The sequence below is a fragment of the Lycium ferocissimum genome, chromosome 2 (assembly GCF_029784015.1).
Source record: "Lycium ferocissimum isolate CSIRO_LF1 chromosome 2, AGI_CSIRO_Lferr_CH_V1, whole genome shotgun sequence".
In the NCBI taxonomy this organism is placed as follows: Eukaryota; Viridiplantae; Streptophyta; class Magnoliopsida; order Solanales; family Solanaceae; genus Lycium; species Lycium ferocissimum.
The window spans coordinates 45,931,935-46,075,627 of record NC_081343.1 but is presented as its reverse complement, the minus strand read 5'-3'; the positions used below and the strand labels follow the sequence as shown (position 1 = coordinate 46,075,627).

The 143,693-nt window shown below is 34.2% G+C and overlaps 12 protein-coding genes and 1 long non-coding RNA gene across 17 annotated transcripts in view; 9 read left to right on the top strand and 4 right to left on the bottom strand.

The window, feature by feature from the left end:
• LOC132040365 (kinesin-like protein KIN-14E) overlaps positions 1-5,700 on the top strand; it is a 9,948-nt gene extending 4,248 nt beyond the window's left edge. For both annotated transcript variants that reach the window (XM_059430998.1, XM_059431006.1), the window contains exons 10-24: positions 131-233; positions 766-918; positions 1,003-1,149; positions 1,258-1,458; positions 1,784-1,948; positions 2,023-2,127; positions 2,228-2,368; positions 2,458-2,652; positions 2,954-3,080; positions 3,203-3,405; positions 3,504-3,686; positions 4,001-4,096; positions 4,248-4,445; positions 4,758-5,029; positions 5,235-5,700. In XM_059430998.1, the coding sequence (XP_059286981.1) occupies positions 131-233; positions 766-918; positions 1,003-1,149; positions 1,258-1,458; positions 1,784-1,948; positions 2,023-2,127; positions 2,228-2,368; positions 2,458-2,652; positions 2,954-3,080; positions 3,203-3,405; positions 3,504-3,686; positions 4,001-4,096; positions 4,248-4,445; positions 4,758-5,029; positions 5,235-5,427 (2,482 nt within the window). In that variant the 3' untranslated portion in view covers positions 5,428-5,700. The remainder of the gene's footprint in view (positions 1-130; positions 234-765; positions 919-1,002; positions 1,150-1,257; positions 1,459-1,783; positions 1,949-2,022; positions 2,128-2,227; positions 2,369-2,457; positions 2,653-2,953; positions 3,081-3,202; positions 3,406-3,503; positions 3,687-4,000; positions 4,097-4,247; positions 4,446-4,757; positions 5,030-5,234) is intronic.
• A 3,231-nt stretch (positions 5,701-8,931) lies between these two features.
• On the top strand, positions 8,932-11,497 carry LOC132040355 (2-oxoglutarate-dependent dioxygenase DAO-like). Its single transcript, XM_059430987.1, has 3 exons — positions 8,932-9,400; positions 10,529-10,844; positions 10,936-11,497. Exons 1-3 carry the CDS (start codon positions 9,060-9,062, stop codon positions 11,182-11,184), a joined length of 906 nt encoding a protein of 301 aa, XP_059286970.1. The 5' UTR covers positions 8,932-9,059; the 3' UTR covers positions 11,185-11,497.
• A 1,095-nt stretch (positions 11,498-12,592) lies between these two features.
• Positions 12,593-16,966, bottom strand: LOC132040343 (probable L-type lectin-domain containing receptor kinase S.5). The gene is made up of 2 exons (XM_059430980.1): positions 15,465-16,966; positions 12,593-13,661 (listed from the first exon to the last, which is right to left on the bottom strand). Exons 1-2 carry the CDS (start codon positions 16,705-16,707, stop codon positions 12,841-12,843), a joined length of 2,064 nt encoding a protein of 687 aa, XP_059286963.1. The 5' UTR covers positions 16,708-16,966; the 3' UTR covers positions 12,593-12,840.
• A 20,755-nt stretch (positions 16,967-37,721) lies between these two features.
• LOC132040332 (uncharacterized) lies at positions 37,722-41,046 on the top strand. The gene is made up of 2 exons (XM_059430974.1): positions 37,722-37,861; positions 40,317-41,046. Exon 2 carries the CDS (start codon positions 40,332-40,334, stop codon positions 40,755-40,757), a length of 426 nt encoding a protein of 141 aa, XP_059286957.1. The 5' UTR covers positions 37,722-37,861; positions 40,317-40,331; the 3' UTR covers positions 40,758-41,046.
• A 135-nt stretch (positions 41,047-41,181) lies between these two features.
• Positions 41,182-45,850, bottom strand: LOC132040321 (subtilisin-like serine-protease S). The gene is made up of 11 exons (XM_059430965.1): positions 45,588-45,850; positions 45,348-45,445; positions 45,140-45,237; positions 44,887-45,045; positions 44,245-44,356; positions 43,626-44,151; positions 43,446-43,540; positions 43,108-43,350; positions 42,894-43,008; positions 42,455-42,641; positions 41,182-42,107 (listed from the first exon to the last, which is right to left on the bottom strand). Exons 1-11 carry the CDS (start codon positions 45,666-45,668, stop codon positions 41,545-41,547), a joined length of 2,277 nt encoding a protein of 758 aa, XP_059286948.1. The 5' UTR covers positions 45,669-45,850; the 3' UTR covers positions 41,182-41,544.
• Positions 45,851-68,177: 22,327 nt separating this feature from the next.
• Positions 68,178-70,192, top strand: LOC132040313 (uncharacterized). The gene is made up of 3 exons (XM_059430954.1): positions 68,178-68,670; positions 69,229-69,345; positions 69,929-70,192. Exons 1-3 carry the CDS (start codon positions 68,329-68,331, stop codon positions 70,004-70,006), a joined length of 537 nt encoding a protein of 178 aa, XP_059286937.1. The 5' UTR covers positions 68,178-68,328; the 3' UTR covers positions 70,007-70,192.
• A 145-nt stretch (positions 70,193-70,337) lies between these two features.
• On the top strand, positions 70,338-73,103 carry LOC132040302 (vacuolar iron transporter homolog 2-like). The gene has a single exon (XM_059430944.1). It carries the CDS (start codon positions 72,167-72,169, stop codon positions 72,971-72,973), a length of 807 nt encoding a protein of 268 aa, XP_059286927.1. The 5' UTR covers positions 70,338-72,166; the 3' UTR covers positions 72,974-73,103.
• A 2,874-nt stretch (positions 73,104-75,977) lies between these two features.
• On the top strand, positions 75,978-80,192 carry LOC132048114 (uncharacterized). 2 transcript variants are annotated; one of them, XM_059439043.1, is made up of 4 exons: positions 75,978-76,372; positions 76,737-76,916; positions 77,081-77,182; positions 79,940-80,192. In XM_059439043.1, exons 1-4 carry the CDS (start codon positions 76,298-76,300, stop codon positions 80,069-80,071), a joined length of 489 nt encoding a protein of 162 aa, XP_059295026.1. In that variant the 5' UTR covers positions 75,978-76,297; the 3' UTR covers positions 80,072-80,192. The 2 variants fall into 2 exon arrangements, with proteins under 2 accessions (XP_059295026.1, XP_059295025.1); XM_059439042.1 differs by having other exon boundaries at positions 75,983-76,372; positions 76,731-76,916.
• A 16,442-nt stretch (positions 80,193-96,634) lies between these two features.
• Positions 96,635-102,263, top strand: LOC132040293 (diacylglycerol O-acyltransferase 2D). The gene is made up of 9 exons (XM_059430934.1): positions 96,635-97,011; positions 97,105-97,179; positions 97,479-97,564; positions 98,454-98,560; positions 98,648-98,803; positions 100,211-100,297; positions 100,895-100,992; positions 101,661-101,748; positions 101,934-102,263. The coding sequence occupies exons 1-9, from the start codon at positions 96,821-96,823 to the stop codon at positions 102,033-102,035; spliced, it is 990 nt and encodes a 329-aa protein (XP_059286917.1). The 5' UTR covers positions 96,635-96,820; the 3' UTR covers positions 102,036-102,263.
• Positions 102,264-110,712: 8,449 nt separating this feature from the next.
• LOC132048113 (uncharacterized) lies at positions 110,713-112,240 on the top strand. The gene is made up of 4 exons (XR_009412904.1): positions 110,713-110,995; positions 111,137-111,237; positions 111,530-111,903; positions 112,139-112,240. It is a non-coding gene; the product is annotated as an uncharacterized LOC132048113 (long non-coding RNA).
• Positions 112,241-114,605: 2,365 nt separating this feature from the next.
• LOC132040274 (protein transport protein SEC24 A-like) lies at positions 114,606-126,041 on the top strand. 3 transcript variants are annotated; one of them, XM_059430906.1, is made up of 14 exons: positions 114,606-114,742; positions 115,878-116,994; positions 117,099-117,237; positions 118,035-118,225; positions 118,654-118,761; positions 118,851-119,054; positions 119,202-119,433; positions 120,497-120,646; positions 120,769-120,925; positions 121,170-121,297; positions 121,399-121,721; positions 121,801-121,989; positions 124,157-124,388; positions 125,431-126,041. In XM_059430906.1, exons 2-13 carry the CDS (start codon positions 115,897-115,899, stop codon positions 124,385-124,387), a joined length of 3,150 nt encoding a protein of 1,049 aa, XP_059286889.1. In that variant the 5' UTR covers positions 114,606-114,742; positions 115,878-115,896; the 3' UTR covers position 124,388; positions 125,431-126,041. The 3 variants fall into 3 exon arrangements, with proteins under 3 accessions (XP_059286889.1, XP_059286899.1, XP_059286907.1); XM_059430916.1 differs by having other exon boundaries at positions 125,428-126,041; XM_059430924.1 differs by having other exon boundaries at positions 125,317-126,041.
• Positions 126,042-127,748: 1,707 nt separating this feature from the next.
• LOC132040266 (serine/threonine-protein phosphatase 7) lies at positions 127,749-134,480 on the bottom strand. Its single transcript, XM_059430896.1, has 5 exons — positions 133,737-134,480; positions 132,041-132,535; positions 130,055-130,201; positions 128,343-128,450; positions 127,749-128,156 (listed from the first exon to the last, which is right to left on the bottom strand). The coding sequence occupies exons 1-5, from the start codon at positions 134,265-134,267 to the stop codon at positions 128,079-128,081; spliced, it is 1,359 nt and encodes a 452-aa protein (XP_059286879.1). The 5' UTR covers positions 134,268-134,480; the 3' UTR covers positions 127,749-128,078.
• Positions 134,481-136,861: 2,381 nt separating this feature from the next.
• LOC132047642 (acyl carrier protein 1, chloroplastic-like) overlaps positions 136,862-143,693 on the bottom strand; it is a 7,148-nt gene continuing 316 nt past the window's right edge. The window contains exons 2-3 of the mRNA XM_059438660.1: positions 137,424-137,543; positions 136,862-137,072 (exon numbers count right to left, since the gene is read on the bottom strand). Coding sequence (XP_059294643.1) covers positions 136,947-137,072; positions 137,424-137,543 — 246 coding nt within the window. The 3' untranslated portion in view covers positions 136,862-136,946. The remainder of the gene's footprint in view (positions 137,073-137,423; positions 137,544-143,693) is intronic.

Genomic DNA, 143,693 nt, shown 5'->3' with positions numbered 1-143,693 from the left:
TTTTCTTCCAAATTTGACTTGTCTCCAGTTTCTTACTCCTTTTTACCAGTACTTTTCCCTTCAAAGCCGGAACATGTTGTAGTGTTTATACCTTTCCTATATGCTAAGTTTGTTTAGTTGTTTATTCTAGTGACTGGACATCACTGCTGGAGCGATTTCTACCCAGACAAATTGCAATGACACGGGCAAAGAAGGAATGGGAATTGGATATCCTTTCTCGTTACAAATTGATGGTAAGATCTTTATTCTGGGTCTTCTTGGTCAATGAATAATGTTCTAAGAAATTGCATAGAAGTTCTTTTGTCGACTTTATCTTAATGATGTATTTTTATGCTTAACTACATTTTTTTCTCATTCATAATAAAATGTATTCTCTCATCAATACAACAACAACAACTACTCCTTAGTCCCAAACAAGTTGGGGTCGGCTGTATGAATCCCTTCTATTCCATTAAGCTCGTGTCATCACCATACAAGTGTTCTCCAATCATTATTTAGATTATTTATGTTTCCTGCATTTCTCAAAGTCATTTTTGTGAGCAGGGTTCTCGACTGTTGTCCCTGAATTACTTTTCAACCGCTCATTTTCTTCTATTTGTTTCTTTTTCTTTTCATTGTGGCTAGTTTTCCTTTTATTTATTTGAAATTATACTAACCAGCTTTCCCATGGTTTATGTTTAAATTACTTGGATGGTAGTTTATCCATGAGTTGCCTGTGCTTGTGAACTGCTACCAACATAAGGTTCATTCTTTCAATCTCTCTAGGAAAATCTGACAAAAGATGATGCCAAACAACAATTTTTGCGGATCCTGAGGACGCTTCCTTATGGCAATTCAGTTTTCTTTGCTGTTCGAAAGATTGATGATCCAATTGGACTTTTGCCTGGTAAAATCATATTGGGCATTAATAAGCGTGGGGTAAGATATAATGTATAGTGTTGCTTAACTAGTTTTGAAGTGAGATGTGTATTTGCTTTACTCATGATTTCTTCTTCTCCACAGGTTCATTTTTTCCGTCCAGTTCCAAAGGAATATTTGCATTCAGCTGAGCTCAGGGACATAATGCAATTTGGTAGCAGCAACACTGCTGTGTTCTTTAAGATGAGGGTTGCTGGTGTCTTGCATATATTTCAGTTTGAAACGAAACAGGTTCAAAGTGTTTCTATTACTGATGAACATGCTTATGTTATGTGTTCTTAAATTGTCATTGGATCTGACTCACTATTTTGCATAGCTTGACATCTACATTCTATGCAGGGAGAAGAAATCTGTGTTGCTCTCCAAACACATATTAATGATGTGATGTTACGCCGCTACTCTAAAGCCCGCTCTTCGGCTAATGGTTCTGTTAATGGAGATGTTCCAAATAATCTCAAAACTGCAAACACTGATATTAATGAAAGACGCATTCAGGATTTGTCTAGAGCCCTTGAAGAATCACAGAAGAAAGTCAATGATGTGAGTGCTATTTGTTGTTGTAGAAGAAACGTTTATGCTGTAAGCAAAGTTAGATTTCAAATGTTTAATGTAGAAGGTATATGCTGCTGGTAATATGAAAACAGGGACTGTTCTCTTTTGTTAACATAAGTTGACTTGCCATATTAGAATAGATTCCCCATCTCCTTCTATCAGTTGTCTCTCTGGTGAAATTTACATGACACCTGTCTACTTGCTCTACCCATTATGCATGCATCTATCTTTTCAATTACAATAGACGAATACGACGAGATGTGTTTTAGGCACACATTTACTTCAAGCTCATGGTCTTTGTATTGATAAGCAGTTGCTGGAAGATTTACATGAAAGGCAAAAACAAGAAACAGAGATGCAAGAAGAATTGGACAACTTAAAAGATAATTTGAGTTCCGAGAAGCAAAATTTAGCAGCGGCTGCTTATGATTGTGATAAATTCAGATCTTTATGCGATGAAAAAGATGCAGAACTTCAGGTATTTGTTAACTGTGCTTAAATTTGATTTATTGAGGCGATAATCATCTCATTGTATTAATCCATTCTTTACAGGCTGCCCTAACGGAGAAGCGAAACTTGGAAATGCGGCTTTCGAAGTTAAGTTCACAAGGTTTGGAGAAAAATATCACGAAAGAGTTGGTTGAAGCAAATAACCAGGTAGAGCTATAAATTTGTCTTTGGCCTTACGTCGCTGTCCAAATTAGTCAGTGAGTTTAATAAACCTACAAAACACAACTTATGTGGCTTTCACTTGCAGGTCTTACAGAAGATCCAGCAAGAGTTGAAAGCTCGTACTATGGAGTTGCGTACTGCAGAAGAAACGAAGAGGAGGCTTTTGAGTGAAAAAGCATCACTTGAGGAAAAAATCATAGGGTTAGAAAAGAAGAAATCCAGTGAGGTATGTTGCCTCAATGTCTCTGTGTTTAGCATGCATTCTATATTTATATTGATATTTTTATTTGACTGCACTGATTTTTTGGAGTACAGGTGGAAAACCTTCAGAAAGATTTTGAAAAAGAATGCAAGGGGCTGAGGCTCCAAGTTTCTGAACTTCAAAGGAAACTGGAAGAGGCCAAACATGACTTGATTGGTGCACAATCAGGTCTTGAAGCTAAAGACAAGGAGCTAGAAATGTTGCAGAATAATTTGAAGGAGCTTGAGGAGCTGAGAGAAATGAAAGAGGTGAATATCTTGTACTAATATTTACAACAACTATGCTTCAATCCCAAGCTAGTTGCTATCGGCTATATGATCATCCATCTCCATTGGTTCTGTATTGTAAGGATTCATCATTCAGTAACTAGTTTTCCCTGGCAGTACACTTACAATACCCTCTTCCTTTAGATGTGCTTGGAACCAGCAACATTAGCAAGTTCACATAGGCGGAATTTATACTAGATATTTGTGTCATTATAGATACACCATTTATTATGGTATATCAAACATCATATTTTCATTTTTAATTTGACAATTATTTACTCAGGATATTGATCGAAAAAATGCACAAACTGCTGCCATCTTGAAAATGCAAGGGGCTCAATTGGCTGAAATGGAAGTACTTTACCGAGAGGAACAAGTTCTGAGGAAAAAGTACTTCAACATAATAGAAGGTAAAATTTACCGGCCTTTCGTTATTTTGCGCCAGTGCCACTGACTTTTTTTTGTTTGTAGTTTTATTTGCTATTTCTATTTCTATTTGAAGTGTAATGTATGGACTTTACTCATGTCTCAGATATGAAAGGCAAGATCAGAGTATACTGTAGATTAAGACCACTTTGTGAAAAGGAAATTATAGCGAAGGAAAGAAATGCCATCAGAAGTATTGATGAGTTTACTGTTGAACATTTATGGAAAGATGATAAAGCAAAACAGCACATGTATGATAGGGTCTTTGATGGAAATGCCACCCAAGATGATGTGTTTGAAGATACTAAGGCAAGGGAAAAAGTCAATTGCTCTCTTTTAGACTCTGCTAGTATCTAATCTATGCATATTACCTAGCTGCTTCTAAGTTTGACACGTGGTTGGTGCAGTATTTGGTGCAATCAGCTGTTGATGGATTTAACGTTTGCATATTTGCATATGGCCAAACTGGATCAGGCAAGACATTTACAATCTATGGAGCTGACAGTAATCCAGGACTGACACCAAGAGCTATGTCTGAACTATTTAGAATTATGAAACGAGACAGTAATAAGTTTTCTTTCTCTTTAAAGGTAAACACTTCTGATTCTTTAAGAGGTTCTAGTAGGTTTTTATTCCGGCTTTAATTAATTTACTTAGTACATTAATTATGCTTCAAATTACCTTACCTTATAAAAAGGTACATTAATTGTGCTTCAACTTTCTAAATTCCCTCTTCGTCAATGAAACATCTAATAACAGAAATTGTTAAGACTCTGTATTTGAATGTTTTCACCTTCTTTGTTTTCTTTTCATATGATTTCTCTCCTTATTGGTGCTTATACCTGAATAGATGGACATCGTGAAGGCTCATTGTAAACTCATGATTGTTTGTGTACTTGTTCAGGCGTACATGGTAGAGTTGTATCAGGATACGTTGGTGGATCTTTTATTGCCAAAGCATGCAAAGCGCTTGAAATTGGATATAAAAAAAGATTCAAAGGTGATTGTTATTTAGAGCTTCTCAAATTATCAATACTTCTTAAGTCAATAATTCTTTTATAGTTCTCTTTTCATTTTGCCCAAGCTTGAATAAGCTTATGTTTATCTTTTTATTTTGGCTGTAACAATTAGCAAAATTTTGGCACAAACAGGGCATGGTTTCTGTGGAGAATATAACGGTGGTGTCTATTTCATCGTACGAGGAACTTAAGATAATAATCCAAAGAGGATCTGAACAGCGTCATACGACTGGAACCTTGATGAATGAGCAGAGTTCAAGATCTCATCTTATTGTTTCAGTTATTATTGAGAGTACCAATCTTCAAACTCAGGCAATTGCCAGAGGGAAGGTAGAGGCATCACAACCTTTTGCTTTCTTGCGACAATTTGAACTTGTGCAACCTTATATGATGCACATCCTAGGGGATTTCAAAGTGCTTTTTCTTAGTTTGAATAGGAAACTTTTTCGCATCCTGATAGTTTATTTCTTAGCATCTTTAGGTAGATCTTAGAGCAAGTATATCTTAATATTGTTATTTACCTAGACCCTTGTGATTTTGCCAATCAGTGTAATATGTTCACGAACTTAACTAATATAGAAACACCAAAAGTTTTGTTTTGTATCCTTAGCTTCTGCTTTATTCTTTTCTCTGTGTCTGCAGCTGAGTTTTGTGGATCTTGCTGGCTCAGAAAGAGTTAAAAAGTCTGGCTCTGCTGGCAATCAATTGAAAGAAGCTCAAAGCATTAACAAGTCACTGTCAGCACTTGGTGATGTTATAAGTGCATTATCTTCAGGAAGTCAACACATTCCTTATCGAAATCACAAGCTAACCATGTTGATGAGCGACTCGTTAGGTGGAAATGCTAAAACCCTCATGTTTGTAAACATCTCTCCAGCAGAATCGAACTTGGATGAGACTCACAATTCCTTGACGTATGTTCTTATTTGTGCATCTATGTTCTTTATTAGTTATACATGTCGTATTGTTTTATTTCTTGATCGTGTTATTCGTATTTAAATGAGTGAATAGGTTTCCTCCTTAAATTTGAGTGCTCTCTTTTAAGCCTTATATGATCATATGATGGTGCCGACTTGTAGTTAACTTATGTACTATAAATTTGGTTTCCGTGCTTCACAGGTATGCATCAAGAGTCCGTTCTATTGTAAATGATCCCAGCAAAAATGTTTCATCCAAGGAAGTTGCTCGTCTAAAGAAGCTAGTGGCATATTGGAAGGAACAAGCTGGTAGAAAAGGGGATGACGAGGAATTGGAGGAAATCCAAGATGAACGACCAACTAAAGACAAGACTGATGGTCGTTATTCGATGTAAAATAATCTAGAATTGAATGCGAGGAACGAAAATCAAGTTGTGAATCTTGTTTAGCAGCCTCAAAAGTTTGAGGAGGAATAGTGAAGAACTGCTTGTTCAGCTGGTTCGTAATGGTACTAAGTGGTTGAGATTTTCCTTCCCAGAATTTTGTTGTCTGGATTGGGAGGCTTAAAGAATTTAGCTTAGGGAGTCCTCAATCCTCATGTTGTATAGAGCTATATGTGTATATTATACTTAACAATCAATCAATGGTTACTTTATTCTTTCTCCCAATTTTTGTTGATAATTAGGCAAAGCAGCCCTACTTACCAACTGTATTAATCTGAAACAATTTTCTTTCTTTCTGATTTTACTTTTAAATATTTGGATCTGAATTTTTTTTTTTTTTCCAGTGATCTGAATGAAGTCTTCTTACTCGAAACTTACTGATCTCTATATATTACTAGAGTCTATATTCTGATGATTGATTTTGGTCAGATTTGATTTGCTATACGTACTCCGACCCAAAAGAATTGATTTTTATATCAGCATTTTCTTTTTGGAACCATAAAAGAAATTTCCATTTATCAGCTTTCTTACCTTTCCTCTACAAAGCTGATAAAAAATTCCCCTAGAAGGGGTTAGCTGAATAAGAAATCACTTCGATTGAGGGCTTTTGCCCTGGGGCAATTCGTAGTATACCCTTATTTTGGGGTGGTCTTTAATTTTTGTCCATTAAAATGAAAGTATTTAACTTTTGCCCGTCGCCTAAAAACTTAGGGTTCGAGTTCGAATCCCTGTTCAGGCGAAGATTTTAAAAAAAAATTCGCTAGGCAGAGGTTGCCTACAAACTCTACCCCATCGGGCAGAGGTTGCCTACAAACTCTGTCCCATCGGACAGAGTTTGCCTGCCAATTATGCCTTAGGTAGAGTTTTGTAGGCAAACTATGCCTTAGAAAACTCTACCTTGGGCAAAATTCTGTCTTGCGAATTCAAACCTTTGCATTAAGTTTTTTTTTTTTTTTTTTTTTACTGAGCTGAAATTTGAACCTAAAATCTCGGGATATTAGGTGAAGAATAAAAATTAAAGACCACTAATTTGAGGGGTTAAAATTAAAGATCACCCCAGAAGAGGGGCAATCCGCGCAAAAAAATGTTTGGCCTATAGTGCACTTTCCTATTTCATTTTTTGATTCTTGTCTCACCAAAAAAGATGTACCTTTTTTGTTTTCCGACAAGGAATTGGCCTCTAGTCATCAAGAGTGACGATAAGGGCAACTATAACAATTACTCACTCCGTTTTATAATAAGTGGTGTTTTTAGATTGAGCACACTCTTTAAAAAACTCACTCTCTCCTAATAAGTAAGAAGTGTTTTTATTAACTTATTCTTAATCAAATATTTTGAAATAAAAGCAGTTCTTTAGTAATTTCTTGGTTACGTAAAACTCCTTAAAAAGCAATGTCTTCATGATTTGTGAAACACTAGTTATTTTAAGACAAAACAAATAGTTGCCACCACTTATTACGTAACGGATGGAGTAATATGATATGGTAACTTGAAAAATAGATTAATAATTTGATATAACTAATTAAATTAATTACAATATTGATGTATATAACTTTAGGGCATGTTTGGAAAGCCACCCGGTAATTGGAATTGGTGTAATTACTAGGGTAGTAATTACACGTACCTAGTAATTACACAGTATTGTAATTACAACGACCTATTTGTTTGTCATAACGTAATTACAGTGTAATTACAAGTGTGTTGTTTGGTTGCACAAGTGTAATTACACTGTTAGTTTAATTTAAAAATAAAATTTAATTATAAAAAATTTAAAATTAATATTTAAAAAATATTTTCCTTTGTAAAGGATATTAAATTAGTTATTTAATAACACATTGTTTCTTGAAAATATATTAATTAATAATCATATGTTTGTAACTAATATTGTAAAAAATAATTGATATATATTTTTCAAATTAATAATATTTAATTTTAATTAGTTATAAAACTTAAAAGAAGACTTTTTTTGTGAGCATGTTATGGATTGAAAGTTAGAAAAAAAAAATTATAAATATAATACCATAACATTATTCAAATGTTTGACACAAAAAATTCATCAAATATAAGTGAAAAATAAACAACATGCAATGTGAAAGCAAATAACTTAAAATTGAAAATATAACCTAAATTCAAAATCCAAAAGAAAAAGTTTAACATAATACTCTTATGTCAAATTCCAACATTACATAAGTAAGTTCCAATGTAAGTTAAGTAAATAATTCAAAAGAAAGGGAAAATATAAGTCTATAACCTCAGAGGTGGAACCACATGGAAGGTGGGAGTGCACGTGCACTCCCATCATTCGAAAAAAATTATGTATATATATGTGTTATACCTTGAGAAATTAGTATATATTTAATTATGCACTCTAACAAACGAAAGTGTCTTTGAGGTGTTGGTTGCAACTGTAGCTTCCCTTATATGTCACCTCGGATCGAACCCGAATGTCACTTTTAATTATTTGTTTGAGCCTATTTTTAGGAAAACAATAAGCTTTAAATGAGCTTGCCCAGATTCGAACCTGCACTGTCACCATATATTGCACAACCTTAGCCACTGAGCTATCTCTTTCACTGTGTTAAATTTTATTTATTACACATATTTGACCTATATACTTGTATTTTCGCCACTACTACGCTATTAGTGACCGGTCCGATACGGTATTATCCCTCAGTCGTCATTAAAATTTTTGTTAGTGTTTATGCTAAGATAATAGTGCCCCCGCCGTCTTAAAATTCTGAATCCGCCTCTGTATAACCTCATTTACAATGAAATTGTACTTTAATAACGTCACTCGTTATATATATGCCAAGTTTGTTATTGACTCATTCTTTCTAATTCTAAGAGGTGTAGTTTCAAAAATTAAAATAATAACACGGTTATGCTAAATGAATAAAATAAAATAAAATACGAGCAATTACATGGAACCACAAGAAGTAAAGGTTGGGAATGAGAAGAAAGGAAAGGAAAAATAAATAATATAAAAAGAAAAATACATTTCAAAAAATAAAAATAATTAAAAAGTAAAAATAAAAAGGAAATTAAAATAATAGAAATAAAAAATCAAAAGAAATTAAAATAATAGAAATAAAAAATGAATACAAAAGAACACAAACTAAAAAGTAATTCTATAATTATAGGGTGTAATTACACCCAATTCTCAACCCCCTGAGAATTGCAGAGTGTAATTACACCCAATTTTCATATAACTATATAATTATTTAGTCAAATAAATAACTCAAACTGTGTAATTAGATCCAATTACACCCAATTCCAATTACGTGGGTGGCTTTGTAAACAGGCCCTTAATTTTTTTTTTCCCCCCACGAGAGTGATGTATGTTTCAAGTGTGTCTGTATGTCCAAAAGAGTTGCGACCATCCCGCGGACAGACCGAAAGTGTGTTCCCTCTCAAATTCAACACACATCCAAATTCTTCACGTTTGTCGGTCTTCCCTCTCAAATTCAACGCATCCAAATTCTTCACGTCTTTACTTTGTTTCATTATAAGAAAACAAAGTTCAAACAAGTAAAAAAACACCCAAGTTTCAAAATAAACTAAAGTTAAGAGCAAAAAAAACAAAAATGGAGAGTGAAAATTCAGTGCCAGTAATAGATTTACAGGACTTTCCAAGACAATCATCAAAGTTAATTTGGGCATGTGAAGAATTGGGTTGCTTCAGAATTATAAACCATGATGATATGCTTCCAGTTTCACTAATGGCAGAGATGAAAGAAGTGGTGAGGACATTGTTTGATCTTCCAACTGAAATCAAGAAACGTAACAAGGATGTAATAGCAGGATCAGGGTACATGTCTCCTAGTGAAAAGAATCCACTTTATGAAGCTTTGGGTCTCTATGACATGTCTTCTCCTCAAGGTGTAGCTGAATTTTGTACTCAGTTGGGTGCATCCGTACACCAGAGGTTTGATTTCTTGTTTGACTTTTATTTTTTAAGTTTCTTGATAATGAAAATTTGAGTTCTTTGTGCATAAATAGTTGGTGTTGGAGTTACGAAAATGAAAAAGTTGGATTCTTTGTTCATTTATTGGGGATACCCTTGATGTTCTTCAATTTTGAGTAATATTTAGCTGCCTTAGCAACTTGCTGGTGGGATCTTGAAGTGATTTACTAATATTACTAGTGAGTTTGGTACTTAATGTGAGTAAAATAATCTAGGGCACTTATATGGTCAATGAAGCTAATAAAGAAAGCTAATCATACCTGGAACAAGATACAATTGATATAGTATATGCAGTTCACCATTGTTGATTGGCTCTCCCCTCTATTGTTATGCCAAAATCAAACAATTCCAGATCATTAGTTTGCTGGACCTTAACCTGGTAATAATTAAAAGGGCACATACCTTAGGAGTGAAACACAAATCTAAGAACCTATTCAGCAAGGTGTTACTAAATTTGCAGTTTTTTTAATCCAAGTTCAAAAACTTCCAACGCTTTATCCATCTCTGGGTTCGTATAACTCCTTCATCACACATTCAAAAGCTTGTGCTTGTGTCAAGTAAAACCAGCTTCAGCTTAGTCTCTGCATAGCAATACTGAGAAATGAAAAAGAGGAAAAGGAAACCTTACCTTATGTATACTTTTGTATTGATATGGTTACCTTATTATTACTTATAACTACTTTGCTCAGCAGCTTGAAATATATCTAAATGAAGAGGTTAATGTGATTCCTCGTTTCTTACTTAGAGGTGCTCAGAGTCAATGAATCAAGGTTAGCGGAAATTCAGAAAAGTTGGAACTCTCGAGTAAGAAAGAAATGAAAAGCATGCACTTGATAAGTAGTCAAAATATAAAAAGAGAAGAAATGAAAAGCATGCACTTGATAAGTAGTCAAAATATAAAAAGAGAACGAGAGAAAACAAGTAGAAGCAGAAGAACACAGAAGCCTTCCAAAAATTGATATATAAATATATTTTAAGAATAATGGGGGGCATGTTTGTGTAAACTACACTTACGTTTTGCATTGAAGAAAATTCCAAAAAACTGCTCTACTAGAATGCTAAAAGCAGTTTGATTCATACTGTAAACAGAGAGACAATCATGAAGTATGCTGCAGCAATTAATGGACTAATGATGGACATCGTGCGAAAGATGGGCACAGGGTTGGGACTGTCAAATGTGTCCTTCAAGGAATGGCCTTGTCAGTTTAGGATAAACAAGTACCACTTCACCCCGGAAGCTGTAGGTTCCTCTGGCGTTCAGATGCACACAGACTCAGGATTCCTTACTATTCTACAGGATGATGAAAATGTTGGCGGTCTTGAGGTCATGAAGAAATCTGGTGAATTTGTTGCAGTTGATCCTTGGCCAAACACCCTCCTTGTGAATCTTGGAGACATAGGCACAGTAAGTATGCTGCTGCTCTTTCCTACTGCCTTACTCCTTTTAAGATCGAAAAAAGAACTAAACAATCATACTTGCTTTTTGCTATGTGAAGGTATGGAGCAATGGAAGATTTTACACTGTTAAGCACAGAGTGATATGCAAGGAAGCAAAAATACGAGTGTCCATTGCTTCATTTCTCTTGGGACCAAGGGACACAAAAGTGGAACCACCACCAGAGCTGGTGGATGCTGAACACCCCCGTGTCTATGTTCCTTTTACTTTCAATGATTATAGAAAGCTCCGGTTGACAACAAAGTTGCAGGCAGGGGAAGCTCTTGATCTTATGCGCACTAACTTGTAAAGCTTTCGCGAGTATCTCTTGGCCTCCTTTATATTGATTTAGGCTAATGAACTTGAAAGTAGGAAAGAAAATAAATCTTTGTGGGATTTCATACTGCAATAGCCTGTAGTGGCGTAGTCTGCCCTCTCTGGTTTATGCATATCAACAAAGCATCTATGATCCATCTTTATATTGTCTCTTCTGTTATCTAATGTATTTTAAAGAATTAAACAAGTCTTATCTTTCATTACAATTTGAGATCCTGGAATTCTTATCTAATGTATTTTAAAGAATTAAACAAGTCTTATCTTTCATTACTTTTGAGATCCTGGAATTCTTTTTGTATGTACTAGTACCATTTCTTTTTCTTAAGTCTTTCGACCTACAGATTCCAAGTTATGCTAGAGAGATCGTTTTTGGCATTCAGAATTGACACATGTTAAAGGGAGTCACAAATGGAAGGAGATTTGATGAGAATTTGTTGTCGTCATTATCCTCGGAGAAGTAAGGTGATATCTTCCTATAATGTCTAAACCAAAACTGTATCTCCACAGACCGTTTTGGTACAAAAAATCAGGTATTAAATTGTATGTATCAAGACTTGTTATTGTTGTAGTTCCTTCATCTCCTCCAACTGAGACTATTGTCACGGTTCAAAATCCTGAAGCATCTCCAATGTTCAAATGTCTCAATCAACTTCAATGATTGCCTTGGGAAGTACTGCAAATCAATCACTGACACTGAATTTTTAGTCTCCATTTTGTTTTGGTCTACAGTTGATGGGGAGGTATCTCCATTGTCTCCCTGTCTCCAGCTCGAGTTTACAAGAAAAGAACTCATCTGCTTTAACTGCTTCATGCAACTCCAGATAGAAACAAGTTAATTCCTTTGTTTTGTAAAAGAAACCTAAAGGCTAAAGGTAACAAATAACTGCAAAAGCTATCTCCAATCTGCATCGGTATTTTTCTCTCTCCTTGTCTTAGGTTTATCTCATTTGGAATGGAATGGGACTATATAGTGCCAAAATGAATATAGAGGATTCATATAACTGAACTCTACTAGTCTGGGTACTGAAGGATAGTTGTTGGTGAGGTCTGTGTTATTTCATACTGTAAGAGAAAAACCCGGAGATTAGCATTATCAACTGTGTTCTTCAATATGCTCGAATAGCACCAAAAGTAATAGAGGACCCTGTGGAGAACTATGCCGTTATGTATCTTTTAGATAGTGCAGAAGCACAGGAGGGTGAATTTGTAGAAGTAGATACATTGCAGTCAAGAACTTATTTTACTTGGTATTATGCATACTAGTTTAGCACTTGAGATATTGGTCTTTACTCACCTTAACAAATTTGTTCTTTCAGAACCTTGCAATTGGTTTCAAATGTTAGTTACAACTTGCTTTAAACCAGTCCAAGATCATCAGCATGTCTAATAAAGAGCAACAGTAAATATGACATAATGTAACACTAATGAGTTTTATGAATGTACATGGGCTGTTCTGATCTTCTGATCCTGCCCCATAAATTGAAGTGACAAAAAAACATCAAACCAAAATGTTAAAAACTGAAGGAAATGTTTTACCTTCCCAGCAAACATAATTACAGTAAATAAAAAAAAGTAGACGGCCAAAAATATCATTTTTTTCCTTTTGGTAATAGTTGTTTTACCAAAGTAACTACACCAAAGAGTGGTCTGCATATGATGGGCTCTCCCTGCTTTGATAATCAAGACTCCATCCAGAATTGAAGTGAGAAGTAGTAATGGATGTTGTGTCCATAACACTTGAGTCTATGTCAATTGGCATCATTGATGGCCATACAAAGGCTGGCTTGAATGGTGGAACTTCTGGTGCTGGTGCTGACCCTGATATAATCTGAACTATGGCCTGTGTTTTAGGCCTATCACTAGCTATTGGATGTGAACAAGCCAAACCAAGCAGTAGAAGTTTCTTTGCTTCTTCAGCAACATAGTCATTTCCAAGCCTTTGATCAACAGCTTCTAAGATACGTCCATCGCGATGCAAGTACCAAACCCAATCAACAAAGAATTGAAAGCCATTAACCTTGGTTCCAGGTCTCTGGCCACATACAACTTCCAACAACACTGCCCCGAACGCGTACACATCAGATTGCTGGGTGGCTTTCCCCGTGTGGAAACACTCTGGTGCTATGTATCCCATTGTGCCAAGTACTCCTTCTGCCTCAGCATAAGAGGTCCTCTCATTGTCAAGGGCTCGTGCAAGGCCAAAATCCCCAAGGCGCGCATTGAACTTGGAATCGAGCATGATGTTACTTGCCTTTAGATCGCGGTGGACCACCCTCTGCTCGTACTCATTATGCAGATAGGACAATGCTGAGGCGACACCTTGCACAATCTTGTAGCGGACGTGCCAGCTCAGCGGCTGTTTATCTGGTCCCGCAAACAGGTGCATATCTAGGCTGCCATTAGGCATGTATTCATATACAAGCAGTAGCTTTCCATTCTTGTGACACCATCCTGTAACCATAACATGTAATGTTATCAATAAAAAATCATCTAGAGACGCACAAAATTATCTAATGTGATACTTATAAAGTTGTCATACTTGTAGAGAGAAAAATATGCAGAATACACAAATGGTCAACTTTATGTTGTATTTTACAAGAAAAAGAGAGTCTCAAACCTTATCTCTTTGTAGGGTCAGATGACGAGAGTAGATGACAAATAGAGTAGGTATTTGAAGATGAATGTATACTAAAATACCAAGTCAATGTCCTTTTCAGTGGATCTAATTTACCATCATTCTATTAACATCCAAAACTTGTCTCAATCGTTGACAATGCATGAAAGGGGGTGTAGGGCCAAGAAGGAAGCTTCCTCATTTTTTGACATATATGGCACAGAAAATTGGTTTGACAAGTGTCTGCTTACGAGCATATTCCATGGTCTGCGAAGGATGATCATAAGGGCTTCAAGATAGTGTCCTGGTCTTCTAAATTGGAGGGACCACAGCAGCAAGGTGGTTCTTGGTCAAAACTTTAAGGCATTCCATTAGTTTTTCTTACTTCCATGATATTTTTGGCAGAAACTGTCACTTACCAAATGACAGGAATCAAACTATTAAGACATTTACCACCGAGTGTGGTGAGATAAATGTGATCCCTCCATCCTTAACTAGAGTCTCAATTTCAGACAGTTTCTCACTTTAGTGGGCCTTATGCACCACAAACCTAGTTAATCGGATTAGTGAATTTTGGTTTCCGCTAAAAGAAACTAAGCCTTAAAGCTTTGACAAATCCTTGGGATGACTAGAAAATTCCAAGAAGGTAAAAAGAGTTTGAAGACAACAAAGGAGGATCAATTTACAAGAATTCATGAAGGCTTTGATTCTCCAAACGGAGAAATCAGCTTAGCAGAAGATGATCCAACTTAGTAAATTCCTAGCATGCTAAATGTCAGACTAAAAAGACTAATCTCGTCACTTGCGTCAAAATTACACAAATTAGTTGAATAATCATGTAAGCTCATGGATCACCGAGTGGAAAGTTACTGGGAAAAGAAAAGCATAAAAAGATAAGGCATGTGCTCAAGCGGTTAACGATTCTATTATCACATATAGTAGTATTAAAGTTGATGTCCCACCAATCTTGGCTTTAAGTTATGTCAGTAACTTTTACGAGGTTTTTGGAACCATTCTCTCAAGTCCCATCAAGGGACTCCCTGTTAATGAATTCTCCCTTTCATTGAGAATCAAACAACATCCAACAACTTCTGTTTCTGATTGCTATATTCAATAAAACTTGATTCCTACCCATTGCCCCTGTCTCATTGCGAATTTATGGCAGGAACGGAACAAGAATTCTAAGGGGAATTCAAGAAAATGCAAGAACCTCAAATATGATTCAAACCTATGCTCTAAAGAAAATTGGAGCAACATTTGAGCTACACTAGAAATTTCCTTTACGTCAAAGGGGTTCAACAATTTATGTATATACAAAAAAAATTTACACTATTTGCACAGTTTATTTTTAATGGAAATATTGGAGATTGGCCTTATTTGAGACTCAAATTTGTAGCTACAAGCTGTGAGCGCACACATTCTTGCAGTCGCCATTTAACCTCTTTTTTTTTTTTTTTTTTTTTTTTGCTAACTTATATATTATAGATAATTATCAGTACCATTTCCCTAACTACTATGAAGATCATAGACAGAACAGGCAGAATATAACTCTAGCACACTACTCAAAAACATGAAATTCATGGTACTATAAGCAGAAATAAGTGTAAAAAACCTATGTTCCAACAAAAATAAAGACTTACCTAGCAATTTGACAAGATGTTTATGCCTGAGACGATTGATAATAGTAAGCTCAGCCAAGAAATCATCTTCACCTTTGATTCTTTCCCTAGAAAACCACTTGACTGCAATATCTTTATTATCCTCACCAGCTAAAATTCCTCTGTAAACAACTCCATATCCCCCTTGCCCAAGCTTATTCTTTTCATCAAAATTATTGGTAGCTTTCTTCAATGCCTTGAACTTATACTCTTGTGGGGTTCCAGGCAAACTTTTTAGTGCACCCAAAATATTTGACTGTGACCTGTCAATTCTTCTCTTGTTGTAATAATACCCTATATATGCTGCTCCAAGAAGCAATAGCACCAGTACTGGAATCCCAACACCTAAACCAACTTTCAACCATGGATGTTTTTTATCAGGGAAATACTCAACTGTTATGTTCCATCTCAACACACAGTTGAGTTGGTAATTACTGCCAGTTGATGCAGAAAACCCAAAATATGATTCTTGATTTACGTGGTCTCTTAAATCAAGATTATATGTTAAGATGGGCTTGTTTGGCAAAGGTGGTGTAGACCCATTTTTCTCTGCTTGTTCAGCAATATAAACATCAAGAACCATGTTGATTCCATCATATTGTACCCAAACATTATAGAATCTTGCACCAATAGGAGCAAGTTCTATACCATGGGATGATAAAGATTCATACTTTACAGATCTAACACTGTGTAGATCAATACCAATATGATTATCATCAGGGTCAAAGTTCTGTTTAAAAGTATCAAGCTCAACAGCAATAACTTTGTTACTAGATTTGCCATCAGTAGTAGCATTTGTCAACCCCAAATACTGACCTTGACTATTAGGTGGCTTATCTAAATCTGGTGAAATCAAAAATGCTAAACCTTCAGCAGCAGTTTCATTTTTTGGCCTGTATATGTTGACAAGAAAAGAAGAGTTGAAAGATGCAACTCTTGTTTTATTATCAGAGACATCACCATCCCAAAGCTTAAAAGGTTTCTTAAAGAGTATTCTTCCTGAGTTATTATTGAGGTTGAAATCAGATGAAGCAGAATCAGGTGTCACCTGCAAAGCACCGTTGCTTATTGTTGCAGGTTTTTCAACTTCAAAGATGTCAAAGAAAGTTTCATCAAAAGATGGATATACTTTGTTGAAATGTTCTAGTTTTTTGGCTTGAAGTTTGAGTTGAAGACAGCAAAGAAATATGAAAATGGTCAGTGTTTTTGGTGTCAACAATCCCATTTCATCAGCTACAGAGGAAGTAGATTAGGTGATGGACAAGAAAACAGGGGGAACAGAAGGAAACAATGAGCAGAAACTTTGAAGCACGTTGGGGTTGTCTTACTTTTTTGTAGATGCAAATAAAATAATTGATCAATGAGTGATGAAAATGAGATAAGTACTACTTAAATTATAGTGCTGGAGAAAGAAAAAGAAGTTTGAAGTTTGAACAAGTTATTGGTTTGGTCTCACACTCTTTCATGCCATTACCTGGAATATGCCCCTCGTCTGATTCTTTATTATTCTTTTGAATTTAAGTTATACTGATACTATAAAAGTTGCGTACACAATAAGATAATATTTATTGGATAACAATTTTTTGATAAACATGTAAGTGGTAAATTAAATAAGGAGAACAGGAGGGTTACTGGCATCCTGTCACATATACTCCGTACTTAAAATTCATCGCTAGTGTAAAAACAATATTTAGCTTGTTACCGTATTATATTTTATTTATTCATTGTTTTCTTCTGCATTTTATATGATTTGTAAGAGTATTCTTTTGAAATTAAAAGGAGTGGAAAGAGACGATAAACTTCGGGTCGTTCATCACATGCCCTTCCAGGTCAACATCTTGCTAGTTGGATTAAACATATTTGACGGGGCCTTCTGGTCTTCTTAAATATTCTTTTTATATTTGATAATATTGGACCCACTTGAACAATTGTGTACTAAATTTCGGTGCATGCTTTATTCATCAAAATATGCTCTCTTTAATCTAAAAACAATGTTTGTTAGTCTATATTCCATTTTATGCTAGTATATGATTTAATGCGAGGAGGCGGATCAAAATTTGAAGTTTTAAAATGCGCCATTCAATCAATTTAGGCTTCGGGTCGGATAAGGATTATTCATTTTTCGGGACACACTTTTAGCTAAGGCATTACTAAAAGTTTCCCTTGAAAAGTTAAAAAAAATATATATATATGCTTCAAGGGAAAGTCTGCCCCCTCCGGCAGACTTTTAGTTATGTTAAGTAAAAGTCCGGGAGGGCGTACTTTTAGTCAGTGTTAAGTAAAAAGTCTATCCGAGAAATGCGTTTTTAGTTGTGTTTAAGTAAAAGTACGGGGAGGGCGTACTTTTAGTCGTGTTTAAGTCCGCGCAAAAAAAATGAATCCAAAATGGATAAAAAGTACTTTATGAACCTAAAACTCAAAGCAAGCCTTGATGGTTGATATCACTGATTCAATGTCACATTCAAATAAATGCATATTAGTTTCCTTCAAGTCCATTTGCACACAAATACCATTTTCACATTCTGCACCATAAATCTTCTTTTAATGTTTATTTCTTTCAAATTTCCAATAGACAAAAAACAAGTAAATAACTAAAAGAAACAAAGAAAGAGAGACAAACGAGACATACAAAGAATGGAATTTGGAGAAGGTATCACTGTGTCGATTTTGGAGATGAAGGTTCTTAGCAATGGAATTGGAAGGTTGCGTATTGATTTTGATTTGGAAAGGGGAACCCAAGAACTAGGTTTATGTTTCTTGATTTGATGAGAGAGAAGAAGTTATCTTGTAAAGTTTATATACCTAAACAAAAAAGTAGTACTAACCTAAATAAAAAAGCTAAAAAGTAGTAACTAAAAAGTAGTAACTAAATTACTAATAATTGAAACTAAGTCAACACAAATTATTAAAAAGAAAAAGAAAGAGATTAGAATAGAACGTGGGTCTGCTTGCTGATTAGAATAAGAGGATTTGTACCTCACGTGGCTGCTTCTGATGTCGTTGTCTATATTTAATTTTTTCTAAAAAAAAAATTGTGTAGTTACGGGGGTTCGATCCCGCATATTGAAGGGCAGATGTCTAGCCCATTCACCACTGGCACTACGGCATGCCTTTGTCATCAGGGTGCCACTTTAATATTTATCTATACATTATGTATATATACCTATATATATGTACTGTTTCGTCCGAAGCTTGCGGGTGGCGTGGCATCCCCACGCCACTGAGTAGATCCGCCCCTGATTTAATGTCGCAATAAAGAAGAAGAAAAAACATGTACCAAGGATTTAATTTTCATTAGAAGAGTTTGCAGAATCTGACCTCTTTTTATGCTTTCTATTGAGTCGAGGGTCTTTCGGAAAGCAAATGATTCTATCTTGGTAGGAGTAGTAGATGCGTCACAGACACTCTACCCTCTCCAGACCCTACATTGTGGGATTCCACTGGGTTGTTGTAGAAGAGTTTGCAGAAATATAACTTGATAAAACTTCTAATTTGTTTCTCCTGTTGATAATTATCAAGGCGGATAATTTACTTAACGTTTTAAATATTTGATGAGATTCAATTACCATTTTCGTCTTGAAAAAGGTAGCTGATAAATGAGAGAATCTTTAGTGCAGTTGTTGGACTACGACAGGTTGCCAAATCACGTATGATTGACATTTGACCAATGCATTTACTAAGAAATTGGAATTTTGCCGTGGACTTCATCAATGTAACTAGGCACAACTTTTCTTCCGCTACGAAGATGGCTATATTTTCGCCTATCAGTTTGTCAAAGCCACAAAACTAGGTAAGCGTTTGGACATGCGATTTTATTTATGATTTCATCTCATGAGATGAAATTTTAAATTATTCAAAAAGATATGATTTGGAATTTAAAATCATAATTTTAAAAAATATAAATGTAAAATTTGACCTATACGTTTATATTTTGTAAAAAAAAATTCATAAGTTGGTAGATATATTTACCAACCATTTGTACTAAATATTAATCTGCAAGTTGGTAAAATATATTTACCAATCATGTTTACCATGTAGGAGGATTATATTAAAGAGTAGTTACATTACTATTCATGTTAAAGTTTCCTTTTTATTGAACTAATGTTTGATCAATTGACGTTATATTTTTTAAAAACGCTTCTAGTAGCGTATTAATTTGATTATGAACTATGATTTACTCATTTGATAAGATTGTATAAAAATTGGGAAAATTTGATGGTTTTCACAACTTGTGGGGTTTTTATGTTTATAAAAAAAAAACTGCAACTTAAGAAATCCAAATTGCATGTCCAAACATGATTTCATCTCATGAGATGAAAGCATGTCCAAACGGCTCCTAAGTTGACCATATTTCTGAGGTTTTTTAATTTATTTTTATTTTATTTATGTATTTATAACCTAAGTGTCTGAATCAGCTTACGTACATCTCAAACTAAATAGTCGTTTGGCCATGAAAATCAAATAGTTTTCACTTTATTTGGAATTTTGAAGTTGTAGTTGAAGATGGAGTTGTGTTGGTATGATTTTTGCAAAGAATATTTGGTTGTTTGATTGTATTGAAAGTGAAAAAAATAAAAACAAGGCCTTAGGTGTTTTCCAAATTTCAAATACAACTTCAACTTGTATTTAGAATTTTCATGGTGATTTCGAAATAAATTGAAAAAACATTTCAGAAAAAAGTGAAAAATTCTCACGGCCAAATGGGTCCTTATTGTTTTTATGTCGAAGTTCGATAATTATTCATTTGTTATCTCATTGATAACTTATAAGAGTGGGTACTTTGTAAGAATTCTTCAAAATATACTAAAAGTTAGCCCCAAAAAAAAAAAAAAAAAAAACTTTGTCATGCTTATTATACTAGATTATTCACACACCATAATGGATATATACCTGTGAGGGTAGTTTAGTCGGAGGTTTTGGAGAAAATAATATTGGTATAGCTTTAATATTATTAATCTCTTGTTTGGTAGTGTTTGTTTTCAACATATGTATAATCAATACATCTATTAGTTATACACCCTATTCAGTACTATCGTTATACAAGCAAACCATGACATTGAAAATATCAATACTATTTTTATTCTAATAAACCTTATTCAGCAGTGTATAGAAGTTATGCAATGCATGTTATTTAATACAACAAATCAGTAGATAAAAAATATAGCTTAAGCAATCCCGACATTACTAATACACCCCATTCAATAAGCCATTAATACTTAAAGGAAACATGATTTTTTTTCCTTTATGGAATTTGATAGGCTTCAGGTACACTTACTACTGAATGGACAAATGTAGCACTAGTTGGTAATGGCTAAAATTATTGCAGTTGCGTGTGTTGATTTCTATTCTTTAGGCTGCGTTTTTAAGGACATTGAATTAAAATTATTGCCTTATATGTACGTGCTTATTTGCTTCATGCTTACTTTTATATGGTAAGAAATAAATGTAGACTCGTCACTGTCTGGACGTTCTGAGTACCAGAAGAGATGTATAATGCAAGAAATGATCATCCATCTATTCCACTTTATTGGCATTATTTTCTTAATTAGTGGAAAAAAATGATATAGTTTATATATATAAAGAATTAATTCTAAATTTCTTATTTTACTTTTAAAGACATATTTTATAGCCACGAAAATTTAAGGTGTGTTTTAGAGTACCATTGTGATACCCTAGTTTAGGAGAAAATCTCATATCGGCATAACACAGGAGAGGTGCTGGATATATAAATAAGCATGTCTTACCTCCTAGTGACACGTTTTAAAGCCGTGCGGGCCTAGGTCCAAAGCGGACAATATCACTAGTGAGCTGGGCTATTACAAGATGGTATCAGAGCCACCCATGTGTCAGCCTTGTCGATGGTGAGCTAGAGTTCAACTGAGATTGGGCAAATCCCGAGTAAGCGAGACAAACCTTAGTGCTGAGTCTAGGCAAATTCCATGCGGAGGGGCAAACCTTAGCAAGGACGCTGAATTCATAAGAGGGTGTGTATGTGACACCCCAGCTTAGGAGGAAAGTCCAATATCGGCGTAATACAGGAGAGGTGCTAGTATTTAAGTAAGCATGCCTTACCTCCTAGTGATGTGTTTTAAAGCCGTGCGGACCTAGGCTCAAAGCGGACAATATCACTAGTGGGCTGGACTATTACAGATAGTTGGTTCGCTCGGTTACATATAGTCAGACATCGGGTGTCGTGTTATGTCCAGGCCCAAGTTCGGGGCGTGACAAAGCTTGGCATCAAATTTATCACTCCATAAATCCGGATTAGGTGTGAATTTGTTAAATAGGTGTTAACGTGACATTTTAGCCATATGAAGTCCCATCGGGAAGAGTTTGGGTGTAAATAGTTATTTTGGAATCAAGACGGATAATGAGGTGCATAAGGTTCGATAGAATCAACTTAGTTTATGGAAGCTCTATATTTCAGGATAATTTGGTGAAAACTTAAAACATAAAAGTTGTATCCCTTTGAAATACCTTTCCAACGATATATTGTTGATCCCAAACGGAGCTCTGTACAAAAAGTTATACCTATTTTACTGAAGTGCGCTCAACAGGGGCCAAAGCTAGCTGGGCGCTCACTGAGCGAGGGCCAAAACGAGGTTAGAGCTCACCCTGGAGCTAGCTCAGTGAGGGGTGAGCTCTCTTTGGAGGGTAATTCTCCCTAGGCCTATAAAAGCGACCCTTAGATGATTTTATGTCATTTTTGACGTTCCAACTTCGTTCTAAAGCCTTAAGCAGCCGTTTCTCTCCTCTCCTCATCCTCCAATGTCAAGGTAAGACTGCTCTAACAATTCCTAAGCAATTCTAACATTAATTCATGATTAGTAACATGATTCTTCAACCAAAACATAGGATTTCCAAGGTAAATCCTTCTCAAGCGATTCAAAGCTAGAGTTTTGGTTCTCTTCGAGAAGCAGTTTAGTTTGTTAGATTGGAGCGATTACAGGTATGTAGGCTAACTATGTACGTGTGGGAATGTTATTAATCTTCCCCACCCCTCGTCCTTCATGATTATTACGAATTACATCAGAAATAGAGATTATGCGCTAGTTCATGAAAAGTTCAGAACTTTCATCCTTTAAGAATATAGTTTCGTAGTTGTTCATGATTATCATTCGGAATATTGTGAACTCAGTACGTAATCAGTATAGACTTGTGTTTGATACCCATGAGTCTCAGTCTAAAATACTCAGCACGTTTATAAATAGTTAAAGCTTTAAGTCTCATAATCAGTCCATGAATACATGTCTCAGTAAGTCTTTGTTTAGTATGTCAGTATTGTACTTTTCAGCGTGATTCTTAGTTCTTAACACCTGTGTTTTGGGCCTAAGACCACAATTATGTATACGTATACTTGAGCCTGAGGCCACCGATTTGTGCACATATATTGGGCCTGAGGCCACAGATTTTGATCTCAGTTAAACAGGTGATTCTCCATTTAAAACAGGAAGTATTCTTATCTTTACTTATTTGTTCACTTCAGTTATCGGTTATCAGCTATCAGTTTCAGATTATATATACATGTTTATTGATTTGGGCTACCCTTTACCGAGCACCGCACTTACAGTTCTTTCATTCAGTTGTTTTACATACCAGTACAATTTAAATGCACTGACGTCCCTTTTGCCCGGGGCCTACATTTCACAATGCAGGTATTGATTTACAAGATAATGGATCGACTCGCTTGGATTCTCGTATCAGCTGCTCGGTGAGCCCCAGTTCTTTTAGCGCATTTTCTTTATTACAATCATGTTTTCAGTATTTTAGACAGACATGTATGCCGAGGCCTTATCCCAATAAACAGTCAGTATTTTCAGGTTTCTTCAGAGGCTTCATAGACTAGAGTAGTAGTCATTCAGAGTCGCTTTTTTTTTTTTTTATGTTAGCCATGATTGGAAACTTTGTTATGTTCAGAGTTTGCTCAGTATTTCCGCATTCAGTGATTTATACGGTCAAACTTTTAGTATATCATCAGCATGTGTTGGTTTTATTTCCGCATTCAGTACGTTTTGTTATCACATGTTGATTCAGCTAGTCAGTTGGTTCGCTTGGTCACATGTAGTCAAGCACCGGGTGCAGTGTTACGTCCAGGCCCAAATTCAGGGCGTGACAACCATAAATTTCAAAATTTCTTCTTTTTATCATAAATTTTATGTCCAATTTAATTATGCCACATAACTTCAAACTGATGCAGTCTTATGAGGGAATTATAAAAGGAGAAGATCATTTAATTATGGATAGAGGGAATAATAGTTTCCCATGATATGACTGTTTTCTTATTCTCTTTCCCAATCCTTTTAATATCTCTCCTCAGATACATCCTATAAGCTGAAATTTTTAAAGATTCATCATTTGACCAAGTAAATGGTCGTACCGAAATTAGCACATTAAATTAAATATTACATTTCAAAATATTAAAAAAGTAGACAATGTTTTCCTTTCTCTCTTTTCTTTTCTCTGACAAGGGAAACTTATTGGAGGTTTATCTCTTTAATCACAAGGTTAGTACTGAGCTGAAAACTTGTAAAAAAATTATGAATGAGAAATGAGCTAAAAAATTTCTTGTGTATTACTCCTCTATACAGTGCACGTATATATAGCTAATACATCTTTTGAATGTGTAGAATGATTTTCCCACTTTACTCTTTCACATTTTCATTTTCTTATGTTGACCGGACAGATCAAGAAACATGAACCAAAACTTCAACCTTTACCAAAATCCTTTTCCGGTGAAGTAGTCTCCTCAATAATTCTAATACCCCCCCCCCCCCTTCAAATTGGAAGGGGAGGAACGAACACCCAATTTGCCTAAAAGAAGATGGTGAGAAGTACCATGAAAGGGGCTTAGTGAAGAGATCGGCGACCTGAGAAGATGATGGAAGAAAAGAAAGAGAGATTAAGCCAGCAAGGTATTGTTGTCGGACGAAATGACAATCTAAGTCAACATGCTTTGTCCATTCATGAAAGACCAGGTTTTTAGCGATGTGCATTGCCGCCTGGCTGTCAGAGTGAAGAGAAATAGAGAGTGACGGAGGAAGATTGAGATCGAAAAAAAGACGCACAAGAAAAGTTAACTCGGCAACCACCCGACGCATCGATCTATACTCAGCCTCGGCGGAGGACAGTGAAAGAGAAGGTTGTTTCTTCGATTTCCAAGAAATGGACTCCCACCGAGGCTAATGTACAATCCACTTACAGATCTGCGGGAATCTGGGCAGGTTGCCCAATCGGAATCGCACAAAGCTAATAAAGTGAAAGATGGAGAAGAAGTGAGAAAAATCCCTAAACCAAGGTCAAGAAGAAGATATCGAAGAACTTGATGTGTAGCATCGAGATGGGCTTGATGGGGAGATTGCATGTACTGACTTAAATGTTGGACGGAGAAGGCGATATCGGGTCTGGTGTGGGTCAAGAAGTTGAGTTGCCCAATTAAACGGCGATAAATGGTTGGGTCTGAGAGTGGAGAACCCATGTTAACTTGTAAGTTATGAGTAGGATCCAAAGGAGAAGGGGCAGGCTTGAGATTATGACAATCATATTCAGAAAAGAGTTCCAAGGAAAATTTCCTCTGATTGAGGATTAATCCTTGAGGTTCGCGAATGACTTCAATGCCCAAGAAATAATGTATGTCACCCAAATCCTTGATTTTAAATTCTGAGTCCAAAAATAGCTTCAAAGTCTTTAATTCTTCTGGGTTGTTGCTAGTGAGTAAAATATCGTCAATATAGACGGCCAAAATAGGAATTGATGATCCATGAACTTTGTAAAACAATGAATAATCGTTTAAAGAATGGGTAAAACCTTTGAAACGCAAAGCGGCAATCAATTGCGAACACCATTGTCTCGAGGCTTGTTTCAAGCCATAGAGAGACTTCTTTAATCGACATACCTGAGTTGGATCAACAACTTTTAATCCTGCTGGGAATTTCATACATACCTCTTCGTCTAACTCACCATGTAGAAATGCGTTATTAACATCAAGCTGATAAAGACCCCAATTTTTCTTAACTGCAATGGCTAGAACACATCTAATAGTAGTAATCTTTACCACAGGACTAAAAGTTTCTGTAAAATCAACTCCAGCTTGTTGTATATCACCTCGAACCACCAACCGTGCCTTAAGTCTTTCAACAATCCCATTTGAGTTCAATTTGACTTTGTAAACCCATTTTGAAAGAAGAGCTCTTTTTCCAGGAGGCAAAGTGACTACTTCCCAAGTGTCATTGTTGATCAAAGCCTCTAATTATTTTGTCATGGCATCCTGCCAGCCTGGATAAAGGATGGCTTGGGAAAAAGTAGTTGGTTCTATGATTTGTGACAGTGTAGTAATGTATTCTTGGTTAGCACTAGATAATGCAGAAAATGCAAAAGGAGAAGCAAATGAGGAAGAGGAAAAACAAACATCATAGACATTAGAAAAAAGCACACTATTGCAAATGTAATCTTCTAAATAAGCAGGAGTCTTGACTGACCTAGTAGATTGTCTTAAGACAATAGGATTGGGAGCAAGTGAGACTAGAACATTTGGAAACTCAATAGGAGTAGGAGGGTCTGGTGAAAGATGGGAATTAGAGTTAGATAAGGAATGAGGAGTACTAATAGGCACAGATGTATTGGGTGAAGAAGCAGGTGAGTCAATAGGAGTGTTTGAATGAACTGATGGGGACTCAGGATCAGTAGGTGAACCAATAGTAGTTTTGGAATTAACTGATGGGGAAACATCATCAGTAAGAAATGAGTTTAATGGAGGAGGAAAAGGATTTTGGTAAAGGTTGAAGTTTTGGTTCATGTTTCTTAATATGTCCGGTCAACATAGGAAAATGAAAATGTGAAAGAGTAAAGTGGGAAAGTGGAAAAATCATATTACACATTCAAAAGATGTATTTAGCTATATATACGTGCACTGTACAGAGGAGTAATACACAAGAAAAATTTCAACTCATTTCTCATTCATAATTTTTTTACAAGTTTTCAGATATATCTCTAGATAAAGAGTTTAGTAACCAGGAAATTACCATGTTGTTGGGTCTACACCAAGCACTTCTGAGATCAGAACCTATTTCTAGTTCTGCAGTGGATCCATCGATAAAACCTGCCTTGTTCTTTGCGAAAAGCTATCCACATAGCTCTTTTCCAACCCCCATAACTTTTGCCATCAAAAACTATATTAACCAACAGTGTACCAGGTGAATTTGAGGGTGATATGAAAAAGGGATGTAAGGCATTGATAACCTCTTTTGAAGCAGTATCCGCAACTAGAAGGGGAACTAGAGTCCCAGCAGTTGTTTCAACATTATCTCCTATTGTAGGAAGAAATTGAAGCTAAGGAAAATAATGAACGAAGAAGAGAGAGCTGAGATTGGATCTCAAAGCTCTGATACCATGAAAACTTGTAAAAAAATTATGAATGAGAAATGAGCTGAAATTTTTCTTGTGTATTACTCCTCTGTACAGTGCACGTATATATAGCTAAATACATCTTTTGAATGTGTAGAATGATTTTCCCACTTTACTCTTTCACATTTTCATTTTCCTATGTTGGCCGAACAGATCAAGAAACATGAACCAAAACTTCAACCTTTACCAAAATCCTTTTCCGGTGAAGTAGTCTCCTCAATAATTCCAACATAAGCTAACATGACTAGAAGTAAACGATAACAGGAAAATTGTTGCGTGTAAGACATTTTCAGGTTTGTTAACACCAACTCTCTTTTTAAACTTTTGTTTAATGAAGTCAACCCATTAGAATTTAGGATCGGATCTCTGTTGTTTGTATAAAATATGAAAGAAAGGGTTAAAGGGAAAATTAACTATAAGTGGAGTTAATTAATTAGTAACTTGCAAAGACTACAGTTAAATTATATTATGCTTATCATACAATTCCTAAAACATTTTAATTCTTTGATCCTTATTATATGTCGCTTTAGCCCAAAAAAAAAAAAAAAAAGTTTGGTCCAGATTGTCACTTTAATTAGAAACTAAGAATGCGTTAATTTTTTTTTTTTTTTTCGATTCCACCTTGCAACTCAAAGAAGATATATAACCATTAGTTGAAAGAGAAATGATAATTAGTCAAATATATCTTATGATATAGAGCAATCAATTAATTTTTTTAATAGGTGTACCATAAATCAGAAATATAAAAAAATCACACGAAGTATAAATTTAAATCTTTACATATCACAATCAGTGTTTTAAAAGGTGGGGGCGTGAGGCGAGGTGTTTTACTTAGCACGGGGCGAGGCGTAAGCCCCATGAATCTTAAATTTTTTAATTTATTATATAATAAAATAATATAATAATATAAGTATTATAAAAAATACATTAATAATTAATAAAAATTAAAAAGATGATTGAAGAAACTCATAAAAAATAAAACTTCTAACCTGATTTTACAAGCATAAGTAATGCAACGATATAAAAGCTATTGTGAGATGCAAATAAACTATAATATCTTAACTTTTAAACAATTAAAAAATCACAATTTCTTAAAATATATTACTATCATACTATGTAATTTACTTCAATAAATTTTATCAATATTTTTACAAAAACATCACTCTTCATGAATAGAAACAAAATTAATTTCAAATAGTGAAATATATGCTAATTCTGAGACATATGACAAAAACATGAAGACCAATGACAAGTGAAGATGTAAAATTCAGCTATATATTTCTAAAAAAAAATATTAAGTGATATTCACTCACACGGTATTTTCAAACAGTAAATATGCAATACTATTGCTTGTTTTTTTGAGTTACACTCTGCCTTTTTTATTTCTATGGATGAAAAAACTACTAAGCATTATTCATTTAGTAAAGAATTATGAGGGTCAACAATGTTAACTAAAGAATTTGACACATAATTGTGTAAGAACTGTTAGGCGAGCCCCGAGCGTTGGGCGTTAGGAGTGTTTAGGGCGTACAATCGGGCGCTTAGGGCGTAAGCCTCACAGAACTAAGCCACACATAAGCCTCGATGTGTTTTGCTAGTGCCCGGCCCCGGGACAAGCCCCGAGACGATTCCCAAAAGGTAACCCGGGGCGAGTCCCAAAACTGGCTTTTAAAACACTGATCACAATTTAGTACTCTTGTTATTGTTGTTTATTAGTAGTATTTTTTAATTATTTGAGTTAAATCCCCACTTGGTTGGCTAGCTACCAACCGGAATTTCCAAGGAGTGAGGTGCATAAATTGCGGCATACAACAGCGTTTTCAGTTCAATCTCAAAACAAAAATGAGAAAAAATAAACATTATACTTTAATTAGTTGATATCTTATTTTCTTTCCTTCTCCTTTCTCCCCCACTTCTTTCTATTTCCCTAACTTACTTGTCACTTTCCTCCTTTTTGCTTTCTGTTTTGGTTTTATGATCTTTAGAAACTTTATACAGTATGAATGTTTGCGTACAGAGATGAGACTCTTTTGTCTCGGTTGTTCTTTCAACCTTTTCTTTCATACTACTATTTCAGGTATTTAAGAAGATAAAGCAAAGGCACCACTACGCCAGTCGCCAGGTGTAAGTATGAGCTCTCACCAGTCACCACTAATAAGTTCCGCCCAAACCAATAATTAAAAGAGCATTTGCGTAATAATACAAAATAACTTGTTAATTAATTACCCTTTGGTCAAGATTTGAAAGATCTTGTGTTAGATATATTCCTTTTATTATTATTTACATAGTATTAGGGTTTGAATCCGGGTGTGCCATCAGAATTCGGGTTTGAAGCTCTTACCTTACCAACAAGCCGATAGTTGATAGCTGTTGGTCACGACTACTATCAAAAAGCTCACATGAAGATGAATATTTCACATGGAGGAGTGTGCATCGCTCGGGAAATGGAGTATGGGGCTTAATTAATTAGTATTTGTCTTTCATCTCATCAGTATAAAAGTTGAAGTACAGAGGAAAGCTAAGCTATCAAGATAAAACTAGGCAAATCAAGAAAAATGAAGTTATTAATTTATAAAATATTACTTTTTTTTCTTCGAAAAGTGCTTATTTTAAAAAGTTAATGTGTTCAGGTAAGAAAAAAAAAAAAAAAATATATATATATATATATATATATATTGTCAATAGCAGCAAAAGCTATTTCAGAATCTGAAAAAATAGCGGTTCCCCATAAGCATTTTTAGACTTTCGCCAAGCTCTAATTAATGCTCTAATATTTGTCAAATTCTTTGATTAGCATAACACGAATTGTTACTTTCCAAAAATACTTTTTTGAAAAACACTTGTGACAAAAAACACTTTTCAAAATAAACTATTTTTAGAAGTTTGTCCAAATAGACTATACGTATGAGAGCTACTAACTCACTAAGGCTTCATCTGTTTCCATTAAGATTAAGACGTCTGAATCTGAATACACATCTGAATATTAAGATGTGCATTAAGATTTAGGGTTCTAAATCTGAATACACATCTGAAATATTAAGATATTATCTCTGGATCTGAACACTGAATGATTAAGACTGTTTATTTTCGATATCTGAATGTAGATAATTTATCATTTTAAACATATTCAGTATAATATTCAAATAAAATTAGGAATTAAACATTATATGACTAAAATATTACAAAAATCTCATTACAGTAAAATAAAATTATTTTTTGATAGAAAACAATATTTCGAAGATATAAATGTATATTTTATCTTTGACCAATATTTTGAACGATCTGAAATCAGTATAAAAAATTATTTTAACAAGGTGACGTGAATTTTTAAATGCTGAAAACTAGTTTTTCTCAAGAAATTGCTTGCATATGCTTTCACCCTAAAAAAAAAAAATGAAACTGCATCTGCATTCATTATCGTTTTTAACCTGGAACTGCATATGCATTCATAATCCTTTTTAAACTGCATATGCAATTATCCCTCTAAAAACACCTTTTGATAATTGTGGACATAGATATTAATATAAGAAGCTTGCACGAACACCAAGCCTTAAATGGGCGAACTATAAATATTATTCATATAAGATTTATATGTATCGGTTTTTTCCAATCCCATTTTAATTTAATGTAGATTTACCAGTACATAGTATAAATAAATTAAACCTTCTTTTGTAGAAATATTCATGTTCTTCTAGTGCTTAATAATCATCAAATGGGTAAAGATTTTAGAACCTTACTAGTTTAAGAGGAAAATAAATTGGTTGTTGACGGATAGTTGGAGAGGGAAGAGTGAAATTGTTTTTTTGCACAAAGGAAGAAGACCAGCGTGAAAGTTTGGCTGGAAAAAAAATATATTTTAAGAGTCTAAATTGTGTTAAGGCTTTGTTACAGATCTGATTCATTCAGACCCATTAAGAACTTCTAAAAGAGACAAAACAAACATTTTTTTGAGTGGATTGCCCTTCTTTTGGGGTGGTCTTTAAATTTTGCCCCTCATATTTGTGATCTTTAAATTTTGCCCCCCATATTGCTGGTCTTTAATTTTTGCCCTTCGCGTTGCAACCTTGAGCTTCGCGCAGAAATCATGAGGTTCTGGGTTCGAACCGCCGCTCAAGCATAAATTAAAAAAAAATCGCAAGACAAGGTTTGGATCGCGTGTATGCCGGACCCGGCATACACTTGTTAAGGAATAACCAAAGTTGTGTCGGACCCGGCATACTCATGCTTTATAGGCAGACTTAGCATAAGTATGCCGGGTACGGATAACTTTGGTTATTCTCACAATGTATGCGGTCCCAAGACATACTTATGGCGAACTTTTAGTTAAGCCTTAACTAAAAGTCTTTTCCTAGTTATGCTTTATGGGTCAGACTTTTAATTAAAACATAACTAAAAGTATGCCCCATAAGGCATAACTTTTCCTTAAGACATAGACTTTGCCTTATAAGGCAAACTTTTAGTTATGCCTTAAGGAAAAATTTCGCCTTATGGGGCATACTTTTAGTTATGCCTTATGGGACAGACTTTTAGTTAAGGCATAACTAAAAGTATGCCCCTAAGGCGGAACTTTTCCTTAAGGCATAAACTTTACCTTATAAGGCGAAACTTATAGTTATGCCGGGTCCGACATAACTTTAGTTATTCCTTAAAGAAAAGTTCCGCCTTATGGGGCATACTTTTAGTTATGTCTTATGGGGCACACTTTTAGTTAAGGCGTAATGAAAAGTTTACCTTGAAAAGTAAAAAAAATATATATATGCCTCAAGGCAAAGTCTGCCCCCATCGACAGACTTTTGGTTAAACATAACTAAAATTTTACCCGTGGGGGCATAGCGAAATTTAAACTCTGCCTTGCGATTTTTTTCTAAAATTTTTTTGACTAAGTGGGGGTTCGAACCTGGAACCCATGGGTTTTAGCCGAAGGGCAAAATTTAAAGACCACCCCAAAAGAAGGGCAATTTTGCGAATTGCCCCAAAACAAATGCACTTAATGGACTGGATCTGAATGATTAAGATTCAGACCCAAAGAACAAACACACTTAACCACTGAGATCTGAATGATTAAGATTCAGACCTCCATTAAGTGCAAACAAATGAGTCCTAAGCAAGCTTCCTATATCTTCCACCGTTGAGGCGGACGGTTCGAACTCATCAATAAGATAAAATTTCCGTTCCCCCTCCCCTAATATAATAAAAAAACTTAAAAGAAAAGTATGAGAGTAAAGAACATAAAAAAAGGATAGTATGATGATCAGATTATTATCTAGTTTTTACTGCATGCAATCCAGATATGAACTCAGAATTTAAATTTCATAAATTCAGGAGAATTTATGTTAATACTATAATTATTTTGCAGTTAAATAAATTTGGGCAAAAACTACTGAGTTTACATCAATTCATAATCACCATTGTAAATCCGCCCTGATGCAACTTCTAGAAATATTATTTGACTATCCAACTCAAACCAGATCGTTTTTGTCTTCGAATGATTGCACAGAATAAAGCTTCCTTTTGATCGTCTTTTTTAAATCTACGTTGTTTTCTTTTTCCTCTCTTGACAGCTAGTGTTCACACATCGTTTTGATTTCAGGTATTGGCTGTAGATAAATCTACATTGGTCGTAGTGTCTGCTAAATGATTAAAAAAGCAGACCCCATAGCCTTTATTTAATAAAAGGACTTTTATCCAAGGAAAAGGCAGATGAATATATGATTCCATTACATAAAGAATAAGTGGCTTTCCGTTGTATAATGTTCTATGTGTTGGGAGGATTTTATTGGACTATATGCTTGACGTTTTTATTAATGTGGACATGCATGCAATTCTATTAAGTATATAGATAAAATACATATATTTCATACGTAAAGCAGATCCATCAGCGTTTAATTATTGATAGGTTCTTTTTTTCGTACAGAATTCCAAATTGGCCACATTAAAAGCATATTTGTTATTAAGTGAAAGGATAATTGTACTTTATATTGAAGAAAATCACAAGCTTGTTAGCGAGTTCCTTGCTTTTTTAAAGAAGATATTATTCTCAATTTGCGTAAGAATAATTACTTTTTTCGTGTTTCTATTTTCTTCTTTGTTCAAAAGTTTCTATTATATATTGAGAAAAGCATTTTTTTTAATTTCCTTTCTTCATATTTTCTGTCACTGTGAACTTGTTTTCCAAGATGAGGAAATGAAAACAATTGGATTGCTCTTATTTCTAGCACTTACTCCTACTACTTACTATTACTCTCTAACCCAACTTATTTATATACTTTTGCATGTCAATAATTTTGACCAATATTCAGAATTGAAACAGATATTGATCCACTTATAATATTTGAAAACAATTTTTTTGATACTTAGAAAGATTGTGAAATGTAGTATATACTTAAAGTAGTAAAATTATTACTTAGACGGTTGACACTAAAGAAAGTGAAATTTGACAACAATTTTAAATAGATGGAGTTTATCTTTAACTGATCAAATATTTTAAGATCATTTGTATATTAGCATTTGAAGGGAATGTTATTGGTAGACAACTGGATTACACTTCAAACACGACGAAGGATATTGGGAATTCGATTGATTTTCAATAAGTTCATATTAATTAGATAAAAGAAATTAAAACATAATAGAAAAATTACACTTTTAAGAAGAGAGCTGAGTTGCTCTGGTCAAAAGGCTCAAAGCACAATTTGTATTTTGTAATAGGAAATCAATTATTGTTGTACGTTGTAAGGTGCTTTGTCCACATATTGATGTTACTTGTATACTATTCCATATTTCTCGAGAATCTATATCTATATAATTATATAAAGCGGGGACATAGATCAGGTGACGTGACACTCTCCTAAGCAAGAATTGCTATTTATCTAATTTTCAAGATTTTTGCATTAGTTCCCTTAATTTCCAATTTTTACAAATCGAAAGTGAATATTCGGCTTCACTAATGTGACTGTTGGTTGTCCTAATAAATTGACATTTCGGTTGTCTAGCCACCTTTCCAAACCATGTTAATTATTATGGTAATTTATTATTCTCTTAACTCTTAAATGGTTATACCACTCACTAAAAAAAACTCTCGAACGCCAAAAACGTTTGGCTTTTCACTTTCTCCATTGTTAAGACGTGCAGAGGGTATCACATATATGGGGAATTACAGAATATCTACAAGCCAATCTTCGGAAACATCATTGATTATACGCCAGTGTTATTAAAACGTGCAAATTGTGATTGATTGAATAATTCAACAAGATATCAATAAGAGCCCATTCGTTTCCTCCTTATTTTGACTACATATTTTAATGGTGACTTACGATTAGTTTCAACATATTCTTCATTCGCATAATAATGTGGCATAGTTCTTTGACCAAGGTTTCCTCTCTTCTGACCTTTTCTCCTCCTTTTTAGGCGGATTCATGATTTAAATTCTACAGGGTTCAATCTTAAGATTTTTAGTATTGAACGCATTATATTTTTAAAGTTATGGGCTCATAATTAATATTCAATACAATTTTAATAATTTTTTACACATAAATTTATACTTCGCGTCGAAAGTTAGGGATTCAATTGAACCCCAATTACCATGCTAGATATGCCGGGATTTCTTCTTTTCTCTCAATTCACTCCAATTTTCTCCTTTTTTGGGCCTTTTTCTAGTTTCCCCTCATTTATTTGCCGTGTTAAAATGCTGAACAAATATTTCTTTAAATGACACTAAAGTGTAGTGAAACCATATACTCCTATATAAGTGTTTCTTGGGATCCGTCTGACCCACATTTTCTTTCCTCATCTGCTTCTAAATTTTCTTTATCTTCTTTTTGAGTTTTTGGTGGTAATGTTTTTCTTAAGGACTAATATGATGGAGGTAATATTTGTTCGCTGAATTTTGTTTGGCTGGAATCTGCATTACTTAAAATTTTACTAAGGAAAAGAGGTACACACTCCCAAATTTGAGAGACTAAAGTTATCAAAGTGTCAAAATGGTACAGGAATAGTATTTGCAGAAAGAAACAAATTTTGAATTTCACATCAAATTAGAAGGAAAAAGAACAAGAGATTTATTTTATGATTCGAGAGGAAAGAGCTTTGGAAACAAAGTGACCGGTTTGAAAGAAAGATTTACGTACAAGGGCAAAAATAATTTGGTGCTATCATTGTTTCATTCTGCTTTCTTTTTTAATTATTTTTCCTTCTTCAGGTTTCGTTTTTTTAATTACAAAAATAGGAGAAACCATGGGAAAAGAAAATTTTAACTATCTTTTTGTTTTTTAATTTTATTTTTTATTATCTCTCATTTTGTCTACATATGCAGCAATTTCGATTTTTCCCTCTTCTCTTATTAAAAGTATTAACATAGTAATCGCCAAATTAAATTAAATTAAATCAAAATAGGTTTATACCGTAACTGACAAATTATGTTACTAAAAGAGGTATCCTAATGTCAGCTCTGCCATTGTTTTAGTGGTTATCACCTTATTTCTTTTCTCACATTCTTAATTAGCTCTTGGTTTATGCACAATGATATTTGTTGTATTCATTGTTTTTGCGAAATTGGCTATATGACGAGGTCGAAGTTAATCTCAAAAATTGTTTATTCTTGAGATTTTATTAATAATTTTAGTACTGTATAGTAGATGAAAAGGTTATTTCTATATTGACTAAATTTATAAAAAAAAAACAATTGAAAATTTGACTAAATTTTCTACTTATCGCGATTAATATCACTAGTATATATATATATATAAAAGGGAGACATAGACCCGGTGATGTGGCGCTTGCTATGACCAGTAAATGCATTTTTATTTTTTCTCAATGTTTTGGCTTTTCTCCTATTTATATAATTATGTGTTATTGGAAAAAAAATCCCAAAAATCACTTTAAAAAAAAAAAAAGACACTTCCCCTCAATTGTAGCTTTCTTCCAATATAAAGGCTGAAACGTTGCTTCCATTGAAATAACGCTGCCAGTTCAAAAGCAATACGAACGTCTCGTCTCTTCACATTCTAACTTTCTTCGATCAACACCCATAATTTCCCACCAACATGAGATAACATCAAGAGTCAATCTACTAGGCACAAGAGACATTCCTTAGAGGAGAGTTTAAACAACTTTTAACAGGGAGAGAATTAGGCATTTGAGCGGAAAAAAGTTTGATTTTGGACTGTGATTGAAGTAAAGAACACAAAAAAGTTGATTTGTGTACTATTACAGCAAAGTAGAAATGAATTTTGTGAAGATGAATAAACAAAATGGTGAGGATTTAAATAACGTGCAAATTTGGAGCAGCTATGAAAACAAGTTTTGCTTACCAACTCAAATCAAAGAATATACAGACATCCAGCATAAAATAAATTTATTTCTTCTTGCTTCTCTTTCACTTTGCAAAATTATGAATTTTTACTATTTGTTCTAAATCGGTGTAAGTCTCATGAATAAATAGCATCTTTCAGATGAATTTGTCTGGATTATTTGTGTTTGATATTTATAAAAAAATCATGCATTTAAGTGTTCTGGTCTCTTTTTTTTTTTTAAAAAAAGGGATTTGTCTCATTGTATAGAAATACATGATTTTTGCTTTTTATTGTAATCATTTCTTGAGCAGTTGCATATGAGAAGGTTTGTGTTAAATTTTTTATGCATCTGATTTAGGGTCTGACATTTAGTGCCAATGAAAAAGAGTGAATTAATTGTATTCAAACAGTTTTAGCCTACAATAAACTCATTTTTATTATCAGTTGAACTCATAGTTTACATAGACAGTGAGAATATGAGCGCATTCTAAATAGTTTTACATATCAAAAGATTCAGAGTTGCATTAGCGCGGTTAATTTTGATTTTACCCAAGTTTACAAAAGCTTGAAACTTAAAACCATGTTTAGAATGGTTGCTCAAGATTCTTTTAGAGATGGACATTCTTAGATGAATTCTATGTGGTACTTAATTATGTTCTGATCCTGCTTTCTTATTATAATAAATGATAGTTTGATTTATTAAAGGTAGGATATAATTTATGTAACTGGTTTAGTAATTACAAGTACTGAAATTGACTGCGGATGTAATTCGTGATAACCAGAAAAACATACTTCTTACCAAGCATCTCCTAACTAAAGAAAATAATATCTATTGTTACCTGTCAACACTTTTTATTACTAATCAAAAAATGTGTATTTCATTTTTATGGATTGTTATGTGCTCAATATACACCTATGAAGAATTCTGATGTTTTTATGTATATGGTGGTTAGAAGTCATAAGATGCTTTTTATGCAAAATTAAGTAGCGTAAGAACTAATCTATGACTTCATACACTTGAGTATGAAGTAGCGTATGAATTAATCTAAATACATACATACTTTTCCATAAAAGAGTGTATTAGTGTCTAAACTATTATCTAAATCCGTTAATGACATGCTTATTATTTTTTGTAGACAAACTTATATATGATAATTTTACTAGTTTCTAATATAATTTCGATCACTTTAATTTAACACGTGCGTTCTAAATTATACTCTTAATTAATGTATTTGCTCACCGAATGTCCGATGTTAAGACGAACGAAGTGCATACTTTCCAAGTACTTATGAATAATTTTGTTAAAACTAACAATTGTCTAATAATTATAGTACTTGGTACCATTTGCTTTTACCCATAGTATCGGATCAACTTGTAGCACATTGAACTTGATACAAATATCATAACATATTTAAAATTATAAAATTTTAAGTTTCTTTGTTGAAATTAGACATTAAACACGGATAAATAAGATGAAAGTTTAAAGTATTTTGAGATTAGACGTAGGTAGGTGTGCAATTAACAGAAGTGAAAAAGAAAAAAAAAAGGTTGAAGGAGAAGAATATGTAATCAACTAAGTTACTGGTCCTTTTAGAATTGGGAACACCAAAAAACCCTTTTCTTCTTTACTGTAAAGCTCTGAAAACTTGCCTCCCCTAAATTGCCCACAGAATTCATCCCTGGTAATTACAGGTAAATTTTGGGGATATGCTTTTATAATATGGTTCCAATTGCTTCTTATTAAATCGTAAATATGCAATTTTAGCATAGGGCTTATGGGGTTTATTTTGCTACTCTTAGTTGGGTTCTTGGATCCTGTTGAATTTTTTTTCTTCTTTTACTATAATTTATGACGATTATTATTAGATTCTGAACTCGATTCAAGATTTTATCTTCTTTTTTTCCCGCTACTGTTGATCGTGAATTTGTTAGGTTGCCTTTTTTTCTTTTTGTAATAAAATTCATTAAGCTATGGCTTTGAGTAACCTAATTTCATCCTGGTAAATATATGATAGTTTTCTGCTAGATTGGCTAAAGAATGTAAAGGGTTCATTTATATATTTGTGATGATGACCATGGGACTTTCATAATGGAGGTCTCAGATTCGAAACCCCCTGCCTACGACACGAGGGGATTTGCCTTCTGGGTCGAGCTCGTCGCACGGGGATTGCCTAGTGCGGGTTATCTCTCCTGAGTGATTTGCGGGCTATTGCACAGGAGCGGGGTTTATCCTGTGCACACCCGAAGAGTAGCGGCTGTGGTTCCCTTGTCATAAAAAAAATATTTGTGATCACGAGTGGGGTTTTGAAATGGTTATGTTAAATAATGATGCACATTGGAGGAAGAAGGTTGCTAGTGTTTTCTCGAAAAGAAAACAGAGAGAACTTAGTGAAAGTGAGTTTAGAATGGATTTATCACATCTATTCTAAATTAGAGTTCGTGTTTTTGCAACATGTGTTCTTCCAAATCTTCAGATATAACTAATGGAGTTTAGATCACCCTAAATAACTGTCTAGCTTCAAATTTGCTTAGCACTTATGTGCAATACTCTTTTTGGCTTGAGTTCAATTCCTTTTTAGGTTTTGTTTTTTTCTTAAATCTGGAGTCATTCAAGACTAAGTTTGCAACGAAAATTTGAAGTCGTCTTATTGAAACGCATCTTATCAAAAAATCACTCTTCTGTTCAAACAGTTCTTGCAACTTACAAATTTACATGTAATCCTTGTCCGACGTTCTTCTGGTTATGGTAGGAGACTTATGGCATGGCTGGGCATTGTAAAGTCCATCATTTTGACGGTCTATACCTGAAGTTTTAGTTTTTGAGTCTAAGGTCAAAATCGGTGATACCAACCAGAATTGATGATAAGATGTTCTTGAAAGAAATAAATCCTCAAAAAAACTGTCACCTTGGTACCTATACTCTCGTCTTGAAGTAGAGTATAATGGAATTATCTTGCTTAATTAAAACAGTAAAATGTATGGAGAAGGAGGAACAAATGAAGGCCAAATCTTTGGACATGGACAGAGATTCTTCAGCATGACCCTGTATCCAGTTTTGCAAAAGCTCTGTAGAATGGGAAAAAAATGATGTTTTGTGTGTCCAGTTTGTTTAAAAAATTAGTGATGCACCATAGTGTATCGGTGCTCTGTATATTGAGATGTCTGGAACAATATTTCCTATATCATTCATTTGGTTCTTATTAGTTGATAGAACTACCTCGTCTATTTTTCCCCTCTATTATATCTTTGAGAGTATTAGACATTGATACTGTTGGTAAGTGGTTTTTATGTTACTGTGGGATTTATTTATTGTTAGTTTGGTGCTTAGTGTTTGGAGGGCGTCATCTGTGCTTCTCTCTTAACTGTCTGATGCTATTTCAGATGCTTTCTTTTTTTTGGTTTTCCCTTGAGACATTTCCACTCCACTGCTAGATAGTTCAATGCATAATTTTCACATTGGCATTATTCTCGTCCGGATTTTATTCTACTAATCGGACCTGTGTGTTAATTCCTGAGTGGGTCCTCCTACCTCCCGCACCATCAACATCCCGAAGATATTGTGGATGATAACAAGAACTTAATGGGATATTACCTCAGGCTGCATTCAGGAATTACTTATTTTCTTTTCAGGGTTCTTTTGTTTTTGTGTGTGTGATAGGTGGGGGAGATTGCATGAGTTAGAATCTAGTGACCGAACAAAAGAACCCCAAAAAGTAAACCAAAATCTGGTTGGATGATTATTTACCAACTCGATTCACGACCTTACTTCAACCGGGCTGACTGAGCTAATATTTTCAGCTGCCTCGGATTATGAGGATTTAGCAAATGGCTTTCTGTGTTCATCTTTTGTGAGGCTAGCATAAGTTTTTATTTTTATTTAATGTTAAGTTTTTAATGTGATAAAGGTGAGGCTATCATAAGTTACGGTTCCTAAATCTTATAAACAGAGACAACATAGTCTTGAGTAGACAGACCTATGTTTTATGATCAGCAAACAACATCCATTTCAATGAAATATGTCAATGTGTTCTTTGAGACTCTGCTTTGGTTCTCTACTAGAATCTGAAAACCCAAATGACTTTTCTTCTGAGGTGCTGCTTTGCCATTGTTGCACCCTTCTGATATCAATAGCTACTTATCCTTGCAGATCAAATATAGAGATATGCAAGACCAGAGAGGACTTGAGGAAGCTTCAGCTTCTAAATTGCGGAAAAAGAAAACATCACAACAAAAGGCTCCAGTGTTGCAAAAAGAAGGGAATAAGGCAAAAAGGATACAAGATTTGCATGCACTGTCAGTTCAAAATGGACTAAAACCCACCAAAAGAGTCCCATCGAACGGAGTTTCCCCATTATTCCAATATGCCGAGAAATCAACGCCTGAGTTCTCGACAGATACTTCCACTTCTGGAAATGAATATCGGGCATTGAGGAGAAAGTATCTATTGCTGGAGGAAGAAAGTTTTGCTCTTGGTAAAGAATTGAGAGAAGCCGAAGATGAGATTAATGCCCTTGAAGATGAGAAGTTAACACTCCTTGATGAACTTGTTGTGTTAGAAGGCCTAGTTGATCCTTGCCAGCGATTATGATGGTTTAAATCTGTGTTTCAGTAAATTGGGATATATATATATAGATTGTGTACAACAATCCAAGTTCTGTTAGCATAAAGTTGAGATGTTATAGTGGAGGTGGTAATGACGCGTTATATAACATCGATTAGTCGTTTATTGCGCGATTATTAGTCTATAGTTCCTCCCAACCCACTCCCAAATCATGTTTTCAAGTTCTCTTTCTGGATCAGACACTGTTCAAGTTCTGTTACTGGATCTTACTCCCTCAAACTGCTGCGGAGTCTCATTATTGATTTGATTCAGATCATTGTTGGGCATGTTGGATCAGTTGAAAGTCTAAGACTTGTACCAAGTGTCAGAAGAAAAAAAAAGGTTTTTGTTTGTTTCATGGGTTTAGTAATACCAACATGATAAGATATTCCATTAATGAACGAACTACTAGTAAAGATAGAAGCAGAGACACGGAGATGCCAATCATAATGCAAAATTACTAGACAAGTAAAAGAGTTTTGCTGTATAAATGAGAAGTTGCGTAAACTAAGGCTGCATCGATAATAACTCCAAACTAGGGCAAACGGAATAAAGAATTACACTAGTTATTTGTATTCTACTACTAATTACAAGTATTCTACTATGAATTTTGTGTTGGCTTCATGCAATTATCAAGTGTGATACTGAATCTTTACTCCTGCTCCATAAATTTGTCACTTCACATTTTCCTTAGCTACTGCAACCATTTTCAGCTGCTACTGGTTGTAATATCTGTTACTTCCTTTTTAACCAAATAAATAGCTTTTCAGCTCAACTATACCATCATACCCATGTTGGAATGCGCTACTCTGACAACAAGTGGAGATGTTACCCATGTTCTTTTGTTCCTCCATGACAAGGACCCAAAGACATATCCCTGTGTAGGTGCAGCCACTTTGAAAGTCACTGTGAAATTCATTTTCTGGTAATATCTTGTGAAGGCTAATCTTCGGGGCACCACAGTAACATTGACACCCTTAGGTGCAAATATAACTGCCCTGTAAATGCTTCTTGCTTTCCCCACATTTGTGACAGTTCGCGATGCTGAATATTTGTTTCTGAGGTCTGGTACTGTGATGGAGGGATAATTTAGTTCATTTGGTGATGCAAAGGTTTGATTACACGTTCTGTTGTCCCTCGTTATTAGATGCAAAGATTTCTCATCATAACCTAGTGAACAAAGAAATGCTCTGTAATCTGCTGGCTGTGCATCATATATAAGACCAGGATCCAGGACTTTAGCGGGGTTCACAAAGCCAGAACCAAAGTCAAATGGATCAGCCCTCTCCCCTTCAGGATCTACTATTATGGGTTTGTGATGCATATCTGACAGTTTGGCTGCATTAACATTCATGACATTAGATTATTATGTAAAAGTTGACCTCACTTTTATACACACAAACAGTTTTTAAGATACAAAGCTCAAACAAAACCTGAAACAACTTTTAAGATATAAAGCTCAAACAAAACCATGAGTAGTTTTTAAGATAATTTGCTCAAAAAAAACCAAATCTGTATATGTTACCCCCTCACCCTTTTCTTTCTTTAATTAAAGCAAATCTCAGACGCACCTATAGCTTCCTATATATCACCCTTTAAACCAATGCAAGCAGATGAAATGGCAGATTCTAAATGCATTAACGGGTTGAATAAAATAGTTAGACTATGTAAAGCATCCATTTTACCAGTGGTCATGATGGCTGATTTGATTGCCGAGGGAGACCATGATGGATGCACAGCTTTTATCAAGGCAACAACTCCTGTTATGTGGGGGCAAGACATGGAAGTTCCAGAGAGTATGTTGAAGTTCAACCTAGAAACTGCTGGAGACCATGCTGCCAGGATATTTAACCCAGGAGCTGCAATATCAGGCTACAAGGCAAAATCAGCAGGGAAATTACTTACAAGAAAAAGTGAATCCTCAAGTAAAGTAGGAACCAAAGAGATTCAAAGTAAAAAAGAACTAATCTACAACCACATTGAAAATCCTGGAAGTAAATCTCAGGATGCACCATAAAACCTTGTTGGTCTAGATGATAAAAGCAAAGAGGGTTCGATGTTGAAACGAGCAGTTGAAAGACAAGTCTCTAAAAAACTTGATACTATTTTAAGCACACAAATTACCTTCAAAATTTCTGGTGTTAGAGAATTAGGACCTCTTGAAGAAAATGCAGTTACTCGAGGAGCAGGTTGAGCTCCCAAAACAGTTTTAGCAGAGAGAATCTTTGCCGTAGGGTGGCTGTTGATGTAAAAGAGATGTGAAATAGGATGAGATGATTGCTCATAACATCATAGACTAATACAACTAATATCAACAGTCACTAAGAAAGAAATGAACCGTGTATTATTAATGTAAGCTAGGATCTTGTTTCCAATCCTTTTTCCAACAGTAGCTGCTGGAATGGAAAAGGGGATGGCCACACCCTTGTCTGCTTCATCAATAAGGATCATCCCAACTCCACCAGCTTTTTTAACTATCATGCTTTTTTCCAGCTTCGACTCACTTGAGCTTCCAGCATGTCGACACACAAGAACCTTCCCTTTGGCCTTAGTTCTATTCAAAGAACTATCTAAGCAATAACTAGTGGAAAAGAGAGGAAGGGAAAAGTACTTTAATATAATTGTCAATGCATACATATCTATATTTAACAAACAGCGAAGTACCTTCTGCTTCACCTGGATTGATAGGGAGTGAAGTATCCCCCATAAGCTTCAGAAGCAGGTATGATTCTTGCAGATGTATTCATTTGAGATAAGCTAAGACTTTCACCCTTCCAAATATCCGGAACTTAATGAGGAGATAGAAATCAAATAGTACTTAATATGTAAAACTAATTGAAAAGTGGGATTCCGCACCTTGAGTCGAACTCTATTTCCTAGCATAATATCAGATGTAAAATCTCTGTCAGTTGAACTAGCTGCAACTGTGACCATCCAGGGAGCTAAATTTGTGGCTGAACCAGAGGTTCCTTCATTTCCAGCTGAAGCCACCACGAGTATCCCACGGCTAACAGCATGAAATGACCCCACAGAAATAGCATCATTGAAATAATCTCCTTGGGGAGAAGCAGGGCCCAAAGATAGAGAAATTACATGAACCCCATCTCTAATTGCATCATCAAATGCAGCCAACAAATCAACATCATAGCAACCAGAACTCCAACAGGTTTTGTAAACCGCTATCCTGGCCATTGGGGCACCACCTCTAGCTCCTCCAGATGCCAAACCTTTGTAATTCATATTAGCTACGTAACGACCTGCAGCAGTCGAAGCTGTATGACTTCCATGACCAGTACTGTCTCTGGCAGACTTGAACATGGCCTTTCCATTATCTTCTTCAGCTACATAGCCACTCATATAATATCTAGCCCCAATTATTTTCCTATATAAGACAAAATTATTCTTATTGCACTTTTCATCCATCAATATAACAAAACAATAAACTGCAAGAAATGGTTGGCAAATAAAAGAAAACCTGTTGCATATTGAGGCATTGAATGCTTCCCCTGATTGACATTGTCCTTTCCATCCAGCTGGCACTGGGGGCATATTGGTGTCACTAAAACTTGGAGACTCAGGCCAAATTCCTGTTTCAGTAAACACCTTAAGAGCTTAACCTCAAAGATTCAATTAGTTTGAAAAACAAGGGAAAGAAGAAAACTGGGGACCAGGTTGAAGATAAACTGATAGTGGCACTTATCTCAAATTACACTCACAAACAGTTCAACAAATGCAAAGAAGAAGGTGGACAGTTGCATAAACTTGGGCTAAAGAAAATCTATGCAAACATATCCCATCATTCGAAAATGATTGAAACAAGAATTGATTGATTGATGAGTAGATGAAAAGGAAACAGAGTACTAAAGGAACTACTTTCCCCAGTTCAACCATATGTACCTAAAATGACAAACTTAGCACTTTTTCAAAGTCATGTTATTGTACTCTTTAAAAGAAAAGTAACAGAGACAAGAGCCTTTTACGTGACAATACAATAAATGAAGGCACCATCTAGGTTGGTTCCATCTAATAGTACTAAATGGTCATATCTTCACCTAACTGGAAAAAGATTGCTGCAATTAAGATTACGTAAAGCTAGAGGAACAGAGAAATTAATTACCTGTATCAATGAAACCAATGATTACATTAACTTGGTTCTTGGTAGAAAAACCTGGGATTTCCATTGTTTCATCATCACTAAGCCCCATAAAATCCCATGAATGAGTTGTATGCAGGTTCCTCTTAGTATTAGGAAAAACAGATACCACTCCAGGCATTTCTGTTTTGTTTCAACGTTAAAGACAAACTTCTTAATTACTATTTATTCATTTTTCTGTAATATAGTAAAGGAAAAACATTTGGCAAAGGCTTACCGGATATTTCAGAAGCCTGTGTTTCAGTCAACTTTGCTGCAAAGCCTTTAAAACCATGCCTATAACTGTATACATGTGAAGTCTTGGCTTGTTCAACGCTGTAAAAGTTACCACTTCAGTCTTTTGCCAAAACCAACAAGTGTAAAACAGAAAAGAACCAGATAAAAAGGGGAAAACAAATTCATAGCTATAAGTAACAAGGACTTACTTTCCTCTATGAATAGCAGTCAGCATTTGATGGTTTTGCCTCAAAATTTCATCTGGATGTTCATCATTATCTTTGCTTCCCATGTACACCACATATAACTGGAAGGGAAAAGAAAACAAGAACACAACTTTTCCAACTATTCATCATTTTCAAAACATCATTCAAATATACATCCTCAATAACAGCAAATAAAAACCCATATCCACATAAAGTTCATAAAGACTACAGAGCCAAGTTTACCTTTGAAGACAAGCAAAGGCTAATTTCTCCAAGAAAAACACAAAGATACAGTAAAAGAAGAGCCTTTTTTGAAACACCCATCTCCTATTTTGTAGTACGAGGCTAGTAAAAGAATGTGTAATCTACTACAAGCAAAAAAAAGATGAGGTTTTTATAGCAGGACAAGACACTCAGAGTATGAGAAAAGAAATGATTTGAAATAAAGAAGAGAGAGAGAAAAAGAGAGAGAGATAATTCAGTGTCACGGGTATAATGTGGCAGTACACCAGTATATTTCTTTCTGTTACACAAAATTAGTAGTACTAGTATTTGGTATAGCGTAAAACTGTATCCAAGAATTTGATGGGTATAATCATGCCAGTACAAAGTTCTGGTAAGCGGGATAAGGCGAATATTCTAGAATTAAGTTTGTAATAAATTTTATACTTTATTCGGTAGAAAGTGTAAATTTATCTTATTATTTTATTCCACCTCATAGGTTGGATAAATTAGTTTAGAAATAATAATCTCAAAACTATAATTTCGAGATAACTTAGTCCACGTACCAAACGTGAAAACTCTCCACTCACACAAGGCAGAAAAAATTGGAGAAAAGGGAAGTTAGTGGTGAAAATGGAGACTTTGCTTTTAACTGAACCAACCACGAGGGACTCCACTACCTAAGGAGAAGCAACAGTTAGTCAGTCAGTAGACCGTTAAAAAGGAAAAAAAAGATTATTCCATTATCGTGTGGAGTAATTATATTTTAGTGCTACGTGTCTGTTAAAACACCATAATTATATGTGATGGATGAAGCAAGGGAAAGTACTGCTACTACACTAGGCCATATAGCCCCAATTTCCTCTTATGATTTTGTACATTCACCAATGTAAATTCTTCAAGGCTTCTTTCACATGCTAGGAGGGAATAATTAATTGTTTTGTGTATGTTTTAGGTACTGTCCAATCAGTCTTACATTTTTCTCTGTGTGACTGACCAGCTGGGATATACCTGGTAAATTCAATTTTTTATTGAAGTATAGAAAACCCGAAAAAGGATACTTTCTCATGTTAACCTTCTCTTTGAATGTTAAAAACTTTTTAATTGAACCGCTTATTTAATACAAAAGAGTTTATTTTATATCCACCGTTCATAGTATAAACGAATTTTTTATGCAATCAGTTCAATGGGTGCTGCTTAAAAAGTGACATGTTTTATTTTTCAATTTACTAATTCGAATGCTAATGAGTAATTATTTCTACTTACTGGACTGTTATGGCCAATTTTATGCATGGATCCCATAATATTTTATGTATAAGAAACTAGGACACTAAAGTAAAACAAGCCACAAATTTAAGAAATTTTAAGAAATGTTGTTTGATTCGGTATAATACTTGTGTCACGGAAAATGGGAAGTATTGATACATTTATTGGTCAATGGTCAACCTGCCAAATAAAGCTCTTAAAATCTTTAAATAAAAATCACTTTCTTTCAAGTTCTTATTTTAATTTTTAGGTTATTGGGCTATGGCCTTTTTATCTCTCTGGCTTTGATATATAATGTACTACATGATAGAGTATATACCATCCAAATGATCAAAGAGTTCCTAGTAAGCTAAGCAAAGATGTTTCCTAATTTAGTGGTTCTAGTTTTTATATCAAAACTTGCTGTGGAAGAACGAGAAAAAAGAGAAGAGTTGTTGTTGACACATTGACTTTGGGTTTAAAAAAAACAACTAAAGGGATAGGATTCTAGTGGGTCAAGAATCAAGAGGTTTGAAGTTTAAATTTTAATGGAGATAAAAATATTAGGTAATATTTTTTTGTCTATTCATGTCTTGGTTGATAGAATACCTGGCATTTGTATTGGTGAGAGATATATATCAAATATTTATAGAATTAACTGAGGCATGTACAAGCTGATGGAACACTACAATTAAAAAAGGATGAGGGCTCTAGAAGGATACTGTAATCCAATGTTGATAATAAAAAGTTCAGGTCATTCATCATCATATTACCAGAATTGTCATCATTACTCACCATTATCACCAATTATAGCAGTGATCAACATTTGGTAGTTAACTCTATTTGAGCTTTATTAGTACAACTTTTTCATCATCTTGGAAAAAGAAAGAAAGCTTGGGTGCAACTTGCAAGCAATTCAACCGTGGAAAAGAATATTACTCCATATTCAGTAGAATTGATGATGAGATACAATACCGTTAAATAATTATAGCTGCCTTATGAATTGTGATAAGAAAGTATAAGGCTCGTGTGTTAGTAAGGTTTTTTATTTTTGTTTTAACTTCTTTCTAAAGAATAGGGCTATGCGAAAAGAATTAATTTTATCATTCGTTATACTACTTATTTTCTGTGTCATCCAAGTGCCTCAAATATATATACTCCTCCTTCGTTAGGATTGTCCAAGTTGGACCTATAATCATCCCACATGACGCTGTCATTTTAGCGAGGTGATCGATCACCACGTGGCATGTCACCTCAAAATTAAACCCCAATTCATTTCACCTCTCTCCTCCAACTTTTCCTTCCATCGCTAATTATGAAGATAAAAATCATATTAATTTTTTATGTCATCATCTAATATTTGCTCACTTCACGGAGGAATGTGGAAACATGCATGAAATGGCACAAGCTATGGAACAAGAAACAATAAGGACCGTTATTTTATAGAATTGTCATTTGTCACTAACCTAGCTAGATACGTACAAAGACAACTCAGCTGATGGACAGCAAGAGGGAAAGATTTCTCAATCTTTTTGTCCAATAGACAACATCATTTTGCTGGTACTCATTTATTACCTAAAAATAGCAAGAACATACCTAGTAGTAATAAATTTTAATTTACCCTCCCTCGTGGATATCCAAAAATTAAGAAAACCCCAAATAATACTATAGAAATACAGAATAAACCAAACAAAACATAAAGAATCTTATGAAAGCTACTCCTGTCCAACTCTCTCCTCTCAATTCCAGAGATTTATGCATCGGCATATTTAAAACGTATAGGAAAACATAATTAGCTAACGACATAACATTATAACAAGTAGTGTTAAAATGTTAGGCACAAAATCTCTATAATATTCTCTCCCTTTCATTTAGTTATTTACGTGGACAACTTCAGAATTTGAATTTTATGGGTACTCAAAATTTATTAGGAGTACATTCTATCTCATTTATTGAATACTTATATCTATTACTAATATTTTAACTTAAACGTACTTAGTATTTTACTATTTTTGTTTAACACATATCCAGAGCCCAAGCCAAAACTATTGTACTATTTTATATGCACTATCATGAAGTACAACTGTATATATTTCTTTTTTTTTTTTTTTTTTTTTTTTTGCCTTTCAACTCCTAGATAGTAAAGAAAGACATTGTCCCTCTTTCATGCAATCACAACATATAATTATCGTACGGTCGAATAGTCGAGTATATATTCATCAAATATATACTATATCATATTCGTTTTCATCCATATTACGTTATAAAATCGTATACTCCAATTATTATTTTTTTACCATTGGAGTTGGTGACAAGGAATAGATAAAACAATATGTAGGAATGCACGAAATACGTGAATGTATACCTAAACAAATGGCAGACACATTCCTCATGAATTGCGTGCTTTTGTTCTTTCATCCATTCTCATGTCCTGCCTGCTTTTTTTTGTCTTTCCTAGCAAATTCCTATGTGGTCCATTTATTAATGTCATCTCCTGCTTTAAATATCAGTATTAATTTCTACGATTTCTATTATATTTGTTTCAAGAAAATAATTAAGAACTTGGTAGCATCGTTTGAGCTAAGTATTTCAGAAAGATTCTTGGTGAGTTGAATGAATTGCAAAACAGAACCAGAGCAATCAAACAAAATTGAATAGGAACTCTTGATGTCCAATTTTTTTTTTTTCCTCTTTTGGGAAGAAAACTAAGGATTTTCATTTTGTTGCTTCCGGGAAGCGCAACTTTATAGTCTTTATTGGGTGATTAAAAGAATTCGAAGCCCCTAATAAAAATAATGTGGCAACTTTGCATTTTATATTTTCAACCTTTACATGCAATAAAGTGGAAAAGAATTAGTCCGTTCACGCTACAAGTTCTGCATGTCACGTAATATTTAAATGCATTCCAACTCCTTTTTCAATTTTCTTTTGTTTTGGGGAAATGCACATAAATAGCCTCTCACCCAAATAATAGCTAGTAAATGTATATTCATGTTTATACATATTTTATGGAGTAGTACATACTTAGTACTTCCTCCATCCTAATTTATGTGACGTGGTTTGACCAGGCACGGAATTTAAGAAATAAATGAAGAATTTTGAATCTTGTGGTCTAAAACAAATCAAAAATATTTGTGTACTCCTTCCATTCACTTTTACTTGTCCACTTTTGACTATGCACACCCCTTAAGAAATAATAAATGAAGTGCATAATTTACCAATGTACCCATATTAATTGGTGCATATTTTATTGAATTTGAAAAATGATTTGAAGTGAGTATTTAATACTATGGGTAACAGGAAAAAAGAAATTGTGTTGTCTTGATATTCTAAAAGTGACAAGTAAAAGTGAAAATCTATTTTTGGAATACTGGACAAGTAAAAGTGAATGGAGGGAGTAGTTATAAATCATCTCGTTAAGCGTAAAAGGTAAAGTTTGAAGTTAAATTATTGTCAAATAAGGAAATGTGTCATTGGACTTGTAAAAAGAAAAGTATATCATATTAACAAAAGGAATATATTTTGTGTATATTTGACTAAAGACTGTAATTATTTTCGACCGAGCGGCGAAATATGTTAAAAGCTTTTTTTTGGGGACGATGAACCGGAAATGTCCTCAACAATATTTAGTTATGTTAGGATTATCTTTTTGAAAGATTTGTTGAGTAGCATCGTTTGAAGAAATTTTGTTTAAAATTAAACACTTATGTTCGAATAGTTATACAATATTTTCTTTATGAGTCATCCAAAACAAAACCAAAAAAGTAGAGAAACTTGAGGCACTTTTCAGTACTACAATTCTTCAAAAAGAAAAATTTCTTTCTCAACAAAAAGATAAACTTAACCAAGCATGTTTTGGAAAACCTTGCTATTAGTTCATAAAATAAAAATCCCTCAGACAATAGACAAGTCTTGAAAAACAAGCATATTTTCCCAAGAGTAAGGAGCAAGATTTATAGGGAAATGCTTGAATTTGGATTCACGTTTCCAAGTAATACGTAATCCAAGCAGGAGAATCCACGTTTAGAAGTTACCAATTGATTATTACGTAAAGAACAAACATATTAAGGATGTATTGAATTGTTTTATGAAACTTTAGAGATGAGCAAGGCGTGTAAGCAAGTCTTTGCTCATATGGACGTTATATTCCAATTTAAAGCAACCAATGCCTTTTTCTCACTCTGATTTAGTATAGTTTTAATTTGATCGTACTTATGCTCTATAATTCCTTTCTCTTTTTAATATTCTTCCTCATTTCCACTTGCTAATATTGTTTTATTATTATTTACTTTCTGATGTCCTAGATATATAATTGGTATACTAATACCGTATTGACCCTTACCCAATAACAACATGCTCATTTGTGCTGACTTTAATATTTATCCGTGGAACTAACTCCTAACATTCGATGTGTTATGTGTAATTGTACGAGGAAAATATAATAAATTAATGGATTGATTACCTAAACTTTTATCTTATTACTGTGAAAGGCTTGATTGCCTACCTTCTAATCGCTTCCCTCATAATTGCCTATTCCCCTCTTCCCCCTGTATGACAAAGATTTAAAATATATACATGACTTCAATGATTCATTGAGATACGTCAGTAATATTGCAAGCACATAAACAAAATTTTAGAGATTATCCTAGCATACAAGACATACTTTTACAAAATTCAAAACCCAATGATTTTCACCACGTGGAAAGATCCAGAAAATTGTAATTAGAATAAGTTCACATGAAATCCAAACATAACTAACAAATTAACAATCACTTAATCAGCACATCTTCAAAGTGGATGTTTGCTTTGGTGAGATATGGGCTCTTAAAGGATCTTTGATGGGTGAATTAGTAGATAAGTGCTACTTTGACATAATTATAAGATTTAAGTGGGACTCTAATAGTATCTTAGAAGATTAAGTGTTGAGTGATTTTATTACTTAACATGGTAGGTACTTTCTTTTTCTAGATTCAACACTTGTTAAATGATGGCTCTCTTTTTTCCTTTGTGTCTCAAAGTTAATTTGGTTAAAGAAAGTGATCTTATATATATATATATATATATATATTGGAAATATGTAAACATCACCATCACTGAAAATTGATGATCGATCTATAATGAGATAGACCAACATTGTGTCAAATATATACCTGCTGTACGTGTAACAACAAAATGTCAGGCTCATTTCATCATCAATATAAAATCCAATGCAAGCATCATTTGCGTCTAAAATCCTTAGCCAACCTCTTGAATTTTACAAATATTAGTATTAGTACTACATTATATATTTCCTGCTGAAAATCAACATAAGTCGGTATTTCTAGAAGGTTCTAAAACTTAGGAAATATCTTAGTTTTCTCAACAACAAAAAATCTCACTTTGTTTTGATGTTCCATAATTCAACTTGGGAGCTTAGATTGGTTTGGAATCCAGTGATGTTAAAGAAAATTCTTACGAGAAAAACAAAAAGTAGCTATACATGACTCATGCAAGTACATAATTTTACAATGTGAAAAAGACTGCTTGATAGCTAATGTCCGCTAATGTCAATTGTTATATATAGTGAAAAGTAGATATTTTTGATAGGATCATTAAAGAATATGATGGGATGGATGATATTTTTGATCGGGATCATTAAAGAATATAATGGGATGGATGATATTTTTGAGAGGGATCATTAAAGAATATGATGGGATCATTAAAGAATATAATGGGATGGATGATATTTTTGATCGGGATCATTAAAGAATATGATGGGATCATTAAAGAATATAATGGGATGGATGATATTTTTGAGAGGGATCATTAAAGAATATGATGGGATGGATGATATTCATTCACTTTTAATTAGAGGTCTCAGTTCAAGCCTCGATAAGACGATAATGGGCCGGTTACTTGTGATAAGAAGCGTTTCTTCTTTTGTGCGTCTGTACGAATCTGGATTCATAAGACGTGAATTCCGGATACGGGACTATAAAAAAATGTTAGGAGTAAAATGTAAATAGAAAAAAGGAAGGAAAGGAAAAAGATGAAACTTCTAACGTACACTTTATTTCCAGGAGGTAAAAAATGAATTAGAAAAGGAAATAAAAAGAAGCAATAATTGGGTGTCGTTTAGTGGTAATGATATCAAGTATAGAGTTGACTTTTGGGAATACATGCTTTTCGGTGCAAGCTCCTGTTTTTCGTTCTTGGAAAAATAGTTGGTTGATACGCCGTTCGTTCCATAATAAGTGTCACCTTAATAAAAAACACACATATTAAAAAATTAATAATGTAATATAAAATTTACTAAATTACTCCTATATGCTTTTTCCTCTTGATTAGAACATACGCAAAGTAGTATCTTTTGACGTTGGAATCCAAAATATCAAGTTTACTTGTACTTTTTTCAATCATCATTTACATGTTACTTTAACTTATTAGTTTTTGTCTAAGGGTAGAGTTGAAAAAAAACTAGTCAATCTATGTCTTGGTCTCTTAAGGTTAGTAGGTGACACTTATTATGGGACAAATTTTTTTGACTAAGATGATATTTACTATGGGACGAAGGGAGTAGTAAAACTATATAATTATAATTATAATGACAAAGAGGTAATCCATTAGGAATAAAAATAATATACCCCAAAATCATGTTAGTTAGCATTTACACAAAGAAACCCCATGGGATCTTCATAATTGGACTCCATTTCCCATCATCACTTCACTTATGTCCTTTCTTAATCATCCTTACCTAATAAGTATCATTTATTGTTCTTTTACTATGAGTTTTTAGCGGTCTATTTGTGTCCGTTACTAAAGAATGTTAGCCTACAAGTTAGCTTTACAGTTAATAGTATCATAACATATCTGAACACTGAATCCAAAATCATAACGCTATTAGTGGAGTAGATTATAACCAGTGAATTTGTCCGCGCTTCACGCGATTATTAAAAATATCAATAGATTTAATTGAAATACAATAGGTAATATTTAATTTTTATTATATTGATTAAATCACAAAAAATAATATTTTTGTTAGACTGCATGCATTTTGCATTATCATGTTTTTGTCCCAAAAAAAGGGGCAACTTTACAATGCAAATAACAGAAACATTAAATAAAAATTAACAAAACTAAAAACATAAATGAAACAAATAACCAACATATTATTGGTTATATTCACTCATGAGTCAGCAAATTTCACAAATTTTTTTCCCAAGTGAAGTGCATATCCCACATACAATTAATATATATATACATGTTATATTCAAATTTCGAGGGTGAGAAGTTCTGAACTTTCAAAAAAAATGCTAAAAGGTCCGGCGCCAATTGCACTATGGACACTATTTTGATGGAATCAAAATTGTATTGTTAATGTGTTAATTAAGAGAGAATAGTGCCATCACTATAACAGTTATCGAGTCACTTGTGATTCCATAATTCAGCAGTACCTCATCAAAAATCTATTCTACACGTAAGTGTTTTGCTGAATTTGGAATAGATCATGAATTATGAATACTCAAGATATATAGAAAATTTGGCCATTTACTTGTGGAACCGGAAAATAAAAAGGCCGACTATCCACCAATATGTGTTGCAATCACTTAATTAAGTCTTGTGTAACTTGCTTTTCGAAAGATCCGAAATCTAGATAAGCATCATCAGCCTTCTATACTCATTATTCAATATGTTCTTCAAAGGACACCTTCACCTACAAATTGACAATACTATTATGAAGGCAATGTGAAAATTCAAACAATAAGCTAGTAGAAATTGTGGAAGATAAAGAATTTAGATCAAGAAAATAAAATATGTCAAGAAGAAAATTATAAGAAAAAGCTCCAAGTTAGAAAGTAAAAAGGTAAGATGCTATATCATGTAATTACCCTTATCAAGCTGATGCTTAAATAATTTTTACAAACAAAAAACGCTGAAGGCAAAAAGAATACTATACAGTCAAACCTCTCTATAACAACATCGTTGGGTCCGAAATTTTCCAGCTGTTATAGAGAATGGTTGTTATACACTTATAACAGCATTGACATTTAAATAATATTTCGCTGTTATAAGCAAAAAATATGCATAAAATCTAATTTTCATTTTTAATTGCCAAATTCTAAGCTTAATCACACTTTGTATAACGAAGGAAAATCGTTTAATTATGAAAATAGCTCTTAATGCAATATCTGGTGGTGAAGACACTCCCGCTGCTACAATTGGAGTTGACGGTACTAGTTCTCCGTTACGCAAGAGCTCTTCTTTGGAATAACCAAAGGCTAGTTACTTGACTGTTGGAGGAGAAACCACTGTGTGAAATGTTCACGTAGAAGCTCCTCTTCATATACATTCATATAATATTTTTTATCGTAATAGTGTATTAAATGATCAAATATTTGGTCAAAATCTCTACACTTATTATTGGTAATCACAGATATTCCATTTTTATAAAGATGATTAATTATTATATTACCACAAAAAGAACATAGTTGTTATATGGGGGTTATTTCACAAAAAGCGTACTATCATAAAGTTGGTTGTTGCTGTTAGGGTTGTTCACGGTTTTGGTTAAAACCAAAACCAAATCGAAAATTAACCAAACCGACATTTGGTTTGGTTTGGGTTGGTTTTGTTTTAAATTTTAAAAACCGATAATATTTTATTTGGTTATGGTTCTATTAAAAAATAACCGGAGAAATAACCGAACCAAACCGATAAATTATATACATAAATTTTATAAATATTTATATGTATAATATTAGTTTTTCATAAATAATTATAAATATTTTATACCTTTTAATCATTAATTTGATTGTTAGTCTACTTATTTCACATGATTGTTTAAGGCCCGTGTTTTTAAGAATATGTCCAAGCCCATGTCTTTAAGTGTTAAGTGTAAACCTACTAACGGAAGCTCACGTTAGAGTCTAATGTCTTTTAACTTAAATTTTTAGCCTTTCTTTGTCAGCCATTTGATTTTAGGTTGTTTCTTCTTCTTTTTTCGAATTTATACCTTTCTTTTTTCTTGTTCGAATGGGTCCTAAACTTCTAATATTTTTCATATGAAAAGGACAGAGGTTGTAGATTTGGAGGTTCCTATAGAAGATACTTCAGTAACATCAGCATTTGCTGCAACTCAAGCACATGATAATGCCCTAATACTTCTTCCGTGGGTAATCCTCCTAAAAAGTAGAAAAGAACAACTCCTTGTAGTCGAGAACCTAGCCTTGGGGATAATGATAGAAAAACATCTGAAGTTTGGGATCATTACACAAAGTTTTTTTAATAAAATGGAAGAGTTGAGGGGAAAATGCAAGTACTGCCCCAAAGTTTGGGATCATTACACAAAGTTTTTTTATTTCATATATTTTCATTTTAATTTTAGGTGGTCTTTATGTTTAATTAATATGTATGTTTGTAACAACGACTAAAAGCTCCTATGCTCTACTTTATTTCCAGGTATGTGTATTAAGATGACAAAAATGGTGCAGCCACTACTTAGTTAGTTTTTAGTGTCACGACCCCACCAAAGGTCGTGACGGGTGCCCGATAGTATCCTACCGGCACCTCTTATCATGTATTCTATTCGTGCTACTGAGTGGGCCATATGGACGATACAATCATATCTTACTCAACATAATCATCAATAGCATACTCGTGAACGAGTGTCAGTGGATTTTACCAAAAGATTATACATCCATAAAGGCGAGCAGGACTACAAACATCTTCTTGTACATGTCTCGTCTACGAGCCTCTAAATAAGATACATATATCCACAAGTCGGGCGATTCCACCGTGCCAAAATATGTACACAAAAGTAGTACCGTAAACCGAAGCTCCTGAACAACCGGGTGCGCTTCCAATATGTCACGCGGGGCCCCTAGAGATCGACGCGTCTCCGTCTACTGCGGGCATTTAACGCGCGTCCCAAAAAGGGACGTCGGTATGACGAGCAATGCATCGAGTATGTAAGGCATGAGTAACAACATATGGAAGGATACAAAGCATGAATAGTAACAAACGAAAATATAGAACATATCATATCATGGGATAAAGAGCAACCTGTACGTCTGAGTGCCTTTTAGGCGGGTACTATGCATGCTTAGTGCTGCGGAATGTGCAGCCCGAACCATATATACATATATCATATTGATGCGGAACGTGCAGCCCGATCCATAACCACATATCCCGCGTCCGGCATCCCGCGTCCGGACGATATCATGTCATATTATACCAACCGATCGTGGTTACGCGTATATAACGCTCTCGCCCTTTTTCCATATTCCCCATATTCATATACATATATCATATTCATATATCATATTCACATATCATATTCATATATCATATGAGTAGCATGCATGAGAGCCCAAATAAAGTCATGTATCTATCGGAGTGACATAAGGTCGGTAGCCTCCGATCATATTACGGAATAATTATCGCCGCTTTGTCTCACCTTGAAGGAACAATTAATTTAAGGTGAGACTATCAATGAAGAATAGCTTCACGAGGAAATAGCTCAACATTCTCATATCGTTATTGAAAATCCGGGCAATAGTTATATCAAAAATCTTTAAGACGGTACTCGAAAACATATCAAATATCATAAGTATGTCAAAGTATCGTAGGGACCATAGTCGTATATCAAATCATTCCGAGCCCGCCTATGAAGAATCAAGTCATCATATGTCACAAAACTTTCTACGAACAAATCGAGGCGATCCGAGCCTTTCGGTGAAAGTTACGGACTTTCGTAGTTTCGAAATCGTTTAGAAATAAACTCTTTTGAAAGCAAAATCTTTATGCAACTTTTGAAACTTGATTATACAAATGACATAAGGACTAGGATTTGACCACATTAAGAATACAAATATCAAGAAGCCAATGAGAATCATAAACATGCTCGGATCACCGAATAGAGTTGCCTCGAAGTTCGTGCCATAACTTATTCTCAACTAAGACATGCCAAAGAAAGAAGGGGTGAGCCTTAACATACCCTGCTCGACCTCCTATTGGCTACGTCTATCCGCCCGAGCTCGCAAATCTACATTCGAGAGGATTCACACTAATGTTAGTCTCCGTATTACATACTTATCTCAAGTTCCAACTTAAACTATTTTATATTCTACCGAAAATCGGCAAAGATCTCCCCCCCCGTTGTTTGGGTGCCTAGCCCGAATTCTCAATTCATCAACCAACAACAACAACAACAATATCAACATCAATAATATCATTTCCCATATCAAAATATTCCATAAAATAGCCCACACGCCGTTTTCCAATTTCCATAACTAGTCAATTCACTATTCAACCATTTAATCGTTCTACCGAATTCATAAACTATACCAACAATCCGCATGCTAACAATCATCATTCTTATGAACACAAAAACCTATATTAACATCATATTACTCTCAAAACAGCCCACAACAATTGCAACATCAACATGAGTCATCAAACATTCATTTTCATCGTAGAATCCGCAACACAACATTTCAAACATACTAAATAAAATTAGTCCCTCATCCCTATATAATACTACATGTACACGGCCCAACCTACAACAATCACAACTTCAATTTAAACCATTCAATACCTTCATTTCCATCACATAGAATTCACAACAACAACCAAAACATGTTAAACAAAATTGATTCTTCACCTCTACACATATGCACCTATTCGGCCAACACCATAATCCATATTCTCATGAATTCCATTCATTTCCATATACTATAACATGCTCAAATCATCCATAGAACATGTAAGGGAGGATAAAATCTTACCATTTTCACCAACTTCTCCCACGGCTAGCTTTGGTGAAACACAACAACGAGCGGTTTTCTTGTTCTAACAACCACTCCACGTCGACGAGAACCTTCCAATTAGTAGAGAAACTAGGAGAAAATAATTTTTGGTAATCAATTCTTGACCCTCAAATTTTTATGTTCTTGGCCGAATAGGCCTTGATGTTTTCTCTCAAGTTTTCTTGAAGTTTCCAAGTGATGAAGATGATGAAATGAGATGACTTGGTCATCTTTTATTTCAATTAGTAGCCAACCATGTGGCCATGGCCCACACCAAGGTGGCCGGCCACATGGCGCCCCTTATTCTTTTTTTTTTTTCTTTCTTTCTTTCTTTTTCTCCAAGTTTCTAGAATTTCTTAAGTCATAAAGATGACCAATTTTATTGCTTGCCTAGTCATCTTGTCCACATATACACTTAATCCTTGAAATATAATAGTTTCCGAATTCCAAGTGTGCCCTTAATATTCCATGCCAATAATATTTATAAGCGGCTTGCGCATTAAATCAAAATCAAAAAATGGCCTTGTCCTTAACTTTCCTTCCATAACCTATTACACGAACTCGGACTCTTGTATTGTAAAACGAGCATCAATGATCTTGCATCCTTTCGACAATAACTCCGGTGTCTATAGTTAACTAACTAACTCCTAATAAATCTCAATGTACCGAAACTTGGGGTGTAATATTTAGCTCTATATATAATAGTTTAGCAACTTTGGGTAACTTGAATACTACACGATCACTAATAGTGAAAATGTTTCTATGATGTATGTTCCACCTTAAACTATAAATAAAAGTTATTGGTTGAAAAAAAAAAAGAAAAAAAAAAAGACATGTCTTTTTCAACTTTTTAATGTTTTACTGATAAGTCTCATGGCTGCTAGTCATAAACCGAAAATCGAACCAAACCGACAATAACCAAACCAGTGGTTATTATTTTATTTGGTTTGGATGTTACTGTTATATCCCGCATTTCGTACGTCGGAATATTTTAAGTTAGTTGCGACAAATTATGGGCGAGGCTATTTTCCGACTTTGTTTTATGACAAGTGGTTTATGATTTAGTTGGAAGGAAACATTAAGGAAAAATTTGGGACTAAAAATGCATTATGGAAAAATTTCAAATTTCATGAAATTAGAGTGATGTGGGTCATGGCCATAACGGAAGTTAAAAATATGGGAATTGGATGATTAGGATAATCATTTTCATCATTTTCATCTTTAAGAAAATTCTAGAGAAGTGGAGAAAAAAAAAACGAAAAGAAAAAAGAAGAAAGACATGGAGCACGTGCTTGGCATGTGCCATATATTTATTTATATATATGTATAAGTGATGACCATGCAAGTCATATTTTTTCATTCCACCTCCTAGAAATTTCAAGAAAAATGAAGAGAGAAAAAGAAGGAGAAAAAGCGCCAAGAGAGGGGGTCGGCCGAACCAGCCAAAGTTGATCATGGAGAACTTTTCTTCTAGCTTTCTTACTCATGAAGGCCCTCGTCAACATGGGATAGTTGTTGGAGCAAGCAAGACGCTCGTTTGTGCGGAATATAGTTCTAGCCTAATGAAGAACAAGTGAGGAAGGTAAGGTTCAAACTTTATTTTCATATGTTATCCATAGTTTGTGGGTGTTGTGGAATGTGGAAATGAATGAAGCTCATGAAAACATGAATGTCAAAGATGTAGCCGTGTGTTGTTGGGGCCGTGTGTAGGTCATATGTATAGGAATGATGAATTAAATTCATTTAGTGTTTGGTTGGTGTTGTTGTGAATTCTATAATGTAAAATGAAGTTTTAATGATCCAAGTTGAAGCTATAATTGTGCGGGCTGAATTGGGCGATGATGTGATATCGATATAGTTTCTTGAATTTATGAGAATAAAGTTGTAAATGCATGTATTGTTGACATAATTTATGAATGTAGAAGAAAGAAAGGTGTTGGCAAGGTTCTTGTTAAATTGAGTAGTTTCGGGTGGAGTAGTATATGGTTTGAAGTATTTTGAACATTGTGTGGATTGTTGAAAATGTTCTTGAATCGTGTTTGAAAGGTTTTGGATTGTTATTTGAATATGCGATCGTTGATACTAGTTTGGATATGATATATGAAGTTGGATGGAATATGCATGAATGTCGTCGAATTATGTAGAAAGGAGTTATTAATGTTGGAATGCGTTTGGAATTGCTTATTGATATTGTTGATGTGGTTGTTGGTATTGTTGTTGATAATTTGGCCGGGTTGAATTCCCGGATTGTTCTGATTGAAATTGGCCAAGTTGAACTTGGTGGGATGGAGTATTTACGGGGAAGCTGCCGAATTTCGGTAGACAAGTTGTTTCTTTAAGATTCAATTTCTAAATGCTCTAATTAATGTTTGGTAAATGTGACCAATTGTAGATTACGGCGAAATTGTGAGCTCGAGTTTGGAATAGGAAAAGGCGGAAAAGGTATGTAAGGCTTCACTTTTCTTTCTTGGCATGTCTTAGACGTATTAGGTTTGGATATGGGCCTCGGGGACGATCCTATTCCTAAAATCTAAGATTGAATTTGATCTCTTTTTCATTCAATAGAATTGAATTAAATGTTCTATGAATAGTTGGAAAAGTTGTATAAACACTTAGAACTTGCACAAATAGGACCCGACTACCTTAAAACTCTCGCAAGTGATGTCATAAAATGTAACATATGTAAATTGTGTACGCCACCTCAATTGACTCGAGGTGGGCCCAAGAGTTTCCGGATTTTCTTTATTGCTCCGTTTATCAAACGATAAGTGTTGTAACTACTCTAATGAGAATATGTCTATGATAAATATGGCAAGAATGCTTCCATGGCTAAGAGTCTTGAGTTAAGAACCTAATACGAATATGAAAGTGTTAAACTAGTTCTTGATCTTTAAGTTTATTCCTTGGTTACGATACTATTTTCTAAATATTCCAAGCATATAAACTAACGTTTATGATGTCCATGATTTCGTTTCATGTTTTCTTTTAATATTATTTTCCGTTAATAGTTCCGACCTTATGTCACTCCGATGGATATATGATTTTCCTTGGACCTTCCGCGCGCTTATATAACATATGTATATGAGATATGTATATGTACATGGGCGGGGGGAAGGGATACATGGGGGGAACGGAAGGAAACATGTTTCATTGCCACTGTCATTCGGCTTTATCATCCGGACGCGGGATGCCCGGACGCGGATATATGGGCGAGCCGACGTATTTCGGCGCTACGTGGGCGAGCCGACGTTGTTCGGTGCTATGACATGACACGATATGCTATGACATGACACGATATGCTATGACACGACACGACATGATATGATATGATACGCTATGATACGATATGACACGATATGATATGATATGATATGATATGATATGACATGATATGACATGATATGATATAAGTTCTACTTTCTATTCCTATGAAAAGAGATTTTTTTTAAAAAAAAAAAAAAAAAAAAAAAAAGAAAAAAGGCATGCGTGGTATCCGGCCAAAAAGGCATTCACATGTATGTGTTACTTTCTTACCTCATTATCCGTTCTATGATCCCATGATGCTTATATTCATGCTTCATGCGCTTTCGTACCTTACATACTCGCACATATTCCATGTACATCGACCCCTTTCTTCATGCCGCGTGTGTACACCTGTGTGAGTCGAAGACATTAGCAAGGTGTTCCGGCGGGATTGGCGAGCTCCATTTTCTCCGAGTGCCGCGAGTCGGTATACGTGTGTTATGGTATCTGATTATGTTAGAGACTTTGCAGACAGAGTCATGTATATAAGATGTCCGTTGTGAGCGGCTCTATAAGCCGTCGTATTGCTATACATGATATTATAGATTTTGTACGGTCGCAAGTTTTGTTTGATTTGAAAAGATATAAAGTATGTTCGTTTGTCGAAAAAATTTTCATTATGCATTCATGATCTGGTTAGGGCCCATTGTGACTACGAGTACTATGACAGTCAGAGGGTTCGCTCAGCCCTAAGTAAGGGTCGGGTGCCCATCACTCCCTACCGGATTAAGGGTGTGACAGTTACATCCCGTATTCTCGTGCGTTGAGTTGCATCATAGGTTAGTCACATAAGCTCAAAGGACAGGATTATGTTTGAAGTTATAAGTGTTTATGTTATGTTCAACAAGTGATAAGTAGGTGCCGCAAAGGTTGGAGGTTAAACGAATCGGAAAAAAAAATAAGTTTCGTTGAGTTTGGGATGTTGAATAACTCATACAGACTGTATGGAGTTTTGGACATATCCAAGTACGCAAATAAAGAGATAGGTGTATAAAAGTTTTAGGTCTCGAAATAATTTCCGCGGATGAACGAGAATCGCTACGGTAAGTCGGTGAACGATCTTGCTACGGTGACTTCGAGCAACTATATAAAGGGGTTTAACCCCTCATTTTCAGCCAAGAATCAGCCCAAAAATATTTCTCAAAAATTCTAGAGAATTCTCCAACCTTCCCTCCATTAAATTTCAACGCGAGTTAAGTAAAAATCTCCGGATTTGGGTTCCGCCGGTGTATAGTTACGATGATAATATTATGTTGTGGTGAATTTGTGGCTTGAGAATAAGGCAAGTATTGGAGATATCGCTGTATTAGCGGAAGTAAGGTATGAATCTTTCTCTTTTGGTATCATTTAAGGCTTATTTACGAAGATAAATTTATGGAATAATTATATAGCGAATTCGTTTGTCGAGAAGTTGGAGGAAATATCATATGGTGTATTTGATGGAATATTTTGTTAGTAATGAGGTTGTTGTTGTTTCTGTTGTTGTTATTGGTTGTTGATTGTTGGTATTGAGAATTCGGGCTAGGCATATAAATAGGGGAGATGCTGCCCGATTTTCGACAGAGTATAGAGTAGTTTGACTTGAAAGTTTAGTATAAGTATACTATGATGAGTCTAATGATAGTGTGAATCCTCTTAAATGTAGACTCACGAATTCTGATGAATAAGTGTGGATAACTAGAGGTTGAACAGGTATGTTAAGGCTAGTCCCTTTCTTCTAAAGGCATGATTCCTTTCTTATGAATCCAATAGATGTTTTCCAAATGTCCCACGATCCCTTTATGTGAATCCATAAATGTTTTCCAAGAATATTCTTATTCTCAAAAGCTAGAAATTCATGATTCATAGAATTCATGATTCAAAGGCATGACTTCTTTTTTGATAATCCATAAATATTTTCCAAAATGTCCCTATTTTTCGAGTCAAAGATTTATGATTCTATAAGCTTTTATGACAATAACAATGGACATGTTTTTACAATGTTAATGACGATGCCAAAGATGAGAATGTTTCTATGATGATAACGACGATGATGATTATTTCATGTTTAAAAGTCCCAAGCTTATGATTTCAATGTGAATATGAGAATGTTGAGTTATTTTCGTGATTTTCTTGATTTTTATTCATTGTTGTTGATCTCGCCTTATAATAATAGTTCCTTCAAGGTGAGATATAGCGATGATGATTGCTCCATAATATAAATCGGAGGTTACCGACCTTACGTCACTCCGATAAAGTCATAGCTTTTATTTGGCTCTCATGCATGCTTTATATATATGTATGTATTTTACACACGAGCCGCGCTATAGTCGGTCGGCATCGCACCTATCAGGCAACCACAGATCAGTTGGTATTACACACCGAGTCCCGAAAGGGCCGGGTACGTTACACACCGAGTCCTGAAAAGGTCGGGTACGTTATGATGATGATATTATATATATGTATGTAAGGTGTTCGCTTCCTTCTTTTTTTTGGCACGTAGATGTGCACACCACTGCAGTGGGCATGTTATGATATTGCCCCCGACGCGGGAGGCCCGGACGCGGGCTAATGATGATAACACCGAGCCTTAATGGCCGGGCATGATACTATATATATGACACCGAGCCTTAATGGCCGGGCATGGCACTATCTATATGTATAAAATGTTTTTTTAAGGCTAAGCATGCATGACATCCGCCTTATGGGACATCCAGATGTACATGTTATCTCCTTTATTCCATGTTCCCTTTTATATCTATATTATGTCGTTATTCATGCCTTACATACTCAGTACATTATTCGTACTGACGTCCCTTACGCGGACGCCGCGTTTCATGCCACGCGAGTGTATACGGATGAGTAGAGGATATTAGTAGAAGATGTCCCGGTACCGGATTGACGAGCTCCATTTCATTCGAGTGTTGCCGAGTCGAGTATCCATGTTATGGTATCTTGATTTATGTTAGAGACTTTGCGGACGAGTCACGTATATAACATGTCGGCCTTGTAAGCGGCTTCCGTAAGCCGATGTATCATTATGCATTATGTTACAAATTTCATATGATTACAAATTTTATTTGATTTGAGAAAGCCGAAAAGCATGTTTTATTTGAAAAGCTTTCATTATGCACTCATTTCATGATTTAAGAATCCAGTAAGATTATGAGTATAACGAGAACCAGCGGGTTCGCTCGGCCTTAAGTAAGGGTCGGCCCATCATGCCCTATCAAAAGTTGGGGTGTGACATTGGTTATGGTTTTAGATATTTAAAAACCGACTAAATTGGTTTAGTTATGGTTTTAATCAATAACCGACCCAAACCGAACCATGAACACCCCTAGTTGCTGTTATAAGTGAAATGTTGTTATAGAGAAGTAAAATATAACATAGAAAATCGGTTCCGAAAAAAGTTGGATGCTATAGACAGGGGAGGATTTAAAGAGGGCTAAGGGTGTTCACCCCAACACCCTCGGCAAAAAATTACAGTGTATGTATAGGATAAATTTTCTGTATTTATGTGCATGTATTAACTTTTGAACACCCTGAATAAAAGCAAAAGCTTAGCTCAAGCGGTCCAAGGTGTTCAAAATTGTGTCTAGCGTCGTAGGTTTGATTCCCATCACAACATTATTTTTTATATTTAACTTTTTTTTTTTCGAACCCCCGAATGAAAATTCTGGATCCGCCACTGGTTATAGAGAAGTGTTATTATATGCAGGTGTCATTATAGAGAGATCTGGCTGTACATACATTCTTGCATTCTTGGCCTCTATTATAGTGGAAAAATTTGAAATTTGTAGAGACTTGCATAGAGAAGGAAAAATAAATCTTCCAATTTAAGATTATTTGAAGCACCTATAAATTCGGAATAAGTATAGACTAAAATAGTGGAGGGGCATGAAACCCCTCATTTGCAGGGAGTAAATGCCTTGTGCAATAATTAAAAAATAGATAAAATAAGGAAAAAATTAGGAGAAAGGTCAAAAATTGAGAAAAAAGCTAAATATGATTCTAGGCCATAGAGAAATACCACATAACCTTTTTTATGCTTAATTTTATATTATATATAAAATTTTAAGTCTGTTAATATGGAGTACTACTGAACCTACAGTTCCCTGATAGTAATAAATTCATGCATTGTATAAAATATTCTATTTTGTTTTTCCTTGAACTCACAATGAAGGATTGCTCTTACTATTTCTCCTTGTTAGTTTTTACTCCTTTTGTTCGGTTATGCTGATGTGTCATGATTAATTCATAGTAGTTGATTAAATACGAAATCAGCTGTTAGAAATTGAATAAGCATAACATTGCTTGCAGAGTTGAAAGAATAATGGGATACTAGATGTTGTTTAGCCCTTAGTACCAGAACATTTTTTTGCACCGATTATATTTCAAAGGAGATAATCTTTAATTTTTGTCCTTTACTTAAAAAAGTGACCAAAAATATCTGAAGTTTTGGGTTCGAACCCCCGCTTATAAGGCAAATTTTGTCTTAAGATAGAATTTAGTTATGCCTTATATAGGCAAATTCTGCCTTAAGGCAAAAGTTTGTCCTGTGAAATTTTGCAAGGCAGAAATTTTGTTTTTTCACTCTTCTAGAATTCTACAAAAGTTAGGCCTTAAGGCCTAATTTTGCTATGAAATTCTACCTTGCGATTTTTTTTTTACTAAGCCGGGGTTCGAACCCAGAACCTTGGAGTGTTTTAGGCGAAGAACAAAAATAAAAGACCAACAATTTGAGGGATAAAAATTAAAGACCACTCCCGAATAAGGACAATCATGCAAATTGCCTGTTCGAGAAGGCCTGTGGACAAATCAATTATGGGCTCATCAGCATATGTTCGGGCAATTTGCACGGTTGTCCTTATTCGGGGGAGGTCTTTAATTTTTGTCCCTCAAATTGGTGGTCTTTAATTTTTTCCCTTCGCTAAAAAATTCTTGGTTTCAAGTTCGAACCCCCGCTCAGATAAAAAAAAAAATTGCAAGGTAGATTTTAGATTCGCAAGGCAGAAACAGAGTTTCAAACTCTACTTTAAGGCAGAATTTTGCCATCAAGCAGGCTTTTTTTTTTTTTTTTTTTTTTTTTTTTTTATTTAGTTGAAATTTTATAAACCTCTGTCTTAAGGCCTAACTTTTGCCCGAATAGGCCTAACTTTGCTACAAACCTCTGTCTTGAGATTTTTTTTATTTTTTTATTTTTTATCTGAGCTGAGGTTCGAACCCAGAACCTCAACATATTAGGCGAAGGCTAAAAATTAAAGACCACCCATTTGAGGGACCGAAATTAAAGACCAGTGCCTTTGAAGGACAATCCGCACAAAAAAATGTCAATTTTTCACTCAGGCCCAACAAGGCCAACAAACAAACTACAACGTCAAGAGCAGACAAATGGGTAGGTGATATAACAAGGCCTAAATCCTGGAATGGGTCAGGAAATGCCTTCTTGTAGTAGATATATTTTGGTGCAAAATGCTATTCCCTCAGTCTCAAAATATTTGTCGTGATTACTAAAAATAGTTATTTCAAATTATTTATTATTTTTGAAGTTCAAGACATAATTAATCATCTTTTTCCTATTTCACCCTTGGTAGAATTTTTCTTGAAGACTACAAAATCCTTCATTAACACATAAATTGATTTGAACATTTAATGTAGAAAGATAATAGCTTAGACATAAATAAGGTTAAAGTAGTAAAAAACCTCTTTTAATCATTGTCTCTTAAAGGGCGTGTAAACCAAAAAAACGACAAATATTTTGAGATAGGATTATGGAGGGAAATGTTTGTGTAAAAAGGAAGTTATGCTTGTACAATAATTACTCCATCAGTTTCAATTTGTTTGACTGGTTTTGACTTAACACGGAGTTTAAGAAAGTAAATGAGACTTTTAAATCTTGTAGTCATAATTAAAAATATGTAGAATGTACCAAAATGCACTTTTAATCTTGTGGTCTTAAATATGTTATGCGGAAAGTTGAGATTAAAGAATTACTAAAAAAAAAATGCATTATTTTTTAAACAGATTAAAAAAGAGGTAAGATAAACGAATTGAAATAGAGGAATTTGTTTATTGTTTATTGTTTTTGAGTGGACGAAACCAAATTCTTTGAGAAAAAAGTTTAAACAACTTTTTCCAAAATTGTTTAGACTCTTGAAAAAATTCCTGAAAGGTATCAAAAATTTCTACCCCCAAAAAAAAAAAAAAGGCCTACAAGTCTTTATCTTTGAACATTTTTTAGCAAATAGAGTACTTTTTTTTTTTCCAGAAAAAAGAGATTTTTTTAGAGTGAACCTACATCTCTTATTCACAGCTCATAGCCATAAATCATAATCCACCATGAAACTAAACACAGCAACATTCCCACACAAATCACAATTGACAATGCCATAGTAAACCAAACTATAATCCATAATTATCTATTCTGCAAAAAAAAATAAAAAAAAATGGCAACATTAACTTCTTCATCTCTCTGCAATTCCCCTTCACTTATCCATTCTTCAAGAACTATCAACCCATTACTACCCAATTCAATTCCATTATCCCCCTCAACTTATTACAAGAGAAACAGTAATTCACTTACAAATCGTAGGTTTGTAGTTGTGGGTGCTACTGAAGGGTCTGCTAAGAAATCAAAGGGAAAAGAAGAAGAAGTTCCAACATGGGCTAAACCGGGTACAGATGAGCCTCCACCTTGGGCTAGAAATGAAGCCCAGAAAGATTCTTCAACCTTTCAACTTCCCTTCATTGTTTATTTGCTTGCTTCTGCTGTCACAGCTATTGCAGCGGTGAATTCTTTATCTCCAAATTTCACGCTCTCTCCGTTTCAATTTGTTTGTCTGGTTTTGACTTGACACTTAGTTTACGAAACCAACCCGTTTGGCCATAGATTTTGAAGTTGAAACTTGAAAATTTGGAAGTTTTGTTTGCACAAAAAGTTGAAGTTTTGTGAGGGAAAGTGAAATTTCTCCCAAAAACTGCCATTTTGAAGATAAATTTTCAAACTCTGATCAAATTTCATGGCCAAATAGATAGTTGAAGATAAATTTTCAAAATCTGATCCAAAACTAGCTAAATCTTGTGGTCTTAAATTAAATATATGTTGAATGTACTAAAATACCTTTTAATCTTATGCTCTTAAACATGTTATGTGTAAAGTGGAATTAAAGAGTTGGTAAAAATGAAAGAGGCATTCTTTTTTAAACAGGCTAAAGAAACGTAATACAAACAAATTGAAAAAGAGGGAGTATGTATTAAACACTTTGTCGATGTTTTTGGTGAATATCTTTTGGGGGTTATATAAAGATTGATTCTTGATGGTTTTGTTTATTGGGTTATGAGTGCAGATTGGTTCTGTTTTCGAGTATGTGAATCAGAAACCTGTATTTGGAGTTTTGGGCTCGGATAGTGTGTTTTATGCTCCAGTGCTTGGGTTCTTTGCTTTCACTGGCATTCCCACTTCTGTAAGTTTATATGTTTTCTTCTCTAATATATGATGTGCATGTGCACTTTTTAGTATGTTTGGATTTGGTTTAGTGTGCCTTTTGGTTAAGTTGAAATTTTTGAATGATAAAACTAAAACTATGCCAATATGGAGTTATAGGATTTGAAGTTTATGGTTTTGAACTGCCACTGAACCCATAGCTCGTCTTAATTAATGAGTTTGTGATTAAATATTTATATGTATTTAACAGATTTTTTAATACAAATACAGAGTCTAACTAAAGCTATTGGGTTCGTCCAACCAGTAAATAATACTCTACCTCCGCCCCGGGTTATAGCGAGTTCTGTCTTCAATACAATTGGAGGTATTGGAATCCAGATCTGCTGCCTATTTAGCGATTTTTTAAAGATAACGGGTAACTAGTTACTTATTTCAAATTATCAGCAACCAACTTTTTTTTTTTTTATAGGATTGAGGAAATGGAAGAGGGTTTCTTGATGGCTGGTCTTTTGTTGTTGTTGGATTCATTTTGATTAAAATACTGCTTCTTGCAATAGCATGGGATTCTTCTATGTACTTTAGCTGACTAGAACATTGTCCAGGCATTCCTTTGGTTCAAATCAGTACAAGTTGCTAACAAGGAGGCAGAGGAACAAGACCGTAGAGATGGATATATGTAACATCGAATTTGCATTTTTCGGATTTTGATGGTTGTTTCCAGAAGACATCATTATGGCAAATGGATACTTTCTCAGGGTTAACTATTTCCTAGGGCAAAATAGTGTACAAATTTCTGTCTTCTCAACACCTCTTATTCCAGTATATTAATTTGTGTTTAATACTTATCTAAAAGTCTTGGATCAGTAGATGTTACCGTCTCCATCTTTCATTTTGCAAAATCAGTTTATCAGTTGGTGATTAGACAAGCTACGTGCCGACCATTTGGCATAAGGAGTTATTCACAATGTTGCTTTTCTAACTTTTAACTTATCGACTTTGCTAATAATTCACAAATAGTCGAAAATCGTATTCATATAGTTTCTTTGTTAGTTACACTCCCAGAAGATGATGATATGTCAGCACATACTCTCTCCTTTTATTATTATTATGCAACAACAACTAAGCCTCAATCCCAATCAAGTTGGGTTAGCTATGAGTCCTCACTATTCATGTCGCTCCCTTAAACTCATCTTCAGTCAAATATTATAGGAAATAAAGTTAAGGATACAAGAAAGCACTAAAAGTTCTGTTATTTTCTACAGGCATATATGTCTTCTTTGTTCTTGCATCTTAAAACATACTGTTTGCCTCATATTTCTCTTTTGTTTTATAGTGTTCCTACCAAAGAAACCAACAATTCACGTGTTTTTGGAGTCGATTGATTAATATTTACAGAATGGTATGGTACTGCAATGTAATTTTTATAATTCATTTCTTTGAAACAGGATCAATAGTTCTTCTCATATGAAGTCTGCCCCTTACATGTGTTTACATTAGTTGACTTTACTGATTCTATCACCTTTTTGTAGTGTCTGGTTCAGAACATTTCTGGGGAAAGTCATGTAGGTGAGTCAAAAAGAGAAATGATTGTTTCGCAATATTTTGTATCTTCCCTTGTCCTTCATTCCATTTCTCAAAAGGTTGCTTGACTTAGCTGAAGGAGCAAAGAGATAGAGAAGCAACGTCATATATCATCATGTACATGACAACTTTTGTCCCTGGTGCGGGATTTTTCTGTCTTTCCATTGGAAAATAACTTCGGCATAGATGTAAGACATCTTGTTTTTCTGAATATAAATGCATAGTGCTTGCTCGCAAACTAATTGGCTCTTGGACGCAAGATGGTGAGAAGTGTGAGTTGTGATGTCAAATCTTTTAATGGTAGATTTATGATGAGAATGGAAAAGTACGTTAAGGAGCAGAACTATATCCTGCACATTAGTTTGTTCTTTCTTTCCAGTTTCAAGTGTTGTTTACTCGTTTATTCAAGATAAATGTACAAATTAATTTCTATAATAATCATCCTTCCTCTTTCCTAAGGTAGTCAATGTCTGGCTGAGCTGCTTTCCTTTGTAATGAACGTCTCAATTTATGATAGGGACGAGTCCAACTGATACATTTATAGCCTTATAGGAGTTGATTCTCTTGTTTGAAGAGACTATTGTAACCATTATTCTATCAGAAACATTTTCTTGAAGTGCATATTTTCCAAGTTGAACAGCTCACCGATGTTAGTGCTAAAGTATGTAATACCTCATATGCAAAAGTAGGTTCGTTTTAGTTCGCGTGAGGCAGCCATTCAAGCGGTTTCCTTGCTGCATGCTTTAATTGCAGTGGGCTCTGAATTTTCTCCTTTGCCCCCACAATTAAATCTACTACGTGGTGCCAACTGATCGAGGACGTCATACTGGAGAAAAATCCATCTACATCACTATACATTACTTTTCTCTACATATTGATGAAGATTCAAGATGTTGATTGAATGGAACGATTTATAAAATTTGGTTTGGATGATGTGTTAGTTAGAACGAGACAAAATGATGCTCGAGGTTTCCTCTAATTGGAGCAACAAACAATACAAACTTACTTTTTATTTGCAGTTGATTGTTGTCTGTATAGTTTGATGTCTCCTTCTTGGCATAAGTAAGAAGAACACGTATGGGCTTATGTTGGTTCTTCTGGGTTTTAACGTATCAGCTTGTTTTTTCCCACGGTGCCACCAAAGTAGAGATGATTCTTGGATATGACTATTCATTCTTTATGCACTGCATTCCTACATATTGGTTCCACGCTATACGAGTGTGCCTAAAGCTAAAAGCCACACTCCCATTCATTAAATCATGGATTCCCCTCAGTCAATTGTGACCTGTCCCCAGGAGGAAGAGAAAACTTCAAAGAAACTAGCACGAGCTCAATGGCTTCGAGCAGCTATCCTAGGAGCAAATGATGGATTGATTTCCACTACATCCTTGATGCTCGGTGTCGGTGCAGCTAAAGATCAAGATCAACGGTCTATGGTACTTTCTGGAATAGGTGGAGCTCTTGCAGGTGCCTGTAGCATGGCTGTTGGAGAGTTTGTCTCTGTATCAACTCAACGAGACATTGCAAAGTCCATTACTGACAAATGTCAATTGGAGAACGAGTTAAAAGGAGACGATGGTGGATACAAAACGAAGATTCAGATAGTTTGCAGTAATCCAATTATTGCAGAAAACAAGCAAGGTGGAAAGGTGTTATATGAATCACCTGTGCAAGTACAGGCACATTGTTTGACACCTGCAAGATCTCCCATGATAAGAGTTATGGAAATTGATGCAAGAAGAACCATGATGGAGGAGTCAAAACAGGACGATGAGAGAAAATTAGAGCCACTGCCTAGTCCAGTGAAGGCTGCTGCAGCGTCGTCTCTGGCTTTCCTATGTGGAGCTTTTGTTCCTATGGTGCCAGCTCTGTTGGTGAGTGAAAACAGAATTAGGGTTGTTGTGATGGTGATTGTAGCATCTTTGGCACTGTGTTTATTTGGGGGATTTGGAGCTTATCTTGGTGGTTCATCAGTTAAGATATCAGCTATGAGAGTTTTAATTGGAGGGTGGATTTCAATGGCTATCACATATGGTTTGCTCAAGCCCTTTGATAATGATGATTAGTTACATAAACGTTTGGATAATATTTGGTTGAAGTTGAAAGAAGAAATAGTACTCCGTTTGAGGTTGTAGGTTAAAATAAATTGTGGAAGTTGGGTGTGTCTAAACATAAACTTCAATTCACTCGAGTAGAAAGTTCGAAAATTAGTAAGACCAATATATCACTGGAAATATTCTTCGTACTGAAGTTTAGTATTTCCAAATATTGATGGAAAAATTAGTAATTGTGAATACTGAAATGGTAATTTATTAACAAACGGGACGGATTATCATCAATCATTAACTTTAAATTGCTAACTCGAGCACAAAATATTGTGGGGCATCAAAAAGCTCTATTACATGTATCAAAGTAAAAGTCCTACAAAATATTACTACTAGAACACTTGTGCCAAACAAGGAGAAACAATAATACCAACGAGATGTAATGGTAAATCACGTGCACACTGAGGAAGATCACTTGAAAAAATTGGAAAGGATCCCATCCAGTACCACTTTCTCCAGTTTTGTCCAATACATCACTTGATTGTTGACACGTGTCAAAAATTAAATTAATGAACCAGATTTTTCCAACACCATACAGCCCCTTTTCTTCCCCATTCTCAACATTAAAATGAATAACGTCGCTCCGTCTATAATAAAAATAGTGGCCAATTCGATAGCTTTAATTTTCACGGCCGCTTCCAACGCCGTCAAGGAAGACGTCCATCCATTGATGGTGCATCTCACCAATCACTTAGCTGTATTTTTACTAATTCGAAGATCTTGGGTCCTTATAAATTCAAATGCTTTGTTTATAACTTTTCAGAATCAAAGCGCTTTCTAAAATCAAAAAATTCAATTTTTCAACCCGAATATTGTGAAGTGTAATTAGTTGAGAAGCTACGAAATGATTGCATTAGTTCTAAGTCATAATTTTTTATATTTCCTTATAATTCCTCAATTATTTTGCAGGTTTTCATAGTATTATTATATAGCAGAAAAAATCCTCCTTAAAATTTAGGATACAATCATTTGTGTTCTCACAGTTTGAAACTGGAAGCTTGAGTCTTATGTCACTAGAATGTTTTAAAATTAAAAAAACGAGTGGCATTAGTTATAGATGCATATAGAGAGTAGGAAGGGGTGTATCATATATAGTTGTGTGGACTTTAGTATTGGAAAAATCTGGTTCATTGAGTTAATTTGTGACACGTGTCAACAATCAAGTGATATTGGACAAAACCGGAGGAAGAGTTACTGGAGGGGATCCTTTCCCAAAAATTTTAATTCACTTGAAGAGAAACATGCAAGTCCACCATTCAGAGCGAAAAGAGAATCCTAGGTGAACTTGCTACCCAAATTTCAGCTCGATCCAACTGGTAACAAATTGCAAAATACAACATTTGAAGATTGCTAGTTGGAAGAAAAGTGTACAATAAAGTAGAACCCTCTTCTTTCTCGTCCTCTTTTTCATATGTTGAAAATTCAAGATCTAAAGTTAGGTCTTTAAAGTGATCCTAAAACATAAGCAGTAACAACGAGAGAACAATGATGTACTTATAGTAACTGATTCAAAAGAACTTTTTCATCCAAAATAAAAAGGAATTTCCAGCAACTCAACAATTAATTGCCGTGTGCTACGCTCCTTGGGTAATGATAGGCTTGTGCGATGCACAACTATTTTAGCCAGCTAAGAATCTTATTGTTGAATATTGACGAATATCTCCTGCAAATACTTTACAGACAAGCTAGCTAGTTTATTTGATAAGATTTTCTTCCAGAAGATGTAACTGATAGAGGTATGCTACCTCCGCGTCCATTTAAATTAAATAATAAAAAATTGTTTTGATAACATAAAAAAAGGATTTTTCAGCATGGTTGATTAAAATGATCAGTTTTAGAAGTAAAAGCTATAAGATTTGGCGTTCTGGTATAATCAATGAAAACACGTGAAATATCCCAAACCAAAGCGGTCTTAGCATTTTGATTGTTGACCATTCTTTAGAATAGGCATCAAGCGATGCGTAAAATTATTATGCTATTTCTTATTTTTTTGGCCTAGTAACTTCTTAGTAGTACAAAAGAGACGTGTGCGGAAAAGAAAATAGCGCACCAACGTAATAAGCGTATGTTATATGTCTTTGACATACTCTTAATTAATAGTATATTTTTTTCGCTTCATTGTAATATATTGATATAATTTATTTCATGAACTGGTTTGACTTCTTCTTCTTTTTGTTTTAAATCAAAGGTTCCTACACCATAATGGTTACGATGGAGTTAGCTAGGTTGTGACTCCAGCCTGTAGATGATCAAAAAGGATAAATATACGGAAGATGGCATACACCTTAACTTCCGGAATATAAAGAAGAATGATATAAAACTTATTCTTATGAACATCTGATGAGAAGATGCTTTGCCTAAGTTGGGTGGTTCTTACATGATAGCGGGGCGATATATATATATATAAAAAAAATTAAAGTAGTGAGCTACCCGGTAATAAACTAGGTATATTATGTATATAATCCTTAAAATATATCTAATATTAACTTAAGGAACACATGGTCAAACTAGATTGAGTGGAGCGTTGGTTAAGTGCTGGGTTTAATCCCTTAAAGTTGTGGGATCGAACCCTACTAAATACACTTTTTCTCTTGAAATTCTGGATTCGCCTATAAGTTCTAACATGTGTCTAGTATCTTTCCAATTAAGTTACCAACTTCAATTTGGTCTAAATATATTCAAATTGCGTGATTGCGTAATTGTGAACAACTCTTTAAAAACTCATAGTAACAATATGGTCAGAACAAATAATGACACAATTAAGCTGCTTCCTTGTCAAGACTCGAGAAAAAGGTGCACGTATTCGTAACGAGCTATAGGGAGAGAAACAGGCACGTCGTTCAGATGCGTTTTTTAATTATTTTTTTCAACGTCATTGAGATAGATACTACTCCACATACTAGTGTATATTTTATAGGCCACGACGAGATAAGAATCCAAAGGAGAAAAGAAAACATTAAAAAGAAAAAATCTACAAGTCAAAGAGCAATGATGAATCATAAATGGTGACAAAAGAGTATGGCATGGGATATGCCTATTAATTAATAACCCAACTCCCATCGCTTTCACAATTCACTTTTAGTTGAGCTTCTGTTAATCATTATTACCAACTGCTTCTTCACCATCTTTAAAAACTTAGCTAGATTTGCCATCCAAATATTCAAGAACGGTAGTGTCCACATCTATAGAAAGTAATTAAATCATAAATTTTTGCTATACACACATACAACACGTATAATAAATACGGAGTAGAGCTCCGTTTTCTAGTTATAGAAAAAAAAAAAAATGAAGCAGCAAGAGAATAAAGACTTAGTTTCTTCCTTGCCTGTTATTCCAAGATTGGATCGCCTGGATTTCCTGGTAAGTTCTTTTTTCTTTTTCACTAAACTATGTCAATTTTATTTGAATCTCCTCTGATAATGAAACTTATAACTCTGTAATACCAAATTCGTATATATATGAAAGTCGTGAACAATCTCTATGAGTCCTTGAATCGCTACAAAGAAACCGAAATTAACTATGTGCTTTGTCGCTAATCTGACATTATATTGCTCATAGTCATAACTAACATAATTTTTTTATAGTCCATGTTAAATAGGATTAGCAATGGATTTTGTTGTTTAGCTATAAAGAATTTGCTGTTTAGCTATAAAGAATTTGCCTGCTAATTCATGTTTTTTTAGTATTGAATAAAATGGTGATATATATTTGTATGTAGCTACAGATTCTGGAAGAGAAACATGGGCTGTCAGGAAGAAATTTCTCAGCTAGTGTCATTATAAAGAAAACAGAAGAAGAGGATGAGTACTGCAAAACTCTGAGTCTATCATCTGCACTGGAAGAGGTTAATCACAAAGGCACACTTATAGAGCGCCTCACTGCACTCGAGAACCGAATTTTAAAGGTTAATTTACTAGAAAATTATTACACCGGGAAAAATAATCATGGCTACAACGTAACATTGATTAATTTATATAACCATAATATATACTCCTACTAGTAATAATATTGTATTAATTCGGAATTATATATGATGTTGATGTATGTTCTTGTGTTCTTTCCTTGCAGCTAAGCTTAGAAATGGATGAAGGGAACACATCAAGGTCTAGCTCATCAAAGTCAAGGGATGACAAAGACGAAAAGGCCAATTTCAAACAGAAACAACTCGAGGTAAATAACAATATGGTCCCTAATATTAGTCGCTTTTATAAGTGGGATTTATTTTTTTATTAATATGTTTGACTTTTTGGAGAAATCAGAAGCATTTCTTTTTTCTAACTATATAGAAGCACGGGTGATATTTAAAACTAATAAATAAATGCTTCTGAATTGATCTCATCTTTTAAGAATTTTAATTTTTCTTTGTTGATTAATAACCTTATCATTAAATAAAATGCGCTTTATAGCAATATCACATATACATTTCAACCTCGAATTTTCAATTATGAAAAAAAAATTAGAGAGTCCATTAGTTCACGAATCATGACAAAAATTTTATCTCTTCCACGGATCGGTGGATATGAAATAGAATGAATTCAAGGACAAAGTCGCCGGTATACTGTGATCCAGACCCAGGAAGGGCCAGACATGATCGTCATCCGTCCCACCCCGTTAAGCATTAAAAAAAAAAAAGTGTGGTATCCATATTAAACAACAAACAATATTAAAAAAAAAAAAAAAAACACCAATCAATATTTTTTTAAAAAAAAAGTGAAACCCACCATCTCCAAACTCACGGAGAAAAAAAAAAGTGGACCCCATATTAACAAAATCAAGCAATATAAAAAAAAGTGAATCCCATATTAAAAAAACAAACAATGTCAAAAACAAAGTGCATACTTTGTATTCGTAGCAAACACTAATATAATAAAATTTTAGATACGGAGCACAAACAAAGTGAAACCCACCATCTTCAAACTCACGGAGTCGTCCGTTAAGCATTAAAAAAAAAAAAGTCTGGTCCCCAAATTAAACACCAACCAATATTAAAAAAAAAAAAGTAAAAAAAAGTGGAACCCACCATCTCCAAACTCACGGAGAAAAAAAAAGTGGACCCCATATTAACAAAATCAAGTAATATAAAAAAACGCATGAACCCCATATTAAAAAAATAAACAATGTCAAAAACAAAGTGCAGACTTTGTATTCGTAGCAAACACTAATATAATAAAGTTTTAGATACGGAGCACAAACAAAGTGGAACCCACCATCTCCAAACTCACGGAGAAAAAAAAAGTGGACCCATATTAACAAAATCAAGCAATTATATAGAAGCATGGGTTTACACCCATGCTTCGTCGTCCGTTAAAAAAAAAAAGTGTGGTCCTCATATTAAACACCAACCAATATTAAAAAAAAAAAACACCAACCAATATTTAAAAAAAAAAAAAAAGAAGTAAAAAAAAGTGGAACCCACCATCTCCAAACTCACAGAGAAAAAAAAAAGGACCCCATATTAACAAAATCAAGCAATAAAAAAAAAGTGAACCCCATATTAAAAAAACAAACAATGTCAAAAACAAAGTGCAGAGTTTGTATTCGTAGCAAACATTAATATAATAAAGTTTTAAATACGGAGCACAAACAAAGTGGAACCCACCATCTCCAAACTCAAGGAAAAAAAAGTGGACCCCATATTAACAAATCAAGCAATATAAAAAAAAAAGTGAATCCCATATTAAAAAAACAAACAATGTAAAAAACAAAGTGCAGACTTTGTATTCGTAGCAAACACTAATATAATAAAATTTTAGATACGGAGCACAAACTACAATGTTATATTAATCGTGTTTTGAACATAGTATATATATATATATATATATATATATGCATAAAAATAGTGAAAAATAGTGAAAACTAATAATGTCCAAAAGGGTGGGCCCCATACTAAACAACACCAAGCAATATAAAAAAATAAAAAAAATAAAAGAAGAAACTATATAAAGCACGGGTTTAGACCCATGCTTCGTCGTCCGTTGTCCCTTAAAAAAAAAAAAAAAAAAAGGGGGGGGGGGGGGAGGGGGTGGGCCCCATACTAAATAACACCAAGCAATATAAAAAAAATTAAAAAAAAAGAAAGAAAAAAAAGTGAAACTCACCATCTTCAAACTCATGGGGAAAAAAAAGTGGACCCCATATTAACAAAATCAAGCAATATCAAAAAAAAAAAAAAGTGAACCCCATATTAAAAAAAATATAATGTTAAAAAAAAAAAAAAGTGCACCCCATAAAGGGTGGACCCGATACTAAACAACACCAAGCAATATAAAAAAAAATAAAAAAACTATATAAAGCATGGGTTTAGACCCATGCTTCGTCGTCCGTTGTCCCTTAAAAAAAAAAAGGGGGGGGGGGGGGCGTCCCATACTAAATAACACCGAGCAATCTAAAAAAAAATAAAAAAAAGGAAGAAAAAAAAAAGTGGAACTCACCATCTCCAAACTCATGGAAAAAAAAAAGTAGACCCTATATTAACAAAATCAAGCAATATCAAAAAAAAAAAAAAAAATTGAACCCCATATTAAAAAAAAATATAATGTTAAAAAAAAAGTGCAGACTTTGTATTCGTAGCAAACACTAATATAATAAAGTTTTAGATACGGAGCACAAACTACAATGTTATATTAATCATGTTTTGAACATAGTATATGTATATATATTATATGCATAAAAATAGTGAAACCCAAAAAAAAAAAAAAAAAAAGTGCACCCCATAATCACTATTCAAACACAACTACATACACATAGATGCACTATAATCTAAAGTGTTGGGCCCGTGCCGCCGTCTAGTTAGAGAAATAAGAAGCACTTTTTTTTTTGGCCTGTCTGATTAATAAGCATATAACACTGCTTTAGATGAAGCATAAAAGCATTTAATTAGCGACTAGAATATAGAGTAAATGGCTAGTTAATATTGTTTTTTTGCAGGAAGAAGCCTTGATTACTGAAGCTGCATCTTTAAGTACCGGAAAAACAGATAAAGCTGTTGGCGATGCTAAAATTAGAAGGAAATCCTACAGAAAATGGCGCCTTGGCTGGCTCCATTTGGGATGTAATTAAAAGTCTGAATGTGAATGTAATTTCCAGTACTTGCGTTTTGTTGTTTAAGCTTGCATTTGATACATGAAGAGAATTGAGATATCTTTTGCATTTGATACACGAAGATAAATTTAGACTTGTAGCTTCAAGTGGATGGCTTGTGATTCTGGCCCATCATATTTATATTCGATGACAAATCCAAAAGGGGAATTTTCATAAATAGCACTGTTAATGCCCCTTATAATAGATTATAGCAAGATTATTACTAGCAAAAGTTGTTTTTGGCCTTTTTCCAAAAGATATTATAGATACATATATGTTACATACATATATACTCTAACCATCATACATACTTGAAATAAGCACGACTCTCTATGTATAATGATACATGTGATATAAAATGACCTATACACGAGATACAAGATATATACACACAATATACATGGATATTTCACTTGTATGTCACTTGTATTTCGCGTATATGTTCATGTATGTACTGTGATATACATGACATACAATGATTTACATTTTTTGTACACCTGACATAGCCACCAACCTTCGACCAAGAACTCCACCAATGTAACCCAATTGATTTTTCCACCATCATCGGCTGCCGCTGTAGCTCCACCTGATAACTTTGGTTAAAAAATTTTACAAAATGAAGCAGCTTGATATGGTTGTAATATGAATTTAAAAGCAGCTCGATATGGTGGCAATATGTAATTTACTTGATTCTGAGAAGGAAAAAGGTCCTAGATAATCATAATTTTTGCTCGCAATAAGGTTTACCATCAGTAAAGCCTAAATACAAAGAACCATAAAGTGATTGAAATATACGACGAAGGAAATAGATAAAAACAAATCAAAATGCTTAATTCATAGATAGTGCTCTTCTGCTCGCAATAGAAGGAATTAGGTTTACCAAAGTTAATATTTAAAATCAAGGGATTGTTATATTTTGTAAACTATTGTTATGTTAGATAATAATTTAAAAGTATTACTAAAACGAATAATTAGTGAGCTCAAACCGTTATATCACATAATTTTCCTGCTCCAAAATTTAGACGTTTTTGGTTCCGAGTTAGAGGAGAGTGTTCTAAAATTAACATTTAATTTTTTATTATAGCTAGTCTGACAAGTTTAACTCCACTTTACGTTAGCAATTGTATCTCTATAAAAGAAAGTATAGTTTAAGAGGAGTAGGTAAGATACCTACTTCTATCTCAATGCTGTCATCTTTTCCAATATGTAGCATTCGGCTGGGAGGGCCTATGAAAACAACACAACTACATAGATAAATACATCTCATCAATTCTTTAAATCATATATATATATATATAAAAGCGAGTATAGGCGTGACATGTGACGTGCACACCTCAAAAGCTTAGAAAAGACATTTATCTTTTTTGTCATTTTTTTCGTTTTTACTATATTTTTAAAATTAACATATTAAATTTACATCCTTTCATAACTAATGAACCGTTGCCTTAACTTACATAATGGAAAGGCATATAATGAAACAGTTACCTGTTTGAAACTAATTGTGCTCACCAAAATTTAACAGGTGCCCTGAACGTCACTTTCCCTGCCAAAATAGAATGGACACTTCAGGTTTTAATCCAAACATCCCATGATTTGTTTACTCCTCTTAGTTTGACCCTTCATTACCCCATGAACTCTCCCCTTCTCAACAGATTTACAGTTTTTATTGTTCCATTTTCATTCTTTGTTTTTGTATATTACTTGGTTCTGAAATTATTCATGTGATACTGAATATTTTTCCACCAAGTTAAGTACATTTACCTTTTAAAATTTTGAGATAATTTACATGGTTCAACTTCAGATTTTGGATACCCAAGATAAATGCACAAATAACCCTTCTACTTTTAGTCTTAGTCCAATGATTTGACGTTCATTATCATGTTGTAGGCTTTAGCGAAAATATTATCTAGAATTCAGTTTTTGAACGAGTAACTTTCTCTTGCAAACCGAAAGTATTTTCTAAAGGTTCAACTTCAAATTTTGGATCCCCAAGATAAATGCACAATGGTCATTTCTACTTTTAATGTTACTTCAATGATTTGGCGTTCATTTTTATGTTGTAGGCTTTAAAGAAAAGGTTATCTAGACTTCAGTTTATCAACAAGTAACTTTCTCTTGCAAACAGAAAAGTCTTCTGCGAAGGTTTAACTTCATATTTCTATTACCCTAGGCAAATGCAGAAAGATCCTCTCTACTTTTAGTCTTAGTCCAATGATTTCATTTCCATGTTGTAGGCTTTAGCGAAAAGTTTATCTAGAATTGAGTTTATCAACGAGTAACTTTCTCTTGCAAACTGAAATGCAGTTCGTGAAGACCATAGACTACAGAGAGGCTGGAGGTCATCCATCTTAAAAGTTGAGCCAAGAAATACACATATTCAATTAGCCATTAAAAGGTAATTAACGAGGCATTAATCTATATATGCACTGAAAGTTTGTCGATGTTTCTAAGTTGACATGTAATGTGATAATTCAAGAAAATAGCATGCTACAGCAGGCTATATGATATTTATAGAGCAATTTTTTTACACTATATGATCACGTCAATTTAAAAATCGATTAAAAGAAGTCGAAACATCACTTATTACATCACTAACTTCAATAATATTTTGGTTTAGAGCAAAAAAAATCATTTGTTGAGAATTATTTGAATTATTAGTTTTTTTTAGATGGTAAGTTTGGTGATTATTTCAACCACCAACAATGTTGTAGTTTGTTTGGTAATTTGAGGTGTTAAGATTTTTGCTTGTGTTGGTAGATGATTTAAAACTCATCCATTATTTTAAAACGGATTCAATGAATTTAGACGAGAACTTGTATCCTTTATTTTTAAAAAGGATTCAGTGTAGGAATCTAAAAGAATACATATATTCTCGCATCTTAGTCTGAGAGAAAAAGAAAATGAAATTGTTAGATTAGATGGTAATTATTTTCTTATTTTTAGGTTTTAAAGGAAATTAATTTTTGTTCCTTCTCTTCTCAATTTAATTTGTTAACTAATGCTTTTATAATTTTAAAAAGTTCTATAGCATGTGATCAATTGTTAGATAATAATCATTCTTTTTTACTTTTAGAATTTTAATGATACTATTACTTTTTGTTGATGCGCTTAACTTAAATTTATTATTAACTGTCATTTTGTAATTTTCAAATGTTATGCGGACACTTACGAATTTTTCTTCCTTTAATTTATGTCATCATATCTAAGGTAATAATAACATTCTTTTATAAAAACATGCTTTGGATGGGCTACAACCGATAATACTTTAAATTTTTTCTATGTAATAAGTAATTTTGATTTTTTAATTGTTAATAGTTCTTGGAATTTATTAATAGATAAAACTTAAATATACTTCATTGATAATGTATAATAAACTATATTCCCTCCGTTTCAATTTATGTGAACACATTTGACTAGGTACGAAATTTAAGAAAGAAGAGAAGACTTTTACACTTGTGGTGTTAAATGAGTCATATATATTTGGTGTGGCTATAAATAATCGTATAAAAGTATATTGTTTCTAAACATATAAAGGGATCATTTCTTTTGGTACGGACTAATAAAGAAATAGGTTCACATAAATCGAAACGGACATAGTACACATTATACAAAAGTATGCAAATAATATGAATTTACTCAAAAAATATGAAGGTATCCAACCAAATCAGCAATTGTTTATTTGGTCTTTTCTTATTTTTGAGGAATGTTATTTGATTGCAGAAAAGCTTTGGCAAGATTTTTTGGCCCCCACATAATTCAAGATAAATTTAAGCTGAGAAGTTCACATTTTCCTTGGTACTATTTCTATATTCAAACAACTTCGAGGAGTTTTCGGTATCAAAATCACATATTCTTTTTGTTAACCATATTACCATGTCTCATGAAAGTGTTTGTATGAGAGATGCATGTATCAACTGCAAGCTTTAATTATGTCATTTATTCTCAGGCCATTTTCTTCTATTCAATATTTAAGAGGGCAAGAGATTTTATTCCTCCCTAGAATAATAGTTCTTTCCTAAACTTATAAATTGAAAATTTAGGCCTCCAATAGTGCAAAATGATTAACTCCATAAATCCTTAAGATGGTGGTTTTTACTCATAGTCATGTCTCTTTTTCTATCAGAATTATAATAATATTGAAGATGCATTTTCTAAATTAAAGATAGAGCTTTGTTTTAGAAGAGTAAATCACGAATATTTACTATATGCAATCTATTTGTTTTCTTTTTCTTAGTACTCTGCCTTTCTTATTTTTTTTTTCCCTTCATTTTTAATTTTGTTATTAGCCAAAGAACTGAACTAATGCTACGATTACTGGAAGGGTGAAGATTCTCGAAAGAAGATTGTGCCTAGCAATTTCCTTGCAAGATAATTATTAACTTAGTTTTAGTCAAAATTCTTCTAAATCGTTTATGGTGTGACTTATTTAAACTTAGATTAATTTTAATGGATAATAATTCAGAAAATTTTAACACCATGAATTTGAAAAAATAATTAGTATATTGTATGCATATTAACAATTCTATACTTTTCGTGTACAAAAAGATAACGAAAACGATGATTAATTATTTCATGTAATATCAATCAGCATTGAGAAGATAATTATATTACTAAATAAATGTGGCGCTTCAGAAAAAGATATGTAAATGGCAAAATTGATCGAACATCAAGACTTTTTAATTATTCATTATATATTAACAGTTCTTAAAATATGTAATAATGCCAATCATTCAAATTTTGTTGAAATGTTCTTAATATCTTTTGTTTTACCGAAATTTATCTTAAGCTTATTAAGGTTACTTATGACCGCGCGAAGCGCGGGTAGATCACCTAGTTTAGAATATAACGACGTGCCATCAGGGCTTGAAACCTAATAATGAAACCATTGGTAGGCCGGAATTTTTTTGTTTAGATTGGGGATCGGAATATTTTCAATCTGATTAATTAGAAAGATATGATAGTACTGGGTATTTGACTCATGCATCCCCTTTTTGTGTTCTGGATGCGCAACCAGACTATGCTCCCTATACTATTCCTAGTCAATAAAATCTCTATATCTTTTCTGGACCAACCCCCAAAAAAAAAAAAAAAGACAACAACTCTATCCAAATTTTATATGATCGGAGTAGTATTTTTTATTTTGAAAGTCTATAATTTTTAATTTATCCACTAATAATTTTATTCTCTACATACGTCAGTCCTACAATTAGAGTTAGGGCGGGGTGTACATAGCAAACCGACAAACCGCACCAAATCGATAAACCGAGAAAAAAATCCGATTAGTGGTTTGGTTTGACTTGGTTTGGTGTTGAAAACAAAAAAAAAAACAAAAAAAGATCATAATTGGTTTGGTTTGGTTTTAGCTAAAAAAAGTCAAACCGAACCGAACCAAACCGACATTACGTGTATTCGATTTTTAAAATATTTTATACATAAAAATATTTATTTGTAATGTAATTTGTAAATATTTCCTAAAATTTTTCATAGTTTTTTGTCTTTATCATATTATTTTAAGCTTGAACTTAGAATTTTGAATGCCAATAAGTTTTATATCCCATGGATGTTAGTAACTCAAATAAAATTCAAATCAAAACAACCTCAACACTAATGCTAAAAAAGAAATTCAATTCTAACACTAGGGATGCCAGTAATGTTGGATATCTATTCTTTAGTTTTGCATAATTAGTTTAGAGCGTAAAAAAACATAGCTTAATTTTTTTCTCTGTCATGTAATTAATACTTATTAGCGTACTTATTTTAGCATAACTTAGTATTTAGATTAAAATCATTTTCTTTATGGCTTATTAATTAGCAATACTTATTTTAACCGATTTTATTATCTTTTTTGTTGAATATTTTAATACGATGTCATCACTCATCTCACATTTTGTGTTATTTTCTTAAGAATCACCTTAGTTGTATAGTTATATCTTACTAGAACTAAAGAAATATTTGAAGTGAAAGTCATATTGTTTGTATGAAGACTTTTTCGGAAAAAAACCTGAAAAAATCGAATTACCCGAGAAAACCCAAAGTTGGAAAATCCGAATTTTATTGGTTTGGTTTGGTTTATAAATTTAAAAACCCGACGCATTTGGTTTGGTTTGGTATTTGAAAAATCCGAACCAATCCGGTCCATGTACACCATTTAGAGTATAAGTAAATGTATCTAATAAATCAAATCTAAATTTTGATGATATAGTTTTCAAAGGTAAACAAGTGATCACACGTTCACACAACTTCAATAAATAACCAATTCACTTTGTATGTTCTTGTTGATAATGAGACCAAATTCCATCGAAAGAAGTAGGTTTTCCCAAATTTTCTGAGTAGAAAGTGTATCGCTGGTCATTGCTCTTTGCAGGTTCTATATATCTTGATTTTTATCGTCTTTAGTAAGCTTAAAAAAAGAGAAAAGATAAAGAAAAATAACCAAGACGCAGGGCGGGTTTGGTTCCAAAAAAAAAAAAAAAAAAAAAGACCATTTTAAGCAAATAATTTAAATTATTTTATGTTTGATTGACTAAAGTAATTGAAAAAATATACTTTCTAAGAAAATATTCTCCTTAAAAAGCCCGGATTGCTGATGTCGTTGTCGAAAAGCTCCCTAAATCAATTTGAATACCTATGATAACAAATCAGGTAATTTTAATCCACGCAATCAATTTATTCTTTTATTTTTTTCTTAGCCAATTAGATTATTTATATGTTTTCTTAAATTCGGTTGAATAATTTGAGGTTAAAATTTCTTCCTAGCCAACCATACATCGAAATATATATTTTGGAAAACATGTTCCACTCATCTACCTACCAAATACTAAAAAATATGTGAGAAAATTACTTAGTTTTTCATGAATTATACTGGCTACAAAACACACCCTTAGAGTGAGAATTTTCGATCTAAAGGATCCACGTCTTGGTGTGTTGAAGCAATTAGTGATACTAGCTTTAGTGTAAGCGCGTAGCTCGTTTGACAACAAACAATATAGAAAAAAATTTGGACTTAGCTACAAACTATGTCGCTAATCCATCGCTAAATTACTCATAGCTAAATATTTTTTTGATAACTCGTTACTAATCTGTCGCTTAGTAGGATTTGCGACTAATTTTACTTTTTAACTTTTCGTGGATAATTCATGTTTATTTAGCAGTGAAGTAATCTAATGTATAAAAGAATATTGAGAATGTACATTTGTTAAAATATGTAACAAAACAAATAATGACAATTAATTTAGAATAATGACAAATAGAATATAAGTTTATCTGAAGGATAGTTTATTACGATATATCAGCTTCAATTTCACACTTTTATCTCTGCTGCATAAATTGGTTACATAGAAATACTATTTTAACATCATAGCATTTATAAATAAAAAACAAAATACTAATAATTGAAAAAATTAAAAATCTGCCGTAATATGTTATCTACTTTAAGGATAGAAAAACTAAACTACAACGTAAAATATCAGTTGTTTTGTGCCTTTAAATTAAATTATGTATTAAAAGTATTCGTCCAAATAGAATGCAAAGAAAATTAGTACCTTCGAGTTAATTAGTATTTCAAGAATTGCTTAAAGCTGGTGGCCGAATAAGTTTTCCGGCAAATAACGGTTGACTACTATTTGATCTACTTCATTCGCCAGTAACATAGCTTCATCCAATTTTTCGGTCAAAATTTTTCACCTGAAAGGAAAAAAACACAAGAAATTATCAAAGGAGGAGAACCAATTGCCACTTCCCCCCAATACTTCTTCGGCCTACCTCTACCTCTGGTGACAATCAATAAAAAATACTCGTAATCTTTAATTATGTAATTCACATATAATCTTACAATAATCAAAAGCAGAAAGAAAGATGACAATGAATGGGAGAAAACGACTAGAATCAAAACTAAAATAAGAAGACAAAGAAGAAACGAGAAGTAGAATAAATCGCAGGGTCCGGAGCCAAAAGGGTATAAAAATACACGGTATAAACTAAAAGGGGGCGGCAAAAATTTTACATACCAAAGGGCTGATCCACGTTATACCCCAAATTTTTTTTTTCAATTGTCAGATGTTGAACCGAAATAAAAAAAAATATATATTTTAGTAAAACGTGGATCCCTCCACGTTTTATTAATATATTTTGTAAAACGTGGATCCCTCCACGTTTTACAAATCATTAATTTTTTCACGTACGGTTTAGGGTTTTGTTTGACGTTACCTCTATTTAAATCATATTCGGCTATGTTTTTAATAAAAAAAATTATTGATTTTTTTAATTTTTAAAGCATATAGTTAATTTTAGTGAATAACTCCAATAAATATTTTAACACATATAATAATTAAATATGTGTTATATATGCAAACAGAAATAAAAATAAAATATAAGTTAAATAAACGTCACACATTAACTAAATAATAAATGTTAAATTACATGATAACTATTAAACGGCACAAGACATGTTATATATTCTTGGAAGATTACATAAGGAAACAACAATCGTACAAGTTAAGAAAAAACATAAAAACTAACAAGCAACAATAACTACTAATTTCTGTTGGGGCAGCGATTCTTGTTATGGCCTGTTTGCTTGCACGTACTACACTTTCTAGCCATACGAGCAGGAGCTATATCCATTTCATTCCTCCTTCTAGTTGTAGTCCGCGTTCCTGAAGTTCGCTCGTATTCAGTGTTTGCAATTAAACTGAAGGGAGAAGGTGGCCAATATGCCTCATCACCCAACGGTGAAAAATTTTCACTGTACGTTTGCTTGTAAAACCTGCAACTGTAGTACTTGCTAACATAGTCCTTTGGTTGAATTCCGCGGATATCACAAAATTTAATTGCATGTGAACATGGCATATGGTAGTTTCTCCATTTCCCACACGAACACTTTTTCCTTCGGCGGAGACTTTATGGATATTTCCGCCTTTACCGTCGTGTGCAAATGTCAGAATCTCAAAGACCCCTTCAGTTGCATTGTATTGCTGCATGTCAGTATGCTTTAGGGACCTCTCCCAGTATTCATCAAACTTCTTTTCAACAGCGCGCGGCAAAACTTTTTATCCGCAATCAACAAATCGGCCAGGGTGCTTCTCTCAACAAACCGATCAACAAAATTTTTAAACGTATAACGGACCATGGCAGTAACGGGCAGTCCACGAGATTTCTTCAATAAACCGTTGTAAGACTCGGAGACATTTGTTGTCATAGCCCCCCACCTATGACCGTTGTCCTTATGCAATGTCCATTTCTCCTCCGGAAGAGATTTTAACCACAGATACGCTGGAGGTGACATTGTTTTGATTTGTTCCATCCTCATTTTATATTTCTTCTTCTGGTGCTCTGTAGCCGCCAACCACATTAGGTTCTCAAGGTCACTGTTGAGGAACTTTTTATTGAAGTTGCTTTTCAAATGCCGAACGCAAAACCTATGGTGTGTGGATGGTGGTTGTAACCAATCATGTGTTTGGACACATTGCAAGATGCCCTGATGACGGTCAGAAATAAGTCCAATTCCTTGTCTCTCACGAACAATATGTCTCCACAATAACACAAGGAACCACGTCCAAGACTCAAAGCTCTCACGTGCAACAATAGCATATGCAAGTGGAAAAATGTTATTGTTCGCATCAATTCCAACAAAGAATTAGCAACATCTCATACTTACCGTACGTATGAGTGCAGTACCGTCTATCGAGATGACAGCCCGCAACTTTGAATCCATCGATGCTTGGTTTATAAGCCCAGAAAAGAAACTTGAAGATGTGTTCACCTTACATTGTAGTTGATTCGTGCTCCCACTCAACAACGGTCCCCGATTGAAATATTTTAAGGAGCCATGTATCGGGGCAATGTCTTGAAAGAGGTTTCAAAATCACCAAATACCATTTCAATAGCTTTCTTACGCCCCTTTTGTGCTTTTCTATAACTAGGAGTAAACAAATGCAATCCTTTTATTTTTTCCTGAACTGACTTAATACTGATGTATGGATCGACCATAATATATGGTATCAACGTAGTAGCAATTAGGTGACTGTTCAAATTGAAATGATCCTTTCTGTAATCATCCGTGAGACAACTGTGGTGGAGATCCGCTTTGCCTTCCTTCACATACCACTTGAAATTTCTCTAAAACGGATCATCCACTCACATCCCAACATATGACGCTTGCAAATAACCCTCCAAAATTTACCTTTGGACTGATCACAAATGAATTCTTTCTTTTCTTTCAGACAATATTGTCTCACTGCGCCTTTCATTTCCTTCTTGGATAGTCTGCTGAGCCAACTTGTACGATTCTTGATGTCCTAAAGCCTAAAAAAAAAAAAAAAAAAAATTAAATAACAAGATTTGATAGTGGTCTAAGACACCTATAAAGACATCAAACATCTAATGGAATGTAATGTACGTACCAGTGCCTCATGCCTGCCTGCCATGTGTTGGTATCCTCTAGACGCATTATGCGCAGGATTTCCTATAAAAGTGCGTGAGTGACGTCGATACCAATAAAAATAATCTGATAATGACTCTGGGTCTTTAGTTTCATACTCGGCCAGAATTGCCCTTTGTCCACGATTTTACCACAAAAGCTCTGTGTGTGCAAAATTTTGTTGAACCTCCACTGTTATAGCATACCGTTTGTCACGTTTGTAATGAGAAGGATCAATCTCAAAGACATGGTCCAGAATATGTTGCTTCCTACCGAACCGTCCGAGAACGCGGTCCGGCGTGCCACTCTCGATAGATCCCACAAATAAGGGGAACTCCGCGCCATCCAAATATTTTGACCACGCCGACAAAGACTCTCGGGAGTCCATTAATGATGGCTGAATAAGGCTGCCACACAAACTACGATAGAAAGAACATAAAATTACATGATAATAAAATAAATAAATTACACATAAGCGTAACAATTATATCAAAACGCCATTAACAACCATAATTATGATAAAATACCTGACCATCTGTTAGGTTGTCCAATACATCCCTACATATGGGTAGCACAACACGTGCCTCATTTTCGCGAGCTTTACGATGAGTCCACTTTCGTGCAAGAGGCGTGTGTGGGTAGAAGGCTCCCGGGTGGTGGTGCATCGGTATAATTCGCTCCCCAAGCCCAAGCCTATATTAAAAATTTAAAATAAATACATAAAAACCTTATAACTACCAAATAGGACAACCAAATAAAATTAAGGTCACGTACCTGCAATAAGGAAATGAATCCACACACATCCTTGGCTTTCTTCAACGAAGCGCGCATAAACAAATATACAAATATGACAATGCAGCCGCTCCCCAAGCTTGTCCACTCATTGCTCTAAGGTCACGCATGTCAAGCAAATAGTCTAAATTAAGTAAGTCACCGGACTTATCCGGAAATATCGTGCCGCCACAAAGCCATAGCAAGTACAACCTAACCCGCTGTTGCACAACAATTTCTGGGGTCTGATCTGTAATGTCATCTAAGCCTCTAACATATTCAATTAATTTATTTAGTTCTAACCTACTAACACCATTAAAACAATCCAGACCGGGTGCCCAACCAATAAGCTCATAGATTAATTGTTGCCACCCAACAATATCTATATTTCTAGCATTAATATCTTTCAAGGGATTACCATCAACAACCATGCCAAACATGATCTCAATATCTTGTAATGTGATGGTCGCCTCACCCGTACGTTGTGATGAAATGTGTGCGTCTCAGACGCCATCTCTCTATAAGTGCGGTGATGACCGCCCAATCATATGATACACATTCTACCTCTACTACTCCCCTAAATCCACACAAAGCCAAAGTAGTCAAGGATGCGAGGATGCAAAGGATGACGCTTCACGTGCTTCCAAAATTCGGTATCCGCGCGGCGTGGAAATAGGCATGCTCGCGTTCTGTCAAGGCACCATCCCACACGACTCGCGATCAATGCTTCTCCCCGGAGTGTTAATACATCATACACTTCTGGCCCCGGATGTACGCATACCCGTGGAAGCTCCATACCTTAGATTAAAAAAAAAAAAAAAAATTAAAGTCCAGAGCAAGCTATTTGGAGTAATTTACTATTAAAAAAAATTATTATTCCAATTTTAGCAGAACAAATATGCACTGGCTAGATAAAGTCGACTTCCATTCGCCTTATTTAGAAACCACTGATAGTGGACCACATTAATGCCTATAAGGTATAGACAAAATAATTATCCACCCACTTAGACTTAGGTCCCATATAATAAAGCATTATCATGATATTTTAAGTATCTTTATTTTGGGCTACTGAGGCATCAATTAAATTTCACTTTTCTGACTATATAAATATCACATTAAAGGTATAACAATCCACAAAAATAATGTTGGACCGTTCATAATGTTAGCCACTTAGGAGTAGACCTTCCTAAAGCTCTTATGTAAATATCTAAGCGCACTAATTTTTAATTGGAGAAAATAAGTATTCAGTTGACCATTGAAAAGGAAACACATGTATTATCAGATAAGAGTGTCACCAAATCAGCCAAATTTTATATACCAATCCACAAAAATAATAATAATAACATAACAACAAATTTCTTCAAAAGTGCTACTAAACAAATCAGACCTTTTATATAATAATGCTTCTAACAATCATATCTTAAGGTCGCATTAAAATAACACAAATAAGACAAACATATATCTTATACGTATTAAAATAACATAAATAAAAAATAACAATTAAGATATATAAGACAAATAAATATTCTACATCTACTAGAAATATACAATTATATGAGTTAGAAAAAATACCTTAACTTAGATAGCAACAAAAGATAAGGATGAACAAGTTACTCCAAAAATTAGACTGTAACCGCAAGGTTTTAAAACAAAATAAATGGAGGAGAAGGAAAAGGAGAAGGAGATCAAAATTTTCTGTAAGTTGAAGATGGAGGAAGAGGCGGAAGGAGGCGGAAGAGAAGATGATATTATTTAGGGTAACACTGAATGAAAGTCGGGGAGGGATGCGCGTTTCACAATTATATATTTGTAAAACGTGGAGGGATCCACGTTTTACAAAATATATTTGTAAAACGTGGATCCCTCCACGTTTTACAAAATATATTTGTAAAACGTGGATCCCTCCACGTTTTACTAAAATATATATATATATTTTTTTTATTTCGGTTCAACATCTGACAATTGAAAAAAAAAAATTGGGGTATAACGTGGATCAGCCCACGTTATACCCCTTTTGGTATGTAAAATTTTTGCCGCCCCCTTTTAGTTTATATCGTGTATTTTTATACCCTTTTGGCTCCGGACTCCATAAATCGCATCTTACGGTAAAATATGATCCAAAATATTAATAGAATTGTAGAGTTTTTTTATATAAGATATATTTTAATTGGGTTAGAAGTGTTAAATATTAGAATTTCTTACCTATAACAAATAACGACGGACTTGAATAACCAAAAATTTTGCTGATTTTCTCATAAAAATTAACACATATCTCAAAGACCCGTCATGGAAAAAAATTCTTCTCTTATCAGAGTGTCCTTAATTTTTCCTTCTATTTTATTTTCTCTTATTTTTTATTAATTCCAACAATACTCTAACAATTTAAAAGTCACTTTTAATTTAAAGGAAAAAAAGGACTCCTAATGTCAAAGCAATAAGAGGATCCTACAGCTAAAAGAATTTGAAAGTGGAAGAAATTTGTTCGTGTAGTCCGTAGAAAAAGGTAGATCTTCTTCCATATTTAACTAACATGGACCAATGTATTAGATTAATAATATTATTAATTTTAAGTTATATTGAAATTTTGTAAAAAGGGTGACGGACTATGAAAGGGGAAAAAAAAGGACGCAAAATACAAATTCCTTTAGTTCCAAAATATCGTAATATAATTTTCACGTGTTACTAACTTTTTTTCCATATATGTTATATTATACATAAATCAAATAAGGAAAAATTAGAAATTAAAATTTTCGTTGATTTCAAAGTCCTAAATTTTAAGCGCTTAATTTAAGTAAGAAAAAGTTTAATAATAAAATTTTAATGGATTTTTAACTCCTAAATATTGGACAATTATTAAATGGCTATTTTGTCTATTGTGCAGTCTTTTAATGAATGGCAAAAAGTTCAATCAACATTTTTAAGGCCCTTCGTGCTTTTAATGCTAACTCTTAGACCTAATCTACATAGATTAGCCAAATTTTAATAAGTTGGCATAAAACAACCCCCCACATACATTTGTTTCCTATTTTCTCTCCCACAATTTCCTCCTCTCTTATTTCTTCCCCTAAAATCTCTCCAATGTTTCTCTCTCTCTTATTTCTTCCATCTATACATTATTGTGTATCTCTCCTCCACTTTTTCAATCTATTTTTTTTTGTTTTTTGTTTTTGGTTTTCTTAAATTTCTCCAATCAAAATAAAAAATCTACCGTAATATATTGTGAAGTACCATGTATGCATTCTGATATATATTGTGAATATACATTGTGGGGATTCGATAGAGAAGAAGAGAACTATGTATACATTCTAGTATATATTGTGAAGTACCATGTATACATTCTTGTATATATTGTGAAGTATCATGTATACATTCTGATATATTGTGAACCATCATGTATACATTTTGATATATTGTGAATCATCATGTATACATTCTGTTATACATTGTGAAGTACTACATTTGATATATATAATGTGAAGAACCATAGTATAATGTGTAATAGGCAATGATATACATAATTAGTTCTACACAAATCGTGATATAAATGTGAGAAGTTAAAGATAAAACTATTGACAAGAAAAAATTCACTGATGCTACAAAAACATGAAATAAGGGAAACGAAATAATTGACTCCCTAAATTTAGGGATATCTCATGTGAAATAAGAAAAAATAATTAAAGTATTTTAAACTAATAGCCTGTTTGGCCAAGCTTATTTTTCCTCCAAAAGTACTTATTTTTTGAATAAGTGCTTATTTTTAAAAAAGTGAGGTGTTTGGTCAAGCTTTTGGGAGAAAATAAGTGTTTTTGGAAGTAACAGAAACAATTTTTCAGAAGCTAAAAAAAATAGCTTTTGCCCAAAAGTATTTTTTTGAAAAGTACTTTTGAGAAAAATACATATAGAAACACTTTTTAAAAGTTTGGCCAAACACTAATTACTGCTCAAAAGTACTTTTTAAATTAATTGGCCAAACACAAATTGCTTTTAGCCAAAAGTACTTTTTTATAAAATACTTTTTAACATAAGCTATTTTTAGAAGCTTGGCCAAACAGGCTATAATACTTACTCCAAATAAAAGGGACAACATGAACAATTGGATCCCTAGTTTTAGGGATTTCCGGTAAGTCAGTAACCAAATAAGAAAAAAATTAAATCCCTAATTTTAAAGATACACGTTAAATAAGGGAATAGAATAATTGCATCCTATTTTTTAGGCACATCTTTCTTTAAGTTGGCTACTTAGCAAATATTTTTAGAGCTAAATTATGCTACTACGTTTTTGGCGAAAATTATGCCAATAATATCTAATAGTTGTATGAAAACGTTAATTTCCCTGCGTAAAAATATATGCTGTAGCTCCATTTACGTGGATTACCTTCCTTGTTTTAAAACTATTTAGTGCTGGCACCCGCAAGTAACGCCATTTATTGTGATCCACTTAATAGATCACTTCATTCTTTTATGAAGATTAAAAAAAAATGGATATGCAAAATTCTCAGCATAACTTATATAACTTATTTTAAAAAAGATCATAATTATGTATATTTATAATATTAAGTTTACATGTTTAAAGTTTTTTTAACTTCAATATCTAATCAAACACTTAGAATGAGATGAATGAATAACAAGATTATGAGAGCCATTTTGTATCTACATAACTAGAAGGCTTAATATGTAGCCTTAAACTTATTAGGATATTTCATTTAGACACTCAAACTAAGTTATGTTTTAACTGAACACCTCCATTTCTAATAAAGTGATCCAATTAGACACTTTTAGTTCAAATTTAGAAAATTTGTTTGCGTGTATTTTCCTGGTCCATTAGCCTCAATAAGCCGTAAAGTCCCAAACACTTTCTATTTGAGGTTGATTCGAATAATTAAAGGAAATGACATATTTTATATGACTAACTTAACTATCTAATACACAAATGAAAATGCTCATAAAATAAATTCAAGATTTAAACCTAAAATATTTAATTGAAACATTTTATTAAAAATTAAATCGGTCAATTGAAACAAAACTTAGTTCGAATGTTTACCTGAAATATCCTAACAAATGTGTTAAGCCTAACTTGAACTGACACGAGTTGCTCCAACCATAAACCATAATGTCACGCCAAAATGGACTTTTGTAGCCAGAAAATTCAATTTAGAATAAACAATTAGGTACTACTAGAATCAAGAAAGTTCAATTTAGAATAAACAATTAGGTAATAGTAGAATCAAGAATACGAGCCTTTTTGGTCCTGTGTTTCAACCCACGTGTTTTATGAATAGATCCATCTCATTCCACTCCACATGCTGACTTCATAATCACAAGTCCACAAGACAAATAATAATTTAAAACGAAGACGATGTTTTCGAAGCGAAGTTTACTCGAAAACAACCAAACATTAAATTCAACAAGAAAGCCTCCTTGTTATCTTAAAACTTAGCTCATTAATTCCCCCCAAACTTTCTTCCTATAATATACTAGTACACTTCAACCAATTCTTTGTATATCACATTATTCGGTTTAGATATTTGGATTTTGGGGGTATGGCTATAGAGGAGAATTGTGTAATTGATCAAAAACCGGTAACGCCAACGCCGGTGGAGTTTAAAGGGACGGATTCTGGTACTATGCTGCACACCTTAGTTGCGATGGTCTTATGGCTTGGCTCTGTCCATTTCAACTTCATAATAATTGTTGCTTCTTTTGTCTTTCTTCCTTTCTGCAAAGCACTCGCGTTAGTTTTCTCTTTTTTTTTTTTTTTGTCTCTCTTATTTCTTTGTACCAAGTTGTATGAGTTTGACTTTTGTTTTGTTGATATTTGTTTTAGAGTGATAGGAATATTGCTTATACTTATGCTGATTCCCATTGATGAGAAAAATAAATGGGGAAGAAGATTAGCCAGGTAAGTTTATTGGTCCAATTTACTGCTCCCCGTCCTAATTTATGCGATACTTTTCGTTTTTCGAGTGTCAATTTGACTAAACTTTGAAGCTAAATTGTATTAGATTAATTCAATATTTTAAGATTAAAATTTATACATTCGAAAACTACATCTTATAAGTTCCAACTTTTTTCATAAATACATCTTAAAATGCTGGTCAAGATTCATACAGTTTGAATCTCGGGAAGTATCACATAAATTAAGTGGAAAAGATTGGTTTTTCTGCTGCATCATTGATACTGAAAATTGGGGTTCTTCAGGTACATCTGTAAGCATGCTTGTGGATATTTTCCAGTGCATTTGTATGTGGAGGACATCAAAGCATTTGATCCTAATGAGGCCTATGGTAAAATTAGTGAATAAAGAAATCAACTTTCTGTTTGTGTTTTCATTCTTTTGTTCTCTAAAAAATATGTTCTTGTTTTTTTTTTGGGAACTTTAATCAACTAACCTGTCATGCATTTCTCATTGTGAAACAGTTTTTTTTTTTTTTGGTTGTTGTGTTCCGTGTTAGAAGAGACTTGCCTAATACGTTTGCTAAATTTGGTTTGTCAATCTCCAGCCGTCTTGCATATGGAAGGATATCATTTTGTCATTTTGAAAGAATACCAATTTGCAAATATTTGTAGTCCCCACTTCCCAATTTAGATAGACACTCCAATAAAACATCACAGGCTGATTAATGTTCGTACTTTTGTATATGCTTATGAACTTGCTATTCACTGATCACTTGGATACATTGGATAACTATTGGGAGTACCAAACTGTCTACTCCGATCATAAAGCCATCCTTTGCTGGGCATATTTGTGTGGCCATCTTATAAATACGTTAAATCGTAGGTAATAACCGAATGAAGTGCAAACTAATCAAAACAGTGATGAATCTCGTTGCTACTACATAAGTTGACCAGTGCTTCTTGCTTTTAGATAGCAAGTTATGTAAACCTGTGTCAGCTTGGCAGGCTTGCTTTTGTCTAAGCCATAGTTGACATCTAACTAGATTAAATGCTCTCTAGAGCATCCTTCTTACTGTTCTCAAAGACTAGGACTTGTGTTAGAATAAATACTATTTCCACTGCTTTTTGAGTGGTACTTCCTCTCCTTTGTAGGCAGATGATATTTGTTTTGTACATCTCACCTAGAAACTAGATATGTCATTCCGAGTGCTAACAGCATTAGTTGAAAATAAGAAATCTTTAGCTCCTGTTCTCATACTAACTCGGATGTTGTTACAGTTTTTGGGTATGAGCCGCATTCTGTTTGGCCTATTGGAGTGGTTGCGCTTGCTGACCTTACAGGTTTCTTGCCTCTCCCAAGAATCAAAGTGCTTGCGAGTACTGCTGTATGACTTGATTCCTTCTTCTTGTGTTGTAATAGTACACAATCCTGTTTTCAGCGATCAGTTTTTACTATAAAGAAACAATTACAGGTCTTCTATACACCTTTCTTGCGGCATATCTGGACATGGTTAGGACTTGCACCTGCAACAAGGAAAATTTTTAAATCCCTCTTGGCATCTGGTCATAGCTGCATCATAGTGCCAGGTGGAGTTCAAGAGGCATTCTATATGGAGCATGGTTCTGAGGTTCAATCTTGAAACTTGATTGTATTTTTCAAGCCAGTATATTATGCATAATCACTGCATCTCTTCCTAGCCACTATGATCCACCCATAGAAAGGAGCTTTTATCAGGAATAACTAGTTGACACTTATCGAATGAGAGTATAAATTTTACTCATTTTTCTAGCAAGTAACTCTTCATTGGATATGGGCAAGTAGAAAGAAAATACAACAACATGCCCAATGTAGGCCCTCAAGTGTGGTTTGGGCAGGGTAAGATGTAGGGAGGCTGTTTGTGATACACCCTCGGCTGAAAAGAAGTAATCAAAGCAGTATTGAAAGAAAAATATGGACAGCCAAAGGCAAGATAAAAAAAGCAGATGAAGCAGCAATAGTACTAAAAAATGAAGAATGCGATACTATGAGAATACTAAATAATACTTCTAAATAAGGATGAGAAGTGTAACAAGTAGAAAGAAAATAACATATAGAAATGAAACAATGCTTCACTTAATTGTCAAAGAATAAAAAAACAGCATTTGGTGAACTCTGGAAATTTCAATCCGTTGTAATACTTGGTTCTGCAGTTTCCCTGTTAAATGAGAAAATGAAATGGTATACTAATTCACTGCTGGGCTTGGGACACAATTTGTCACTAACCCCTTTGAGATAGGCTGTTCGTCTACACTTCTCATGATAGGTGTTGTAGTGTGACTTCTGCATAGATTAAGAGTATCAATCAATCAGCTATACCTCAGTTAAAATCTGTTCGGGTCTGTTATGAGTCCATTCTTCTCCATTTAGGCCCATTTTATTCCCACACTAAATAGTTTGGGTATCTGTTATCTAAATCTCAGTATTTTGATAGTTAAGTTACTTTCAAAAGCATATTTATATAGTTCAGTACGTCAATCCTATCTAGTTGGTATCGCTTGTTTGATTTTGTTGTTCCCATTGTACTTATTTTTAGTTAAGGTTCTGCTATGGAAGTGTTTAGATTGTTCTACATAAACTTTTCTTTATGTGATTTTAGTTGTACCTCGTCTTCTTCTATCATCTTTAATCATCAATTTTTCTCACTTAAGGGCCAATGCATCTGTAGAAATATTGGATTTGTTCAACCGATCTCAAGCATCTTGCTTTTTTTTTAAAAAAAAAAAAAAAAAAAACTTCATTCTTTGTGCTATCTGCACTTTTTTTTGGACGTGATTGTATCCATCTTTTAGGATTGAATATCCATCTTAGTTTTCTCATTTTTATGTTTATTCAATTATTATGTTTGGCCTTATTGGCGTGGTATTTTTTTTTTTTTTATGCATTTTTGTACTATTGGGGAAAATGATATGTAAGAATTGTGATTAGTTCATATCCATTCTTGTGTATGCTTGGACCGGAAGGAGTTAAATCTGATTACTCTCTTAACCTGTGATAGATTGCCTACCTTCAAAGAAGAAAAGGATTTGTACGAATTGCTATAGAGACCGGCAAACCACTGGTTCCTGTTTTCTGTTTCGGCCAGGTGATATTTTGTTCTTCTGTTTTTGTTTCCGTAGTTTTCAGGTATTTACTTCCATTTTTTTGTGCTTCAATGCATAAAAATGTGTTTTATTTTAGCATGAAATGTTTTCTACTCTATGTAATTTTTAAATCATTCTATCTCCGGGTTGACACATCTCCGTGTGTTCTTTATTTCTTTCTTTTTTCTTTTATTTTTGCGGGATGAAGGTTAAATTATATTTTATGTCTAAGGAAGTCGAGTTTGATAAATTATACATTCCTCTCTTCAAGGAAAGATCATACCTTTGCATGTGGTCATTTAATCATTTCGCAAGCATTGGCTCATCCTGGGCTAGCGTTCAGCGGTGGGACGTTCAATCTTCTCTTGTTTTTGGTTTGTGGTATTGTTTTGTTATCTTGTTGCTACTGTGGTCTCTAGAAGCTCCTTTTCTCCTTTTGTGCTTCATTATTGTCTTTACAGAAATTTCCTCAGTAAAGTAACTGCCAATCTCAGTCTTCTTTGGGGCACTTTTATCTTCGTACTATTCTTGCTTTTGTGGTCGTTTTGCTTGAAAAAAATATCATGATGTATGCTTACAGTTTTATCTGAATTCTGCAGACTGATGTCTACAAGTGGTGGAAGCCAAGCGGGAAGCTGTACTTGGAATTCTCTAGGCTCATTAAGTTCACTCCAATTCTTTTCTGGGGCGTTCTGGGGTATGTTATGCATGACCTGTTCCGGATTTTTTTTGAATGTCTAATTTTACCCGTGAAAGGCTGAAATCCAGTAAAAAATCTTGGACCTTAGTGGAAGTACATAATGTGTTATGTGTAGGTTAGGCGTACATCACAAGTTTGAACCCTGCCGGTTTCAAAAGCCTGATATCTTAGTAGAGTAGGGTAGAGTGGCAGGCTCATATTCACCAAGTTTTGAACCGTGCGCCACTGGCGCTCTGGTATTTCTCGGTTAATCTTAAAGAAAAAAGATAAATTCTTTGACGTTCTTCAGATTTTGGAGTTTTTATAAACTTCTTCCCCAGAAAGCCATTATAAGCTCTTTAAAGTCGGTGTTTTTAACCCATCATTTATGGCTGAAATGGCACAATGCTCAGCTATGTACGGTCATGGTCTAAGGCTAATTGGGATCGGTTTAATTAATTCCAGTGTTTTTATCTATGTAGACCTTTCTTTGTCTTGTTTACTAATTGAAAGAGTACATTATTATATTAAATAGAGTAGGAAAATTGAGTGTAGTGCTAGCAGTCCTATGATGGATTTTGACGCCTATAGGGGTCCCTAGAGTGTACTTGGGAACATCTGTCATGCCTTTTGCCATTCTTGTATTGCTACTTTCATCTTTGTAATGCCATTGTGTTTCATTGCAGCTCTCCAATACCATTTCAGCGACCTATGCATGTTGTAGTTGGTATGCCAATTGTGCTCAAGAAAAATCCTGAGCCAACCACTGAAGAGGTATGTCAGTTGACCCTGTTAGTCCAATATCGTATTCTGCTATTAGCACGAGAATTTTGCGCTAGTAATGCAAAATAGAGTGGTGTCTCCCTGTGAAAAGGAGGGGTTGATGCAAACTATTTAGTTCTTGTCTAAAATATTTGCTAGTTTTTATATATTTATTTCACTTCCATTTTTCCCTGAAGGTCGATGAAGTGCACAGTAGATTTATTGTGGCACTGCAAGAACTTTTTGAAAGGCACAAAAAGAGGGTTGGCTATGAGGATCTCCCTCTGAGAATTCTTTAATGTTATTATGACTCTGCATTAGTGCGTATCATGTGTATGTATCTATTCTTCTGCTGGGTTGATTTGTATAACTGGGATTTATTCCTTTCTTTTCTTACTTTCTCTCTCCGTGTGTGCCTCCAACTGTATGCATGTGCAAGTCTTGTAGAGGGATGGAGATTAGGAAGAAAGAAATGTAATTTATAGTTATGCCATGCTTCTTATGATAAAGAAATTTGCAACAGCTGATGCTATATGTCAATCCTAATGGGCAGATAAAATTCCAAATATTGAACGAAAAAAATGTTTGTATACAAATAAATAACTGAATGAAGGGCCTTGCTGAGAAGCTTGTATGATTTTATAGCATCGTAATGCCTAGCCATGTGTTTGTCTAATATTCTGGGGCATAAATGATAATTCACCTAAACAGAACATTTTATATATGCTTCCATGATTTCACTGTTCTTCCATTTTTTAAGTGTAATTTCTATTTTCGAAGCCACTTGTGGGAATATACTTTGTATGTTGTTAAAATTGCTATAAGACCGGTGTATCGTATACTCTGTGACAAAGAGCTAATATCCTATCTCAACAGTTAAAATGACCTAACTGTCATGCGTCTCCTCCTCCTAAACACTGGTATTTAGTGAATCCATGTATAGAACAAGATTCAAAGGTCTATGGAAATCGAAAGCCTTCTTGGCTGAATGGATTCGTCAGTTCGATTGGAAATCAATCACGGATACACTACTAGCTGTTATTAAATCTGTATTGCAACAAATACTTTGAAACGGTAACAGGAAAAACAGAAACTTCACAGATTCTGCAAACTAGAAAAAACGAAATTAGCAGAAACTGAAAATACTATGAACAGTATGTTAATTGTATGGAAAAATAAAATCGAGCCCATTGAATTTACAAAAGGTGTCTTTAAGGAAATTATTCCCCTCAATGTACTCGAGGTATTGGAATCTTTCCTTTCAGGATAGAACGATTTACTCACCAAAATAGCGGTACAGTAAATTTTGATGACTACGAACCACTCGAAGGTAGTATATCACACGAAAGGTTTTACGAAGTGCAGAGAAGAAAGAAGAAGAATATCAGAAAATTTCGTAAGTAAAAATTCTGAGGATTAACAGAGAAATATATAGCCTGTTTGGGAAAAGGTTTGCAACTTTTCAGAAAAGTTTAGAATGCGTACTTAACTTTTAATGAATAAATAAGTTGCAACTCATTGCACGACCTAAATTTTATAACATTCACTCCCTTTTCATTAATAAATAAATTAATTAAAGTTGGACGTAGAGCCTGTTTGGATGGGCTTACGCCTATAAGCTGTTTGCAGCTTATAAGCTAAAAAAAATTGGGCAACTTACAAAAACAGCTACCTTTTAATAGCTTCTAACAATTTATAGCTACTTTTTCTATATTTACAAATCGTAGCTAGTTTTTGTTGTATTTAGTTGTATTTCGCGTTTTTGAAATATAGAGAAATACACGAAATACAAAATCGGGAGAGTTCACATTTTTGAAATATACTAAAATACAAAATCCGGCAGAGTAAAAATAGGCTGTATTTATGGAATAGATTCTCTTCTTTCATTTTAAATGGTAAGTCAAATTAAATCAACCATGTATGACGCATAACTGTCGAAGTTCCATAACAACCCACGTTTCTCTCTCCAAATTACTCCATTCCAAACTTTTAAAAATACTTCCAAATACGTAAAAATATACACCGAAATACAATGAAATATGGTTGATTGTTTAAGAAATATAAAATTGTAGTATGTGTATGTACAATGGAATACAATGAAATATATCGAAATCGTTTTAAATTAGAAATACATTGAAATACAACGAAATATACCGAAATATATTTCCCAAGATTTTTCATTTCACCGTTTCTAACCAAAGATCAATCATAGCTTGTCCAGCCAACATTATCCTTAGTAGAAACCGTGACGAAATTCATCCATTACCTTATTCACCAACCCATGATCAAGATAACATGATATCGTAACAAGAGAGGCAACAATATATCTTTGAGGCATTTCATCAAACACCTTCTTCGCATCATTATATCTCTAAGTGCCATACTTACTTGAAAAGATTGTAACTTGAGCATATGCATATCTTAACGAGAAGGAAAAAAAATATTAACACGATTTGCAGGAGTAGTTGAGTTCCAACATATTTGAGTCGCATTTACATGTTGGTAATAACTCCAAGAAAAGTAGGGAATTGAAATCAACTTCTACTAGATCATTGAATCGGATATATATCTTGTAATCACAAAAAAGCTTAAGCTTTATGGTTGTGATGTTCATTATTCCAAATCCGATCAACTTGCTCGATAACCGTCCGGATTCGAGAAGAAGCCATGGATTCAGCATCACCGATGGCAATAGGAGAGAGAATTTTTTTTTCGGCATCACCGACGGCAAGAGCGACCTTAGGCCGCGGTGGCGCCAAGGAGATGTCGGAGCGAGGCGGCGTGAGGGGAAAGGAAAGGGAAAGAGGAGAGAGAATTTTTTTAGGGTCTGGAGAAGATGATAAATGTGTAGTGAGGGAGAATAAAGAGGTACATGTATTTCAAAAGTTACTGGATTAGTTATGAAATGTAATTTTGGAAAAATAAAGCTACAAAAATTAAATAAAAAAATAAGGTAGTTATTATTCATAAATAAGTCTTAAAGGTAGCTATGACAGGTAAAAATTCCAAAAAAATAAGTTGGGTAGTCTAACTTATTTTTTTTGGCTTATAAGTTGTTTTCCGCTTATAAGCTGCTTTAGATAAGCTAAGTCAAATGGGCCCAATTATTTTTTTGAGCTTATTTTAAGCACAAAATGACTTTAAGTCTGCCAAACACTCAAAAAGCGAAACGCTTATAAGCAACTTATAAGCCAATCCAAACGGGTTCGTAGTTGTATCTGTGACGAATTAAAGTTATACTTAGTTATATATCTGAACGGATTATATATGTTATTTGCAAGTTTTCAAGAAAAAGGGAACTGATTTAATTTGCCAAACTTTCGTACTTCAGTTGGCCGCTTCTAGATATAGAGCTGGCAGTTCGCCTTACTTTTAACAACCTGAATTTTTAACAGATCTTTCTCAACAACTTCAAAGTGTAAGTACTATGCAAAGATCAACCTCAATTTCAGCTTTTTCCTAGTGCTTTTAGATTACTTTCAAGTTTCAAGAAGATGAAAAAAAAAAAAAGGGAGTATACGTACAATTTTGTTGAAGATGAGTTTCTTTAATTTCTGGCAGAAAATTAGAGGCAGGTACATAATCAGCAATATCAGCACCATGGGATTCGTGGAGTTGTTCATGGTGGCATTGATGCCTGTTCTGAAAACGTTGATTATAACTGTTGTTGGCTTATTCCTTTCACTTGAACGTGTTGATCTTCTTGGCTCTATTGCAAGGCACCATTTGAACAACGTAAGCTTTCTTGTTTTATATTGCTAGCTAGTGTGTTTGAAATTACTGGGAAAAATGTATAATACAGTAATGATTAATAATAACATTAGCAAGTCGGAGAGTATCTTAATGAAACTTTTTAGTTCTAAAGATATACTCCATTTATAATGTCTTAAGTATGAGTTGAAGCAAGTAATATGAAGTTAATAGTTAAGATAATTATAAGAAAAAAAATAACTTCTATCATAAGTGAGGAGAATTATTTCACCCCCTCTTGATAGACATATTCCGGTAGTTAAAGACTAGACAATGACTTCCTTGTTGATAATATGACTTTCGTCAAAAAATGATTTCCATCATACCAAACACACCCTCAATTCATAAAATTTTATGATGAAAAGACGAACCCAAAAAAAAAAAAAAGTACGACGTACTATTGTTATTGAAAGTTCACATTAAGTGTTGTTAAAACTCATGGTTGGAGCAGCTAGTGTTTTATGTATTTACGCCGGCATTGGTGGCAAGCAGCTTGGCTGAAACCGTAACAGCGACCAACATAGTCACATTGTAAGTGGTTCTTAATCTTTTTAAATCAATGCTATTTTAATTTTATAGCTCTTAATTAATCATTTGGTAATATAATGTGTAGATGGTTCGTGCCTATAAACATTCTTGTCGCATTTATTATCGGTTCCGCACTGGGTTGGGTACTTAATAAAATCACAAAAACTGATCAACAACACCACGGCCTTGTCATTAGTTGCTGTGCTGCAGGTAATTAATTATAACTCATATATTGATACCACCTGCAGCTCAAATTAAAACTCAAGCTAAGGAGTTACATTCATTGGTGTATTTAATTAATTTGTAGGGAATTTGGGGATCATGCTTCTCATCATAATTCCTGCCGTGTGTGAGGAGAAAAATAGTTCCTTTGGAGATTCTTCAACTTGCTCCACCAATGGACAAGCCTATGCATCACTCTCCATGGCCGTATGTCCTTTTTCTCATTTTATTTTCCCTTGTTCAGTTACTTTCTTAATTAATTAAGATATTTTTAGTCTCTCGTTCTAATTTATGTGATGCATGTACTTTTCTTTTTAAACACTTACAGTCACACAAATATTAGTGACTTGTTTTAAATCACAAATTTCAAAAGTCTTTTTTAAACTCCGCGGCCAGTAAAACTGCATTACTTAAAATGGAAGGGAGTGTATAGGATATTAACATAAACTCAAGAATTATAAAAGTGTAAACTGTTGTGAATAAACAAGTGGATGCCCATGTGGGGCCACTTGTACTCTAGAAAACTCTTCCCTCCAAGTAACTACATCTTATAAATAGTCCTATGCAGTAGATGAAACAGATAGCTCAAAAAATAGAAATAAAGTACTATACTTAGTTCCTTTCTTCCTCTCTCTCTCTCCTCTCTCTCTCTCTCTCCCCTTTTAATCCCTTTTTAATTTTAGTGTTTATTTTATTTTATAATACGTTATCAGCACGAGGCTCTATAAATTATGTTTTTCTTTTGGAATAAGTTGAACGTCATTTCTCGCGAGGTATGTCTCGATGATCAAGTGTTAAGACTATTAGGCCTAATTGTCAATTCTCACTCCACATTAATATATTCTGCCAAATAAATATTGATTTAATTATCTGTATTTTTGAAAACTGTTAAAGTTTTATGAACAATATAAAATATATGGCTAATAGACCTGATTACCTACTAAAAATGCTTTATCACTATGCTTATTATTTATACTTGATTTCACAATTGGTTATTTTAATATACATAGTATAATAATTACTTTACGAACATAACTATTTGTCTTAACAAGAAAGAATATAGTACACGATTATGTACTGCCCATAACCGTAGAAATTTTTTTTGACAATATTTCTTATTATGTCTAACTTTGGATATTTTCTTTTATAGCTTTCACTATGTCAAAGTTATCAAAGCTTGAATTTGTGGCACTTGATATCACCGAAAATAATTATTTATCATGGGTCCTTGATGCTGAAATTCACCTTGATGCTAAAGGTCTTGGAGATACTATTAAACAGGGAAATAAATCATCAAGTCAAGATAAAGCCAAGGCTATGATTTTCCTTCGTCGTCATCTCCATGAAGGATTAAAAATTGAATATTTAACTGTGAAAGATCCACTTGAATTGTGGAATCATTTTGAAGGATCGATATGAACACCTAAAGCTCACGGTATTACAGAAAGCTCGATATGACTAAATGCATCTCCGGCTCCAAGATTTTAAAACTGTAACTGATTATAATTCTGCTATCCATCAAGTAAGTTCTGTATTAAAATTGTGTGGAGAAATTTTTTACCACTTTTTATGCTTCAAATGTGCTGCTACAATGGCAATATCGTGAAAAAGGGTTCAAAAAGTATGCTGATTTAATTTCATGCCAACTTGTGGCTGAGCAGAATAATACTCTATTAAAGAAAAATCATGAATCCCGTCCCACTGGGTCTGCTCCATTCCCTGAAGTGAATGTAGCAGCAAGTTATGATAAGCCTGAAAGAAGGCAAAATAATTACCGTGGTCGTGGACGTGGACGTAAAAGGGGATGTCATAATTATCGCCAGCATGGTGAGAATAAACAAGAGACCAATAAGGGTTCTCAAAATAATCCTTCAATAGGTAAAGTTAATATGTGCCACCGATGTGGTATGAAAGGTCATTGGGCACGTGTTTGTCGTACGACCGATCATTTTCTCAAGCTTTATCAGGTCTCTCTCAAAGGGAGAGAAACTAACGTGGAGGCACACTTGACCTTTTGTAATATTGATGATGAAGCAGCTCCCTCAAACAAACATGATCATATTGAGGCAAATCTTGCTTATAAAAATGATAATTTTAAAAGCCTCTCAAATATTACTCATTCAGAAGCTGGAGACTTCTATGATGATATTGACTGAAGAATTGATCATCTCACTAGGGAATAGTACTATGAGAAAAGTAGTTGCTTACTTTTATGTTTATCACTAGTTTGTTTTTCTTAAGTGTATTTCCTAAAATATCCCGTCTTACTAGTTGCTACATTTCTAGTGCAGTTTCCTAAAATATCATGTCTACTTTTCTCATGAGATTTTAGGAAATACACTTAAGAAAAATAAACTAGTGATAAACATAAAAGTAACACAACTACTTTTCTCATAATACTATTCCCCCAGTGAGGTGATCAGTTCTTCGAAATATCATCATAGAAGTCTCCAGCTTCTAAATGAGTAATATTTGAGAGGCTTTTAAAATTATCATCTTTATAAGCAAGATTTGCCTCAATATCATCATGTTTGTTTGAGGGAGCTGCTTCATCATCATTATTACGAAAGGTCAAGTGTGTCTCCACGTTATTTTCTCTCCCTTTGAGAGAGGCCTGATAAAGCTTGACAAAATGATCGGGCGTACGACAAACACGTGCCCAATGACCTTTCATACCACATCGATGGCACATATTTATTTTACATCTTGAAGGATTATTTTGAGAACCCTTATTGGTCTCTTGTTTATTCGCACCATGCTGACGATAATTATGACGTCCCCTTTCACGTCCACTACCATGGTAATTATTTTTCCTTCTTTCAGGCTTATCATAACCTGTTGCTGCATTCACTTCAGGGAATGGAACAGACCCAGTGGGACGGGATTCATGATTTTTCATTAATAGAGTATTATTCTGCTCAGTCACAAGTAGGCATGAAATTAAATCAAAGATACTTTTTGAACCCTTTTTCACGGTATTGCTATTGTAGCAAAGATATTTGAAGCATGAAAAGTTGCAAAAAATTTCTCCAGTAAGTGTTCATTAGTGATAGTTTCTTCACACAATTTTAATACAGAACTTACTTGATGGATAGCAGAATTATAATTAGTTACAGTTTTAAAATCTTGGAGCCGGAGATCCAGTCATATCAAGCTTTCAGTTATACCATCAGCTTTAGGTGTTCATATCCAGTGTTTTAAAAGGCGTTTTTGGGGCGAGCCCTGGGGCGGGGCGTACCAAAAATGCCCCGGGGCGATGGGTCGGGGCGAAAGTCCCCAAAGGCGTACGCCCAACAATTCGGGGCGTACGCCCGGACGTTTGGGGCGAGTTTTTTTGTTGAGGCGTAAGCTCAAAAAACTTCTTCAAACTAAAACGAAATTTGTTAAATAAGTCCTTAATATAATGCCCAAATTCTCAAAAGTCAACATGTAATTACTCAAATGTTTTTAAAAGGAATCGAAGCATTAAATTTAAAAGTCAAGACCTTTTTTTATTGCTAGAATGCCTAATATATATTCTTTTCCAATTATTTGTCTTGTCTTCTACTATCTCAAAAAGTAACGAGCAATCACTTGTACTTGTAAGTAGCGTATAATAGATTGTTCTAATTAGTTTTTTGTGAGGGTGGAGCATATATATATATATATATATATATATATATATATATATATATATATATATATATATATATGCTCCACCCCCCAAAAAAAACTAATTAGAACAATCTATTTTATATATCTATATATATCATTTATTTATAGTTTTCTTCAATTTTTTACGCTATTTCACCTATTTAAAAGTATTTATTATAATTATATCATTTTATAAAATACTAAAAATTAAAATCCCATGGGGCTTACGCCTCACTGAGGCAGACGTAAAACGCCCCGCCTTACGCCCTCGCCTTTTAAAACATTGTTCATATCAATCCTTCAAAAGGATTCCACAATTCAAGTGGATCTTTCATAGTTAAATATTCAATTTTTAATCCTTCATGGAGATGATGACGAAGGAAAATCATAGCCTTGGCTTTATCTTGACTTGATGATTTATTTCCTTGTTTAATAGTATCCCCAAGACCTTTAGCATCAAGGACCCATGATAAATAATTTTTTTCGGTGATATCAAGTGCCACAAATTCAAGCTTTGATAAATTTGACATAGTGAAAACTATCAAAGAAAATATCCAAAGTTAGACATAATAAGAAATATTGTCAAAAAAAACTTCTACGGTTATGGGCAGTGCATAATTGTGTACTATATTCTTTCTTGTTAAGACAAATAGTTATGTTTGTAAAGTAATTATTATACTATGTATATTATATAACCAATTGTTGAATCAGGTATAAATATTAAGCATAGTGATAAAGCATAATTTCAGTGGGTAAAATAGCCTTTCTTCTTCCCTCTCTCTCTGTGGACTATACTAGAAATAGATTTGTACTACTTATTATTTTTATTTTTAATGAAGAATGTGGCATTCTATATATGGACCTATGTCTACAACATCCTCCAACCACATGGGATCAAACATAATACCACAAAGGGCAGCCTAGAATCTGAAGCTCAACTTGCAGTGCCTCTCATTGTGTTTGAAGATATGGAGAAGATTTCTCTTGTAATTTCCTCTTTCTTTTTGTTTTTATTGTTTTCAATGTTCAACAGGAACCTTTTGTTAGAAAAATGAAACAACATATCAATATCTGGGTAGAAAGGATCAATTTGAAAATGCTATTTGCATCTTCAACTATTGCGACGGTATGATCACATTAATTACTTTATTTCGTTGTTTGCACCATTTTCAATAGTTGAGTGACCTTACAGGCAATCTAACTCGATTCTTTATCCTGTATTATTATTTAATCTGACATTATATGTTAATTAGAACTGATATTACAGATTTTTGGAATCTTGATTTGTGTAGTGTCATTGTTAAGAAAGCTGATGATCGGAAATCAAGCTCCATTGCACGTAATTCATAGCTCTGCATCTCTGCTAGCGTATGAATGCCTCAAATTCATTCAAATGAGCTTAAAAAATAAAAATTAAACTCAACGTCATTGTTTCATACTTGTAGGCGTTAGGCGAATTTAGGGCAGGTTCTAGGTCAACTGAATTTATTATTTTTAGATAAATTAAACTATGTATACCTATGCGGAAAAAATATATTTATAATAATATTAGGTACACTCATTTAGAACCAACTGATTTTAAATCTTGAATTCGCCCTCGTTCCCGTTATAATGACCATTAAGCCATTGACTCAAAATGCACCATTTTCTGATGCTGCAGAGAGGCTACAATACCAGCTGTGATATTGATAGTTAGAGCAAATCTTCTTAGAGGTGCTATCCTTAAAATCGATGTATATGTTTCCTTTCAACTTACAGATCTTGGCCACTAAATTTCTTCTTCAAATTCTTTTTAATTTTCTTTTTTAGATTTTCAGATTAATTTTCTGGTACTAATTTAAATTGGAAGTCTTAAAAAATCAGAAATTGGGATGTGGGTTGTAATAGGAGTTCAGGTAGTGAGGTATGTTGCCTTGCCATTATGTGGCATTGTTGTTGTGAAAGCTGCACGTTATTTTGGGTTGGTGGGATCAGATCCCTTGTACCACTTTGTTCTTCTATTGCAATATGCACTCCCTTCTGCAATGACTATAGGTATCTTCTTATACCACTACTATATTTTTTTGTGTGTGTCTTCTGGGAGATATATTTGAATTGTCTCATCTAAAAGCTTAAACTATCATAGAGAACGTATATTTTGTTAATTATATTATGTGTTAACACACTCACTTACGTGTAAGCCTGATTCTTTTATAAAAAAAAAGTGATTTTAATACAATTCTTTTTTCTAATTTCATTCCTCTTTTTTCACTAATTGGTCAATGGACAGGTACAATTACACAGGTGTTTGGAGTTGGGGAAAGTGAATGCTCACTGATCAGGCTATGGAATTATTTAGTGGCATCAATTGCTCTTACAATCTGGACGAGTTTTTTTTTTTTTTTTTGGGGGGGGGGGGGGGGGGGGGGGGGGATGAAGTAGGTACACTAGAATGGAATGCATATAATTCAACATTTCTTCAGGGAAAAAAAAAAAAACACCCAAAATTATCATTGCAATGATTTTAGTTTGAAGTTGAAGAGTGTTGTATATTGAATATTAAATTATAGGAAATAGATACTAAGGTTGCTAAGACGATTGTACTGCTATTTAATTTGTTTATTCATTTATTGCATGTTGTATTTTTGATGAGTTGAAGATATATATTATTCATATCATGAATCTCTTATAGTGCACTCATTTACATTCAGCAAACTCTCGTCTTACATGTTTATAAATGGAAAAGCTAAAAATGAAAATTCCTAGACAAATTCTTATAACTTGTAAACAAGCGGGTATACTACAATGGTAAACTATCCCATTGCTTCGGTTCTTTTCTTTCCATATTATGTATAAACACACATTAAAAAAAAAAAAAAAAAAAAAAAACAAACAAACAAACAAACTGATTCCAAACAGAATTTAAAAGTGAAAAGGTGAATTAGAAACCTTGTTGCCGTGCACTAAGTGGTACTCTATTTAGATTTAATCTGATGTTAAATTGGTAACAATTTTCTAATAGATCTAATGTTCTCAACAAAGATTTGATCGTGTAAGTTGAAGCCAAGTTGGTACAAGCCTGAAAACGGCGAAATGTTAGGGGTGTTTATTGGCAAGATTAGGATGTCAACTATGAGATGATGATTGAAAAGATGTCGTTGTTGCGAAGTTTAATTCACTCACTTTGTGAAAGAAAACCCGCCCTCTGGAGATAAGTAAATTAAATCACAAAGTTTTATATCAAATTATAACTCAAATCGAAGATGGTTTACACTAATGCTAAAGGCTTTTATATGCCACAATATCCAAGAGCGTGCTTACAAAATGGATGTGAAACATAAAATACCATAAAGACAAAAATGAAGAAGTTCATGCGTTAGCTTTTTGGGGATCGGAAGAGGTTCGCCTTCAAGTAGCAAGTCTCTTTTATGGCTTTTGTAGCAAGAAAATTGATAATTAACATGGAAGTAGTAGACATTTCATAATCTTCAGGTAGTTCCATTTTGTATGCATTAATCATGGTCGTTGATACACTCTCCAGATAAAGTCTGTTATAATTTTTTAACAGACTTAAGAAATTAATTTTCTTGAGTGAATCTGCATTTAATCTCTTTCTTTGAAATTAACTTGTTTTTTCTACTTGTTGGCTTGCTTCTTGTATCGAGCGATCTATTGAAGATTTTTATCTTGAACTTCTTGATCTCGCGGTGCGTTTGTTAATCATATGATGCTACCGTTTTTGTTGATTTCAACCTATTTGTTTTTGTCTTTTCTATCAATAACTTACATGAATTATCAAATGCCGATTGATATCAAATCATATTATTATTTATCGGCACACATATCAAATAAGTAATAGTAGCTGGTTTTTACAAACAAAACAAGTTACGGAAAATGCAAAAAAAGGGCAAAGTAGTTTATCGATAGCCGAAAAAGGGGAGAGATGTACGGAAAAAAAAGAGGGTAAAGTAGTTTATTGGATCTTATTTTAGTTAATGTTTGGATGATTTCGGGAGGAAAAAAAAATTACTAAAGATTAAGTAGGCGTTGGGCTGTAGATTCCAAATATTTTTCACTTCATTAGAATTTATGGAGTTGAAGTTGAAGTTGGAGTTGTGTTTGATTATACTTTTTGCAAAGAATATTTGGAATAATATTCATACCTGAATGTGTTGAAATACAACTTGTTATAGAGATCTAGTAGGTCAGTTGGTTATTCACCCGAACTCTCGCCTTGCTTGTGTATGTCAATCCCCTTCCCCATTTCCCCATTTCCCCTTCCTCTACTCTTATGTAATAAAAAAAAAAAAAAAAAAAAATACAACTTGTTCCAATAGAGTCTAAGACAAAGTGGTCCGTATGCCTACTTTACCTATTTAACAAAAGGGAACGAACAACCTTTTATTTCCGAGTTTATGAATTCAAAAGTGAAACGTGAGCTGAAATACTATATTAAGTTGAATTTGAAATTTTCATGACCAACACTGATTTTCAAATTAATTTAAAATAAATAAAGAATTTTAATGGTTAAATATCTTTTGATAAAGTAAAAATATCACACCATCTGGAGTAAAAATTAGACCGGGGCCAAAATGCAATTAGGTCAAAGCTTGGGGGAGGCTGTAAAAAAGATTAATGAAATCACCTGGAACAACAGTGAAAGTTTTCCTCTTTATGATTTCATTTGTTTTTGCCCTTATCAGTAAAAATTTCTGGGTTCTGTTTTTCGCTTTGAAATTAGATCTTCACCCACAGTAAAAGAAGAGGGAAAAAAAAGAAGAAAAAAACTTATGTTATATGCCCCCAACTTTTAACTCTCCATAAATAATAGTCCTCTTCGATTTAACTGATCGCCGATTCTCTCAACTCTTTTCCGGGCGAGATCTTTAATCAGGTAATTAGTCTTATAATCCAAATCGACTACTTCTATGCTAATTTTCTCGTTAATTCTGCGATTTGGACTGTTGTTTCGTTATTAAGATTAGATTTTCGTTTTTCTTGAATCAAGCAATTTGATAATGCGTTCAATTTTGATCTTCTGAGATCAGATGCTGAATTCTATTGTTGACTGATTAGTTAAACTAAGGTCTAATTATTGGTGAAAAATGTTAGTTTGATTTGAATAAAGGATATGCATATCAACCTTATAATTGAATGTTTCTCTAGATTGTACAATTGTTTACAGATACTGTTCTTATTTAACTGTTTTGTCATCTGTTATGATGGAATATAGATTGCTGGAACATAATTAATGTGGGGGATTAGAGGAGATTATTAGAGTAGAGGCAAACACTGTTGCGATTTGGCTTATGTCGACTGTATCTCTTTGATTTTTAGCAACTAGAAACTTCTTTATAAAGGAAAAAAAAAAAAGTTTTAGCTAATCCCTCTGTCCTAATTTAAGTATCTTAGTTTGACTGGGCACAATGTTTAACAAAGGGAGTTTTTTGAATCTTGTGGTCTTAAATTAAGGATGTGTGTAGTCCTTTAAATCTTGTGGTCTTGAACTTGACATGTAGAATTTTGGGATTGGAAAACTTACTAAAGAGACACTCTTTTTGGGATAGACCAAAAAGGAAAGTAAGACACGTAAATTGGCACGGAGGAAGTACTAGAAAGTAGATTCTCAGCGCAGTAGGCAACTAAACGAAATGCAACTGAGCTTTCCCTTGCCCTTCTTCCCTGTCCCTTTGCCCTGTCCGTCATTCTCTGAACCATTCCTTATTTGGTTGGCAAACTCATCAGACTGCTCATTGATAAAATGGAAAAGGCTCTAGTAAGTATTTATCTACTTAAACGGAGTTTTATCTTCTTCTTTGACCTTGTCTTTTTTTTTTTTTCTTTTCTTGGGTTGCACTATTACCTTTTTTTTCCTCTTTTCTTGGGTTGCACTATTACTTTGCAAATATTTGTTTTCCTACTATTTTTTTGGCTGATGTACAAGTCTTGCATTACTTTTTTTGTGCTTTAGTGTTGAGTTTTGTAGTAATGACATGTCTTTTTGTTTGTGTTGGTGGATAAAACTTCAGGAAGCGGTCCTTTGTGACCATGGGCACCGAATATCCCAATCGACCAACCTTTCCCTCAAGGCCTGCTTCTACACCTTTTGGTGCTCCGCAGAGTACAACTCCTTTTCAATCATCTCGTCCAGTGGCTGGATCTGATGCTGCTGCTTTTCGGCCTGCTCCTCCTACTTCTTCTCCGACTATGTCGTCTCCTCCTTCATCTAGCCCCATGGTTGGACCAGGGATCTCTACTTTTAGACCGATGCCACCCGGTATGCCTAATGATGCAGCGAGGCCACCTCCAATATCAGCACCTCCATATGGGCCGACAGTCGCTGGCCCTTTCCCGCGTTTCCCAGCACCGCAGTTTCCTTCTACAGCTCAGGTACCACCTCCACACGGTTCAGTGCCTGGGCAGCCTGTTGTAGCACCCTCAGTTAGACCTGTTTCAGGTCCTTTCTCAACACCTCCTGTTGCCCATCATCCACAAATGCAACCTCCTCCAGTTCGGATGGGATCTCCTCCTCAAGGTGCAAGTACGGTGCAGCCTAGTCCAAATTTTCATCAGGCACCCATGCAGTCCCAGTTTTCTTCTGCTAGAGCAATCACACAGCCATCTTCTCCTCAAGCAGGTTCAGCTTTTCCTGCTGCTAGACCTGGATTTCAATCTGCTTTTCCTGGTTATATAAGTCAGCAACCTTCAGGATTCACACAAGCTCCACCTAGACAACCAGTATCATTTCCTTCTCAGCCAGGCAGCTATGTTCCACCAGTGCCAGCAGCTTCTAGCCCCTATCTTGCTCAACAAGGAGGTTATGCAGCACCACCACCTGTAACATCTCAACGTCCAGGATCTATGCCTCCTACATCAGCTATGCAGGGTCTGGTGGAAGACTTCAGTTCCTTTTCTATTGGGTCTGTTCCAGGATCATTTGATTCCGGCCTTGACTCTAAGGTTTTACCTAGACCAATTGAAGTTGATCTTGAGCGGAACGTTTTGTCTGAGATGTATCCTATGAACTGTAGTTCAAGATTTTTGAGGCTGACAACTAGTGGCATACCAAATTCTCAGTCTTTGGCTTCAAGGTGGCACTTATCTCTTGGAGCAGTTGTTTGTCCTCTCGCCGAGGCACCTGATGGGGTTTGTATTCATGACATAGTACTCTTTCATATTCTGGTTAGTTACAGTTTTTAGGGCTTCGTGTGAATCTCACTTGCTCTACTTTCAACATATACGCCATGCAGGAAGAAGTTCCTGTAGTTAATTTTGCCCCAACTGGTATCATCCGCTGTAGAAGATGTCGCACTTACGTAAATCCTTACGTGACATTCACTGACAGTGGAAGAAAGTGGAGATGTAACATATGTGCATTGCTTAATGAAGGTAAGTACTATCTCTACTGATACTGCTGCAGGCTTGAGTTTTAGAAGCTCTCCTTTGGGTTTTTGTATACTTAAAAAGTTTCTGTAATTTGTAGCTAGAATGTTGAATTCCTCTGTTGCCATGTCCAAAAAAAAAAAAAAAGAATGTTGAATTCCTCCTTGAATATTATGTTGCGTTTCTGATTAGAATTTGCTTGAACTGATTGACTTCCTAATATGTGGGTAGGAAGGGAGGGGGTTGCAAGAGGGAGGGAGGGAAGTGGGTTAATGTGCATGAAGCCTTCCTAATATGTACTTACAAGAATACATGCATCCCGATATTTGAAACAACTTTAATGTTGATTAAGTAATCGGTAGAAGGTCAGATGATTAATGAATAAATGCCTGAATAAAATGATCCACTTAGCTCTAACACTAAACTGCGCTATCTTACTAATGAATAAAAACTTCTATGTAGACCTTACTTTCTGTTCATTGCATCTTTAGCAGACTTTCTTCTACCTATTGCTCACCTTTCATTAAAATTGCTGCTATGAGAACTTTGATATTTCACCATCCCTCTCTGATTGTGACTGCCGAAGAGCTATGCTGGATTTAATGTGCCTAATATGGTTTGTTTTCATTGCCATATATGTACAAGTTAGCATTCAATGTCAGGGACTCCCAGCTATGTTGTTGTGCTTTTGTCATTTTTAAGAACCTTGCGGTTTCTCACTGCTAGCATTGCATATTGAGGATGTAGAATATTTTGTCCCTTTTTTGAAATTCATGGGCTCATTTTGTTCTCTTTACGTCTAGTTCCTGGTGAATATTTCGCCCATTTGGATGCCAGTGGCAGAAGAGTCGACTTGGATCAAAGGCCTGAACTTACCAAAGGTAGCGTGGAGTTTATTGCTCCAGCTGAGTATATGGTCCGGCCTCCAATGCCTCCCCTGTACTTTTTTCTCATCGATGTATCTTTGACTGCTGTGAGAAGTGGAATGCTTGAGGTAAGAGACTTAGTTATTGAGCTTTGCAGTTTGTATCTAACAACAACGAAGGACACATCTATCTAAACTTTAGTCAATTGTGGCCACTAATCCTTCTTACATGCAAGTTGCCTAACTAGGAGATGATTCTCTATTTATCATTATTATGTGGCTTGTTGATGCTATTCTTGCTGTTACCAGCTTATATTAGAATGCTCCTGAGAAAGCATTCACATAGATGAGCCTGAATGTGTGTATATAAGAGCATGAGGCTCTCAGTCTCTTGTTCATTTTATCATTTAATTTGATATTCCTTTAAGTATCAATTGCCTGTCTAGTTGAACTTCTATTTGTGTTGGCCACTGGAACAATTTTTTTGTAGAATAATCTGATAAATTGCAAGTTTATCTGGTATGCCCTTTGTTAATCTCTTTATACGTCTATGTCAGGTTTTAGCACAAACAATCAAAAACTGTTTGGACAGCTTGCCTGGATATCCGAGAACACAGATCGGGTTTATAACTTATGACAGTACAGTACACTTTTATAACATGAAGGCAAGTCAGCTGATTAATGATTAATCTTATCACATAATATCAGTATCCATTTACTGTTAAGTAACTAGGTTCTTTTCCTCTTGTACCAGTCATCCTTGACTCAACCTCAGATGATGGTCATGTCAGATCTCGAAGATGTATTTGTGCCATTGCCAGATGATCTCCTTGTCAACTTGTCAGAATCAAGAACTGTGGTAGATGCATTTCTAGACAGCCTTCCTTCAATGTTTCAGGATAATGTAAATGTGGAATCAGCTTTTGGTCCAGCTCTTAGAGCAGCCTTCATGGTTATGGTGCGCGACCTTCTTTCCATGCTATTCACATGATTTTATGACATTCAAGTTCTTGGTAGCACAGAAGTTTTTCCTTTCACATTATTTAAATTCACTTTTTTGCCTTCTGTTGATTCCCACTGACTAGTATCTCCTCTCTGCTTCCAGAGCCAACTTGGCGGTAAATTACTGATCTTTCAAAGCAGTCTTCCATCACTTGGTATTGGCCGCTTAAAACTGCGAGGAGACGATCTTCGTGTTTATGGAACTGATAAAGAACATACATTGAGAGTACCCGAAGATCCTTTTTATAAACAGATGGCTGCTGATTTCACCAAGTATCAGATAGCAGTTAATGTATATGCTTTCAGCGACAAATATACTGACATAGCTACATTAGGTAATTGAACTTTAACGATCAAGGACATCTACTCCACAAATTAAACTGTATTTCATTTTAAGCTGATGAATACTCTTCTCTTTTTTTTTTTTTTTTAATATTCCTTTTGATTAGTCAAAGGTTTCATTGCTAAGCACCAAGTTGCTGCCGAAACAACAACAAATTGTTTGTTTGACTCAAGCCAAGCTGTATACTGGCATAAAAACAAGTTAATAATTGTCAATACAACATGGTATTCTCTCTTTATACCAAATTAATAAGTGAGACATTAAGGATCTTTTGATGCCTTTTATGTCATTGGAGCACTCTTTCTTCCTTTCAAGCACCAAAAGTGATGTATTTGTGATGTTCCAGGCTATCTATGACTATGTCCCACTTTTGATCCTTTGTGACTCTAGTCTAGCTCGGGGCCACTTTCATTGGGTAACACCCTTGATGTTTTATACAAGCTAGAATGCAAGGGCCCACAATTATGTTGTCAACCTGCAATGTGTTTTTTTTTTTCCCGATTAGGAAATTTATTATATGTGCCCAAGGGGAATCGAACCCTCATCCAAGAGGCCAGGTTCGCTGCACGTGCAACACTAACTCACTATATCCTCCTCTTTCTCAAGCTGTCAGTTGATGAATACTTAGGTTTACACCAACATTTCTTTTTCCATATGCCCAAAATTCTCTCACTGAATTCTATGAGCTCTTTTAATCTGTCAAACGTAATCTTGTTTCCGTAAAGGGACCTTGTGCAGAAGGCAATCAGGGAAGGCCGATTGAGTGACTGCTGTGAGGAACTTTGCTGTTTAGTTTGTTATAAGTATAAGCAAAACCTGAATTAATAGAAATAAATCACATACAGAGGAACTGTGAAAAAGTGTCATGCTTTAATCTATTCGGTTTGCTGAAACTTTCCATGTCCTCTGTATTGCTATAGTCGAGGTAGTTCAATTTATTTGACTGAAAGTAGCACATAATGGGAGTTCGTAATCTTGGTCACTGCAGTTATTAATGTTTAGGTACACAAACCTTGTGAGATATTGGTGTATAATTTTCCTTAATTATGTTGTAGGGACACTGGCTAAGTATACAGGTGGTCAGGTATACTACTATCCAAGTTTTCAAGCTTCCAGTCATAAAGATAGATTGTGTCACGAGTTAACCCGAGATCTTACAAGGGAGACTGCTTGGGAGTCTGTCATGCGTATAAGATGTGGAAAAGGTTATTTTGCTATATTACTTTTCCTCTAGAAGCTGGATTTCTCTTCCATGTGAAATAAAGAGTGACTTTATGGAGTGTATGTTGGTAATGGTCACTAAGGTGTTCTTTTGTGGTGCTTTCAGGTGTTCGTTTTACAACTTATCATGGGAACTTCATGCTGAGGTCCACTGATCTAATAGCACTTCCTGCTGTCGACTGTGATAAAGCATATGCAATGCAGTTATCCCTTGAAGAAACACTACTCACTTCCCAGACAGTATTTTTCCAAATTGCTTTACTGTATCCTTTAGCATGAAATGTTTTGAGCTCAATTTACTTCATATATTTTCTTGAGTACTCCTTCACCTGATTCCTTTTAAATAGAAGTCCAGGTGATGTCTATTCTAGGATGAAAATCCCCCTCTTAATATTTCATAGAAGCATTAATTTCCTGCTTCTTTATGTTTCTTTTAGACAATGAATGAACTTTCCCATAATGAATGAGCAATAACGTTTCCTGGAACACTTTCTTAACAATTAGAAGATACACATCATCTTCTGGAGAAAGGCGCATTAGGGTACACACAGCAGCAGCACCTGTTGTTTCAGATTTAGGAGAAATGTATCGCCTGGCTGATACTGGTGCCATCATTTCTCTTTTTACCAGGCTTGGTAAATTCAGCTATAGTTTTCCTGTATTTTGGAGCCTTTGACTTTGAGATTCTTGCCTTTAGTATTTTTAAGTCTCTTATGCACGAGTTCTTTTCTTTCAGCCATTGAGAAAACTCTGACCTCCAAATTAGAAGAGGCTCGAAATTCTATTCAACTCAGGATTGTGAAAGCTCTTAGAGAATATCGAAATCTCCATGCTGTTCAACACCGTGTGGCTGGAAGGATGATATATCCAGAATCTTTGAAGTACTTGCCATTATATGGATTAGCTTTATGCAAATCAACAGCCCTCCGCGGTGGATATGCTGATGTTCAGCTTGATGAACGATGCACTGCTGGATATACCATGATGGCATTGCCAGTTAAAAGATTGTTGAAGCTTCTATATCCGAAGTTGATCCGTATAGATGAATATCTTCTAAAAGTATGCATCTGAGAGCCCTTCCACATTATTGCTGATTTTTGTTATAAGGTTCTAAAAACTATTAATTTTCTATTTCTAGAAACCATCTTCACCTGAGGAGTCTAAAGACATCTTGAAAGGGGTTCCACTTACAGCAGAGTGCCTAGATCCCCAGGGTCTCTATCTCTACGATGATGGTTTCCGGTTTGTCATCTGGTTTGGTAGAATGCTTTCTCCTAATATGATACAGAATTTGCTTGGAGAAAACTTCGCTGCTGATTTCTCCAAGGTAAGATTTGTATATCACCACATCGTCATCACATCATATTAAGCAGGTTCCGTTTGGTACTGAATGGACCAAAAAGTAAGCCATATGGAATTTGAATTTGCACTTTTAATGCCAACTACTCAGATTTATATTTTGGTTTGGTTTAATTGGTAAAATCTGATTAGACTATTGACAATGGATAATAGGATGTAGGAAGCCAAAAACAGCATTCTCATATTATTTTTCAAAGTGGTTCATGGAGCGGATGTGGAAATTGTCACCATGTATAGATGTTGCTGATTATTTTTTGGGCAAGCCTCTTTGTTCAATTTTACATAGGACCATAAGTTATCTGTTTCTTTATTGTTTGTAGTCTTCTGCTTACTATATGCGAACTAATTATTGTAGGTATCATGGCATTTGTATTTAGGGTTAGTTCCTTTGGTCAATGTGTTATTTTTTGGTGAGCCAACACTGACCTTTAGGTAAGTGCTGGAAGCTACTACTAGGTGCCTCCGCCTTGATAGAAAAAGCACGCAATCCTTTATTGGTCTCACTAGGTGATAGATGAGTGTCTCTGATCCATCTTACTTATACTTTGTCATTTGTCTTCTATAGGTTCCACTCTTGCCATCTTCTGAATTTTGTTTTCCTTATTCTACTTCTATCCCTTTAGTTTCACATTGATTTACTGACATTTTCCTTATTACTGCATCATCCAAATCTGTGGAATCTATAACATTTCCTTAGTTCTTGATCTCCTTGTTTTAGCTTGCATGTAAACAGAACTAGTAAAACACAGTTGTTTCTGGTTTTGGCGTCTATATTTTTGCTTGTCATTGGACAATGAAGAGCTCTTTAGTTCTCTGCTGGTGTGTTTAGCTCTAAATATTGTCATCTTAACTTTATTTCACTTTGATGACTCATGGAGTAGAGTTGTGGAGGGACTTTGCAACTCAGGGATTGCAAATTATGTGAGGTTAATCTTGTGTGCCTTCTTTACTAGGTTAACAGGGTGATGTTTAAGATCCAGTCTTTCTACATTTTTTGGTATTTTCCTTATCTATTGTTTTCCTAGATATGAATAAGTTGTACTTCAGTAGTCCTTTAGTTGGTTTCACATTCTGGTTTGTGGGTCCTCAGAACAGGATTTCTTTCCCATTGTCCAAGGGTATACTGAAGGCCCAAAGGTTCAAAACTTCCCACATGATTTCTTTTCCCTGAAGTTGTAAAAATTTCCCGCATATTTGTTTCTGAGCATACTGTATTTCAGCAGTACAAGTTAGCATGTAGCTAGGTTTGCAATGTAAGAAGAACTGCTTTAGTAACATCCATCTTATCTGGTGAAAGCACATACTCCTGCAGTGTCTTTAAGTGCGTAGATCTGCCACTTTCCTGAAATGCTGAGATTCAAAGAAAATTTTATTCTTTGTTATCTCCGGATCGGGTATTTCTGTAGTACCAATTGGAATGGAGATTCCAGTCCATGGCGATATACGGTAAAAGGGATCGCAAGCGCATACAATAATGATTTTGGCATTTCTGGAAAGATAACTTCTCCTTTTTGGTTGCCTGCAACTTTGAACTTAGTGATAAGAAGCAGCTTTTTTCTGGATCTTAAAGATTCTTGTTGAAAGAGATCCTTGATGGCTATAGGCCTTAAATCCTTCTTTGGGTGATTCACTTCTTCATTTTAGAATAAGTTTGTCACAGGTGATATAACGTTCACTGAGAATTTACGATGTGTTTACCTAAAGGGCATTCTTTGCTTATGGAAACCTTAAAACATGGGTGTATGGTCCTATCTGCCCGAGCCTTGGTGGGAAAAGGTACCCGGAACCTATGTTGGTGGGAGGTAGCACGTACCAGTGGAATTAGTCGAAATATGTGCAAGCTGACCCGGACACCACCATCACTAAAAAAAGGGTGTATGGGCCTCCCTTCTTCCTAATCTTGGTGCCCCGTTTTCTTTGCACACAAATATAAAGTCATGAGTTGGAAGTATTATTCGAACTGTGCGCCACCAGTTATCGGGATTTCTCGGTCATCCCAAGAAGAAGGATCTGGTTTATTTGCTGATTCAACCCTATGGCTTTCACTGGTGTTGAAGTTTTTGAGTCAGCTCTTGCAAAGTTTCTGCTTGTCTTGCACTCTCTGATGTGGTTTTTCCTTTTTGATTGTGAACCAGGTTTCACTTCAAGAGCTAGATAATGAAATGTCAAGAGAACTGATGAGATTGCTTAAAAAGCAAAGGGAGAGCGACAGATCATACTATCAACTGTGCCATCTTGTGAGGCAAGGCGAACAGCCTAGAGAAGGCTTCTTCTTGCTTGCAAATCTAATTGAGGACCCAGTTGGTGGTTCTATTGGTTATCAGGAGTGGATTCTGCAATTACACCGACAAGTTCAGCAAAATTAAGGTAATGACAAGGATTTGTTAGTCGTTCATTCGTGAAATGATTTAATGACGACGAATTGTCGGTTTTTGTCTTAACATAAATCAACCATTCAATTTATAAACCCCTCTCTCTCTCTCCTTTGATGGGGTGGAGTAGAGAGATAGGTCAAAGAAGGGGATGAAAATTGCCAGAGCATTTGTGTGAAAGAAACTCTGCAAATGTGATAATCTTAAGTATCTAAAAGAAAGATATCCCTTCATCATAAACTATTAACCTAATGATTCAGCTTGGTCTATCTTTTCAATTCTTGTTTACCTGTGTTTCATGAGCTCCACTCAAGATTTGATTAGTTTTGGAACTGGTTTCCTCGTTACGATCAATATTGTCATTAGCCTAGGATAGTCTTAAAAGAGCTGCTTCATTTTTTTATTTTCATTTTTTGATTTTAAATGCATCAAGTGGCAAATGGGAGTGCCTCCCAACCAAGTGAAGGTAATTTTCTTAGTGAAACAAATGTTTATGGCACATGCAGGCATATATTATCATTTCTGACTAATATTTTTAGAATATCCATTTATTACCAAAAGAAAAAGAAAACCTCCAAGATACTTGTTTCTCTCTCATGCATGGTTACGATTTTACACGACTTTACCAAATCAGGAAACATAATTTTCATATTTGTTTTTCTTTATCTCCCTATTATCTCTTTATAGTTATAATTCTGTTGTGCTTGCATTATGATTATTAAATAAATATGAAGTAGAAGAACCCAGATTCCAAATGAACAAAGTCAAACTTGAAAAGGATCTTCCTTATTCTTGAAGAATGAGGGGTGACTTCATCTTAGGGTGGTTCCTAAGCTCTCTCTTTTGTGGTCCCTTTGTCGTGTCATATGGAAATTGTTCCAAGTAACAGTGAAGGCTGAATCTTTGTTATTGCATATCTAAAGGAAATTGAAACAGAATAACTGAAAGACTTCCTGGTGAAGAGATCGCCGTCACCTTGGATTTCTCCACTCCTAAAATGACATATTTACTCTGCTTGCTGATTCCTATTTTAGCAGGGTTCCTGTATGTTCAAGCTTTTATGGTCTATCGAGTGCCGATTCCAGAAGAAGTTGGAATTGTTTCCACCCCCAACTATGGATGGTTCATCCAATGAGCAAAAGCTTCCACGGATGAAATCTGCTTTTAGTGTTATTTAACATCTTGATTGCAGCGCTTACCTGATTTTCCATGTAACATTAGTTGAAGAACTAATATTTTATCTCTTCTTATGTTGGGATCATTTCATACACCTGGATAAGCCGTGCTTTAAGATGTGGGAGGGATGGGAAGACTGTGCTCGTCCTTGTGTGCTAGCGCTGCCCCATTTGGTTGGGGGTGAAGAACATGAAAGAAATGCTAATTGACTAGTATTTACTTTCACATGTTGGTCTGGTTAGAGTGAGATGAGACATTAAATTGAACAATGTTGCAGTCACTTATCTTTTAGATCTTGTTGTGGGGATAGAGTATGCTTTGAGTGGGATTCATTCAGACCTTTTGTAGAGATCTTGTACATGCATTTGCTTTGCAATAACCCAATTTTTTGCTGCCCATAATAATTTTTTGTTGAGTTGAAAAATGTAGTGCAGATGGTTTATATCTATTTTTACGGTTTTTACCTTGGGTACATCTGAAGCATCAATAAAAAGGGTGTCATCATTATTCGGTTTTTAGATTTTGGGTGTTGTAGTTATACAGTCTAATCTGAACCATTATAAATTCTGTTTGGTTCGGATTACTCAGTTTTTTACCCTCTTGGATTTCGCAGTTTGCATATTCGTTTATGGTTTTTCTCTTCGGCATCTCGGAGTATAACGTAAAACAAAAAAAAGGAACCCTATCTCTTCCGCCCTTTTATTAATTTTTTTTTTCCTCTGTGGACAACGTTGTTTCACTTTCTGAAAATTTCAAATGTGAGATCCCTCTGCTTTTGCTTCCTTGTGTCACTATTTAGATCTATGTTTCAGAAGAAAGTGGGCGGGCAGACTATAAAGAGCTTCATTGGTAAATAGGTTTCATAGAGCTCTTTTCTGTCCTTTAGAAAGGGTTTGTTAAGTCTCAACAAATATCTTCTGGTCAAGAACTTTGTTTTTGGTCTCATGGAAGCCCCTTATGTACTTATCCCTTGGATGAAAAAACGAATTGGATCATCGACTTAATAGCATCTTAACCTTTGTCTAACGGCAATGTAAATCTTTTGTACTTCTGCTTATCTTATGTAATATTTAAAAATACGTGACAAATAAAGAATGGTGCATTTGCAAGTAACCGATAAAAACAATGTAGGATATATGTGCGGTAGTGTCAGCTCGATTCCCTCCATATTGTAATTCCGAAACATGATACCAAAAATATTAAGTCCGAAAACATGACATATTTCTAGAAAGTATAAAAAGCTTTTATCATAAGCAGTTTTTATCTTACGTGCCATACGACATCATCCTACGACAAAGTCCATGCAATCATTCAGGCATTCTTGTAATTTCCACCAAAGAGCAGATCCAGCAAGAAACGTAATAATAAAACAACATATTGCAATATGGGCTGGATAGTAAGATTATTTCCCCTCTTCTAATATTTCCGTTTTCCAGTCTTTGAGGTAGTTAGATACCGGTCAGGCAATGGAGGAGAGAACAACTTGAAGATGAGGGGATAATACTGCTGCCAAAAATGCTACCGATAGACCCCCGTCTTTAAGCTTTCATGCCTCATTGAGAACTACTAAGAGAACCCCGCCTCTCTTAAGAACATAACGAAGTGAATCTTATACTAATCCCATCTCCCATTGGTAAGCAGGTACCTTAATAATATGGACTAAGCTGAAAGGAAAGAAAGAAGATATAACTAGAACTCTAACAATCCAGTCCTGAAGAGGGTAAAGCATGAGATATCTTCAAAAATCAGTACTTGACGATTTCTCATTTAGATGGTCCAAGACTCCAAGGTACTGAGGTCCTGGGAGAGTTGTTATTGTTTTATTATAAAAGAAAAGGAATTCAGATCTATGCAGTATTATAGTTCAAGATGTTAGGGCAACAGCCTAGGTGCAGAATAATATACCAAGGAAAAATGCTTACCTAGACCTGGTCATTCATCTTCCGGTAGCATCTTTTTTCTCCCTACATTTCCATCCGTTCATAACGTGTCTATTTGATACTCAGTTTCTTGAATATAATAATCCCAAAGAATAAACCCTTGATATTCAATTGCTTGAATATAATCACCAATAATAATTCTGAAGAATATACCCTTGACACAGGTTATTTCATGGTACAAACTTCTCAATCTCTTTGATATAACACAAAGGAAAGCAGCCAATTGGGGAGTACTCTACTAGAGAAGTCAAGCGGACATTCCACTGAAAGATGAACCTTCTCAAGCGCATATATTATGTAAGAAAAGTCCTCCATGGTTGCAAAAACAATAAGCACTAAAGATAATAGTTATACAAGAAATAACCAATCTAAATTTTGATACAAAAGGGGTTGCACATCGGCAACTGCTCTGAGCAAAACCATGATACATATTTCTCTATCAGCCAAGGAATGTTGGAGGAAGAAGTAGTTTGGCAGTAATTTTACTTATATCACCTCAAAAAACAATATATAAGCATGTACAAATATTTTAAGTTTTGCAAAAGCCGCCGCACTGATCATGAGAACCACTATGATGTAGCCATAGATGCCAAGTCTAGTTCTTCATCAGAATCAATGCAATCTTCAAAATCATAGAATGGATTTGCCTGTCACAATAATTTACTCAAATGTTATTACTAGATTAAAGAGCCATTTTTTTTTATCAAGTACTAGATTAAACAGCCATGAACATGCAAGTAATCTCAAAGAAAATTTACTCCTCAGCCAAAAAAAAAAAAAAAAAACCCCTAAATTCCAGATCACGAGAAATAATAACTCAAATTGTTCTATACCTTTGGTCTTGGAGTAACTGCTTCAAAACTACGAAAAACAGGGATGTCAAAATTAGGAGGTTCCAAAATAATATATGCTCCTTTATTTCGGTACCTATCTTCTGTTGCCTGCAGTTAGAGCACAAACAGAAAGATAAGTTTCTCCATTTCATACTTATGGAAATGGCGCTAGAGATGATTTAAACTTCTTGCATGAGGGCATAAAAAACTGAACAAACATGACAAAACCTAATTTTGATGAGCTGGCTAGCTATTCCTGCCATATTGAAAAGATCCATGACTCAGAAAAGTCTCTCGAAGCGATAGAACTAACAGTTCTCAAAGTGGTTGGACAATTCTAACTAGCGAGTTACAGGCCTCCATTGATTCAGTAAGTAGGGTATAACAAGACCAGAAACCAGGCTTAATTCCCAAGCTGGACAATTCCAGTTAGCCCCCTAAAAGAAAACTCACACATAAATTAAATCTATTTTAGTAGAACAATAGGCAACTAGCAAAAATTGTAGCAGATTCTTAATACTCCTAGAAGTGACAAACTGACAATTGGTTGTGTTAACAACAAAATTTGAGCACAGGCCAGGGAAAAAAAATGGGGCCAAATCCAGAGAGCTCAGCTGGTTATGTTATTGGAGAATTTGTGTATAATATGATGAATGAAGCCCACAAACTACTTCCCGAAATAGGGAGAAACTAATAGTTGACGATCAAAGTCATGCAAGGTTTTTACCTAGCAATGACCCAGTCAATTATCCATTTTCAACCTAGAGCAAATGAATGTTGGCTAAACGTAAGAAAATGCTGGTTAGGCAACATGCAACACGAACATTAAGTAGACCACTCCGACAATATAAATGGGATGTGCGTAGATTTTAGAGATATTATTGGGATATGTTAGAAAAGCGGTCTTAGGCACAAACAGCTTGCCTCGAAAGTACAAATAGAGCACTTCTGTACAAAAAGGATCCGTTCAATCATAATAATATATCAAATTACGGTTGTTTCACTATAAGCTTTCTCTACAACTTTCCTGTGCAAGCTTTCTTACAGCTTTCGTAGACTCAGAATAATGCTTAGACATACTACAGGTCTTTTTCTTACAAAAATTCACCACAACTACCGCCTGACAATTTTAACTAGTAAAACTATTAAAAAGCTTAAGAACCCATAGCCAAGTAGTATAGTTTCCTTCTCAAAATTAATTGTCCGAATTTCAATAGGAAATCATTCGTTGACCAGTCCCCAAATTTTCTAGCCAAAAGGCTGCATATGGAAGATACGACCATTGAAGAGTGTAGTTCTTTATGCATCTTTGCTAAGTATTGGATGCCAAATTAAAAAAATTCCTCACAACTCATTCTTACCATTTCTACATCTGGCTGATGCAATCATTGAAAGCACGGGGCCACGGCAATAGAAGATAAATGCTTCTAATATACCATTAATACGCTTATTGTGCACAAATTTCATGAAAAGATATTTAGGATCAACAAAGCTTACAAGCATTCACACAATTTCTATCAACAGTAACATAGTGTAACTTTAAAGAGGCACTACCCTTCTTTGGGAGACTGAAAGTAAACACACCAGACGTTTTCATAAAGTAAAGATGGACAGCACACTCAAGTATAACACAAAATACGAAACTGTGGACAAGAGGGGGACCATGTAAGGTGAAAAAGTATGAAGATAGTGAATGGTCAAATTGACGATACCTGAAACTGTGGATAGTCTGGTGCACTAAATACTGTAATCAATTTCCCGGATGCGACATCATGATCTATAGTGTACCCTTGATCCATTCCTTCAAGTCCAGGTCGCTTTTCCCTTGCATCTGGACCTTCATGTGACCTTATAATCAACTGAGGTAGCGACAATTAAAGACCAAAGTGTTAGCAATTTCTTCATAGATAAAAGCTACAACGGAAGATGTCAAGCTCACATAAATACAAGAACCTAAAGCTACCTGAATAATGTAAACATAAAAAGGATAGATGTGATATAAGAAAAATCTCAAACATGCAAACTATTACTCGAGAGGCCTATGTCTCGTAAAATTATCTTTAATCCTTTGCGTTTCTTCACTTTATCTTGGGTCTTTAGGTGGCTAGATGCTTCGTCGACGGATATTTCCAATTAAGATCTCATACAACTTTTTTTCCCCTTTTTTTTTCCAGTTAAATGATTGTACTGCACTTCCAGGAAACGATCCCAGGTAAGAACCAACACTAGCGACCTATTACAGTTACAACATTCAACAGAGTGTTATCTCATCCTTATCAAGTGATGTTGCAGCACGATAAAGCTAAATCTGAGTTGGTTTTGCACTTCCAAGTACGAGTAAATTCATGTCCTGAGGTTGTTCAGTATGTATCCCTAGGACATAATTTCAGATATTAATGTGCACTACTATCTTTATGTACTAGTTTTTAAGGAAACAATAACCAGATCCTTTTCTTACTTAAATAAGTACGGGTAACCACATAATTTTCTAAGATTCCCAGTATGGTTATCGCTAAAACTCATGCACTTGTTATTGGTTAACACTATTAGCCTTGCAACTGGATACAGAGCAGTGCTCTCCTCAAGAAAAATATGCTACAGCCAGCCCCCTTCAGGTTGATAAAAATGAAAAGACAACTGGATACAGAGCAGTGCTCTCCTCATTCGATCTTTGGAGTTGCTTTGATTAGTTATGCTTATCCTTCTCATGGACTCAAAATATGTTAATTAATTAATTTCCATCTGAAAGTACATTGGGTCATTTCCCTTGCGGCCTTGCCTGATAGTAAAGTTTCTATGATCATCTTTAAGGAAGAAATGAACATACCTCCATGACTATACAGATAAGGTAATGACCCAACATTTGAACTGTCATATGAGAAGAAAATTGATGGATTCAAATATTAAGTGACGTCATTAGTAGAAAACATTGTGTAAGCTTCTCTACTTTTTGGTGTACTTCTTATTCTTATATACGGGCCAGTTTTTGCCCTTCTTTTAAAGAAATTTTATTATTTTATCACTATAAAAATGGCTACAAGTTACAACAAAGGCGCAACTGAATTGTTATGACTATGATAAAATACATCAGAGGTTGGATAACAATATGTTTGGTTCTAGAAAAAAAAAATGAGGGGAGAGTAAAGGAAGAGAAAATAGTTGGTTTCCATTACTTAGGTGAGATATTAATTAGTTTGCACCCAGTTGTCTAATATGGTTGGAAAAGTTGAAAACTGAGTAAAAGTGATATACTTCCTCCTTTTCTCATTTAGTTTTGGAAGGATTTAAAAAGCTACCATGAGGGGAACCTAAACCTTCCAATTACTCCACCTCTTCTTTTACTTACTTGTATATGTGAGAGAAATAACCCTTATTCTTTCCACATTTACTTCCACTCCTCGAACCCTCCTTCTTATACCTCAACCAAACATAGTTTAAAATAGAAGCTATAGAAATCAAATCCAAGAACTACAAACTCAACGATTATATCTGACAAATAGTACGTCCAATCACACCATTCGCACCATATAACCGTCCGAACAATACATAATATATTGTATAATTTCATTCTGAAACGAACGATAAAATGTACTATAAGCTCTGAGAAAAGACAACTTCAAAGAAATTTAGCAGCAGGGCAATGTCAATAAAAAAGAAGAAAAGAGCATATACAAAGAAGTACAGTTCAAGCAGTATACCTTTAAATTCAACTTCTTCAAAAAATCTTCTGTACAATCCGGACCCCATAAGAGACCAATTCCTCTTTCTTTATTTGGGGAAAGTCCCTTCTTCATTGAAGGGTCTGACCATAATACATCACCAGGTATCAAATTTGTACCTTCCCAAGGAGGATCAAGGACAGATCTCCTGGATTTTAATAACTCCTCCATAGAACCAAGAGATAAAGCACTTACATCAGGATTCAATACTATTTTACGGTTCTTCTTCCCTTTAGCTCTTTTAGCTGGAGTGACAGCAACACTGCGGAAAATACCTCCATGTGCAGTATAGACATTACCACCAATAATGGAGGCAAGAGGAAGTCCTTCGAAGCATCCTAAACATTTTCTATAGACATGTTTCCCACTGTCCGCATACTTGGCCAGAACTTCCTTTTCAAAACCATAAACAGAAGTACAGTATTTTGACTCGTGATTTCCACGAAGGAGAAACACCCTATTGGGCATAAGAACCTGAAAAAAATATACAGTTCCATTGAATATTCAGAGTTGTATTTGTCTAATATGTGCTAGAAATTATTTACATGGAAAAACTTGACTTCAAAGCTACAACACATCAACTATCAAGTTGAAGTTAGGTGCTACAAGCTCACTACTACTTGACGCATATCATCGTATCCCAGCAAGACAAGGCACATGAATGGACCAATATAACCTAGGAAAAATTGTAATTGAGACAGCACTTCAGGAAGATGCAGGGTAATAAAGCCTAACCAAAACTAAATTTGCCTATTCTACAGATTACCCATGAATTGATATGGAGCCTGGTACTTTAAAGTTTAGATCAGTGTCGCATTTTGCTTCAGCATTTTGTTGCTGAACACCTCCAAAATGTTAAATGACGTTGCCATAGACAGAGTGAGAAAATCAGTCTCTAAGACAGAATACCTCCGCAAGATCTACAAAACCTAATTCTCCATGCTGAGTGACCACATAAAACTGAACACAACTCGTGCTACGTAGTGCCCGTAATAAATAACTTATCATGGATAGGCAGCATAATTGATGTTCAACATTACCAAAAACTGAATTTCAACCTACATTACCTTAATATTCTAAATAGAAAGATAATTGAGTGAGTTACAGCTAACTCAACCAAAATACAAATTCCATACTAAATAATTTTTCATGGGTAGGCAGCATAATTGATGCTAAACATTACCAAAACTGAATTTCAAACTACATTACCTTAATATTCTAAATAGAAAGATCAACTGAGTAAGTTCCAAATAACTCAACCTAAAGACTAGTTCCATAAAAAATCAGTTAAAGCTTTCGTCTTTCCTTGTATTAAGGCCACAAAATGACCACCGGAAACAAAGAGTCCAAAACCTCAACTATTTTTTTTTTTTTAACCTTCCAAGCCAGCAAAGAAGGAAGGTCTCAAGACCCCAAACACCCATAATAAATAACTTTTCATGGGTAGGCAGCATAATTGATGCTAAACATTACCAAACAGAATTTCAAGCTACATTACCTTAATATTCTAACTAGAAAGATAATTGAGTGAGTAACAGCACAACCAAAACATTTATTTCCATAGAAATCAATTAAAAATGTCGTCTTTCCTTGTATTAAGGTCACAAAAATCACCACAGGAAACAAATAGTCCAAAACCTTAATTCAATCTCTTTTTTTTTTTTTTTTTTTTTACCTTCCAAGCCAGCAAAAGAAGAAAAGTCTCAAGACCCCAAGCACCTCTATCAACATAATCCCCATTAAACACAAAAAACCGATCATCAGAAGGAAAACCCGCATCTCTCAACAAGAACAACACATCATGCAACTGCCCATGTACATCCCCAACAACAACCACCTTCGAATCCGAACCCAACCCTAACCCGCTATCAATACACACACAATTAGTCTCTTTATGCAAGATCTTCGAACCCGTCAATACAAGCTTATCAAAAACAGGTACAGGCAACACAGATGGAAGTTCTTCAGGAGATAGATTCTTAGATGACCAATCAAATGCTAGCATTAGATTGTTAACCCAAGTTAGGGTTAGGGTTCCGTCATCAGGCCATGTAATTGGGATCTGTGGATGAGGTTGTGGTGGTGACGTGGACGGTGATGACGTGGCAGACGTTGATGCTAACGATGCTGATGAGAAGAAGTCGTCATCGGAGGATTGCGGTGGTGGAGTGGCGGCGGTTGCCGGTGGTTCTGATGCTGATAGCATCTTAACAGGATTTGTGATTTTTTAATTTTTTTTCTTTTTTTTTTTTGGATTTTTTTCAGTTCATGGAAGAACTGAGACAAGAATAGAGAAAGAAGTTTTGGTGACAGAGTATGTTCATGGGGAAAAGAGATAAAAAGCCCAAATGTTGTACTATGCTTGTAGTAATTAATTAGTTGTATTAATTGATGTGTACTGTTGGTGCTGTGTCATTCACACATCAGTTCACTGCTTGATTTGTTTTTACGTGGTCTGCACTGTGCAAATCTATAATGTCTGTGGGATGCAGTCGTTGACTACCTCAACTTTTAACTTATTATTGACGGCTCGAATCGTTTCTCCCCTACCTTCGGTATAATATTCCTTTCGGATTAAAAAAAAATTCACTTAACCATTTATATACTCTTTAAAAAAATTATAATTTAATTAAATTATTCCTAATTAAATAGGGATTGAAATTTAATCATATAACACTTAATAGGAGCAAATATGGAAAAATAAAGTTAATTCTTTTTTAATTTGTTAAGTAGCTTCTTTTTTTTATCCGAAAAAAAGGCTAAGTGAACTCTTTTTTTAATCCGAAAGGAGTAATAAAAAAAAATCTATAATGTCTTATTAAGTATTTAATTTAATTCTATAATTAGGTTAAGCAAGATTTAGGGCCTGTTTGCCCATGAGAATTATTCACTTTTTTTCTTTTTTCACTTTATCATATTTGCCATAAAAATTTCAAATACAACTTGAAATTATATTTGAAATTTGAAAAACAATAAAAACTTATTTTTCACTTTTTTTCGCCATTTTTTTTATTTTCAATACATTCAAACAATCAAATATTCTTTCCAAAAATTATAACCAAACATAACTTTATCTTCAACTCTAACTCTAAAATACCAAATAAAGTGAAAAATATTTGATTTTTATGACCAAACACCTACTTAATAAGTGTTTGGATATAAATTGACTTTAATACTTATAAGATCATCAATATTGTATCGAAGAGGCTGTCGTTTTAGACTTACTGTAGGATATATAGAATGTGTATGGTTATATTTTATTTTATTTTTTACTGACGCAACTAATCAATGTATATTTGTCCAAGTCACTTTTTTTGGTCCAAATTATTTTTCTTTTTATCTAATAACTCGCTCCCTTTTTTCAGTGTGACTTTCAAAAATATCCCATGAATGATGTTGTATATAAGCACGCTCCATAAGATCCAGTAAAAATATATAAGATCAAATAGATTAAGAAAAGTAGGGTTTAAGTCAAAATTGAAAAAGGATATTTGAAGTTAAAATCGAATTGAATATGAAAACATATTATCGAATTGAATATGAAAACATATTTGGCGTTTCATGTATAAAAAATTAAAAGGATTCTAAAACTTACTTTTCAAACTTTAAATTCTATATTTTATGTTTTAAGTTGAAATAATGAGTCATTTTGATAGACATAACACTTATTTAAAATAACCTGCAAATATTTGGAATTTAATCTAGGGCCAAAGGGGTAGGATGATAAGAAATTTTCCATTTTGGTTATTTTCACTAAGATTCAAATTTTGTTTTTTCTCACTGCCAACAAAAATTGTTTTCTCATAATTTTCATCTACTATATTGTGTCTAGTTTACGCCCTTGACTGTTTAAAATTGAAGCATTGATCTAATAGCAAACAGCTATCAACTGCCCCAAATTCATTTTATAGCCAATGAGTATTTAGCAAGGCGACACTTTATTTATTTCTCACCTGGTATCAAATACTCATTTTAACACTTTGCTTTCAAGATCTCTTAAATGTTTTGGCGTTATTTTGTATTTGCATGTTGAATGACTCTTCTTTTGTTTTTCCACAATTAGTCTTAGTTGGTATAATTTCATAATTTACTTTTGATTTACCATATGCTTTATGATGTTCTAAACAAAAAAACAAAAACAAAAAATCAATAATTATTGCTTCATCTTCTTCGTATTCAACTCATGCATGTGGTGTAAGACATGTTAAAAATCTTCTAAATATTATGGATTTGAAGTTCAAAAATTATGTAAGAATGCGTGATTTAATGCAGTTCTCGTGACCAAAGTTGCATTAATATCTTATACTACTGTCGAATATTAAGCAACCCTTGAGAAATATTATCTTCTTACCTTAAAATTTTTTGTAATTAATGATCTTATGCTATATTCTGTTAAGAAAGTAAATTTGTTAATACAGCCAATTTGACTGTAATTAACTAATATTTCAGCCACTGTGCTTATGGATGCATTGAAGTCAGGGAATTTAGTTTAGCATCTTATGTGTAGTTGTTTGCACAAATTAAAGAAGATTGATTGCTTTAAAGATCTGATAAAGCATCAGGAGCATATTAAATAGCAATCAAATATTTCGTACCTAATATAAAGATTGTGATTTCGTCACACATCAAGAGTTACACATATATGAATGACAGTGAAAAAAAGCATTTGTTGTTTATTTGTATTTGTACTTCATAAATGGAGGACCAAATCTTGAAAGGATTTGGAAGTAATAGCAAAATTTCTGGTTAGGATAAAATATTGTAAGCATTGGCCATGGCATATGGAAACAAAATGAAAAAATTAAAATAGGATGGTAAATTTCACAGCTAATTATGTCTGGACTCAAATTGATCATTTCAGATATATGATTGGAAGCGCATCATATCAAGCTGCAATTTCCTTCACTTTTTCAATGAGATCGGCAGCATCTTGGACAGTGGCAATGTTCTGAGCTCCTCCTTCTCCAATTGACTCTCCCAATTTCTCTTCTAGAGCCATCATTATTTCCACCTACAATTTTAGATAATCATATAATAAATATTTCTTGAAATTTAATCCCCTCCACACCCACTGACCTACCCCTTTCCCAAATCAAAAAAAAAAAAATGTTAGCGGACTAAAAGAGAAGAGATTATATTGAAAACTATTCAATTTATACATCGACGGCATAGAGACTTTTCACACGTATCGATATATATATTTTTAACATGTTTTGACATAGTATTATATATTTACATGTTACATTTTTTTAAACGTTATCATATCAAATTGGTTATGATAGTTATATATTGTGGGTATGTAACTTCTTCTCAACATGCAAGATAGTTATACACTATATCAGTGAACAAAATCATTACATACGGTGTCAAGAGAATCAGGACCCAAATTAGCAAACCTGGTGTGGCGTGTCACAGTATTCACATCAACCGATAGCTGCTTGGCAATTGTGTTTTGGACAATTTCAAATGTTTCAGGTTGAGCCTGCAGAAATTACGCTATCCCAAATTAGATTTTCTTTCTTTTTACTGTTTGATAAAAAACAATGTACTGCAAATCTAGTTGTGAATTAGTAGGAAAAGATATGCCTAAAGGCCAACAACTGAGCATGAAATTTGGGTTTCGAAGCCATGTGAGAATTGGGCCGATCCTATAGATGTCCAGGCAATTTGCAGGATTGGCCTTTGCTGGGGGTGGTCTTTAATTTTTTGACCCTCAAATTGGTTGTCTTTAATTTTTGTCTTCGCTAAAAATTACTTGGTGCTTACTGACCATAGCCTAGCTTATTTCTGCAGCTTTTTGTAATCACTTTAGGATTCCTCCTCTTTCTTAGCTTTTTCTTCTCCTTTGTTGAGCTTCGTTTATGCCACTTGTTCGGTTCTTACATTTAGCATTAGCCACAACTTTTACTCAGCCTGCAAAACCAACCTGTTCTCTGCCTTAAGGCAGAGTTTTGAAGGCAAAATTCTGCCTTACGAATCCAAATCTCTGCCTCGCGATTTTTTTTTTTTTTTTTTTTTTTTTTTTTTTTTACTGAGCCGAGATTCGAACCCAGAAACTCGGGGTATTAGGAGAAGGGCAAAAATTAAAGACCACCCCAAAAGAAGGGCAATCCGCACAAAAAAAGTAGATGTCCTCGAGAGCTTAATGCTCTATTTTTTGCGCGGATTGCCCTGCTTTTGGGGTGCTCTTCAATTTTTGCCCTCAAATTGGTGGTCTTTAATATTTGCCCTTCGCTTAACACCCAGAGGTCCTGAGTTCGAACCCAGGCTCAGTAAAAACAAAAAATCGCAAGGAGAAGTTGGGATAAGCAAGGCAGAAGTTGAGATTCACAAGGCAGAAATTTGGATAGAAGTTTGCCTTACCTAAAATTAGGCCTGAAGGCAAACCTCTGCCTTAAGGCCTAACTTTTGCCCAAAGTTAGGCCTTAAGACATAGGTTTGCAAAATTCCAGCAAAATTATTTTTTTTTTAATTTTATTTTTTGCCTGAAGGCAGAATTTGAAACCCAAGGCACTGCGAATCTCAACTTATGCCTTGCTAATTTTTTTTAATTTTTGACTGAGTGAGTTTCGAACCCGGAACTAAGAAGCTTTTAGCGAAAGACAAAAATTAAAAATCACTGATTTGAGGGACAAAAATTAAAGACCACCCCCAGCAATGGATAGTCCTGCAAATAGCCCACTTGCTTTCGACCCAAACTGCAAAAATGAGACCAAAAAAAAAAAAAAAAAAGAGTCCAATATAAACGTTTACTCAAACTTTAAAGGGGAAATGACACGTGTGTGTACATTTACTTTTACTTTTTTCAAATTTCAAAAGAAAAAAGGGAAGCAGGGAAGGGGTAAAATGGTAAATACATGTCCACATCAGGTGTTAACATCATTACTCATACACTCATTTACCACTTAGAACATAATTAAGTCATATGTATTCTTACTTTAATTTTGATTTGTGTAAACATCTCATGCAGTCGTGTGGATAAGTATTTACCCGAAAAAAGAATGGAGTATTACATATAGGTGTAGTAACCATTTTGGAGAGAGTGATTTGCCTAATTTGGCAATTTTCTGTATCAAAAACACTAAACAGGGAATATTTGATTGTTTTAATGAACAAATTTCGATGTTGTAGCCAAGATATGATACTGAAAATACATGTACAATTTGCATGATTTATATTGGGACAGCTTCAAAATGGTGATCTTAACGAAGCCTTAATTACGCATTTTGGCCAATTAAAACGGCGGTACGGACCATGCATCTGTCTCCTAGCGCTTGCAAATGGCACCATCTTGTTTTTCACATTTGTGCTAGAGTACAAATGATATTTATGTATCTTGTTTTTTTATTTATATTTATATTTATACTATGTATAAGCATGGGTTGGGGGATGGATCATCGTCCGTCCCCAACTCATGTGTAAATAAAAAATAAATAAAAAGTGGACCCCATGTTAAAAAAAATCAAATAAAATCCTCCAAACTCATATAAAAAAAAATGATGGACCTCATATTAAAAAAAATTAAGCAATATAAAAAAAATAAAAAATAAAAAGTGGACCCCATATTAAAAAAAACGAGCAATGTCAAAAAAAAAAAAAAACGTGCACCGCATATATTAAAAAATCAAACAATATTCATGTACTTCCCAAAGTATCCCCATCAAGTCAATAATAGTGGAATCATTGCTACATGCGTATCAACCCATTAGTGGGAGCAAATGAAATTATTGCACAGTAAAAAACATGGGCCCTGTATTATTACTTTTCTTCGAAAGGTTAAGTAGGCAAATTCATACAATTTCCTTTCTTTTCTTATATTAGCTTGAGATCTAATCTAGATATTTAATTGCTATATTTGCTATTCCGCCATGTCATTTATTTGTTATGTTTACTAAAATAAATATACTTAAAATATTTATATTTTAATTTTTATTCTTACTCTAATAAATGTGAAAAGAGATTAATGTCGTAAAAGAAAAAAATAATATTAAATGGAGATCAAATAATAAATAAGGTAAATTAGTCAAATTATAATTCTAATTGACGTTTCCTTAAAAAAAACGCGCAAAATACAACATGACAAGTAAAATGAGTTAAACCAAGAATATTCACCAAAAATTAAAAAATAATAGTTCTTCGTTTAAATAGAAAATCAAATTTCTACTTTGTTTCATTTTAAACATGTAAAATTAATTTAATAATTTGAATTAGAATTATCCAAATCAAAATTTGATAAAAAATAATAAGTATTGTTTAGTTCCAATCTATATACATTAACAATAGAATATTTTACACCTTTAAATTAATCGAATTAAAATTTAAAGTATTAACTGATGCTTAAATATTGCTATTATTTTGTCTGAAAGAGAGGAAAATAGTTTCGTTTTAAACAAGTCTTCTCTTTTAAAAAGTATTAATAAATTTGTGCAAACTTTGTATTCGTAGCAAACACTAACATAATAAAGTTTTGGATACGGAGCACAAACTACAATGTTAAATTAATCATGTTTTGAACATAGTATATATATCTTATCACTACCCAAACAAAGCTACATATACATAGATACACTATAATCCAAAGTGTTGGGCCGGTGCTCAACATGGGCATTGGAGGTGGTATCGTCGTCCACCTCCAACACATGTTACAAAAAAAAAAAAAAAAAAAAAAAAAGTGAACCCTATATTAAAAAAATAAAAAAATAAAAAAAAAGCAATATAAAAAAAAATAGATCCCATATTAAAATAATCAAGCAATATCAAAAAATAACTACATACGCATAGATACACTATAATCTAAAATATTGTGCACGGGCATACGCCATCTAGTATTTGGAAATATATCACTGACAGCACAAGGTTAACGTGTATGCTTTCACTTTAACCTGGTCGAATAACCACGAGGCTGTCGTTATGGTTTTTTCCTTCAATGAACTAAACCAAGTTTTGGTCCAAATTAGAGCCAAAGTTTTATGATTTCCAAGCATTTAGGCTTAAATAAATTAGGGAAGATCAGGCATGCAGGGCTGTTTGTTAAACTATAAAGTGATGCTTTTTAGTACATGAGATATCATTAGTATGGGTTGCTTCATAAGTCGGATTATCCTCTAAATTGATTTTCCAGTTTCTATTTTTGAGGAATTGTGGGGATACTTTACGATACACAAATGGAGGCAAATCAGAATGACTTTTAAATAAAAGCGACGAAATTAGCAAGAGGGTAAAAGTCTGATGTTTACACTAAATAGTTAGATGCATGATATGATATGTGTTTTCATATAGTTTTCTTTTAACAAATCATGATTAGAGATGCGTTTTCATTTTATTCAATCACTTAATCTTAGTAATTAGATTAGTATGATTTAGTATTCGGATGCTACTAAATTTCTTTGACGAAACAAAAGGCCAACTAAATGCCTATTGACATGTCAGTCAATATCAATAAGCTAAGGGGGTCCCTTTGCCAAATGGTGTTAGCAGCACCTTAATGGACAATAATAAGCAAATCAAAATCTTACACGTCGTGTCAAATTTGTTGCCTTTAAAATGCACTTAAATAATAATTAAAGTAAATGAGGCTAACTATTTTGCCACTAAAATAATTGGAGTATCATATACTGGACTTGATTAGACTAAAATAATAATGACAAATTATCTGACATGTTCCAAATTTCAAACATTGGACAAGGACTTCAAATCAAGCTCTAATCCCTCATCAATAATAGTGTAATACTACATGTCCAAAACAAAACATTGGACAGGGATTTTGGTGCGAATTCCAATTCATTGTCCCCTTCATTAAAATCTCAAACAATTTCTAGTTATACGTGAAGACACTTAGTAGGCGTTTGGACATGCGTTTTCAAACATGATCCCAAACTAGCATTTGGATATGCATTTTCACTCATAATTTTAAATCATAGTTTCAAACCCCAAATCATTCAAAAAGACATGATTTAGGATTTGAAATCATGGTTTCAACTTTTTTAAATATAAAATTTAATCCATAAGTTTATATTTTGTAAAAAAAATCCATAAGTTGGTAGATATTTTTAACAATTACCTCATCAATCATTTACCAATCTCATTAACTTCCACCAACCTTTATTTATGTCTACCAACCTTTAATTTATGTGGGAGGATTCTATTAAAGAGTAGTTACATTACTATTCATGTTAAATTTTCATTTTTATTGAACTAAAGTTTGATTAATTGATGCTGTATTTTTTAGAAAGGCCTTCTAGTAGTGTACTAATTTTGTTATGAACTATGACTTGCTCATTTGGTAAGATTGTATAAGAATTGAGAATGTTTTTGATAGTTTTCACAATTTGTGGGATTTTTATGTCTATAAGAGAAAATACAACTTAAAATATCCAAATTGCATATCCAAACATGATTTAAAACCATGGTTTCAAACCATGTCCAAATGGGGCCTTAGACTCGGCAACTTGATTGAACCACAAAGTGGAATTTTGATCCAAAATATCCACTAAAAAAAAAGTTACAATACTACCTTTTGCGCAGCGTAATAGGTAGTATTATTTAGCAGCCCACGTTTTTTAAATGTTCAGTTTTAGCTCATGTTTTTTCTATTTAATATGAAATTTGGATGAGGTAAAAACTCATCCATTTCATAAGTTTAGTCATATTTTTTCAAGTTCTTGAAAAAAAAAATAACTCCAAAGTTCATAAAAAAAATGGTCTCTCTCATTCAACTGTTAAGATTTTTTTATTTTGGGATGGAGAGATTCTCCATGATAATAATATTGTTCGTTATAGTATTAAACCATAATACCATGTTGAATTTCCAACTACTTAGGTTTACGAAACATGACTGAATGTCATACACAAAAGAATGAAAAGTAATCATGAGTATGGATTATCTGTTATAGGCAGATATCCAATATTCATTGCACCGCAGGGTTTAGTGCTTTATGGGGAGTTGAATATCATTGATGACGAGTCTTTGAGGGAATATTTGAGGGCGCCGGAAGAATATAGGGGGTTAATCACCCTCAATGTTCTTGAAATGTATGTTGAAAAGATACCTCACAGTTGTAATGAAGTCTTGGCCAGGACTCGTCAGGAAGTCCCTCAAGTCCAGCCTACTCATGGTAACACTTATTCGGACTTGAGTTCTTATGGAGACATTTTGAGTGGTCAAGTGTCACTGGAAATTCTAAGCCAGCAATTTAATTAAAATTACGATGAAAATTGGTAAATATCCATTTTTTAATTATTATTTTGTGTAGTAGCATATGTTTATTTTATTATATGTATGGTAATAGTAATATTTTTTTGTATCTTTTTAGGGGTTATACTCCTGATATGAGTAATATTGGGCAATCCTCTCAGCTCGGTGAAGTTAATTATTATCGGTATGTATACTTTTTATTAATTAAATAATATAAGTGTTTTGATGTTTAGTATTTGCAATACTTGAACTGCCTCTGTAGTGAAAACTATTCACAAAACTCGACAGTGGTACCAAAAGTTGATTTCAGTGCAGTTGATCTTTCTTCCAACCCTGACAATATTGATCATTATCTGTAGGTTCATCACCTTGATATTAAATAATACATATATATATATATATATATATATATATATATATATATATATATATATATAT

Bases quoted from the DNA above. Each gene is read 5' to 3' on its own strand.
- LOC132040321 (XM_059430965.1), bottom strand. From the start codon at position 45,668: ATGGGTGTTTCAAAAAAGGCTCTTCTTTTACTGTATCTTTGTGTTTTT. The intron at 45,238-45,347 runs GTAAGTCCTTGT...TAACTTTTACAG, and splicing joins ACTGCTATTCATAGAGGAAA to CGTTGAACAAGCCAAGACTT. The intron at 45,046-45,139 runs GTAAGCCTTTGC...GAAACAAAACAG, and splicing joins ACAGGCTTCTGAAATATCCG to AAATGCCTGGAGTGGTATCT.
- LOC132040293 (XM_059430934.1), top strand. From the start codon at position 96,821: ATGGCTATAGAGGAGAATTGTGTAATTGATCAAAAACCGGTAACGCCA. The intron at 98,804-100,210 runs GTTCAATCTTGA...AACCTGTGATAG, and splicing joins ATATGGAGCATGGTTCTGAG to ATTGCCTACCTTCAAAGAAG. The intron at 100,298-100,894 runs GTGATATTTTGT...TGAATTCTGCAG, and splicing joins CTGTTTTCTGTTTCGGCCAG to ACTGATGTCTACAAGTGGTG.
- LOC132040302 (XM_059430944.1), top strand. From the start codon at position 72,167: ATGGATTCCCCTCAGTCAATTGTGACCTGTCCCCAGGAGGAAGAGAAA.
- LOC132048114 (XM_059439042.1), top strand. From the start codon at position 76,298: ATGAAGCAGCAAGAGAATAAAGACTTAGTTTCTTCCTTGCCTGTTATT. The intron at 76,373-76,730 runs GTAAGTTCTTTT...ATTTGTATGTAG, and splicing joins TGGATCGCCTGGATTTCCTG to CTACAGATTCTGGAAGAGAA. The intron at 76,917-77,080 runs GTTAATTTACTA...CTTTCCTTGCAG, and splicing joins TCGAGAACCGAATTTTAAAG to CTAAGCTTAGAAATGGATGA.
- LOC132040274 (XM_059430906.1), top strand. From the start codon at position 115,897: ATGGGCACCGAATATCCCAATCGACCAACCTTTCCCTCAAGGCCTGCT. The intron at 120,647-120,768 runs GTTATTTTGCTA...TGGTGCTTTCAG, and splicing joins GCGTATAAGATGTGGAAAAG to GTGTTCGTTTTACAACTTAT. The intron at 121,990-124,156 runs GTAAGATTTGTA...ATTGTGAACCAG, and splicing joins TCGCTGCTGATTTCTCCAAG to GTTTCACTTCAAGAGCTAGA.
- LOC132040355 (XM_059430987.1), top strand. From the start codon at position 9,060: ATGGAGAGTGAAAATTCAGTGCCAGTAATAGATTTACAGGACTTTCCA. The intron at 9,401-10,528 runs GTTTGATTTCTT...TACTGTAAACAG, and splicing joins GGTGCATCCGTACACCAGAG to AGAGACAATCATGAAGTATG. The intron at 10,845-10,935 runs GTAAGTATGCTG...TGCTATGTGAAG, and splicing joins ATCTTGGAGACATAGGCACA to GTATGGAGCAATGGAAGATT.
- LOC132040313 (XM_059430954.1), top strand. From the start codon at position 68,329: ATGGCAACATTAACTTCTTCATCTCTCTGCAATTCCCCTTCACTTATC. The intron at 68,671-69,228 runs GTGAATTCTTTA...TTATGAGTGCAG, and splicing joins CTGTCACAGCTATTGCAGCG to ATTGGTTCTGTTTTCGAGTA. The intron at 69,346-69,928 runs GTAAGTTTATAT...AACATTGTCCAG, and splicing joins TCACTGGCATTCCCACTTCT to GCATTCCTTTGGTTCAAATC.
- LOC132040332 (XM_059430974.1), top strand. From the start codon at position 40,332: ATGCAAGACCAGAGAGGACTTGAGGAAGCTTCAGCTTCTAAATTGCGG.
- LOC132040266 (XM_059430896.1), bottom strand. From the start codon at position 134,267: ATGCTATCAGCATCAGAACCACCGGCAACCGCCGCCACTCCACCACCG. The intron at 132,536-133,736 runs GTAAAAAAAAAA...TATTTTTTTCAG, and splicing joins TTCTTTTGCTGGCTTGGAAG to GTTCTTATGCCCAATAGGGT. The intron at 128,451-130,054 runs GTATCGTCAATT...CTCTAACTGCAG, and splicing joins CAGACTATCCACAGTTTCAG to GCAACAGAAGATAGGTACCG.
- LOC132040343 (XM_059430980.1), bottom strand. From the start codon at position 16,707: ATGGGATTGTTGACACCAAAAACACTGACCATTTTCATATTTCTTTGC. The intron at 13,662-15,464 runs GTAAGTCTTTAT...TTATGGTTACAG, and splicing joins ACATCTTGTCAAATTGCTAG to GATGGTGTCACAAGAATGGA.